Source organism: Eurosta solidaginis, chromosome 5 (assembly GCF_040869045.1).
Source record: "Eurosta solidaginis isolate ZX-2024a chromosome 5, ASM4086904v1, whole genome shotgun sequence".
In the NCBI taxonomy this organism is placed as follows: domain Eukaryota; kingdom Metazoa; phylum Arthropoda; class Insecta; order Diptera; family Tephritidae; genus Eurosta; species Eurosta solidaginis.
This window is the reverse complement of record NC_090323.1, coordinates 79,821,520-79,965,698: the sequence shown is the minus strand read 5'-3', so window position 1 is coordinate 79,965,698 and position 144,179 is coordinate 79,821,520. Positions and strand designations below refer to the sequence as shown.

Below are 144,179 nucleotides of genomic sequence, written 5' to 3'. Positions count from 1 at the left end.
TAGCTTCTCGAGGTTCTTTATAATTCTCACGGATCTTTTACAGTGAAGCTTCAAGGACATTTTCGAAAACTTTCGAAGTCAAAGTGTTCACAAATCTTCTAAATCTCGAAATTTTACCGAAACCCATTTTGAGAAAAAAAGAACAAACCACTGCTCGGAAATGTTTACGGAACTATCGCAGTTTTACTTGGAAGTATTTCGAAACGAGCAGTGATTCCCCCACTTTTTTTCTCTAAAAAAAACTATGAAACATCCAACAAAACTCGATGGTCAAAGAAACGAGTCCGGAAACCCACCTAAAACTTCGAAACTTTCGTAAAACACTCTCAAAAAAGTCAACCCCTTTTCAAATATTTTGACCGCTTTAATGAAAATCTCTAAGGCTTACTTAGAAGCTTCTTTAACTAATTATATCTAAGTTTATGCATGGCTGGTACTTACATAGCCGTCAGAGTACGCACCGTGGGCCTCTGCCGGAGTGGTCACTGGTGATGTTGTTTGTGCTGGTGAAGTTGTCTCTGTTGTTGGTTGTGGTGCGCGGTCTTGGGCGCGCTGTGGTCCGAGGTGATCGAGTGAACCTGGTGGCAATAAAACTTCGTGTTGACCTTTACGATGTGGATAATGCTAATTTTGGCGTTCGTTGTATTACGCTGCAGCGTACTGCTGGCCCTGGAGGCGGAGGTGTTGGTTTACGAGTCTCCTGTTGAGGAAAGCAGTGGTCGACGGCAAAAACAGATATTCGACATAACAGCTGATCTAGTTAGTTGGCTTCCTACTGATCACCTAGCAATTTCGCTTGTGCTGGTACTATTATAAAATTGTTATCTAAATTCGGATTTGTCGATGCTGTCTTATCAGCAAGATTTGTTAAATGTTTCTTAAATGTCCTTTTTGGCCCGCAGGAAATCGCAAAAATGGAAGATTCCAAACTGTTCGATACTAGTTAAAAGCTTCGCCACAATTAGAAAGCGTAAAAATAATCACAAACATTATTTTGCCAATGTGCTGACCGGGTAGTTGGTCGATAAGTATGTGGAACTCAGTTAAACGGCAAGCAGTGTGCAATTAATAGGAGCACTTTTACAAGTCAGTATTGGCGGTTTTTCACTGCTGTCGGCTTTATGTGTCGCTTCTTTTTTTTTCGGTGAATGTAGCTTTTCTCTTTATATATAATTTAAGGTTTCTTTGTCTGCGTTGTCGTTGAGCAAAGAAATATGTATCTGCTCTATCTTTCTACTTCCCAAATTTTTCACCTTCTTGGTTTTCAAGCCCGGAAACGCATGGCAAATTTTCGCTAGTGGTCGCCGGTCTTTTCTTTCTTGTTTCGATACTATTGCATCGCAACTTTTTGGTCCCATCACTAGTCACTAGGTGTGCCCTTCAAAAAACGCGAGTACTCTATAAATAATGTAAGGAATACTCCTTTGGGAGTATGGGACTGCTCCAAATCTAATCTGTATTCATACAAAAATGTGCTCCAAGTAACATTGCGATGTCCTAGGAGAGGAGTAGGTGATCCCACTCTCGCTTTGGTTGTGAGTATTCCATAGAGTACATACGTGAGAGTACTTTCCAAAGTACTTTCACTGTAGTACTCCATGGAGCACCCACAGAGGATCATATGCCAAAGTACTAAAGAGGAATTGTGTCGGAAAGAATTATCGAAGTGAATTTAATTTAAAATGAAAGTAAATGATATATTTTATACTACGAATATTCTTATGTTATTTAGCATTTGCGTGAATAAAGAAACTAATATAATACGCATAGGCATACGTGAATAAAGAAACTAATATAATATGTATACATAAAACCAGTGCGCCATTGTATTTTATAAGAGTTGCCAAAGTAAATTTTATTATTAGTTATTTGCATGCAATATTTTACTTTTGGCAACTCTGTTCCATCGTCATCGTGTCGTGATCACTGTCGTTAAAAAACGAGCAATGATCGGCTGATGGTGGTCCGCAAACGCATTGCAAAGGAGTATTGTTAGAGTACTCCAACATGAAGAAAATGGAACACGTAATCCAACAATTTTTGCAGGGTGTTCGCACGAAAACGCTCCCAAGCGAACAGGAAACCGGATCATCTGTGGGAAGCCACTGCCAGGGACCTCCGATGCCGGTCAACGTGGGGCACGACTCACCCCTGAGATAAGAGTCTCAAAGTCCTACTACGGAGCTAGCCGGGCAACATAGGACCATCCAAAAAAGGTTACGTCAACTGGGGATTAATTCTGTTTCCTAGTTTAAAAGGGCTTTGCGGCAATTAGACATTTGTTATGGAGAACTCGTCAAAACTCCGAAAGATGATTTCTAGTGGTTATCGCCCCCACAGAAAAACAAAACAAAAAAAGGTGTAGACATTTTGATATGGAGAACTCGTCCAAACTCCGAAAGGCTAGTCCGACCTAAGCGTGGACTGCCAGGGTGTTCACGGTCCTCGGTGAGCATGCGTGTGAACATCCCATGAGGTCAATGCTCGGGGAGAATACTGGGCGAGATTTCCCCGACCGCCAAAAATCCCAGACAAAAAAAGTCCGATTGGTAGGTAGATATAAAAAAAATCAAATTATAATTTGGCAAAGAAACGTTCTTTCTGGTTCATTGTGGACGAATATCCGAAGCATGGAAGCGACCTATCAATTTCCCGTCTAGGTCCTCGAGATCATACAATGCATTGCCTATTTTTCGGAGCACGCGACACTTAAGGTATTTCGGCAGGAATTTGGCGTTAATACCCTGTTTGAAGTTACTTAAGGCAAAGTTTTTCCGGAAAACTTCCTGACCTTCCTTATAGTTGACTTGCCTAGAGCGCTTGTTATAGGTGGTTACTTCCCTATCCTTGGCCTGATCTAAATTTCTACAGATCTGCTCACGAATATTAGTCAACTTGTCAGTTCTGCTTACTACCGTAACCTGGTCATCCCGAAGGCTGCCGAGTTTCTCTAAAATTTTGTACGTTGGGGCATGTTTGACCATATTTTGGCCATATAATGCAAAGTATGGAGAGCACTCAATCGCCGTATGAAAATCACTTCTCAAAACTGATAAATATCTTTGAGGAAAATTCTAATTTTCGAAACAATTTCTCTATTAAAGCGCTCGGATGCGTTTGCTTGGGGAGAATATAACCCTGTCCACACGTGCGTCACCCCGTAATTTGCAAAAAATTGGTTCATTTCCTTCGAGATAAACTGCTTACCATTGTCACTGTGAATAAATTCAGGGACCCCAACAGCTGGAAAATTTTCGGAAGCGAAGTAATTTATAACGTTAACAGTGGTGGCTCTCTGCATGGGCTTTAGCCAAACGTATTTTGAAAGATGGTCTAATACTATAAAAAGAAATTGATTGCACCGTTTAGATCTTGGATACGGCCCTAGGAAGTCGCCAATATAATCGCTGAAATGGCCTTTCGGATTCGCAGGTACTCCCTATAGGTGGTCTCGACTGTTGGTTAGTAGGTTTTACCGATTTGCAGGTATCACAACGCTGGACGTAGTCCCTGACGTCCTTAGCCTGCTGCGGCCAGAAGTATTTCTGCCTAACGCGTTCTAAGGTTTTCTGCCACCCGCCATGGTAACTCCGGTTAGCGTCATGTGCTAGTCTCACTGTTTCCTCAGTCAACCCTTTCGGCAACCATAATCGCCACAGCGAGTCTTCTTCCCCTTCGACTCCCTTACGAAATTTAACTCGTTTGAAAATTACCCCGTCCACCACTCGTAAATCCGGAAACGATTCCTCGTTTTCGGAGACGGTCCGAATGAAGTCTAGTCGTTGCTGCTAAATTCGGGAGAGACTAAATCTATTTCCCCGGATGTGGTAGTGAAAGTCAACTCATCAGCATCAAACCGCGACAGCGCATCTGGTACTACATTCAGGGTGCCCCTACGATGTTCCATTTTAAAGTCGTTACTTTGCAGTAACAGCGACCACCTCGCCAACCTCCCGCTCAAGTCCTTTTGTGTCATTACCAGTTGAGACTGGAGTGGTCCGTGATAATCCGAAACGGTAATCCCTCAACATAGGGTCGGAAGCGCTTCACGCTGATTATGGCGGCGAGACATTCCAGCTCGGTTACCGTATAATTGCGTTGAGCATTATTCAGCTTTTTCGACACAAACGCGATCGGATGCTCAGCGCCCTCGTCATCGACCTGGAACAACACTCCGCCAACACCTATTTTGGAAGCGTCGTATTGTATTACGAATTCCTTGGAAAAGTCTGGTTGGGCCAAGACAGGAGCGGAACTCAAAACTACTTTTAGTTTTTCGAAGGCCTCTATAGCTTCAAACGTAAGCTTGAACGGGCCTGATGACTTACGGAGACAGTCGGTCAAGGGACCTGCCAAGTCAGCAACATTGGTAATAAACGCCCTGTACCAATTCGCCATGCCCACAAACCTACGCACTTGCCGAGGGGATTTAGGGATCGGGAAGTTTTGCATTTCTTCTATTTTTTCCGGATCCACTTTTAAACACCTGCTGCCGATCAAATACCCTAAGTAGCGTATTTCCTTCTGACAAAATTTACTTTTCTTCACGTTTATTGTCAGACCTGTGTCTCTCAAACAATTGGCCACTTCCGTTAGCAATTTCAGGTGGTCTTCAAAATTAGTGCTACATACCATCAGGTCGTCCAGGTAGACAAAGACGTTCTCTCGCAGACGCGAAGGGATTGCCTTGTCCATCAGCCTACTCATAGTCTGCGGTCCATTGCACAGACCAAATGGCATTACCTTGAAGTGGTATAGAGGCCTCCCCGGAACTGCGAATGCTGTTTTTTTCTTAGAGGACTCTGTCAATTTGATCTGGAAGAACGCGTCCTTCAGATCAATGCCACTAATAACATGCGTATCTTTCAGTCTGCTCAATAAGCCGTTGATATGAGGCAGGGGGTATGAGTCCTTCTTAGTCACCGCGTTGACCTTCCTCGAATCTATGCACAGCCTAACTTCATCTGGTTTCCGGACCAGTACTACAGGACTACACCACTGGGAGTTTGATTCTTCTATAACTCCTAATTCGAGTAACCTGTCTAGTTCGCTAAAAGCTTCGGCTTGCCTTGGTGGCGAAAGAGGGAAATGTTTGCTTTTTATGGGAACGGCATCACCGGTGTCAATGTGATGCTCCACTAATTTAGTTTGCCCTAGGCCTAACTTCTCGTACGAAGGAAACGTCTCGATGACCTTTTGTAATTCTAATTTCCGTGCTGGTGACAATTCATGGAGGTTGAGTTCTTCTTCCTTTTCAGGTCTAATCTCTATGCACTCTACGCTTGGGAATATTTCGGAAGCTAACGCAAATGCTCTCCAAAAATCTACCCCGAAGTACGCTTCTTGGAGCAGTGAGGGAACGAATAACCTTTGTGATATTTTTGAAGGTGACCGGTAGAGATACTGAGCCTAAAATTTTTTGCTTGTTGCCGCCCGCGGTATATACGAACGCACGTAAGGGCTGATAATCGAAGCCTATATCCTTTAGGAATTCTAATCCGTTTTTCCCTAAGATGGAGACGTTGGATTCCGATTCCAAGAACCCTATGAGAAAACTATCCTTAATCTTAGCCTTTACGAGGGGCTTTTCATCCTCTGTAAGCGTTAACGTGGTGGCTTGCAGTAGTCTACGCTCCTGTACTCTCCTGTGGTATCTCTTCCTGCACTTCAAAATATTGTCCGATACCGGGTGTTGTTCAAAAATGGTATGTCTTATTTGCTAATACCTATGATCCATTTCTTCTAGGTTTGGTGAAAATTGCGTTTGGCAAGCGACATCACTATGCTGGCGTTGCAGAATTCTGGTCGGTTCGCCCATCGCGGATGAGGACGTTTGACTCTCGGATTCAGAACTATTGTCCGAATTGTCCGTACTGTCAGGGTAAGTTATTATCACATTTGAGGGTTCTTCTGCCATGGTACTACTGCACCTCGGAAGCTCACCACCTCCATTCAACTCGGTACTTGCGAGAGATCCACCCTCGGGTTCAGTGCACGGGACGACGCCTCGAGCACTGGCTGGTGTGGGAGCTATGATGCCGAACGAGGTTCCCCCGGCTTCTCGCTCGAGTACTGGTTTCTTTGCCTGCGATGGTCCCTAGGGCATGTTGGAGTTAATAATCCCCTATGGTCACATTTAAAACAAAAAGGATTCCTAATGGGTTCCTCGCAGTATATGTATGAGTGGCCCATGGCCTGGCAATTCCAGCATTGGATTCCCGAATAGTCCGGTCTCCTGTTGCGTCGATATTCCAGCGCCTCTATCTACTGATCCATTTCGCAATCCTCGCCTTCCATCCTCATGTCCGGTGTTGTCACGCGTGCTTCGTTCACATGCCGTCCTGGGTAAGTGGCTCCCAACAGCTTGCTTTCTTTCAGCACTTGTTCACCTCTGCGTGCTACATCGCGTAGATCATGAAGGGTCCTTACATCTGCGTTGAAAAGCATCAGTTTAAGGCTACTGTTGACGTTTCTTTTTATTATGTCAATCAGCAGAACCTCCGACATTGGCTCTTTTAAGCGCGCGTTCAAGGAGATTATGTACGTGTGGAACACGTCATAGCACTCACTTGCTTTCTGCTTCCGCATGGAGATCTCGCGACACATTGGTCATTAGCCCCGAGATATCATGCGCGTTTAATAGGGGCGCATTAAGATTACGGTGCTTACAGGTCTGTCCATTTTATCGCGGAGGTCATTCAGGTCCGAGCACATGTTCATTCCCGCGGGATCTCCGTATTGCCCCCCTACTGGGGTGTGCACCACCAAGGGACGCCTGGCCTTGGGGAAAGCCCCCATATTATTACCGCCCCGGTGCTGGCTCCCCCGGAAACTCCCCGTACTTCCAAACGGAGTATTCCGGCCCGGTTGGCCGTACGACTGCTCGCGCGACATAGTCAGAGAAAAAAGTTGGTCAAGTCGTAGATAACAAAAACTTTTGCCACGTAAGGCAGTTAAGGATTAGGAAAAAAAAAGTTAAAATCCACCCCCTTTCACCCTATACCCTAAACGTTGAAGGGTATAAAAAAATGGTTATACAAAAAAAAGTTTGCGAGCGAAAAAAAAATCGCGAGAATAACTGCTGTAGAAAAAAAGTAAAAAATCAGCTGAAAAAAAAAATATAATTATCGGTTAAGTGTATCTTGAGTACTCAATGGGAACGCTGACATCCCCTTCCCGAAGGCACTCGGGCTACAAGTAAAAAAAAATCACACAGATACATTCATACATGTCCCTAGTGCTCCCAACCGCAATGCGAGGGGGTCTTAAGGCCCCCCTCCGAGACTGGTTGCGGCCACTAGGGTCAGTTCCAGACACTCACGTGTTGGTCTCAACACGCCCAGCCGCAACGCAGGGGCAGTCTGCAGGGGCTCGCCCCTGGGACTGGTTGGGGGTGTTGAGGCCTCCCGTCCATTCTCACTGGACACACCTCCTGCCTCCGCCGCAATGGGTGGAGTGGTTTCGGAGCCGCTCCCCAGTCTGATAGGATAGGAAGGAGTGTCACTTTGAATCCCAGCTCACCCCGTCACAGTCCAGGCGGTATTCTAAACTACCACCTGGGACGTGGGATGAGCTGGGGTTCCTTCACCACATACATACACGCACTCACACTAACAACACAAATTCGGCAGCAGGAAAGAAACTATAAAAAAAATTTAAACATTACAAAAAAAAAACCCAATTAGCGGACAAAATTATTCCAAAGCCGACTACGGACAACATCCGGCAAACTAAAATCCCAATTACTAAAAAACTAAGTGCGTTCAGTACTGCCTCATCGGGTGAAATATAAAAAAAATCCGCATAACTTGACGTTAAGTCTCGTGGATCCTTCAGCTACTGGAGACGATGATCATTCCGGACACCCTGATCCGTTCAACCATCCCACCGCAACGCAGGTGGCTGCTCCTGCGGCTACTCACCCCGGACTGGTGGGATGGTCAACTTCACAGTTTGACCAGGAGTGACCCTCGCACCCGGCGCCTTAGGAACCACGCTGGGCGCCATCTGTTATGGCGCCCTCAGCAACTGTCAACGATGATCACTCCGGGCAGCTTGATCCATCCAACCATCCCACCGCAACGCAGGTGGCTGCTCCTGCGGCTGCTCACCTCGGACTGGTGGGATGCTCAACTTCACAAGTTGACCAGGAATGACCAGCGCGACAGCGCCTCGGGCACCAAATCCCGTTGGGCGCCATCTGTTATGAATTCGCATTTTCGGTGGAAGCAGTAAGGAAGGCGGTCGGCATGATGTGGTGGTGCACAGTGGCTAGTCATTGTCGGCTGGGCAATAATCAGAAAAAAGTCATATCATGCCTATCAAAACTAAAAGCTGTCAAATTCAAAAAAACCGACAGAAGCGCAGAGACCGACTCAAAACGCTTATAATTCAAATTAAAACGACATCCGTTCGAACCGGATGCCACGAACAGACCGTTAACATTCCAAAATTTAAATTCAAAAAGAAATTCAAAAAAAAAAAACTAAATGCAACGAAAATTACCGAACCGGACATGACCGGTTACTAACTCTAAAATCAAAAATCAAAAAAAAAACTGCTGAAAAATAAAAATACAAATAAAAGGGCCGAATCTATCTTGGGGGCGCCGCGGGTGTTGTTGCGACGCCCGGTGCTTATCCCACCCTCAAAACCATGGCCACCGACGCACCTAATTTTCGGTGGCCCCTTACCTGTATACCTACATGCCTTCTAAATAACTGAGAAAGTCAGCATTCCCATTTTATAATACAATATTTATTTAAAATTCATTATGCTAGTAACTTATAAATAAGCGCAATTGTTATATAATATGCCCAAAAGACAAGTAAAAAAAGTCTTTATTGACAAAAGGATTTGATGAGGGGTTGAAGTTTTTATAAATTTAGGGAGTATACCTCTTAATGTTCTTAATTTCTAAAAGAAATATTGTTATTTTAAAATTTTCCAGATGACCTACTAACAAGTCGCGAAAAGATGTGAAGTTTCATCTATGTGCAGAATGATTATTATAATTTATTTGTTGTAGTTGTTGTAGCTACACATTTTATTCCGTTGTGGTACTTTTTGCCTTATTTATTTGTTTATTCATTTATTTTATTTACCGATTTGTACATTTATTCGTTGGATGTATTTCTTTTACGGTAACTTTATTTTAATTAAATTTTAATTAGTTTAACATTGCTTCCATTTTTATGCAATTCCCCCTTTTCCCTAGGTGTAAAAAAAATTCTTATCACCTTCTTCCTAGTGAGCAGGGTTTTCAAATTAATTGAATGTGAAATAGATTTTCACACGCCTAAAGTTATTTATCTACAGCTAAGAATTTAATCAACTTGGAATTTTTATGCATAAATATAGCCAGATATAAAAAAACTACTTTCTATATCTTATATCCCATACTTGACTTCGCTACTATCCCGCTAGCTTAAACTTGCTAACCTCACATAACATTCTCAATCCTTCCTTTCGACTTCCGAACCTACCACTTTGCGCTTCTAAATGTTATACTAAAATATATTCCATATAGCCCTAGCTTATTATCGTAACGTTTAACAATATGTTAGAGTTTCTTTTTCTAAGTATGACTTATTTTAGGGTATTCATAATTAATTGGTTAGTGTCAATTTATGTCATTAATAGTTTACATAAGCGGTTGCTCGCTATATACGTATTACAAATATAACATGTACATACAATGTCAAAAGCATTGGAGCTTGAGTTTTTATTGGTTGTTCACAATGTTCGTATAAATTTTTAATCAGTATAATAATTGGTTTACCAGTTTCTTGATAGGGTCTGGCTAAAAGCAATTCAGTTGTTGCCAATGCAATTCAATAGCCTTTAATGATAAAAAAAGAGAGAAAGGAAGAATGTTGAATTACCTACAGCAATGCTATTTTGGAAGTTACCAGCAGTTATTTTCAATTATCATCTCCCTCCTTTTATTTTCGTTCGAAAGCTCAAAAGTGTTCAACATTCTTCATTAACATCTCAAAACTCTCCTGAACAATTTCGGAACCGTTATCGAAGAGAATAAAATCCAAAGTTGAAAAAATGTTTATGGAAGAGTCGCAGTTTTATTTGGAAGGGTCATGAACTAGTTAAGTTTTGCTAATATAGCTTCTCGTGGTTCTTTAAAATTCGCACGGATCTTTTGCAGTGAAGCTTCAAGGACATTTTCGAAAACTTTCGAAGTCAAAGTGTTCACAAATCTTCTAAATCTCGAAATTTTCCCGAAACCCATTTTGAAAAAAAAAGAACAAACCACTGCTCGGAAATGCTTACGGAACTATCGCAGTTTTACTTGGAAGTATTTCGAAACGAGCAGTGATTCCCCCACTTTTTTCTCTAAAAAAAACTATGAAACATCCAACAAAACTCGATGGTCAAAGAAACGAGTCTAGAAACCCACGTAAAACTTCGAAACTTTCTTAAAACACTCTCAAAAAAATCGACCCCTTTTCAAATATTTTGACCGCTTTTATGAAAATCTCTAAGGCTTACTTAGAAGCTTCTTTAACTAATTACATCTAAGTTTATGCATGGCTGGTACTTACATAGCCGTCCGAGTACGCACCGTGGGCCTCTGCCGGGGTGGTCACTGGTGATGTTGTTTTTGCTGGTGAAGTTGTCTCTGTTGTTGGTTGTGGTGCGCGGTCTTGGGCGCGCTGTGTTGGTACTGTTGGTTGTTGTTGCGCTCTGGTCCGAGGTGATCGAGTGAACCTGGTGGCAATAAAACTTCGTGTTGACCTTTACGATCTGGATGACTTGGTGCTATTTTGGCGTTCGTTGTATTACGCTGCAGCGTACTGCTGGCCCTGGAGGCGGAGGTGTTGGTTTAAGAGTCTCCTGTTGAGGAAAGCAGTGGTCGACGGCAAAAACAGATATTCGACATAACAGCTGATCTAGTTAGTTGGCTTCCTACTGATCACCTAGCAATTTCGCTTGTGCTGGTACTATTATAAAATTGTTATCTAAATTCGGAGTTGTCGATGCTGTCTTATCAGCAAGATTCGTTAAATGTTTCTTAAATGTCCTTTTTGGCCCGCAGGAAATCGCAAAAACGGAAGATTCCAAACTGTTCGATACTAGTTAAAAGCTTCGCCACAATTAGAAAGCATGAAAATATTCACAAAAATTATTTTGCCAATGTGCTGACCGGGTAGTTGGTCGATAAGTATGTGGGACTCAGTTAAACGGCAAGCAGTGTGCAATTAATAGGAGCACTTTTACAAGTCAGTATTGGTGGTTTTTCACTGCTGTCGGCTTTATGTGTCGCTTCTTTTTTTTCGGTGAATGTAGCTTTTCTCTTTATATATAATTTAAGGTTTCTTTGTCTGCGTTGTCGTTGAGCAAAGAAATATGTATCTGCTCTATCTTTCTACTTCCCAAATTTTTCACCTTCTTGGTTTTCAAGCCCGGAAACGCATGGCAAATTTTCGCAAGTCTTTTCTTTCTTGTTGCGATACTATTGCATCGCAACTTTTTGGTCCCATCACTAGTCACTAGGTGTGTTCGCACGAAAACGCTCCCAAGTGGTCCGTAACCGTAGACCATAACAGCAGACCGTAACAAACTCTGTCGTATTTGCATTCTTCAGTTAATTATCAACAAAAGCATGACAAATTATCACTAAAAAATTCATACATGTTGTCTATATATTTAATATGGTAGACAATTTACTTACCCTTTCTGGTGCGATGATTCCTGGACAATCGGGCCTGACAAGACGCGATTTTTTTGCCTTAAGAGAGCGTGCTTAACGCGAAGCATATCATGTTATGGCACACCTTTGGTGATGCAAACAATCAAAGAAATTTCTGCTTCTAATGCTTCTAGGATAGCAGCAGCAGCTCCCGGTGGCGCCACATAAATAACAGTTGCATGCGGATAGGTTGCCTTTTTTGCTCCGGCTACCTATTCAACTTTAATTAGCATTAAATTATCTACTATTGCAATTTTTAATCAATACAAATCAATCTAAAATAACCGAAGCAAATACTGGGAAACCAAGATGCGTAGTTCCACCCTTTTTTAGGGAAATACATCCAACCAGTTTGGTACCGCATTCCAAAGCATGATGGTTGTGTAAAGTACCTTGTTTAGCGGTAAATCCTTGGCAAATGGCACGTGAATCTGCATTTAATTGTAGGTTTCCTGTGGTTTTGGCATATTCTGAGCTGAATCGCACTCCGGCGGAGATGTTATCTATTAGAATAATATAACATTTTTTTTTTATTATTTAAAAATGAACATACGTATGAATGAAAAGCAGAAAGTAAATAATGTTGTTGTTGTTGTAGCGATAAGGACACTCCCCGTATCGACTTTGTTGGTCCTTTGCCGGATGCAGATCGGGTACGTTCCGGGAACCATTAAGGTACTAGCCCGACCATCTCGGGAGCGATTTAGTATGACATGAAACCTTCTAGGCCATCCCGTCGATTCTATACAATTTAATATGGTAACGATTTAAAATACGGTGCACCATCTAATTTTTATCAAAAATTATCAAACGTGGAATCAAAAGACGCGCCTCGAGTTTTTAGTATCCGAAATATTTGAAAATATAAATTTTTATTTCTGTCAAAACATAATTGTGATAGTTTTTAAATTAGGTGGTGCACCGTCTTGCAAAACGTTACCCTTAATATTATCTTGGGCTAAGGCCGCCAACGCAAAAAGGTGTTATCTGCAACAAAATTTTTAATTTCCATCACATGTCACAACTAAAATTAACTTAATATTATTTTGGACGAAGTCCGCCAACGCGAAAAGGTGTTCTCTGTAACAAAATTTTTAATTTCCGTCACATGTCACAACTAAAAGCACAAGAATTTTTACTTTTTACACACCAGATTAAGCGAGAGCTTGTAAGAGTTTTATTCATAATGTAATAATAATAATAATTGCATCATGGTTTTATTAACATCTCAACAATTATATTTTTTCTGCGTTTCAATGTTTTCCGGAATAATTATTGAACTGTCATTTCGATCACAGCATGAAACGTCGATGTATTAGTGGAGAGCGAAAAAAGCTTTGAATGTGTGGGTGAACTAGTTACCTCCGTCTTGTAGGGTAGTTGTACGATTCAATGAGACGCTATCGTTAAAGTAATAGCTGTTCATTATGCATGCGTTTCTCCGAGTGAATGTGATAATCAGGTATGTCGCAGAATCCGACTCGGATTTGATTTTTGTCGGAAATGCAAACCGATATCTGTTCGAATTGGTGTCACGAATTTCGATCGGATTTGGCGTTTTTCGCAATTAAACAAAACCGATATTCGAATCAGCTGGGTTTTGTTTACTTTTGGTATTGTGTGTAAAATTGGCATTTGATTCCAAATGCTAATAAAATTATTTAACTAATGCTTTTGTCAGGAGAAGTTCAAGAAAAGACCGTTACTATTACACCATTTTATCAATTCCAAGATGTCTTGCTGTAACTCTATACAGTCGCTAATATGTTTAACTCTGTAATAAAGTTTTAGATCATCGGCGTACATCAAGCAACTAAAAAATTTAAAACATTGGCAGATGTCATTTATAAATAAAGACACTTGATCATATCGATACTACTGTAGTCACGTTAGATAATATGTTTATTGATCAAACGTAACATTTAATATATAATACACTTAAAACTAATAATATGTAAAATACCCTTTTTGTAACAACTCTGTATTACAAAACAGGTTATTGATATTGTAACAGCCCTGTGGCGAAAGATAAATGCAATACAACCCTGAATAGAAGAAAGAAAATAATAAAAAAGAAGAGGAGGACACTACGGTTAATCGAGAAAAGAAAAAGCGTGTTTGATTTTCAAGTAAAAATCTAGATCGATTTGGATCGTTTGCTAACCAACCTAATAGTATTAAAATTTAAATCTCAGGTGTGGGGTTTCCACCATACAACATAAATAATCTTATATTTCATTAAGAACCATGTCCGATATGGCTAATCGCAGTGAAATCATAAACACACTGAATGAAATGGAAGTGGAATTCCCATCGACCGCCACAAATACCCAATTACGGTGGCTTCTCCATGACGGAATAGGAGATGGAGCAATTGCCGATATGGCTACTAATTCTGCCCATGATCATACTGCCGTTTCCAATAATTCCACCACTGCTGCTGCTGATGACATCGCAATTACCACCACTGCCGTTTCCAATATTGCTACTGCTGCTGACATCGTAATCACCACTACTGCCACTGCGGTTTCCAATATTGCTACCACTGCTACTGCTGCTGACACCGCAATCACCACCACTGCCGTTTCCAATATTGCTACCACTGCTACAGCTGCCGAAAGCGCAATCACCACTACTGCCACTGCTGCTGCTGATCTTGTTACCACTTCTATTGCCGACGTTACTGATGATACCTTTCATACCGCCGCCCAAGTTAACACCGCTGGTGCCTATTTTATTAATAATGCTGCTGCAACTGCCGATGCATTGGAATTAAAATTCACCATGCCAATCACACGAAATGAAGCCTATAAAATGTTGGCAAGAAAGCGTTGGGACAAAAAAAGGAGTCTTTGAATTGCTACGTATTGGCCATGCAGGCCATTGCAAAAAGGGCAAATATTACCGAGCCGGAGGTAATTGAATTCATCATTGACGGGATTGGCAGCGCAGTCCCTAACGTACAACTGCTATTGTCTGCCAGGGGTCTAGAGGAATTAAAACAATTGATTGGACGATATGAAAGAACATACTTTGTGCCTGATGCAGTACCTATTACCTCTGTACCTACAGCGCGTCAGCAATCATTCAAGCCATCAGATGATGGTAGCAAAAAGTGCTATAACTACTCCAAAAATGGGCATATAAAACCCAACTGCCCTTACCCGTTGCGTCCAGAAGGGTCATGTTTTCAGTGCTAGCGGATGGGCCACGACCATCGCTCGTGCCCCAACCCGGCCAAGGTGCTGAAACCGAACAACCAGGTAGCAGTGGCAATGCAAAATGAAGACGAGGAATCGGTAGCCATTGACGCTTTTAATTATGTAAGTATTAAGTTTAGGGTGAAAGAAAGAGTATTGTCTGATGTAGTAATTTCTCTTTTCGACACCGGCAGTCCGGTTAGTTTTATACAGAGGTCACGGGTCCCAGAATAATTGGTCCATCTACAGGAATGTAGTAACATAAATACGGCGGAATATAAAGGAATTGGGGGCAGAAAAATAAATATTATTACAAAAATACAATTTCATATAAAATTTAAATAAATGTCCAATAAAATTGAATTAAATGTAATTTCGGATGAAGATATGGTCGTACCTGTTATTTTGCGACGTGATTTTCTCAATAGGTTTCATATTAAACTTAAGAGCATTAGAAAAAAATACGAAAAACCAAAATTGTTAGACATAAGACAAAATATGCAAAATTCAATAGAATTACAAAAACCGATAACCGATTCTGAAGCACTCTCGGTCATTGTAAAGCCATATCCAGAAAGGGATGGCCATTGCAGTCCCGATTACCTGCCTAACGTTTTTGGTATCGATGTTTGTTATTAGCAAAGTGAGAGAGATATAGATTACATACTTGCCGAGGGACATCAAAACAGGTTAAAGCAACTCATTGATGATACTTACCTTAAATCGGTAATAAAAAGTTAACCACTTAATTACGAAATGAAAATACATTTAAATACTGACGTTCCTTTCTATCACGCGCCCCGTAGACTGTCTTACGCTGAACGAAGTGAGGTGCAAACGATTATAGCTGACCTTCTTAAAGAAGGAATAATACAACCAAGTGACACCTATGCTTCAGCCATTGTGCTAGTAAAAAAGAAGAATGGGAAAACCCGCATGTGTGTGGACTATAGAGCACTCAACAAATTGACGGTTAGGGATAATTACCCACTGCCATTGATTGAAGACTGTATTGAATATCTACAAAATAAAAAAAATTTTCTCCGTATTGGACTTGAAGAGTGGATTCCATCAAGTCAATATGTCTGCCGAATATATACCGCTTACCTCCTTTGTAACTCCTAATGGACAGTTTGAGTATTTAAAAATGCCATTTGGGTTAAAGATTTCACCAGCAGTGTTTCAACGATTTATCAATACCATTTTTCGGGATATGTTAGATGAAAGAAAAATTATTGTTTACATGGACGATATAATTATTGCTAGCGAGAATTTTGAAGATCATGTGATTCTGTTAAAGTCAGTACTAGAGCGAACAACTTTACGCAATTTGAAACTTAATTTAAAGAAATGTAAATTCGGTTACCAAGAAATCGACTATTTAGGATACAAAGTTACTAGAGCGGGAATTGTGCATAATGAATCTCATATTAAAAGCATTAAGAATTTTCCAGTCCCTACGAACCAAAAACAATTACAGTCGTGCCCAGGTTTATTTTCTTACTTCCGTAGATTTGTGCCAACATTTTCACGAATCGCTAAACCGCTACAAGATTTATTAAAGAAAAATACTCAATTTAATTTTGACGAAAAATGTCATGACGCTTTTTCTGAGTTAAAGTCCCGACTAATTAAAAGTCCAGTTTTAGCCATTTACAGGCCAGGAAAAGAAACTGAGCTACACTGTGACGCCAGTAGTATCGGTTTTGGAGCAGTACTATTACAGCGCCAAGATGATGGTAAATTTCATCCGATCGCCTATTTTTCGAAAACTGCATCAAATGCTGAATCGAGGTACCATAGCTTTGAGTTAGAAACTCTGTCTATCATATATGCGTTGAGAAGATTTCGAACCTATTTGGAAGGAATACCCTTTACTATAGTTACAGACTGTAATTCTCTAACTATTACTCTTGATAGAAGACAGTTGAATTCCCAAATAGCTAGGTGGGCTCTAGAGTTAGAGAACTTCAACTTTAAAATACAACACCGTCGAGGTACTTCCATGGGTCATGTCGATGTATTGAGTACACGATAGATTGCTTCAGTTATATACGCAAACGATTTGAATTTCACATTCAAGTTGCTCAAGAACGTGATCAAAATATCAAGAAACTACGGGATCGACTTGTCAATAAGGAATTGACTGAATTTAATCTAACTGATGTGCTAGTCTATAAAAAGAAATCCGATGGCAAAAACGCGTTATATGTACTGACGAAATGGAATTTAACGTTATTCAGTCAATACACGAGAAGTTAGGCCATCTGTCAGTCGATAAAACGTTGAGTAAGCTAAGCCTCTATTATTGGTTCCCAGGGATGCGCAAGAAGGTTGAAAGGTTTGTCAGGAATTGTCTAAAATTGGTAACAATAACGCTACTAATAATAATAATAGATGTTCAAATTCGCGAAGTAATGCCAATGTATGGTCTTTAAACATGAACGACCCTCAGGAGCGAACACTGGGGTATCGGTATCACGATTTCGACAATTAAACGAATCTTCTTCAAAAATATTAAAATCCATCTACTGCTTGAACCTTAATTATTCAGATTTTATTGAACTTCAATGTAGCGACAAACCTTGTATTTTCTAGTAGATTCTCAAGCAGATATTTCTTTAATCGAAATTTCAAGTTTATCTCAAAATTGTAACTTTAATAGTAATGCAATTATTAATATAACAGGTGTAACGTCCGAAAAAATTTCAACTTTAGGAACCTTAAAAACCAACCTAATTTCATATAATTTTTTAATACCGCATACTTTACATGTAGTTAACGACGATTTCAATATACCTTCAGACGGAATACTCGGCAAAGACTTTTTAAAATTAAATAAATGCATTATTAATTATCCAAGCGATAGCATAACTATCAATACAGGTTTAGAAAATCTAAATATTTCAATTTTACACGTCACAAGTACCGATTCTTTAGTTATTCCTCCAAGATGTGAAGTTTATCGTTTATTTAAATTACCAAATTGCGACAATTCTATTTTTGTAGACTCACAAGAAATCTGTAGTGGTGTTTTTACGGCAAAGTGCATTGTTGACACAAACAATCCGGTTATAAAAATTTTAAATGTTACTGACGAAGTAAAACATGTCAACAGGTGCAATATCGTAATAAAAGATATCACCAACAACAATGTCTACAAAATCAATGAAACTACAAAAGATCCAAAACGCTTACAGGAATTAACGAAAATTTTGAAAAATCAAATGCCGGGTTATGCTCAAAAACAATTACTAGATTTATGCTTAAAATATGCCGATGAATTCGCTTTCAAAACTGATCGCATGACTTTAACTTTTACGTTTAACTGATAAAAATCCAGTCTATATAAAAAATTATCTGTTGCATAGAGATCTGCTCCGGCCGTTTTTGGTAATAAAACAAAAATTTATTGTTTTTTCATACCTACGCGTTCCGATGCGACAGCGCCATCCTCAGGGTATTCTGTTTTTATTAACAACAAACATAAAAAATAGCAATTAGTTATAAACACATTCAATAATTTTCTCTCAATACAATATTTTGTCATTGCATGTTGACTCACCATGTAATGGTATTTACAACAAGTAAGGAAGGCTAAGTTCGGGTGTAACCGAACATAACATACTCAGTTGAGAGCTATGGAGACAAAATAAGGAAAATCAATCTGGGGTAACCCTGGAATGTGGTTGTATAACATGTGTATCAAATGAAAGGTATTAAAGAGTATTTTAAGAGAGAGTAGGCCATAGTTCTATGGATGAACGCCATTTAGGGATATCGCCATAAAGGTAGACCAGGGCTGACTCTAGAATTTGTTTGTACGATATGGGTATCAAATGAAAGGTGTTACTGAGCATTTTAAGAGGGAGTGGGCCTTAGGTCTATCGGTGGACGCCTTTTCGAGATGTCCCCATTAAGGTGGACCAGGGGTGATTCTATAATGTGTTTGTACGATATGGGTATCAAATGAAAGCTGTTAATGAGTATTTTGAAAAGGAGTGATCCTTAGTTCCATAGGTGGACGCCGTTTCGAGATATCGCCATAAAGGTGGACCAGGGGTGTCTCTAGAATGTGTTTGTACGATATGGGAATCAAATGAAAGGTGTTACTGAGCATTTTAAGAGGGAGTGGGCATTAGGTCTATAGGTGGACGCCTTTTCGAGATATCGCCATTAGGGTGGGCCAGGGGTGACTCTAGAATGTTTTTACGGTATGGGTATCAAACGAAAGGTGTTACTGAGCATTTTAAGAGGAAGTGGGCATGAGGTCTATAGGTCGACGCCTTTTCGAGATATCGCCATAAAGGTGGACCAAGGGTGACTCTAGAATGTTTGTACGATATGGGTATCAAACGAAAGGTGTTACTGAGCATTTTAAGAGGGAGTGGGCATTAGGTCTATAGGTGGACGCCTTTTCGAGATATCGCCATTAGGGTGGGCCAGGGTGACTCTAGAATGTGTTTGTACGATATGGGTATCAAATGAAAGGTGGTAAAGAGTATTTTAAAAGGGAGTAATCCTTAGTTCTATAGGTGGACGCCTTTTCGAGATATCGCCATAGAGCTGGACCAAGGGTTACTCTAGAATGTTTGTACGGTATGGGTATCAAACGAAAGGTTTTACTGAGCATTTTAAGAGGGAGTGGGCATTAGGTCTATAGGTGGACGCCTTTTCGAGATATCGCCATTAGGGTGGGCCAGGGTGACTCTAGAATGTGTTTGTACGATATGGGTATCAAATGAAAGGTGGTAATGAGTATTTTAAAAGAGAGTAATCCTTAGTTCTATAGGTGGACGCCTTTTCGAGATATCGCCATTAGGGTGGGCCAGGTGTGACTCTAGAATGTTTGTACGATATGGGTATCAAACGAAAGGTGTTACTGAGCATTTTAAGAGGGAGTGGACACTAGGTCTATAGGTGGACGCCTTTTCGAGATATCGCCATTAGGGTGGGCCAGGGGTGACTCTAGAATGTTTGTACGATATGGGTATCAAATGAAAGGTGGTAATGAGTATTTTAAAAGAGAGTAATCCTTAGTTCTATAGGTGGACGCCTTTTCGAGATATCGCCATTAGGGTGGGCCAGGGGTGACTCTAGAATGTTTGTACGATATGGGTATCAAACGAAAGGTGTTACTGAGCATTTTAAGAGGGAGTGGACATTAGGTCTATAGGTGGACGCCTTTTCGAGATATCGCCATTAGGGCGGGCCAGGGTGACTCTAGAATGTGTTTGTACGATATGGGTATCAAATGAAAGGTGGTAATGAGTATTTTAAAAGGGAGTAATCCTTAGTTCTATAGGTGGACGCCTTTTCGAAATATCGCCATTAGGGTGGGCCAGGTGTGACTCTGGAATGTTTGTACGATATGGGTATCAAACGAAAGCTGTTACTGAGCATTTTAAGAGGGAGTGGGCATTAGGTCTATAGGTGGACGCCTTTTCGAGATATCGCCATTAGGGTGGGCCAGGGGTGACTCTAGAATGTTTGTACGATATGGGTATCAAACGAAAGGTGTTACTGAGCATTTTAAGAGGGAGTGGACACTAGGTCTATAGGTGGACGCCTTTTCGAGATATCGCCATTAGGGTGGGCCAGGGGTGACTCTAGAATGTTTGTACGATATGGGTATCAAACGAAAGGTGTTACTGAGCATTTTAAGAGGGAGGGGGCATTAGGTCTATAGGTGGACGCCTTTTCGAGATATCGCCATTAGGGTGGGACAGGGGTGACTCTGGTATGTTTTTGTACGATATGGATATCAAATTAAAGGTATTAATGAGGGTTTTAAAAGCGAGTGGCCCTTAGATGTATATGTGAAGGCGTTCTCGCGATATCGACCAAAATGTGGACCAGGTGATCCAGAAAATCATCTGTCGGGTACTGCTAATTTATTTATATATGCAATACCACTAACAGTATTCCTGCCAAGATTCCCAGGGCTGTTGATTTCGCCTTGTAGAACTTTTTCATTTTCTTCTACTTAATATGGTAGGTGTCACACCCATTTTACAAAGTTTTTTCCAAAGTTATATTTTGCGTCAATAAACCAATCCAGTTACCATGTTTCATCACTTTTTTCGTATTTGGTATAGAATTATGGCATTTTTTTCATTTTTCGTAATTTTCGATATCGATAAAGTGGGCGTGGTTATGGTCAGATTTCGCCCATTTTTTATACCAAGAAAAAGTGAGCTCAGGTAAGTACGTGGGCTAAGTTTAGTAAAGATATATCGGATTTTGCTCAGGTTATTGTGTTAATGGCCGAGCGGAAGGACAGACGGTGCACTGTGTATAAAAACTGGGCGTGGCTTCCACCGATTTCGCCCATTTTCACAGAGAACAGTTACCGTCATAGAATCTATGCTCCTACCAAATTTGAGAAGGATTGGTAAATTTTTGTTCGACTTATGGCAATAAAAGTATTCTAGACAAACTAAATGAAAATGGGCGGAGCCACGCCCATTTTGAAATTTTCTTTTATTTTTGTATTTTGTTGCATCATATCATTACTGGAGTTGAATTTTGACTTAATTTACTTATATACAGTAAAGATATTAAATTTTTTGTTAAAATTTGAATTAAAAAAATTTTTTTTTAAAAAGTGGGCGTGTTCTTCATCCAATTTTGCTAATTTTTATTTAGCACGTATAGAGTAATAGTAGTAACGTTCCTGCCAAATTTCATCATGATATCTTCAACGACTGCCAAATTACAGCTTGCAAAACTTTTAAATTACCTCCTTGTAAAAGTGGGCGGTGCCACGCCCATTGTCCAAAATCTTACTAATTTTCTATTCTGCGTCATAACGTCAACCCATCTATCAAGTTTCGTCGCTTTATATGTCTTTTGTAATGAGTTATCGCACTTTTTCGGTTTTTTGAAATTTTCGATATCGAAAAAGTGGGCGTGGTTATAGTCCGATATCGTTCATTTTAAATAGCGATCTGAGATGAGTGCTCAGGAACCTACATACCAAATTTCATCAAGATACCTCAAAATTTACTCAAGTTATCGTGTTAACGGACGGACAGACGGACGGACGGACGGACGGACGGACGGACGGACATGGCTCAATCAAATTTTTTTTCGATCCTGATTATTTTGATATATGGAAGTCTATATCTATCTCGATTCTTTTATATATGTACAACCAACCGTTATCCAATCAAACTTAATATACTCTGTGAGCTCTGCTCAACTGAGTATAAAAATATATATGTAGCTAAATCCGTAAGTTTCTACTTACTTTGTACATGATTTTCCAAATTGCAAGTATACCGCCGAAGCAGAAACATCGTTTTGTTAAAAATGTCGTCATATTTACACATTCGCTTAAGTGTAAAAGTGTTTTGTAAAAAAGAAATATTTTATGCAGTGTAAAAATTATAAAATTTGTTCAATTAAAATTAATTTTTGGTCTAATTAAAAGGACTTTCGTGTATAAAAAATATTAATAATATGTAACATTAAAATGGAATTTGTATAAGATAACGGAGCTACAAAACTAGAAACTTTGTATAATGGAAGAAATGTGTAGCTTGAAATAACGGAGCTACGAAACTGTAAAAAGAACAGTAAGGCTCGCTGTATATACTTAGTATATATGAACATCAATTTGCAATTCTTATTGCAATCTTCAAATCAATGCAATCTTCATTGCACTCATTAGAATGACTATAATACATTGAAAAGAAAGTCAATTGCTTACTGTAAATAACCAAATAAAGTGGAAAAACTTAAAAATTTGTGCTTGGCGTGGAACAATGTAAAAATAACCAAATCGAAGCATTTGTGAACTTAAGTGGTGTAATGCCATATAATTGGAAAAACTTAGTAAAATAATTAATTGGGAAGAAAAAAAAAAACCAAAAAACGGGGAAGAGAAATTAACATTTGTAATTTATACACAAACAAAGACTTACCTAATCAAATAACGGAGCTTTTATACAGACACAAAGAAGACAATACAACGGATTTGGCGCTTGGTAAGGCGCCATTTTAATTTGGCAAGAGGAGACTTTCAGTTTTTTTAATAATAACCTGGCGAGGAAATGTATATATTGGATAGACATACATAAAAAATAAATGTAAGGCGCGATAACCTCCGAAGAGATCTAAGGTCGAGCTTCTCTTCCAATTTGCGTCGTGCTGCTCTTGATTTTCCCTATCTTTAGTTTTTGTAAATATTTTCTTTAGCGTGCTATGTGGTTGGTGAGTTTTCCTTTTCTACAATTTTTTTTAGTGTTTGATTGTTTGTCAACCCTGGGACGTATGTAACGCCTATATATTTTTGTTGTTGAATTCTCTTGCTGTGTATTTTTGTTGTTATTCGAACTTTTAATATTATTTGTTGTTGTTCCCATGAGCCGTTTTACGAGTGCGTATGTGTTTTTTTACGTAGCTGTTTTTGAAAAGAATATTTCTTATTTTTTCATTGTTTTCTGCTGTAAATTCATGGTCGCTTAGAATCTTGTTTTTTGTTTCCATGGATGGTTTGAGTGGTAGTATATTATTCAACCCGATGCAATAGTTTTCGCATACCAATTCAATGCAATCTTTCTATTTCTCCGATGTATCCGATGTAAAGTGTTCAGTATGTCTTCCACGTCCTTTGTCTTTACTATTGCAAATATGTCGTCTACATATTTTTTTTTATGTATTTGACATGTGTGTTTTGCCTTTCAATTCAGCTAAGCTGTCGTCCAAAATTTTGTCAAGTACGATATCAGCTATCGTTGGGGATAATGGGTTACCCATGGGCATGCCATAAATTTGATGGTAAAATATATTGTTATATGTAAAATAGTTGTTGTCCTGAAGACAAAATTCAATAATTTTCTGGAATTGCTTTCTTTCAATATTTGTATGTTCTTCTAATTTATTCCATTTTTGTATGATAGTACGTATGGCTAGGTGTATTGGAATGTTGGTGAATAAGGATATGACGTCAAAAGAGATTAGAATTTCGTCGTCTAGAATTTGAATATTCTCTATTTGATTTCTAAGTTGGAAAAAATTTTTTAGGTTGTAATCTTCCGACACTATATTTTTTCAAATATTTCCAATATATTCGGTTAAACTAAAACAAGGTACCTTCGTGGACGAGGAAATTGGTCTAAGAGGTAAGTTTGGTTTATGTATCTTGGGAAGTCCGGACAGTGAATTTACAGCAGAAAACAATGAAAAAAATAAGAAATATTATTTTCAAAAACAGCTACCCGGCTGCACTCGTAAAAGGGCTCATAGAAACAACAACAAATAATATTAAAAGTTCGAATAACAACAAAAATACACAGAAAGACAATTCAACAACAAAAAAATATATAGGCGTTACATACGTACCAGGGTTGACAAACAATCAAACACTAAAAAGAATTGTAGAAAAGGAAAACATAAGTATGCTCGCAAACCATATAGCACGCTAAACAAAATATTTACAAAAACTAAAGATAGAATTCAAAAAGAAGATCAGAATAATTTGGTATATGAAATTAAGTGTAAAGGGAACGAAAATGCCGAATGCAACAAGAGCTACGTTGGCACTACAAAAAGAGCGTTGGGTATAATACTACATGAACATGAAATGGACCCCAAAAAAAAGGATACAATAGCACTTGCAAAACACCTGACAAGCAACAATCACACAGCTGATTTCACCAACGCTAATATATTGGACATAGAGCTAAAAGAAAAACGACGACTAACACTGGATGTACAACAACAGCTGAGAAACGTCTGTAACGACAGCCTTATTATCTGTATGTACATATGTTGTGTGTGTTTATGTTATCCCCCAATCAACCGTCTGAGTGAAAGCGTGTGTATAGGTGTATGTGGAATCGTGGATTGGTAGCTCGACGCGCAGGCGTAGTTACGATATTAGCTGGCAGTTTGAGTGAACTACATCGCGACACCAGGCGGTGTGATCGCCGATAGCCATCGGCTCCTGAGAGCCTTCGGAAGCAAAAAAACTTAGTGTCAAGGTGTCCACAATTTAATGCGGTTCGGTGTGCGCGTCGCAAACAAAAATTAAAATAATCCAAAGTGTAGGGAGAGAGAAAAAAAACTGTAATAAGATTTACAGTACAAAAAAAAAAAAATTTACAAAAAAAAAAGAAATCAGAGTCTTAAAGTGACAATAAGAAAAAAAGAAAAAAATCATATATTTTCTAGAAAAACAAATTGTTACAGTGCAACAAGTAAACGGTGAACGGACCGATACGTTAAAACCAACAAACGGGTCAACAGCTTACCGGAACCAGAAAACTTTCAACAACATATATTTGTGTCCAGCAACATCCCGCCAAATAAAAACCGAGGTAAGTTTTTTTCTATAAAGTAACTTCCTGCTATTTAAAAATAAAGTGCAAATTCAAGTGTAGGTAATTGTAAAATAAAAATAAAAATAAAAAAAAAAATAAATAAAAAAATAAAAATCGCTAGGAATGTTAATTTGAATGATAGAAAAGAAAAGAAAAATAAAAACAAATTTCAAACATACGCGGTTCTGGCAAGATAGCATAGAGGTGAAATTTATGTTAGTGAAAATTGGCCAAATCGAAATTTATTTGTGAATTCGAAAATATCACAAATTTTAAACATACGCGGTTTTGGCAAGATAGCATAGAAGTGAAATTTAGGTTAGTGAAAATTAGCTAAATCGAAATTTATTTTCAAATTCGAAAATATCACAAAATTTAAATAAAATCTAACCATACTTGAAAATGCATGAAGTAGACATACATACATAGGTATGTATTCGAATGTGTTTAAGCTATACTTATAAATATATGTATATACGCATAGGCATTTCACATTACTTAACTTGCATTGTTTGTGCATTTGTGTATTTCGCAGATTCCTGTCAGCGGGAGGCAAAAAGGCTGAATCTCGGTTTGTTTAAAAACCTGGATTTACCACCAATCCGAGGATAACAACAACAACCCCAGCATACATAGCGGCGCCCACAACCAATAGACAAGCAAAAGAACCGTGTTGTACCCAACAACAACAACAACACCCAAACTATAGATTTTTTTATGTAGGCCAACGGTCTACCGGCATAGGGTATTAGCTGGCCATATAAGCTACCGTCAACAGCTGTTTCCGTGGTTGAACCGGAAAGAGGTCAGTGACCTAAATTGCATTAAAGGAAGCAAATAAATAGGAAATATATAATAAGGCAGAAGCGGCGGAACATTTGGATCAATTAGACAGAGCTGACCAAGTAACAAATACAGAGAGAACTTCGGAGAGAGAGTGCTGCTGTGCGAGAGTGGATATGACCGAGAGCAGCTGCTGAGAAAGACAACGCAGGCGATCACATCGTGTCTTTTTGTACAAAATGTTCTCCAACTAGCTTTAACTACTCTCTAAAGTTTAAAAGTTTTTTTTCTTCTCTTATTGCTACATTTTTTTTTATTGTTTTCTCGACTTGCCTAAGTCGCTTTGTTTCTTACGCATTTTGCATAATTATTTATTTTGCAATCTTTTGCGTTTCTTTTGCGTTCCTCTCTCATTTTTTTGCGATCTTATTGGTTTGGTTTGACAAACTTGCCCTAAGCTGTGTTCATATGCTGGTATGATTGCATACTATGTATATATGTACATACGTATATGCATACCGGCCTACATATGTAAATGAACTTAAGTAAGTTTCGTAAACATTAGGTTTTGAATGTTAGTTAGGGTTTTTGTTGTTTCCGTTTGGTATCGCATAGAAGGAAGGCGAACGGACAAATATCTATGAAATTCTTTTTAGGCTTATTTCTCCACCCCCACCTTAGGTTTCCCGATTGTATGCTGGCGCCAACATCAACGATGAAGCCAACAGGTGAGTGAATGTCAATTAATAAACATATCCACGTATATTTGTATACACGTACATGCGTCCGGTCTTAATTCTATTATAGCATGCGATTTTTTTTTCTGCTTTGGCTGAATACCTTACGGAATCAAAGCATTTTTTTTGCGACCAGAGTTAGTACAATACTTTTTTTCCTTTTATGATTTTGTATTAAGATTTATTCTAAATTGAATTGAAATTTATATTATCCCATGTTTTAATTTTTTTACGTTGACTTATTTTTGTTATATTTTTTTAATTTACAACAAAGAAAAAAAAGGAAAAAAAGGGGAAAACCCAAATATTGAATCGAATTGAAATTTTTCCTTATATATTTATTGTCGTTTTTTTTTTATTGAATTGAGGTTTATATTATTCTATATTTTGATAATTTTTTTTTTTAACTTTTTTATTTACAACAAAAAAAGGGGAAAACCCAAATATTGTATCGAATTGAAATTTTTCCTTATATATTTATTGTCGTGTTTTTTTTTTTTCATTGAATTGAGGTTTATATTATTCTATATTTTGATTAATTTTTTTTTTAACTTTTTTATTTACAACAAAAAAAGGGGGGAAAGAAAACCCAAATATTGTATCGAATTGAAATTTTTCTTTATATATTTATTGTCGTTTTTCTTCATTGAATTTAGGTTTATATTATTCCATATTTGAACTTTTTTTTACATTGATTTATTTTTTTGTTTTAATTTTTTTTATTTACAACAAGAAAAAAAAGGTGGGAAAAGAAACCACAAATATTGTATTGAATTGAATTCTTTTTCGCATATTTCCTTTTTTTATTCTTAATCTTTTATTATTAAATCCAAGGATTTTTCATTTGTTAGTATTAAGAGAATTTGTTAATAAACTTATGTGAGTGAAATTGAATTTAACGGGCTAGTAGTTCTTTGTAATGGAAGGCTAAACACTCCTTATTTTGGAGTGGGTGTTGTTCTCCAGGATAATGGTTGATTTCTAGGTGTTTGATCCATAGACCGACTGAGGGACATGACTTGACGCTAAGACTGACAGTCACACTTAGTGAGATAAACCTCTTCCTCTACGTTTACGAAGAACACTACCACCTGCGGAAAAGCGTCCGACACCACCTCCGCCTCCAGGGCCGGCAGTACGCTGCCGCGTAATACAATCAACGTCAAAGAGCCAAGTCATCCGGCTCGTACAGGGTAGCGCGAAGCTTTATCGCCACCCGGTTCACTCGGTTACCTCGACCCAAAGCGCCCACCACCACCAACGGCGCCTACTATTAGCACGGGCATCACCATCAGTAGTACCTCCCCCAACCCTTCCATTAGCGCCAACCACGAGCGCAATAACCACCAGACGTACCGCCACCACCAGCTGCAACGCACACAGCGGGGCCGCGAACATAGGCCTGCGGCCACTAATGTTAACACCTACAACAGGCGGTACCACCGACAACAGTACTAGCCGCATCTTTATCAGCTACGTCCATACCGGCTACAACAATACTAGCCGCATCTTTATAAGCTACGTCCATACCGGCTATAACAATACTAGCGCAACCCTATCCGCTACGACCATAACGGCTACAACAATACTAGCCGCATCTTTATCAGCTACGACCATAACGGCTACAACAATACTAGCCGCATCTTTATCAGCTACAACCATATGGGCTACAATATACCAGCTACAATGGCAACCACAGGGCAGCGAACATAAGCCTGCGGCCAGGCCAATTGGGACAACGAATATCAGCGGTTAAAGCGATGAGTTCGTTCCAATACTGAACTAAGTATACGTATGTGTAGCCTCAACCTTGTTCTTTAGCAAGCTGCATCCACTTGTAGTAAAGTTAACGTATTATACCATGCAAAAAAAAAAAGTAGACGTAACGAAAAGTGAAGTAAGGTTTAATCAACCTAGAAGCATAAAAAAAGGAAAAAAAAACAAAACATATCTTAATGGTCATAGGTAGGCAATTTGTACTGCCCGTGAAACAAAAAAAAAAGTTTCAGGTATTAAAAGTTGCTTTGCGTTACAGTAAAATTTGACTATTACTTTTTAATTAATGCAATTGTTGCGGATAGGTTTTTGGAATGAGCAAAAGGTATTGATATTGTTTCTGTAAGGAATAAAGTTTTATTGGTAATTCAAGTTCAATTGCATTATCAGTTAAAACGCATTAAATTTATATTAAGGGATGCAATTAACGAGTAATGCGGATTAATTTGCATTATCAACAAAAAAAATATATACTATTTTCTATAATCTTTACCAGTAAACTGTTAAATTTAGTGATAATGTAAGTTACAGTACATGCAAGTTTTTTTTATTGCTTACTGCCATCTTACTAACGGCAGCATGCCCGTGTAAATTGTGAATAATTAATATGGCATCTACTTTATTGCTTTTTTCATTATCAACCTCAACTCAAGAAGTGAATGAGTCAAGAGTTTAACTTACAAATTATAAAATTTGCAGTGGAAGTTAAATCGCTTCATTCTACATGAATCTATGTCAAAAATAAATTTATACATATTAAAGTAATATTATTATATACATACCTGAAACCTTTCAAATCTGAATCATCTTCCTTGTTCTTTCATTTTATTATTTTAATTTTATTTTTTTTTTGACTGAGTTGAATTAAACACAAAACAATACCAGCACTGACTGGTACATGCAAAACAGTTTACGTTTCACCTGAACAAGTAAAACGATTTCATTAATTTTACTATAAATTTAAAAAGTTCACGTTTTACCTGAACATGTAAAACGATTGCGTTAATTTTACCATAAATTTAAAAGTGCACGTTCTACCTGAACAGATAAATGACTTCGTTAATTTTTCTATGAATTTAAAAGCTTACGTTTTACTTGAACATGTGAAACAATTTCTTCGAGGAGTATGATTTACCCCAAATTTAGTCTTAGTTGCGTTTACAACAATTTTCTTAGTACATAGTACATATTAGTGTCATTATACTATGTGTTATACCGAATTGATGTTTTGTTAAACTCAAAATAAGTCTACTACAACAACATATTAATTTTGTAAGGGGGCCCCAATTATCGGAAGTTGTATCCAAACTGTACAACCCTAAGATAGGTTTGTGAATGAAAAGAAAAAGGGCATTTAACCAAATTTCTACTTTGTATGTAATATATCTACTATTCATAAGCACATTTGCTTAAAATTTTTTTTTTCGCACCAAGCGCTTATAACCTTTGTCAAAAAAACAAGGGAGGTGACATAAATATAGGTATAGCTTTAAATATTTCTTTCATAGCATACATACTTTAGCAATAATGATATCTGAATAAACTTGTAATTAGAATGGGAATGCTGGCGTCTACATTCTTTTAGGAGGCACTTAGGTAAATCAGGTAAGGGGCCACCGAAATATAGGTGCGTCGGTGGCCATGGTTTTTGAGGGTGGGAATAGCACCGGGCGTCGCCCTTTTGTTTATTTCCCTTTTCTTCTTTATTTTAATTTTTCAGCTTTTTTTTATTATTTGATTTTCAGAGTGGTAACCGGTCGCTTCCGGTTCGGTATTTTTTTTTGCGTCAGTTTTTTTTTTTAATTTGAATTTAAATCTTTGAATGTCAACGGTCTGTCCGTGACATCCGGTTCGGCCGGATGTTGTTTTAATTTGAATTATAAGCGTTTTGAGTCGGTCTCTGTGCTTCTGTCGGTTTTTTTTAAATTTGACAGTTGAGGTTTTGAATAGGCATGATAGGAACTTTTCTCTGTTTATGGCGCAGGAACAGTAAGGTTGGCAAGGACCCGCCCCAGCCGACAATGACTAGCCACTGTGCACCACCACATCATGCCGACCGCCTTCCTTACTGCTTCCACTGTAAATGCGTACCATAACAGATGGCGCCCAACGGGATTTGGTGCCTGAGGCGCTGTCGCGCTGATCATTCCGGGTCAACTTGTGAAGTTGACCATCCCACCAGTCCGAGGTGAGCAGCCGCAGGAGCAGCCACCTGCGTTGCGGTGGGATGGTTGGACGGATCAAGTTGTCCGAAGTGATCATCGTCGACAGTTGCTGAGGGCGCCATAACAGATGGCGCCATACGTGGCAACCGAGGCGCTGGTCTCGGTGGTCAGTTCGGGCAACGTGTGAAGTTTACCATTCCACCAGTCCGAGGTGAGCAGCCGCAGGAGCAGCCACCTGCGTTGCGGTGGAATGGTTGACGGATCAGGTTGCCCGGACTGGTCATCGGGGGCAGTGGCCGAAGGAGCCACGGGACTGAACGTCGTGTCCTCCGGACTTTGTATTCACCCGATGAGGCAGTGCTGCACGCACTTTATTTTTTTTTGTAAGTGGGTTTTTTTTTGTTGCCGGAATGTTGTCCGTAGTCGGCGTTGGTAAATTTTGTCCGCTAATTGGTTTTTTTTTTGTAACGTCTAATTTTTATAACTTTTACCTGCCGAATTTGTGTTGTCTTGTGTGAGTGAGTGGGTGAATTGTTAGGACCCCAGCTCATCCCACGTCTCAGGTGGCAACACCTAGTGCCACCTGGATTGTGACGGGTTGAGCTGGGATTCAAAGTGGCACTCCTTCCTGTCCCACCAGACTGGGGGAGCGGTTCCGAAACCGCTCCACCCATTGCAGCGGAGGCAGGAGGGGTGTCCAGTGAGAATGGACGGGAGGCCTCAACACCCCCAACCAGTCCCAGGGGCAAGCCCCTGGAGACTGCCCCTGCGTTGCGGCTGGGCGTGTTGAGATCAACCCGTGTGTGCCTGGAGTGACCCAAGTGGCCCCAACCAGTCTCGGAGGGGGGCCTTAAGACCACCTCGCATTGCGGTTGGGAGCACTAGGGACAAGTATGAATGGATTTGTGATTTTTTGTTTTTGCCTGGGGCCCGAGTGCCTTCGGGAAGGGGATGCCAGCATTCCCATTGATTATATAACTAATCATTTTTTCTTGCAGCAGGACTTATTTTTGTACGGCTATCAATCGTAGTAATTATTATTTGCGAGTTTTTTTTGTATTCCCTCGCGCACCTTTTTTTATATATATAAATAATTTTTTTCTAATCAATCATCGTTCGGTATACTAGGTGAAGGGGGTGGACTTTAACTTTTTTTCCTTCCCCTCCAATCCCTAACATGCCTTACGTGGCAAAAGTTTTTCTTGACCTACGATTGGACCATTTTTTTTGATATGTCGCGCGACCAGTCTTTCGGGTAACCGGGCCGGAATACTCCGTTCGGGAGTGCGGGGAATTTCTGACAGTACGGACAATTCGAATAGTTCTGAATCCGAGAGTCAAACGTCCTCATCAGCGATGGGAGAGCCGACCAGAATTCTGCAGCGCCAGCATAGGGATGTCGCTTGCCAAACGCAATTTCCACCAAACTTAGAAGAAAGGGAACATAGGTATAAACAAATAAGACATACCATCTTCGAACAATACCCGGTATCGGACAATATTTTGAAGTGTAGGAAGAGATACCACAGGAGAGTACAGGAGCGAAGACTGCTGCAAGCCACCACGTTAACGCTTACAGAGGATGAAAGGCCTCTCGTAAAGGCCAAAATTAAAGATAGTTTTCTTGTAGGGCTGTTGGACTCGGGAGAAAACGTCTCCATCTTAGGGAAAAATGGATTAGAATTCCTAGAGGATAACGGCTTCGAATATCAGCCCCTACGTGCGTTCGTATATATCGCGGGCGGCAACAAGCAAAAAATTTAGGCTCAGTATCCCTACCAGTCACCTTCAAAAATATCACAAAGGTTATTCGTTTTTACCTTGTTCCCTCATTGCTCCAAGAAGCGTATTTCGGGGTAGATTTTTGGAGAGCATTTGCGTTAGCTCCCGAAATATTCCCAAGCGTAGAGTGCATAGAGATTAGACTTGAAAAGGAAGAGAAACTTAACCTCCATGAATTGTCACCAGACCGAAAATTAGAATTGCAAAAGGTCATCGAGACGTTTCCTTCGTACGAGAAGTTAGGCCTAGGGCAAACTAAATTAGTGGAGCATCACATTGACACCGGTGATGCCGTTCCCATAAAAAGCAAACATTTCCCTCTTTCGCCACCGAGGCAAGCCGAAGCTTTACCAGGTAAAGTTAGGCTGTGCATAGATTCTAGGAAGGTCAACGCGGTGACTAAGAAAGACTCGTACCCCCTGCCCCATATCAACGGGTTATTGAGCAGACTGTAGGATACGCATTTTATTAGTGGCATTGATCTGAAGGACGCGTTCTTCCAGATCAAATTGACAGAGTCCTCTAAGGAAAAAACAGCATTCGCAGTTCCAGGGAGGCCTCTGTACCACTTCAAAGTAATGCCATTCGGTCTGTGCAATTGACCGCAGACTATGAGTAGGCTGATGGACAAGGCAATCCCTTCGCGTCTGCGAGAGAACGTCTTTGTCTACCTGGACGATCTGATGGTATGTAGCACTAAGTTTGAGGATCACCTGAAATTGCTAGCGGAAGTGGCCCAATGTTTGAGAGACGCAGGGCTGACAATAAACGTGGAAAAAAGTAAATTTTGTTAGAAGGAAATACGCTACTTAGGGTACTTGATAGGCAGCGGGTGTCTGAAAGTGGATCCGGGAAAAATAGAAGCAATGCAAAACTTCCCGATCCCTAAATCCTCTCGGCAAGTGCGTAGGTTTGTGGGCATGGCGAATTGGTACAGGGCGTTTATTACCAATTTTGCTGACTTGGCAGGTCCCTTGACCGACTGTCTCCGTAAGTCAGCAGCCCCGTTCAAGCTTACCTCTGAAGCTATAGAGGCCTTCGAAAAGCTAAAAGTAGCTTTGAGTTCCGCCCCTGTCTTGGCCCAACCAGACTTTTCAAGGGAATTCGTAATACAATGCGACGCTTCCAAAATAGGTGTTAGGGGAGTGTTAATCCAGGTCGATGACGAGGGCGCTGAGCATCCGATCGCGTTTGTGTCGAAAAAACTGAATAATGCTCAACGCAATTACACGGTAACCGAGCTGGAATGTCTCGCCGCCATAATCAGCGTGAAGCGTTTCCGACCCTATGTTGAGGGATTACCAATTCGTATCATCACGGACCACTCCAGTCTCAAGTGGTTAATGACACAAAAGGACTTGAGCGGGAGGTTGGTGAGGTGGTCGCTCTTGCTGCAAAGATACGACTTTAAAATGGAACATCGTAAGGGCACCCTGAATGTAGTACCAGATGCGCTGTCGCGGTTTGATGCCGATGAGTTGACTTTCACTACCACACCCGGGGAAATAGATTTAGTCTCTCCCGAATTTAGCAGCAACGAATATTTAGACTTGATTCGGACCATCACCGAAAACGAGGAATCGCTTCCGGATTTACGAGTGGTGGACGGGGTAATTTTCAAACAAGTTAAATTTCGTAAGGGGGTGGAAGGGGAAGAAGACTCGCTGTGGCGATTATGGTTGCCGAAAGGGTTGACTGAGGAAGCAGTGAGATTAGCACATGACGCTAACCCGAGTTACCATGGCGGGTGGCAGAATACCTTAGAACGTGTTAGGCAGAAGTACTTCTGGCCGCAACAGGCTAAGGACGTCAGGGACTACCTCCAGCGTTGTGATACCTGCAAATCAGTAAAACCTACTAATCAGCAGTCGATACCGCCTATAGAGAATACCTTTGCATCCGAGAGGCCATTTCAGCGATTATATTGCGATTTCCTAGGGCCGTATCCGAGATCTAAGCGGCGAAATCAATTTCTTTTCATAGTACTAGACCATTTTTCAAAATACGTTTGGCTAAAGCCCATGCAGAGAGCCACCACTGTAAACGTTATAAATTACTTCGCTTCAAAAATGTTTCCGGCTGTAGGGGTTCCTGAGTTTATTCACAGTGACAATGGTAAACAGTTTATCTCGAAGGAAATGAACCAATTTTTTGCAAATTACGGGGTGACGCACGTGAGGACGGGGTTATATTCTCCCCAAGCAAACGCATCCGAACGCGTTAATAGAGAAATTGTTTCGAAAATTAGGATTTTCTTGAAAGATAAACCTGACCATACCGATTGGGATAAGCATATACCCGAGATTTTATCAGTTTTGGGAAGTGATTTTCATACGGCGTTCTGTGTTCTGCGTTCAGTGTTCTCCATACTTTGCATTATATGGCCAAAATATGGTCCAACATGCCTCAACGTACAACATTTTAGGGAAACTCGGCAGCCTTCGGGAAGACCAGGTTACGGTAGTAAGCCGAGCTGACAAGTTGACTAATATTCGTGAGCAGATCCGTAGAAATTTAGATCAGGCCAAGGATAGGGGATTAACCACCTATAACAAGCGCTCTGGACAAGTCAACTATAAGGAAGGTCAGGAAGTTTTTCGGAGAAACTTTGCCTTAAGTAACTTCAAACAGGGCATTAACGCCAAATTCCTACCAAAATACCTGAAGTGTCGCGTGCTTCGAAAAATAGGCAATGCAATGTAGGACTTTGATACTCTTATCTCAGGGGTGAGTCGTGCCCCACGTTGCTTGTCGTCGGAGATCCCTGGCAGTGGCTTCCCACAGATGATCCGGTTTCCTGTTCGCTTCATCGTCAGGTCTTCAATGCGAAGCAGGTTTTTTACGGTCTACGGCTACGATCCACTTGGGAGTGTGTTCACGCGAACACACCTAGTGATGTGGCGAAAGTGGCGATATCAAAAGTATCGAAAGCAAGGAAAAACCAGATCTGCGATCACTAGCGAAAATTGCCATGAGTTTCCGGCAAGATAAAAAAGTGGAAGGGGGGGAAAAATTTGGTGATCACAAAACATCCTCGCCGGCTATGCACATACGCAGGTAATTGTCCAGAAACTAGGAAAGAGTCGATAGCGCAAAGCACCGAAACCGTTCTTTCCGACAAATCTCGTTTCTACGCGTCTATTTTGGGTGGTAATAAACTCTGCACCGGTTGTGTTGTGTGGACACAAGGTCCAGTTGAAGTAGGTCGGAGTTCGCAGTCACACTTAGTGAGATAAACCTCTTCCTCTACGTTTACGAATAACGCGACCACCTGCGGAAAAGCGTCCGACACCACCTCCGCCTCCAGGGCCAGCAGTACGCTGCCGCGTAATACAATCAACGTCAAAGAGCCAAGTCATCCGGCTCGTACAGGGTAGCGCGAAGCTTTATCGCCACCCGGTTCACTCGGTTACCTCGACCCAAAGCGCCCACCACCACCAACGGCGCCTACTATTATCACGGGCATCACCATCAGTAGTACCTCCCCCAACCCTTCCATTAGCGCCAACCACGAGCGCAACAACCACCAGACGTACCGACACCACCAGCTGCAACGCACACAGCGGGGCCGCGAACATAGGCCTGCGGCCACTAATGTTAACACAGACAACAGGCGGTACCACCGACAACAATACTAGCCGCATCTTTATCAGCTACGGCCATACCGGCTACAACAATACTAGCCGCATCTTTATCAGCTACGTCCATACCGGCTATAACAATACTAGCGCAACCTAATCCGCTACGACCATAACGGCTACAACAATACTAGCCGCATCTTTATCAGCTACGACCATAACGGCTACAACAATAATAGCCGCATCTTTATCAGATACGACCATACGGGCTACAATATACCAGCTACAATGACAACCACAGGACAGCGAACATAGGCCTGCGGCCAGGCCAATTGCGACAACGAATATCAGCGGTTAAAGCGGTGAGTTCGTTCCAATACTGAACTAAGTATACGTATGTGTAGCCTCAACCTTGTTCTTTAGCAAGCTGCATCCACTTGTAGTAAAGTTAACGTATTATACCATGCAAAAAAAGTAGACGTAACGTAAAGTGAAGTAAGGAGGTTTAATCAACCTAGAAGCATAAAAAAAAGGAAAAAAAAAACAAAACATATCTTAATGGTCATAGGTAGGCAATTTGTACTGCCCGTGAAACAAGAAAAAAAAAGTTTCAGGTATTAAAAGTTCCTTTGCGTTACAGTAAAATTTTACTATTACTTTTTAATTAATGCAATTGTTGCGGATACGTTTTTGGAATGAGCAAAAGGTATTGATATTGTTTCTGTAAGGAATAAAGTTTTATTGGTAATTCAAGTTCAATTGCATTATCAGTTAAAACGCATTAAATTTATATTAAGGGATGCAATTAACGAGTAACGTAATTTGCATTATCAACAAAAAAATATATACTATTTTCTAACAATTGTTTTTGTTTTTTTTATCGGCCTATTGATAAATCATTCAAGGTTCGAATCGAGCTCAAGGCCAGAACAATAATTTTTTTCTAATGATAATTATTGTTATTTTTTAATTTTTCTAAATTTGAAAAATTGAATTTTGTTTTTGGAATAGTAAGTAGAAAATTTTCCAGACAACCTGCCATAGCTGCGCAGATAGATCCATTTCGAAGGGTGCTAAGCCTTCATCATCAGTACGCTTTAGGCATGCTGCGCTAACCATTTAGCTATACAGCGGTGGTTTGTTTGACTGGCAAATTTGCTACTTCTATTCCTTTTTACCAACTATATTTATTCAGTGTTGCGCCATCTGGTGCAAAGCACTAATAATGCTGGATTTTTGTTTATTGTCAATTACTTTGTTTGACATTCCCAAGTGCTCATGGTTTATTAACAATTGTTTTTGTTTTTTTATCGGCCTATTGATAAATCATTCAAGGTTCGAATCGAGCTCAAGGCCAGAACAATAATTTTTTTCTAATGATAATTATTGTTATTTTTTAATTTTTCTAAATTTGAAAAATTGAATTTTGTTTTTGGAATAGTAAGTAGAAAATTTTCCAGACAACCTGCCATAGCTGCGCAGATAGATCCATTTCGAAGGGTGCTAAGCCTTCATCATCAGTACGCTTTAGGCATGCTGCGCTAACCATTTAGCTATACAGCGGTGGTTTGTTTGACTGGCAAATTTGCTACTTCTATTCCTTTTTACCAACTATATTTATTCAGTGTTGCGCCATCTGGTGCAAAGCACTAATAATGCTGGATTTTTGTTTATTGTCAATTACTTTGTTTGACATTCCCAAGTGCTCATGGTTTATTAACAATTGTTTTTGTTTTTTTATCGGCCTATTGATAAATCATTCAAGGTTCGAATCGAGCTTTCTATAATCTTTATCAGTAAACTGTTAAATTTAGTGATAATGTAAGTTACAGTACATGCAAGTTTTTTTTATTGCTTTCTGCCATCTTACTAACGGCAGCATGCCCGTGTAAATTGTGAATAATTAATATGGCATCTACTTTATTGCTTTTTTCATTATCAACCTCAACTCAAGAAGTGAATGAGTCAAGAGTTTAACTTACAAATCATAAAATTTGCAGTGGAACTTAAATCGCTTTATTCTACATGAATCTATGTCAAAAATAAATTTATACATATTAAAGTAATATTATTATATACATACCTGAAACCTTTCAAATCTGAATCATCTTCCTTGTTCTTTCATTTTATTATTTTAATTTAATTTTTTTTGACTGAGTTGAATTAAACACAAAACAATACCAGCACTGACTGGTACATGCAAAACAGTTTACGTTTCACCTGAACAAGTAAAACGATTTCATTAATTTTACTATAAATTTAAAAAGTTCACGTTTTACCTGAACATGTAAAACGATTGCGTCAATTTTACCATAAATTTAAAAGTTAACGTTCTACCTGAACAGATAAATGACTTCGTTAATTTTTCTATGAATTTAAAAGCTTACGTTTTACTTGAACATGTGAAACAATTTCTTCGAGGAGTATGATTTACCCCAAATTTAGTCTTAGTTGCGTTTACAACAATTTTCTTAGTACATAGTACATATTAGTGTCATTATACTATGTGTTATACCGAATTGATGTTTTGTTAAACTCAAAATAAGTCTACTACAACAACATATTAATTTTGTAAGGGGGCCCCAATTATCGGAAGTTGTATCCAAACTGTACAGCCCTAAGATAGGTTTGTGAATGAAAAGAAAACGGGCATTTAACCAAATTTCTACTTTGTATGTAATATATCTACTATTCATAAGCACATTTACTTACAATTTTTTTTTTCGCACCAAGCGCTTATAACCCTTGTCAAAAAAAAAGGGAGGTGACATAAATATAGGTATAGCTTTAAATATTTCTTTCATAGCATACATACTTTAGCAATAATGATATCTGAATAAACTTGTAAATAGAATGGGAATGCTGGCATCTACATTCTTTTAGGAGGCACTTAGGTAAATCAGGTAAGGGGCCACCGAAATACAGGTGCGTCGGTGGCCATGGTTTTTGAAGGTGGGAATAGCACCGGGCGTCGCAACATCACCCGCGGCGCCCCTATATATATTCGGCCCTTTGTTTATTTCCCTTTTCTTCTTTATTTTAATTTTTCAGCTTTTTTTTTATTATTTGATTTTCAGAGTGGTAACCGGTCGCTTCCGGTTCGGTATTTTTTTTTTGCGTCAGTTTTTTTTTTGAATTTGAATTTAAATCTTTGAATGTCAACGGTCTGTCCGTGACATCCGGTTCGGCCGGATGTTGTTTTATTTTGAATTATAAGCGTTTTGAGTCGGTCTCTGCGCTTCTGTCGGTTTTTTTTTTAAATTTGACAGTTGAGTTTTTGAATAGGCATGATAGGAACTTTTCTCTGTTTATGGCGCAGGTTGGCAAGGACCCGCCCCAGCCGACAATGACAAGCCACTGTGCACCACCACATCATGCCGACCGCCTTCCTTACTGCTTCCAATGTAAATGCGTTACCATAACACCTTTCACGAACTTCTTTTGTTTGGAAAGTGATATCCCAATACAAGGGCGTACAAATGATTTTGATAACTTGTATTTTTGTAATTGAAGCCGTTTAGCGAGCTACCACTTGCGAGTTTCCGCAACATGTATGTGTGAGGTTTGCTAACAGTTTTAAAGGGGGTGAGGGGTAAATATTTTTGTTAGCAGATGCGCTTCCAGCTATCCAGGCTCAGGCCAAGTAAGATGAAGTAGCGCACTGTGTTTAATGGGGGATTTAACTGACGTTGACTTTGACAGGACTGAAGGACAGATGGACAGGGGATAAACACTCTGGTCATACACCACCGGAGAATAACACCCGGTGTCCACCAAAATATATATTTATTGTACGTTTTTCAAAAAATCAATTGCTCGCTTTTGAAAAAAAGGCATATCTGATTTTAATCAATTTCTGTTTTTTCGATATTGTTTCCTTTTGTTCTCTGGTTAGCAAAGAAAGCTGAAGTGAAGAAAAGAAAAAAAAAAAACAACATTATTACAAATTATTACTATTGTGTTTTTGCCTTTTCATTGCCATTTTATCTTTATTTCCATTTTTTTACTTGAAGTGATTAATTTAAGTTTTAAATAATTTTTGTTGGGCGTGAAGCTTCTTTGAATTCAAACAAAATTTTCTAATTTTATTTAGAGTTTTTTTGTTCAGTGCCATCGTTTGCAGTTCATCTTATGACATTTTTTTTTATCATTATCTTTTTATATATTTTTTATTATACATATACATACACATACACATTTACATAAATATATATATTCATATATTTACCTTTCAGCATAAACACGTTTATTTGTTGAATTATACTGTGTTGACTGGGTTAAGGGGTTTATTAATTTTGGTTATTTACGCGGTAATTTAAAGAAGTTTTTTTGTTGGATCTACCTATTTCTGAATTCCTTTGCTTTTTATCAAATTATGAATTCCTTAATACAATTTTTAAATACTTTTTCTTATATTTTCCGTTTAATCACGTTTTTTTCAATATAAATTATAAGTTTTGTATAATATTAATTTGGGTTAAATTGAGTTATATTGAAGTTCTCTAATTTTATATTTCGGTTATGTTAAATATCACTTAATCATCCTTTTAATTTTTGGTTAGAGGTGTACTTCTTAATTTTGCTTTTGTGACTTTTCCTTGAATTACGTTTTGCTCATAAAATACTTTGAATTCCTTTTCTAAATTTTAATTTCGTTCATTTTTACTTTTAAAAATTTTTGTTTTCAAACATTTTTTTTTTTATATTTAATATTAATTTGAAGTTGGATACTTTGAACGCGAATATCTATTTCTCCAACTTCAAATCGTTTAACGTCGGTTTAGTGCATATTGAATTTTGTATTACCTTCGATTTTGTTTGGTACTTGAACTTCGTTTCCAATTCCTTTTGAGGTTGAAAGTAGTAGTCGATGGACATTCCCACCGGCTCGGAAGGACATCGGTTTGCTTTAGGGATAATACCATCGAGTAGGAGAGTTACACGTGCGCTGGCTAGAGCGCTCGAAAACCAAGTGGTAGGATCGTTGCTCACTCAAATTGATACTGGAATTGAGCAGCCCATAGATTTTTTACCCACGGATTTTTTTAAACGTTGTTCGGCTAGAGTTTTTGGTCGTTTGAACTCGACGGAGCAGCCGCCACGAACCGACGACTCGTTTAATAGGTCCCTAAGTTTCTCGAGTAAGCTTGACAGGATTTTAGAAATGCCAGAAGAGGGAGAAGCAAACTCGTCGCAAGGAGCTGTCGGTGGAGCACCGCCAACTGCACCCCGACCGGTATCGAACCGCATGGACCAACTAGGGAAGATGATGGAGACAATGATGCAGCAGAATAACGTGATGGCTGAGTTCATGGAGGAATTCAGGAAGGTACGAGATGACATGTCCCACCTGAGTAACAGAGTTGCAGGGGTGGAGGCCTCCATACAGGCATCACCAACTCGCGCCCCACCACGAACGACATCAACGCCCGGAAATACTAACCAGCAGCCCCCTAGGAACAATCAAAGCGGGTTTATAGGCAAATGTACCGGAAGAAAATAGACCTTGAGAAATGGCACCTGAAGTTCGACGGTACTACAAAAAATATGACGGTGGAAAGTTTTGTGTTTCGCGTGGAAAGGATGCGCGAATAACATGAGGTCTCGTATTAACAACTATTAGCGGACTTCCATTGCCTCGTAACCGGAGCCGCGCTGAAATGGTATTGGCAAGTCCTGGAGGATCATGCCGAGGACCGAGACTTCAATTTCCTACAGCTGAAGGCGGAGTTGCTAAACCAATTTAGAAGCGCGGAGTCCGATTACGAGGTAATCCGCGAGATAATGGAGAGGAAGCAGGGAGGCCAAGAAACTCTCGAAGATTTCTATGCAGAAATACACGATCTTACTTTTAGGCTTAAAAAGAAAATACCCGAAGCAGAACTTGTTAAGATTATAAAGGGTAATTTAAAGCCGTACTTGGCGAATCTTACGTTCGCATCTAAGATTGATACGCTAGCCGATCTGAAGATAGAATGCAAACGAGCCGAAAAATTAATAAAAGAGAATAGGTCACGAAGCAAGAACGTTAGCGAAATAGATGTTAGCGCTAGAGAAGTAGAAGAGGCGATTAGTATAGGGATAGATGCGATAGGCAAAGATGATAGGGGCAAAAAACCGTCTTCCAGGCCCGGTCCTCCTAACGTAAAACCAAGTGATCCTTTAAAATCCAATCCCAAATCCTTTAATGCCAGCCCTTATAATTGTAATACGTCAACCCCCAATAGTAACGTCCAAAGTGAAGTGTTTTGTCCGTCACCATTCCACCTTATGTTGTGTTTTGTTTGCGGAATGCCCGTGGATTTCTTTACGAAAGACCCACAGGTAGCGGCACAACATAGTCCTTGTAAATCGTCCTTTCATTGTATGAGGTGTTTTATGTGTGGTAGTGATGCATCCTACTGTGTGTTTAAGCCGGGTGCGGAAAGCAGGCAGCTCGCAGATATGTCCGGGCACTCTGTGCAGAGCCAGGAGTCCCCGGGGAATTAGGTTTAAGAGATCAGAGAGTGGGAGTACAAATTTTAAAACGTGTAGGTAGGCAGGGAATGGGAGCGACCAATAACAATGAAGTTTTAAGAAAGAGTTTACACGAAAGGAAACGGAGGCACGAAGAAGTTAGGAGAAGGATTTTCATAGAAGAGATTGAAACGAGAAAGAGAGATAGAAAATATAAGAAGATTTTGAAGATGCGGGAAAAGCATCGTACTCTAAAGAGAATACAACAAAAAATAGTCGCAACCATCGTAACATTGAAGGGAGATAATCGATTCTTCGCGCGTGCAGTGACTGGAGGGCACGACACTCTCGCCTTGTTAGATTCAGGTGCCTGTTCCAGTTGCCTGGGCAAAGGAGCCATGAAATTCCTAGAGGGGAAAGAAAAGAATATAACCCGATTATTAGGGCAAAAGGTTCGCACCGCGAATGGAGGAGAAACCCCGGTGGAGGGAGTGGTTTCTCTACCTGTGACTTGGGATGGGGAAACCAGGGATCTGGAATTTCTAATTGTCCCCGAGCTTACTCAAGAAGTGTACTTAGGGATCGACTTCTGGCGTGTTTTTCAGCTAAATGTTGTCGGAAAAAGTGTGAACGAGTGTGTGCATGATAGGGCTGTCTCAGAACTCGTACCCGCCGAGGGTGACCTCTCTTTCGACGCAGTACAACATTCCCTAACAACGGCACAAAGCCGCATATTAGACAGGGTTAAAGCCCAATTCCCATCCTTTGCTGTGCTAGGATTGGGCAGAACATATGTGGAAGAACACAGTATAGAGGTGGTAGAAGAAAATATACCGATTAAGCAAAGGCACTACCCTATCTCGCCCGCGATCCAAAAATTAGTATACGAGGAGTTAGATAGAATGCTATTAATGGGTGTTATTGAGGAGAGTAATAGCAGCTGGAGCTCTCCGGTTTCGCTAGTAATTAAAGGCACCAAAAACAGGTTATGTTTGGATGCCAGGAAGGTGAATGCTAGAACTATTAAAGATGCCTATCCGTTGCCACATATTGACGGGATATTAAGTAGGTTACAAAACACCCATTTTATATCAGCTATTGATCTTAAAGATGCCTTTTGACAAATTCCTTTGGAAAAACGTTCTAGAGAAAAAACAGCATTAACCGTTCCTGGCAGACCACTGTATCAGTTCACGGTGATGCCTTTTGGTTTGTGTAATGCCGCTCAGCGGATGTGTCGTCTTATGGACAAGGTCATTCCGGCCGCTTTACGTGAATGTGTGTTTGTGTATCTTGACGACCTGTTAGTTTGTTCCGTAGATTTTGAGTCACACATGTCTTTATTGGAAAAGGTCGCTAAGTGTTTACGCGAAGCCAAATTGACGATAAATGTAGAAAAGAGCAAGTTTTGCTTCAAAGAAGTACGGTATTTAGGGTATGTGGTAGGCGACGGTTGTATACGGACAGATGCCAATAAAATAGCAGCAGTGCGAGATTTCCCTCAGCCGAAAAGCCCAAAACAGCTTCGACGCTTCCTGGGCATGTCGGGGTGGTACCGCCGTTTCATTAGGGACTACGTAACCATTGCAGCGCCGCTGCACGACTGCCTCACTAAGGACAGAATAAAGAAGTTTGAGATGACGGATGAAGCGAGAAAAGCTTTTGAACAGCTGAAGCAAAGCCTCATATCAGCCCCGGTGCTTGTTCACCCGGACTTCAATAAACACTTTTTTATACAGTGCAACGCTTCGACGGACGGGGTGGGTGGAGTTTTATTCCAAAAAGACGAGGACGCCAACGAACGACCCATCGCGTATATGTCGGCGAAATTGAATAAGGCACAACGCAATTACAGCGTGACGGAGTTGGAGTGCTATGCAGCGGCGCTGAGCGTGAAGAGGTTCCGGCCTTATGTGGAGGGCCTCCCCTTCACAATCATCACGGACCACGCAAGTCTGAAGTGGCTTATGGGTCAGAAGGACCTCAGCGGTAGACTGGCTAGATGGAGCCTGAAGCTGCAAGCATTCAACTTCAACATCGAACATCGCAGAGGAGCTCAAAACGTTGTGCCTGATACATTATCGCGCATGGACATGGACGAAGTGGCACTGATGGACAGAGTATTAGACATTAGCCTTGACGAATACTGTGTATTGAGAGAATCCATAACGAAAGACCAAGACAAATTACCTGATCTTTGCGTATCAGACGGATATATCTATAAACGGACACAACTTAATAGATGGGGAGAACTTCAAGAGGACCACACCTGGAAGCTCTGGGTACCGGTTGAGCTGCGGTCAGGTTTGGTGGAAGCCGCGCACTGCTCTCCGTCTACAGGTCATGGAGGAATCCATAAAACCCTTGCCCGAGTACGAGAGAAATACTTTTGGCCAGGCATGGTGTCCGATGTGCAACAGTGCGTCAAAGAATGCGTCATATGCAAAGAAACAAAGACCCAAAATAGTTTTCGTAAGCCACCAATGGGCAAACAACAAATAACGGAGCGACCTTTCCAACGTCTTTATGTTGATTTTATGGATGGAAATGTTTTTATGTTTGTGTGTCTTGATCATTTTAGTAAATTTGTGTTTCTTAAACCTATGCAGCGAGCAACAGCTGCCAAAGTGGTTCAATTTCTGGAGACGGAAGTTTTCCACATTTTTGGAGTCCCCGAGTTCGTACACACAGACAACGGAAAACAGTTCGTCTCCGAGATCTTTACCTCCTTTTTACAAAAATACGGGACCAAACACATTAGGACGGCGTTTTACTCCCCTCAAGGCAAATGCAGCTGAACGAGTTAATAGGTCAGTATTGCAAATGATACGAGCGTATATCGGCCAGAACCAAAAGACGTGGGATCAACACGTGAGTGATGCTGCCTTTGCCTTGCGAAGTGTGGTACACACCGCCATAGGCGAGTCGCCGTATTATGCCGTATTCGGAATGCCCATGATACAGCATGGCGCCTCGTATGACATTTTACGAAGAATAGCTTCTTTAAAGGATGTAGACTGCGAGGTTGAACTAGGAGATAGGCACCAAGCATTGAGGAATAAGATATTTGACGAGCTAAAGCGAGCATGCAAAGTAGGAGAAAAGGTATATAAGACCAGGGCAAAAGACATTAAGTTCAAAATTGGACAAGTGGTATACCGCCGAAATTTTAAACAGAGTTCACAGATTGACAGCTACAATGCCAAGCTCGGGCCGAAACATGTCCAATGCGTCGTCCTTAGGACCATGGGCAATTCTTTATATGAACTTGGTGATAGTTCTGGGAGAAGAGTAGGGGTATACCACGCTAAGGATATTTTTGTAGCATAGGTTTGTTAGAATGTATCCATGTTAGTATATGTTAGTGAACGTCCGTAAACTTGACTACAAAACTAGCTCTAATAGATCATATTTGACTTTATTTATTAATTTATTTATTTTTTTTATTTATACAAATTTTTTGTAATTTATGGATTCATGCAAATTTTGCTTTTCTGGTATTTTTTTTTTTTATTACTTGACTAGACATCTATTTATTTATTTATACATTAGTTAGTTAACCTTACTGTTTTATCGACTTGACAATTGTGTTTACATATTGACTGTCTTGCATGTATTTAGTTCTTATACCATGCCCTAGTGATAGATCTAGGCAGCCAGTGATAGGCGTAGTTTTCCTCCTTCCTGTGATATAGGCATTAATACAGAGAATATACACGCGGCGCCCAGTCATGTTCGAGAGAAAAGTCCAAAGTACAGGCCCGGCTTTGGGTCGTGGGACGAAGCCACACATTGGGCTGAAAAAGTAAGAACTAGGAAGGCTGCATTCGAATTTCTTCCGCACACGCTCCATGGTCCAGGCACCATCGGCGGATGCGAGCCTGTAACGACAGCCTTATTATCTGTATGTACATATGTTGTGTGTGTTTATGTTATCCCCCAATCAACCGTCTGAGTGAAAGCGTGTGTATAGGTGTATGTGGAAGCGTGGATTGATAGCTCGACGCGCAGGCGTAGTTACGATATTAGCTGGCAGTTTGAGTGAACTACATCGCGACACCAGGCGGTGTGATCGCCGATAGCCATCGGCTCCTGAGAGCCTTCGGAAGCAAAAAGAACTTAGTGTCAAGGTGTCCACAATTTAATGCGGTTCGGTGTGCGCGTCGCAAACAAAAATTAAAATAAGCCAAAGTGTAGTGAGAGAGAAAAAAACTGTAATAAGATTTACAGTACGACAAAAAAAAATTTACAAAAAAAAAAGAAATCAGAGTCGTAAAGTGACAATAAGAAAAAAAGAAAAAAAATCATATATTTTCTAGAAAAATAAATTGTTACAGTGCAACAAGTAAACGGTGAACGGACCGATACGTTAAAACCAACAAAAGGGTCAACAGCTTACCGGAACCAGAAAACTTTCAACAACATATATTTGTGTCCAGCAACATCCCGCCAAAGAAAAACCGAGGTAAGTTTTTTTCTATAAAGTAACTTCCTGCTATTTAAAAATAAAGTGCAAATTCAAGTGTAGGTAATTGTAAAATAAAAATAAAAAAAATAAATAAAACAAGTAAGGAAGGCTAAGTTCGGGTGTAACCGAACATTACATACTCAGTTGAGAGCTGTGGAGACAAAGTAAGGGAAATCACCATGTTGTAAAAGGAACCTAGGGTAACCCTGGAATGTGTTTATATGCCATGTGTATCAAATGGAAGGTATTAAAGAGTATTTTAAGAGGAAGTGGGCCATAGATCTATAGATGGACGCCATTTAGGGATATCGCCATAAAGGTGGACCAGGCCTGACTCGAGAATTTGTTTGTACGATATGGGTATCAAATAAAATGTGTTAATGATAATTTTAAAAGGGAGTGGGCCTAAGTTCTATAGGTGGACGTCTTTTCGAAATATCGCCATAAAGGTGGACCAGGGGTGACTCTAGAATTTATTTTGTACGATATAGGTATCAAATAAAAGGTATTAATGAGTATTTTAAAAGAGCGTGGGCCTAAGTTCTATAGATGTACGCCTTTTCGAGATATCGCCATAAAGATGGACCAGGGGTGACTCTAGAATTTGTTTGTACGATATGGGTATCAAATGAAAGGTATTAATGATTATTTTAAGAGGGCGTGGGCCTTAGTTCTATATGTGGACGCCTTTTCGAGATATCGCCATAAACGTGGACCAGGGGTGACTATAGAATTTGTTTGTACTATATGGGTATCAAATGAAAGGTGTTAATGAGTATTTTAAAAGGGAGTGGGCCAAAGTTCTATAGGTGGACGCATTTCGGAATATCGTTATAAAAGTGGACCTGGGTTGACTCTAGAATGCGTTTGTACAATATGGGTGTCAAACGAAAAGTGTAGTAAGTGTTTTAGAAGGGAGTGGGCTTTTGTTCTATGGGTGGACGCCTTTTCTGGATATCGCCATAAACGTGGACCAGGGGTGACTCTAGAATGCGTTTGTACAATATGGGTATCAAATGAAAGGTGCTAATGAGTATTTTAAAAGGGTGTGGGCCTTAGTTCTATAGGTTGACGCCTTTTCGAGATATCGCCATAAAGGTGGACCAGGGGTTACTCTAGAATTTGTTTGTACGATATGGGTATCAAATGAAAGGTGTTAATGAGTATTTTAAAAGGGCGTGAGTCTTAGTTCTATAGGTGGACGCCTTTTCGAGATATTTCCATAATGGTAGACCAGGGTGACTTTAGAATTTGTTTGTACGATATGGGTATCAAATGAAAGGTGTTAATGAGTATTTTAAAAGGGAGTGGGCCTTAGATCTATAGGTGGATGCCCTTTCGAGATATCGCCATAAAGGTGGGCCAGGGGTGACTCTAGAATTTGTTTGTACGATATGGGTATCAAATGAAAGGTGTTAATGAGTATTTTAAAAGGGCGTGGGCCTTAGTTCTATAGGTGGACGCCTTTTCGAGATATCGCCATAAAGGTGGACCAGGGGTGACTCTAGAATTTGTTTGTACGATATGGGTATCAAATGAAAGGTGTTAATGTGTATTTTAAAAGGGTCTGGGCCTTAGTTCTATAGGTGGACGCCTTTTCGAGATATCGCCATAAAGGTGGACCAGGGGTGACTCTAGAATTTGTTTGTACGATATGGGTATCAAATGAAAGGTGTTAATGAGTATTTTAAAAGGGCGTGGCCCTTAGTTCTATAGTGGACGCCTTTTCGAGATATCGCCATAAAGGTGGACCAGGGGTGACTCTAGAATTTGTTTGTGCGATATGGGTATGAAATGAAAGGTGTTAATGAGTATTTTAAAAAGGAGTGGGCCTTAGTTCCTTATGTGGATGCCTTTTCGAGATATCGCCATAAACATGGACCAGGGGTGACTCTAGAATGTGTTTGTACGATATGGGTATCAAATTAAAGGTATTAATGAGGGTTTTAAAAGGGAGTGGCCCTTAGTTGTATATGTGAAGGCGTTTTCGAGATATCTACCAAAATGTGGACCAGGGTGATCCAGAACATCATCTGTCGGGTACCGCTAATTTATTTATATATGTAATACCACGTACAGTATTCCTTCCAAGATTCCAAGGGCTTTTGATTTCGCCCTGCAAAACTTTTTCATTTTCTTCTACTTAATATGGTAGGTGTCACACCCATTTTACCAAGTTTTTTTCTAAAGTTATATTTTGCGTCAATAGACCAATAAAATTACCATGTTTCATTCCTTTTTTTGTATTTGGTATATAATTATGGCATTTTTTCATTTTTTGTAATTTTCGATATCGAAAAAGTGGGCGTGGTCATAATCGGAGTTCGGCCATTTTTTACACCAATACAAAGTGAGTTCAGATAAGTACGTGAACTGAGTTTAGTAAAGAGGCAAATTAAATGAAAAAGGGCGGAGCCACGCCCATTTTGAAATTTTCTTTTATTTTTGTATTTTGTTGCACCATATCATTACTGGAGTTGAATGTTGGCATAATTTACTTATATGCTGTAAAGATATTAACTTTTCTTTTAAAATTTGAATTAAAAAAAATTTTTTTTTAAAAAGTGGGCGTGGTCGTTCTTCGATTTTGCTAATTTTTATTAAGCAGACATAAAGTAATAAGAGTAACGTTCCTGCCAAATTTCATCATGATATCTTCAACGACTGCCAAATTACAGCTTGCAAAACTTCTAGATTACCTTCATTTAAAAGTGGGCGGTGCCACGCCCATTGTCCAAAATTTTACTAGTTTTCTATTCTGCGTCATAAGCTCAACTCACCTACCAAGTTTCATTGCTTAATGCGTATTTGGTAATGAATTATCGCACTTTTTCGATTATTGTCCGATATCGTTCATTTTAAATAGCGATATGAGATGAGTGCCCAGGAACCTACATACCAAATTTCATCAAGATACCTCAAAATTTACTCAAGTTATCGTGTTAACGGACAGACGGACGGACGGACGGACATGGCTCAATCGAATTTTTTTTCGATACTGATGATTTTGATATATGGAAGTCTATATCTATCTCGATTCCTTTATACCTGTACAACCAACCGTTATGCAATCAAAGTTAATATACTCTGTGAGCTCTGCTCAACTGAGTATAAAAATAAAAATCGCTAGGAATGTTAATTAGAATGATAGAAAAGAAAAGAAAAATAAACACAAATTTCAAACATACGCCGTTCTGGCAAGATAGCATAGAGGTGAAATTTATGTTAGTGAAAATTGGCCAAATCGAAATTTATTTGTGAATTCGAAAATATCACAAATTTTAAACATACGCGGTTTTGGCAAGATAGCATAGAAGTGAAATTTAGGTTAGTGAAAATTAGCTAAATCGAAATTTATTTTCAAATTCGAAAATATCACAAATTTTAAATAAAATCTAACCATACTTGAAAATGCATGAAGTAGACATACATACATAGGTATGTATTCGAATGTGTTTAAGCTATACTTATAAATATATGTATATACGCATAGGCATTTCACATTACTTAACTTGCATTGTTTGTGCATTTGTGTATTTCGCAGATTCCTGTCAGCGGGAGGTAAAAAGGCTGAATCTCGGTTTGTTTAAAAACCTGGATTTACCACCAATCCGAGGATAACAACAACAACCCCAGCATACATAGCGGCGCCCACAACCAATAGACAAGCAAAAGAACCGTGTTGTACCCAACAACAACAACAACACCCAAACTATAGATTTTTTTATGTAGGCCAACGGTCTACCGTATATATATACATACGTATATGCATACCGGCCTACATATGTAAATGAACTTAAGTAAGTTTCGTAAACATTAGGTTTTGAATGTTAGTTAGGGTTTTTGTTGTTTCCGTTTGGTATCGCATAGAAGGAAGGCGAACGGACAAATATCTATGAAATTCTTTTTAGGCTTATTTCTACACCCCCACCCTAGGTTTCCCGATGGTATGCTGGCGCCAACATCAACGATGAAGCCAACAGGTGAGTGAATGTCAATTAATAAACATATCCACGTATATTTGTATACACGTACATGCGTCCGGTCTTAATGCTATTATAGCATGCGATTTTTTTTTCTGCTTTGGCTGAATACCTTACGGAATCAAAGCATTTTTTTTGCGACCAGAGTTAGTACAATACTTTTTTTCCTTTTATGATTTTGTATTAAGATTTATTCTAAATTGAATTGAAATTTATATTATCCCATGTTTTAATTTTTTTACGTTGACTTATTTTTGTTATATTTTTTTAATTTACAACAAAGAAAAAAAAAAAGGAAAAAAAGGGGAAAACCCAATAATTGTATCGAATTGAAATTTTTCCTTATATATTTATTGTCGTGTTTTTTTTTTTCATTGAATTGAGGTTTATATTATTCTATATTTTGATTAATTTTTTTTTTAACTTTTTAATTTACAACAAAAAAAAGGGGGAAAAGAAAACGCAAATATTGTATCGAATTGAAATTTTTCTTTATATATTTATTGTCGTTTTTCTTCATTGAATTTAGGTTTATATTATTCCATCTTTGAATTTTTTTTTACATTGATTTATTTTTTGTTTTAATTTTTTTTATTTACAACAAGAAAAAAAGGGGGATAAAGAAACCACAAATATTGTATTGAATTGAATTCTTTTTTCGCATATTTCCTTTTTTTTATTCTTAATCTTTTATTATTAAATCCAAGGATTTTTCATTTGTTAGTATTAAGAGAATTTGTTAATAAACTTATGTGATTGAAATTGAATTTAACGGGCTAGTAGTTCTTTGTAATGGAAAGCTAAACACTCCTTATTTTGGAGTGGGTGTTGTTCTCCAGGATAATGGTTGATTTCTAGGTGTTTGATCCATAGACCGACTGAGGGACATGACTTGACGCTAAGACTGATGGACTACTGTCAGTAATAGGGAATGATACTTCAATTGTCGGAGCCCAGTAGCATTCAAAGGTAGTCCCCGCTATTATCTTTCCTTTTTCTGTCCACAATCGCAGGCATGAACGCTTTGTTTTTTGTCTGTGTAGCTGTGTGTGAGAATTCGCGGCAAGAACCACGACCAACGACGAGCTTAGCCCGGGCTTCCAGCATGCCTGGCCCGCCATGACTTCTCGCCAACGAACAGCGGTTACACAACACGTCATAAACTTCAAAGAAGATATAAACAACACAAATAGTGCATATACTGCGGTGATAAAGTTATTCAAATTAATAAGCTTGACGATTAGAAAGGAAAAGAACTGTGATATATTTTTAAATAACTTAATGTTCAATGTGCTGGTGTTATAAATGTTATATGTATTAATGTTTGTTTGATGTAAGAAAATCATGTACAAAATAAGGAGAAACTTACGGATTTAGCTACATATATATTTTTGTAAATACCATTACATGGTGAGTCAACATGCAATGGAAAAATATTGTATTGAGAGAAAATTATTGAATGTGTTTATAACTAATTGCTATTTTTCATGTTTATTGTTAATAATGTTCGAGTTCAACGCTCGGCTCCCGAAAAACTAGCTGATGAAGAAGTGAAATTCAGAAACATGTCCTAGTAACCATCGCCGTTTGTAAACTTACAATTTTTCTCTAATATCAATTACAAAAACCATTGTATAAAGCAATATGAGCAAAGCTCGCTAATTAAATACATATGATCATATTGATATAATAGTAACAGCGGAAGTATTAAAAACAAATACTGTAAAAATTCAAACAAATGTTACTAAGCTTTCAAAAGCGCGCCTAAAAATCATATCCACACCATTAGGAATAAACTACATACAGAGTGTATGTGCCTACATGGTGATCAAAAGGAATATAAACAAAAAGGCAACTCTTAGAGACCAATTGTACAGCGAACAACGGGACATTCATATGGCTTCAAAGGCTTGCACTGATATGAATGTTGGAGATTCGAGTTCAACGCTCAGCTCCCGAAAAGCTAGCTGATGAAGAAGTGAAATTCAGAAACATGTCCTAGTAACCATCGCCGTTTGTAAACTTACAATTTTTCTCTAATATCAATTACAAAAATAAATTTTTTGTTTTATTACCAAAACGGCTCTCTATGCAACAAAAAAAGTTAAAAGAAATTTGGCCCAATTACACACTTATTAAAAAATTATCGTTTACCATATACACAACGCGAAAAAAATAATAAACAAGTCGTACATTTAATGCGAAATGATTTAGGAGAACCCAGCTTTTCTAATTATAACAGTCCTTTAATTTTGGTACCGGAAAAAGATCCTACAGGCCAAAAGTCTTATCGTATGTGCGTTGATTTCAGAGCAGTCAACAAAAGCTTATCGCAGACAAATTTCCATTGGCACGTGTAGACGACATACTCGACAAACTTGGCAGAGCCAAATACTTTTCAACTTTAGATCTTTTTTCTGGTTTTCACCAAATACCAATTCATGTCAATTCTAGAGACGTTACATCTTTCAGTAGAAATTGAGAAGCTTTTCTTTGTAAAGTTTTACCTTTCGGTTTAAATATAGCACCAAACTCTTTTTCACGTATGATGCCATTAGCATTTTCAGGAATTTCGCCAAATCAAGCTTTTATGTACATTGACGATGTTATCGCCATCGGTTTTAGCGAGACACATCACCTCAAAAATTTGGAAAAAGTTTTCGAAACTTGTAGAAATTTCAATTTAAAGTTAAATCCCAACAAATGCAATTTCCTTCGTTCCGAAGTAACTTTTTTAAGCCATAAATGTACCTCAAAAGGCCTGCTGCCAGATGATGAAAAAATATACGCAATTAAAAAATACACTAAGCCTAAAAACAAAGACGCTGTAAGGCGATTCGTTATATTTGCAAATTATTATAGGCGTTTTATACCTAACTTTGCGTCACTGGCAGCCCCTTTAAATCGTTTAAATCGGAAAAAAGTTGAGTTTGTTTGGGACGATGCTTGCGAAAATGCTTTCGAAAAACTAAGATTATCATTAATGTCTCCTCAACTGTTACAATAACCTGATTTTACAAAAGAATTTATTATCACTGTAGATGCTTCTAAGATAATAAAGTACAAGTCTATGATAAATTTTCATACGATTTTTCAAAAAAGATACCGCGAGTAAAATCAACTATACAATATAATAAAAATAAGGAGATCTCCAATTTACAAATTTATGCGCATTTACAACATAAAAAATATAATATATTTAATCTCGTGAATGTTAAAGAAATTACGAATTTAGATGAGTTACTTTCGAGGCTTGAAAAAGCAGTCGACAATCACAATATTAAACAAATAGAATGGCCAAAAAATGATATATTTTTCAATAATTTTTCAATTACGAATTTTAAAATCCGCGGAAGTGAAATTTTAAAATCGTTACAAATATTATTGACGGACCCTGTAGAGACCGTAACAGACAATGAACAAAAATAAAAACTTATGACAATTTATCACGAGGATCCACTGTTAGGGGGTCATTGTGGAACAAAAAGGTTATATGCTAAATTAAGAACTAAATATTACTGGAAAAACATGACACGTGATATAGCGAAATTTGTCAAAAATTGCAATAAATGTCTTTTAAATAAAGTGAGACCCAAAACAAAAGAAAATCTTGTCCTTACGCCAACACCCTATAAACCCTTTGACATAGTAATTGTCGATACAATAAGGCCGCTCCAGAATCAAACTATGGTAAGAAGTTCGCTGTTACTATGATTTGTGACTTTTCCAAATACCTGGTAACAGTAGCCGTACCAGATAAATCAGCAAAAGCTATCGCATGTGCTATATTATAAAGCTTCATATTAACATATGGTACAACTAAAGCGGATGACGGAATACAAAAATGACTTATTCTCAGAATTAACAAAACTTTTAAAAATTAATCATGATTTCTCAACAGCTTATCACCACGAAACTGTTGGTACTGTTGAAAGAAACCATAGAGTCTTTAACGAATATTTATGTGCATATCTAGATTAAACGTATTCAGATTGGGATACATATTTGAAATACTTTACATTTTTACATAATACCACAAGTAGTTCGGTTTTTGATAGTAAAATTACTCCTTTCGAATTAATATTTCGCAGAAAATTTACAATGCGTCATGAATTACAAAAGGAACAAATCGCTCCGATTTATAATATAGAAAATTATACAAAAGTTTTAAAATATAGAATGCAAAAATCTCATAACATGGCAAAAATTTGAATAATAAACATAAGATTAGAAATAAAGATCTATACGATAAAACGGCTAAGCCTTTAGAAATTAACGTTAATGATTGAGTTTTAGTAGAAACAGAACCTAGAAATAAACATAAAAATATATATCAAGGTCCTTACATTGTAAAAAATATTGATGGACCAAATATAACTATTTTTGATAGAAATATTCAGAATGAAAAAATTGTACATAAAAATAGAGTACACAAAATTAGTTAAATTGATAGCCTGTACTTTTATTCATACAAACTTTACTAATTAATAAAATACTAAATAATCTTCAGGTATAAATACATAAATATATTTTAAGAATTCGCCAATGAAGGCTAAACAAAAGAAATTTTATAGAACTATAGATATAAATTTATTTACGTAGATTCGACAATATGAAGAAAAAACCGGTTCACTTACAAACTTAAAATTCGATAAATCAAACATTTCAACAGTAACTTTTTAAATATTTTTAATTTCTTTGCAAATTTTAATATTTAATTCTCTTTTTTTATTTAAGAAGTTGCATTGTGGTGAATGAATGAGTACCGGGTTAGAAAACCCTAATGCTAGCAAACTCATTCATTCATAACATTACAACAACATATTAAAGCCTAAAGAAGAACGTGACAACATTAATCATTAATCTTACCAAATTTTTCTTTTCCAAAGGGGGATGATGTAGTGTCATATTAAATTGAAGTTGGCAACTCCCCTCTTTGGAAAAGTGCAAGATTCAACCATGCATCAGATGCACTTGGTATCACTAAAAATTTTGGAGTCGAGTAACGCGGAGAATTTTTGATTGGTTTAAACTGTCGTTGCTCGACGCCATCATGAATTTCGTTGCTAAGCAACCTAAAGAAAAGGTGCCTAGCTACAGAGTTGCGTTAGTGGCAGTTTTTCAGTTTGAAGTGAACCGGCCGCCGCACTAGAAGCGCAAACAAAAAGCGGAGCTAAAGATTGTGGGTGAAATTTAAACATATTAGAAAACTAAAAAATAAGTAGAAAAACTAAAAAGTGTAAAACAAATTAAATGTAAAAAAACAGAAACGGAGATAACTTTAAATAAAAATCTCATTAAGCTAAAATCAGTTTTCTTTCCATCGTTGTGTGTGCGTGTGTGGGGCTACATGCCCGAGAAATATGGTGGCGATAAATTCCAAGGAAAAGTATATACACACCGACACACATGTATATACAGCAAAACAATTTCGTTGCCTACTTTTAGGCGCATACGTTTTTTCGGTTTGTGTTCCGTTCTTCCGGTTTGTGTTCTGGCTGATGTATAAGAAAAAGCTTAGAGCTTTTTGCTTTTAGCAGAGCCTAGCCGTTCAGGATCGTTACATGGGGGGCCCGACATTTTTAAAGGGCAACAAATTTTTAAATGTTCCCTCATATTTCTAATGAGCCCTAAACTTCGCCAGAGCCGTTTTAAAGAGTCCCTTAGATTTCTAAAGAGCCCCTTGACTTTGTCTTGTATACATACTGTCCCATATATATGCACGTGAGAATTTCATAATTAACTAAAGGTTACCTTAATATTGAGCTCCTTAAATATGACAGCATACAAATTATATATATATATATCAACAAACCGCAAAATACACACCCATCCATATACATACATACATTTAGATAAGGGCTACTTGTCTCAATGTATATAAATTGGACATCTTTTCGGTAAAAAATATTTCACGGATAAACATTTTATTAGGATTTTCAGCCGTGTTTAACCAGGATCACTTCTAGTAAACAGTAATAAACTTTAATACTTATACATCGTTACTTCTTTAACACCGTTGCTTGTTCCACATTATAATCAAACTCTTAAGGATTTAAAAGCAATTTCAAAGGAAAAAAGCTCGAAATTAATAAAAAAAATAAAAATGTATCCGTGTAGTTCTTGTGAAAAGATATATACTCGGAAGAGGAGTTTAGTACGACGTATTACAATTAAACATCAAGTTATAAAAAAAGCCCCCATTTTTTGCGAGCAATGTAAAATTCAAGTGAAACAAAATGTATGGGCAGCACACTTGAGAACAAATATGCATAACAAGAATTGTATGCAAAATGTAAATAGTAATGTTAAATGTATTAACGCTATGTTTAATAATGGTATTGAGACATACGTTTTGGAAAACGATCAACCCAATGATTTAAATGTTGAACATTTTTTTGAAAATCATTTTAACGAATTATCTGCACTTTTACAGAAATCTATAGAAAAGCATGAAAGTATCAAATTTAACTTTGAGTTATTTTGTAAATATATTCAAATAATTTCACACCAAACATTAATGACTGAAGCATTTATGGAGAACAATAATGTTGGTGAAATAATTAAGGAAAAGTTTAGTAAATTGATTGAAAAAATAAAAACATTTCAAGAGCGCGATAGTGGTTGGAGTCTGAGTGAAATTATCCATCTAGAAGTAAACATAAATGAATACCAACCAATTAGAGGCTCATTATATATACCACTACCAAAAGTAATAGCAGATAAAAAGCTTGTAATAATATTGTTAACAATGATATATATTGCCTTAAGTGGGCCATAATTTCATCTCTTTACCAACGCTCAACACATGGACAAAGGTGTTCTTCATATCAAATTAGAAATATCCAAGATTCCATTATAACTTTAATAAATAATAATGTAGTCAATTTTGAAAATTTAAGTTTCCCATTACAAATAAAAGATATTGAAATATTTGAATCAAATAATCCAGATATTAACGTAAATGTGTTTGGTATAGAAGAAAATTTGGTAGTAGGACCCTATTATTTAACAAAAGAAGAAAAATCACATCAAATTAATCTTATTTCTTTATACAGTGATGATTTCAATGAAAGCCATTATGTTTGGAAACAAAATTTAAGTAGATTAATGAGGGGCCAAGTTACAAGACATTAGATTAAATTTTATTTTTGCAATACATGTCTAATACATTTAGATAAGGAATAAGAATTACTAACCCATAAAACGCATGCCTACACCTGAGAAAAGTATGCTAAAATTTGAAAATTTCAAAAAAACAATTTTATGTACCATTTACTATATATGCAGATTTCGAATGTATTCTAAAACCAATAGATATTCAAAATTCTAGTAGGACTCAATGTGTGCAAGAACATATTCCTTATGCCTATTGTATTTTATTAAGTGCTCATATAATAACCAACTGAATCGTTTTAAAATATATAGCGGTGTTGATGCTCCAAAAATTTTTTTTAAGTATTTTCGATGATTTTTTAAATATTTACCACCTATATTTGAGTAAAATAGTTAGAATGCATACATTAACTGCCAACCAACTTAGGCGTCAAAACGAGGATATATTGCCATATTTGTGAAATGGAACTTTTATTAAATGATAGGGTAGCAGACCATTGCCATTTAACTGGTGAATATAGAAGTCCAGCACACAATAAATGTAGTTTAGAATATCAGATACCAAATTTTATTCCAGTATTTTTTCATAATTTATCTAAATATGATTATCATTTATTTATTAAAGAGTTTTCATCTGTAGAGGGGGATTTAAATATTATTCCCTTAAACAAAGAGTTGTATATTTCAATATCAAAGAGAATATATGTTAATAATATAGATACCATTGAACTTGGGTTTTTAGATTCATTTCGATTCATGCCTTCTAGCTTAGACAGTTTAGCTAAGAATTTAAGTAATAATGATTTAGAAATAACAAAGGCTTATTTCCCCAACGATCATCACTTTGGTTTAATGAAACGTAAAGGTATTTTTCCATATGACTACTTAGATTCAGAAGAACGTCTCAACGAAACACAGTTACCTGATCGTTCACATTTCTTTAATAAATTATCAAATGAATCGTGTAATATCGATGATTATCAGCATGCACAAAATGTTTGGACAACATTTAATTGTTCCAATTTATTAGATTATTTATTATTATATCTAAAAGTAGATGTGCTACTCCTCAGTGATATTTTTGAACATTTTAGAAAATTATGTAAAGGAATTTATCGACTAGACTCTTCTCAATATTATACATCTCCAGGATTATCTTGGGACGTAATGCTCAAAATAACTAGAATATAATTAGAATTGTTTACTGATGAAAACATGCATAATTTTATAATGTCGGGAATTAGGGGCGGGATTGTTCAATGTTGCAAACGGCGTTCAGTTGCTAACAATAAATATTTAAGTGATTACGATGCGACTAAGTCTATATAATTTATTTAGATGTTAATAATTTATATGGTTATGCTATGTCACAATATCTCCCTCATAATAATTTTGAATGGATTGAAAACGTAGAGGAGTTTGACGTTTTTAGCATACCAGAAGATTCTTTAGTCGGATACATATTAAAAGTAGATTTAGATTATCCCATAACCACTCACAATATTCATAATGATTTACCATTTTGTTTTGAAAATAAAAAAGTTGGTTCAATGAAAAACTCAAAGATTGGTGATTTGAGAAACAAAATAATATATATTATTCATTATATAAATTTAAAACAATGTATTAAACATGGACTTGTATTAAAGAAAATTCATAGAATTCTACAATTTAATCAATCAGATTGGTTAAAAAAATATATTGATTTAAATAATTATCATAGAACATTAGCAGCAAATAAGTTTGAGGAAAATTTCTTAAAATTATTGAATAATGCTGTGTATGGGAAAACTATGGAAAATGTAGATAAAAGAGTAGATGTTAAATTAGTACAAGATTGGGAAAATACTAGTATTGGGGGAAGAGGTAGGAAAAAATTAGGTACTAGAGCCTTAATAGTAAAACCAAATTTCCATAGTCTAAGCAAATTTTCTAATAATTTAATAGCGATTCAATTGGAACAAGTGTCAACTCTGTACAATAAACCGATACATATTGGTTTTACCGTATTAGAACTTTCTAAATTTAAAATGTATAGTTTTCATTATGATTATATCAAAGAGAAATATAAAAATAATATTGCTTTGAATTATATGGATACTGATTCATTCATATATGATATTCAAAATGACTACTTTTATAATGATATTCGTGATGATATTTCAAAATTTTTCGATACATCCTCATATCCAAAAGAAAATATTTTTAATTTTCCTCAGTTGAATAAGAAGGTTCTAGGTATGATAAAGGATGAATGTAATGGGAAGTTAATAAAAGAGTTTATAGGTTTAAGAGCAAAAATGTATTCATTTAAAATTAATAACGATATAAATGAAACTAAAAAAATTAAGGTAATAAAAAAGTGTGTAACTTCTACATTGAGTTTAAGTGATTTTAGCAAATGTCTGTTGGAAAATAAATTGTATAATGCATCAATGTATACATTTAGATCTAAACTACATACGGTTTATACACAAAAATATTTATAAAGTAGGTCTAAGCAATATGCCTATGGTCATTTCGAAACCTTATAGTAGTACTTTACTGATATACATTTATTTTTTCTTAAACAATTTATATTTTATATAATTTATTTTTATTAAATAAAAATTTTAAACATAATTGACCACATATTACTGTGATGTATTTTTCTTTCTGCTCATAATTGTAATGTATTGATGGCTTCATATAATTAACCAGTTAAATCGGTGGCTGTAAATTTCCAAAACTATCAAAATATTCTTTTTAGTTTTTCTTAATACTTTCATGGTCTTAGCAAGATTTGCTAATACAGTCATATGATTATTTGACATGATTTTAAATGTGCGATCGAAAAAATCTGTTACCTATCAGTTATGTATCTGATAAGAATCTGGTCTGGCATCAATTTTACTTATTTTTAACTGTTATATATTAAACTTGACTCGGGGTATGCCAACAAGGTCACTGTAACATTTAATAATGTTACCGGTAATTTCCTTGTACATATGTATTTGTTGTGAAGATCTCTTCTAATTATACTCAGTTGAGCAGAGCTCACAGAGTATATTAAGTTTGATTGGATAACGGTTGGTTGTACATATATAAAGGAATCGAGATAGATATAGACTTCCATATATCAAAATAATCAGGATCGAAAAAAAATTTGATTGAGCCATGTCCGTCCGTCCGTTAACACGATAACTTGAGTAAATTTTGAGGTATCTTGATGAAATTTAGTATGCAGGTTCCTGAACACTCATCTCAGATCGCTATTTAAAATGAACGATATCGGACTATAACCACGCCCACTTTTTCGATATCGAAAATTTCGAAAAACCGAAAAAGTGAGATAATTCATTACCAAATACAGATAAAGCGACAAAACTTGGTAAATGAGTTGAATTTATGACGCAGAATAGAAAGTTAGTAAAATTTTGGACAATGGGCGTGGCACCGCCCACTTTTAAAAGAAGGTAATTTAAAACTTTTGCAAGCTGTAATTTGTCAGTCGTTGAAGATATCATGATGAAATTTGGCAGGGACGTTACTCCTATTACTATATGTACGCCTAATAAAAATTAGCAAAATCGGAGAAGGACCACGCCCACTTTAAAAAAAAAAAATTTTAAGAAAAATTTTAACAAAAAATTTAATATCTTTACAGTATATAAGTAAATTATGTCAACATTCAACTCCAGTAATGATATGGTGCAACAAAATACAAAAATAAAAGAAAATTTCAAAATGGGCGTGGCTCCGCCCTTTTTCATTTAATTTTTCTAGGATACTTTTAACGCCATAAGTCGAACAAAAATTAACCAATCCTCTTGAAATTTGGTAGGGGCATAGATTTTATGATGCTAACTATTTTCTGTGAAAACGGACGAAATCGGTTGATGCCACGCACAGTTTTTATACACAGTCGTTCGTCTGTCCTTCCGCATGGCCATTAACACGATAACTTGAGCAAATCGACATATCTTTAATGAACTTAGTTCACGTACTTACTTGAACTCACTTTATCTTGGTATGAAAAATTAACGAAATCCGACAATGACCACGCCCACTTTTTCGATATCGAAAATTACGAAAAATGAAAAAAATGCCATAAGTCTATACCAAATACGAAAAAAGGGATGAAACATGGTGAGGTAATTGGATTGGTTTATTGACGCGAAATATAACTTTAGAAAAAACTTTATAAAATGGTTGTGACACCTACCATATTAAGTAGAAGAAAATGAAAAAGTTCTGCAGGGCGAAATAAAAAACCCTTAAAATCTTGACAGGTATTATATATATAAATAAATTAGCGGTATCCAACAGATGATGTTCTGGGTCACCCTGGTCCACATTTTGGTCGATATCTGGAAAACGCCTTCACATATACAACAACCACCACTCCCTTTTAAAACTCTAATTAATACCTTTAATTTGATACCCATATCGTACAAAAACATTCTAGAGTCACCCCTGGTCCACCTTTATGGCGATATCTCGAAAAGGCGTCCACCCATAGAACTAAGCCCCACGCCCTTTTAAAATACTCATTAACACCTTTCATTTGATACCCATATCGTACAAACATATTCTAAAGTCACCCCTGGTCCACCTTTATGGCGATATCTCGAAAAGGCGAACACCTATAGAACGAAGGCCCACTCCCTTTTAAGAATACTCATTAACACCTTTCATTTGATACCCATATCGTACAAACAAAGTCTAGAGTCACCCCTGGTCCACCTTTATTGCGATACCTCGAAAAGGCGTCCACCTATAGAACTAAGGCCCCCTCCCTTTTAAAATACTCATTAACACCTTTTGTTTGATACCGATATTGCACAAACGAATTCTAGAGTCACCTCTGGTCCACCTTTATGGCGGTATATCGAAACGGCGTCCACCTATGGAACTAAGGATTACTCCCTTTTAAAATACTCATTAACACCTTTCTTTTGATACCCATATTGTACAAACAAATTCTAGGGTCACCCCTGCTCCACCTTTATGGTGATATTTCGAAACGGCGTCCACCTATGGAACTAAGGATTACTCCCTTTTAAAATACTCATTAACACCTTTCTTTTGATACACATATTGTACAAACAAATTCTAGGGTCACCCCTGGTCCATCTTTATGGCGATATCTCGAAAATGCGACCACCTATACAACAACCACCACTCCCTTTTAAAACCCTAATTAATACCTTTAATTTGATACCCATATCATACAAACACATTCTAGAGTCACCCCTGGTCCACCTTTAAGGCGATATTTCGAAACGGCGTCCACCTATAGAACTAAGGCCCACTCCCTTTTAAAATACTCATTAACACCTTTCGTTTGATGCCCATATTGTACAAACAAATTCTAGGGTCACCCCTGGTCCACCTTTATGGCGATGTCTCGAAACGGCGTCCACCTATGGAACTAAGGACTACTCCCTTTTAAAATACTCATTAACACCTTTCTTTTGATACCCATATTGTACAAACAAATTCTAGGGTCACCCTGGTCCACCTTTATGCCGATATCTCGAAATGGCGTCCACCTATGGAACTAAGGATTACTCGCTTTTAAAATACTCATTAACACCTTTCATTTGATACCCATATCGTACAAACGCATTCTAGAGTCACCTCTGGTCCACCTTTATGGCGATATCTCGAAAAGGCGACCACCTATACAACAACCACCACTCCCTTTTAAAACCCTCATTAATACCTTTAATTTAATACCCATGTCGTACAAACAAATTTTAGGGTCACCCCTGGTCCACCTTTGTGGCGATATCTCGAAACGGCGTCGACCTATGGAACTAAGGATTACTCCCTTTTAAAATACTCATTAACACCTTTCTTTTGATACCCATATTGTACAAACAAATTCTAGGGTCACCCCTGGTCCACCTTTATGGCGATATCTCGAAACGGCGTCCACCTATGGAACTAAGGATTACTCCCTTTTAAAATACTCATTAACACCTTTCATTTGATACCCATATCGTACAAACGCATTCTAGAGTCAGCCATGATCCACCTTTATGGCTATATCCCTAAATGGCGTCCACCTATAGAACTATGGCCCACTCCTCATAAAATACTCTTTAATGACTTTCATTTGATACACATGTCATCCAAACACATTCCAGGGTTTCCCTCGGTTCATTTTCCTACATGGTTATTTTCCCTTATGTTGTCACCATAGCTCTCAACTGAGTATGTAATGTTCGGTTACACCCGAACTTAACCTTCCTTACTTGTTATGAATCGATTTTGTTTTTTGCAGATGGTAGGTTGTTATGTGGATATGTGTATATTAATCAACAAGTTGATTAAGTATATACACACCGACACACATATATATTCTGCAAAAAATTTCGTTGCCTATTTTTAGGCGCACACGTTCTTAAGCTTAAGCTGGAGTCATTGGTGCCGTATGTCGTATCGCTGTATCCGTATCCCTAACGTAATCAGCTGTTTATCGTTACGACGGTAAACCAAAACCCAATTGGTTGGCTACGATACGGTTACGACTTTAGCTGCACCAATAATCGATTGCATTGATTCTCATAAGGTTGGTCGAATCAGCTGTTAAAAGGTTACCGATACGGTTACCGATAAAGCACCAATGTCTCCAGCTTTAAGCGGCAGTTACCCACGAACGTACGTAGAACAAACGTGTCAGCTGACACGACCTAACTTATGAGTGTGCAATGTAAATGAAAGCTCACCGACGTTCAATGCACGTACGTACGTAGCCCGGAACGTAGAAATCAAAACAATTTTGATTTTTTTCGTAAGAACGTGTCAGCTGATCGCTCTCTCACAAGACAGAGATGCCTATTAGTATTTTGTGTGCTTTTTTTGGACCAATTGCAGTTATTATACAAAAAGGCCTAATGATTGTTTCAAATTTTGTTGAAATATTCTAAAATTATTATATAAAATTGGAGGTTACAAATAAATGAACTAGAAATTCTTATTCAGTATTTGTTTCTGCCATTTGCACCATGAAAAATTGTAGTTCCAAAAGTTGATGTTTGCTTGTGTAACTTGAAACTTTTTAAGCGTGGTGACCAATAGGAAAACAAATTTTTTACTTTTATTGAATAAATGAGAAGTTAATATTGGTTAAAAAATGTGTATTATTATCTTACAAGATATGTATGTACATACATAGGTTATGCAGGAATATTTATAATTGAAATTATAGGTTTATGGTAACTGAAATAGGAAACATACGTTTGAGACTTGATATCCTCTAAATATCTTGAAAATACCGCGTCAATGGTGGTCCCATATTTTGTTGTGGATTCTTTTGGATCATTATTTATTTTCAAATTGAATTTTTCAAAAAGAAAACTTGTCAACCGCTCTGATTTTTTATCAGCGAAATTTATGTTGAAATCGCCGGCCAAGATAAGTGGAAATTTATTACCATTTGTACCAAATATTTTTGCCCCTTCTTCAGAGTACTCCAGTAAAGTTCTATGAATAAAATGCTCTACCTCGTCCAATTTTGGATTCGGAGAAATGTAAATTGTTACCATGACAATGTGTAGACCATGTCTAAGTTTGCATAAGCACGCCCAAATATCTCCAACAAATGAGCGCCTAACATTAACATCGCTAACGTGTGCATTTTTATTTCAATATTCGGGGTCATAATATTAGTAACCTTATTGTTATTTTGGTAAATAGCTACACCACCCTTTGGAGCAGTATCTCAATACAATTTAAGATAAAAATAAACCCTAAATTTAGAATGAGGAGCCCTATAAAAATTACGTCATGGGAGTACTATAATATTGAATCACTTACAAATCAATTGCGCATATGTGATTTTAGCAATTTTGATAGAGTTAGTTTGGATAATAATGTTTCTATTATTAATACCAATATTTTGAGTGTTATGCAAAATCTAACTTATGAAAAAGTAGTTCAATTAAAATTAATGAATAAATGGTATGACAATGAGTTAGCCAATATGAATAAATATAAATTTGAACTGTATAAACTGGGGAAAACTTCAGGAGAATGGGATGAGTACAGAAACATAAAAAAAAAATACAAAGAGCTTGTGAAAATTAAAAAAGTCAAACATATGGAACATAAAATAAATAGTAATAGCCATGATTGTAAAATGATGTGGAAACATTTGAAACAGGCAATAAGTATGGGACAGGAAACTTCATCAATAAAGAAAATAGTAATAAATGGTTTAATATATGATAATGAATCCGAAATTGCCAACAATTTAAATAAATATTTTGTAGATAGCATCCAAGACATTTGTAGCAATATAGAAGTATTTTATAGAGAAGCCAATATACCTAGTCTAACTAATTGTGTCTTTAAATTTGACCAAGTTAGCACGGATGACGTATTAAAAATTGTCAGTAACCACCGTGGTGTGATGGTAGCGTGCTCCGCCTACTACACCGTATCCCCTGGGTTCACACCCCGGGCAAGCAACATCAAAATTTTAGAAATAAGGTTTTTCAATTAGAAGAAAATTTTTCTAAGCGGGGTCGCCCCTCGGCAGTGTTTGGCAAGCGCTCCGGGTGTATTTCTGCCATGAAAAGCTCTCAGTAAAAACTCATCTGCCTTGCAGATGCCATTCGGAGTCGGCATAAAACATGTAGGTTCCGTCCGGCCAATTTGTAGGGAAAATCAAGAGGAGTACGACGCAAATTGGAAGAGAAGCTCGGCCTTAGATCTCTTCGGAGGTTAACGCGCCTTACATTTATTAAATAAATTTATTATATAAATTTAAAGACAAAAGAGGTGGAAAAAATTGTTATCAGATGGTGTTGTGAAAGACGCAATACCCTATTTAGCTTTTTTCTACGCTCAAATTATAAATGAAAGTTTAAGCAGTGGCATATTTCCAACCATTTGGAAAACCTCGACTATAGTACCAATAGAAAAAGTTGCAAATACTATTAAAGCAGAGGAGCTGAGACCAATAAATACTTTGTCCAGTGATGATGATTTTAGAGCTGGTAGTTAAAAATCAATTAGTTCAATATTTAGAAAATAATAAGATACCTATACCTCAACAGTCAGGATTTCGACAAAATCATTCTTGCGAAACAGCTTTTAACATGGTTATAGCTGAATGGAAAGAAGAACTTAATAACCAAAAGTCGATTATTGCAGTCTTCATTGATCTCAAAAGAGCCTTTGAAACTATCGATCAGAAAATATTATTAGAAAAATTATCAAGCATTGGTATTAAAGACATTGAATTAGACTGGTTTGATAATTTTTTAACAAATCGTAAGCAAAGAACAATAATTGCTTCAGCATTATCGGACGAAGTTCACGTTAAGATTGGTTTGCCCCAAGGATCTGTGCTGGCTCCAATTTTATTTAATATTTATATTAATGATATTAAGTCTATATTGAAATTCAGTACCATAAAACTATTCGCGGATGATGCACTAATTTCCATAAATGGTAGGAATGGACATGAAATAAGAGAAAAACTACAAAGTGATTTAGATGCTCTCTATATTTGGCTGTGTGGTAACATTCATATGGTTCAGCAGCTAAGGGCATCTGCCTTTGCACTGATATGAATGTTGGAGATTCGAGTTCAATGCTCAGCTCCCGAAACGCTAGCTGATGAAGAAGTGAAATTCAGAAACATGTCCTAGTAACCATCGCCGTTTGTAAACTTACAATTTTTCTCTAATATCAATAACAAAAACCATTGTATAAAGCAATATGAGCAAAGCTTGCTAATTAAATACATATGACCATATTGATATAATAGTAACAGCGGAAGTATTAAAAAAAACAAATACTGTAAAAAAAATCCGAACAAATGTTACTAAGCTTTCAAAAGCGCGCTAAAAAAGCATTTCCACACTATTAGGGATAAACTACATACAGAGTCTATGTGCCTACATGGAAAGGAATAGAATCTAAAAGGCAACTTTTAGAGACCAATTGTACAGCGAACAACGGGACATTCATATGGCTCAGCAGCTAAAGGCATCTGCCTTTGCACTGATATGAATGTTGGAGATTCGAGTTCAATGCTCAGCTCACGAAAAGCTAGCTGATGAAGAAGTGAAATTCAGAAACATGTCCTAGTAACCACCGCCGTTTGTAAACTTACAATTTTTCTCTAATATCAATAACAAGAACCATTATATAAAGCAATATGAGCAAAGCTCGCTAATTAAATGCATATGATCTAAAAATTAATATTGAAAAAACTAAATATATGGTAATAACAAGGAAGAATATTGCTCATTTTGAAACTATTAATATAAATAATACTAAAATTGAAAAGGTGCAGACGATTAAATATCTCGGCATTCAAATATATTGTAAACCAAAATTTGATGGCCATGTTGATTATATAACAGGTAAAATGGCTAAAAAAATTTATTTCATTCAAAGAACCTGTAGAAACTTGAATAGTTATTACAAAGCAAAATTATATAGATTCATAATTGTGCCATACTTCATATATTGTTCTACTATTTTCTTTATCTTGAAAGATTCGCAAATCGATAAACTACAAAAAATGCAGAATAAAGTTATGCGCCTTATATTAGGGAAACGTTTTGATACCCCCATTAAAGATATGCTACAAATTGAATTGGATGAGCGTAAAACAGCAAATATTTTTCCACAGTATGAAGTTTATATACAACATAAAAACCGGAAATTTGCCTGATTATCTAAAAAAAAATATTAAATTTATTTAATAATTTGGGAAAAATTTAAACAACGTGACATCAGGACGGACAAGGCGACAGCTGTTTCGATTATACCTTGTAAATCTCTTCAAAGCCTTTTCTCCCGGGAGTGGGAGTCGAACTCGCACCCCTACGATAGTTGAAATGGTTGTAAACGCATTCAGCTACGTCATGCCTGTTGTGAAGTCTTTCCCAATTGCCTTCTTTATGCATATTTTAATCTTTTACACATTGCATACTTCGTATGCAATTATGTGTTAAAGCTATGCTTGGTACGGCGGTTTTCAAAGAAACTTTGGTTTTTGTTGCTGTTTTTGTTCTATTTATAGAACTACAACGAATTAACCAATTTTGTCTGTTTGTATGATTTTTAATAATCGGGGATTGCCCATATTGCTTTTTTTTAAATGTATGAAAAATTGCTTCAAATAAATGCTTTCATACATTTAAAAAAAAAAAAAAAAAAAAAAAAAAAAAAGCAATATGGGCAATCCCCGATTATTAAAAATCATACAAACAGACAAAATTGGTTAATTCGTTGTAGTTCTATAAATAGAACAAAAACAGCAACAAAAACCAAAGTTTCTTTGAAAACCGCCGTACCAAGCATAGCTTTAACACATAATTGCATACAAAGTATGCAATGTGTAAAAGATTAAAATATGCATAAAGAAGGCAATTGGGAAAGACTTCACAACAGGCATGACGTAGCTGAATGCGTTTACAACCATTTCAACTATCGTAGGGGTGCGAGTTCGACTCCCACTCCCGGGAGAAAAGGCTTTGAAGAGATTTACAAGGTATAATCGAAACAGCTGTCGCCTTGTCCGTCCTGATGTCACGTTGTTTAAATTTTTCCCAAATTATTAAATAAATTATAAAATTAAAAAATTGCTTCAAATAAATGCTTTCATACATTTAAAAAAAAAGCAATATGGGCAATCCCCGATTATTAAAAATCATACAAACAGACAAAATTGGTTAATTCGTTGTAGTTCTATAAATAGAACAAAAACAGCAACAAAAACCAAAGTTTCTTTGAAAACCGCCGTACCAAGCATAGCTTTAACACATAATTGCATACGAAGTATGCAATGTGTAAAAGATTAAAATATGCATAAAGAAGGCAATTGGGAAAGACTTCACAACAGGCATGACGTAGCTGAATGCGTTTACAACCATTTCAACTATCGTAGGGGTGCGAGTTCGACTCCCACTCCCGGGAGAAAAGGCTTTGAAGAGATTTACAAGGTATAATCGAAACAGCTGTCGCCTTGTCCGTCCTGATGTCACGTTGTTTAAATTTTTCCCAAATTATTAAATAAATTATAAAATTAAAAAATTGCTTCAAATAAATGCTTTCATACATTTAAAAAAAAAAAAAAAGCAATATGGGCAATCCCCGATTATTAAAAATCATACAAACAGACAAAATTGGTTAATTCGTTGTAGTTCTATAAATAGAACAAAAACAGCAACAAAAACCAAAGTTTCTTTGAAAACCGCCGTACCAAGCATAGCTTTAACACATAATTGCATACGAAGTATGCAATGTGTAAAAGATTAAAATATGCATAAAGAAGGCAATTGGGAAAGACTTCACAACAGGCATGACGTAGCTGAATGCGTTTACAACCATTTCAACTATCGTAGGGGTGCGAGTTCGACTCCCACTCCCGGGAGAAAAGGCTTTGAAGAGATTTACAAGGTATAATCGAAACAGCTGTCGCCTTGTCCGTCCTGATGTCACGTTGTTTAAATTTTTCCCAAATTATTAAATAAATTATAAAATTAAAAAATTGCTTCAAATAAATGCTTTCATACATTTAAAAAAAAGCAATATGGGCAATCCCCGATTATTAAAAATCATACAAAAAATATTAAATTTAACTACGAGGTTCATGACAGAAATACGAGGCAGAGAAATGATTTGAATTACCTAATTACAAAACGGAGTCTGAAAAAAATAGTATTTTTTACAGAGGGTTTAAATTTTTCAACGAATTACCTGCAAATATTAAGAATTGTGATAATAACTTATTTAAGAAAAGATTATATGCACACGCGAAGTCAACGAATATAAAATAAATATTAGGATTCGAATGGATTTGTGTTACATGTTTCAAATACAAATTCAAATTCATGTTTCAAATTCAAATACAAATTCAAGTTCAATCTCATACATAGTACATATTGTTAATTATTGTTAATTAATGCAATAATATTTTTAAGTGTTGATCTAGGCTCTAAGAGTCGTAATAAATAAAATAAATAAATAAAAAGCTTAACTATAACTTTAACTTTGACTTTAACTTTAACTTTGATTTTAAATTTAACTTTAACTTTAACTTTAACTTTAACCTTAACTTTAACTTTAACTTTGACTTTAACTTTAACTTTAACTTTACCTTTAACTTTAACTTTTACTTTAACTTTAACTTTAACTTTTACCTTAACTTTAATTTTAACTTTAACTTTAATTTTAACTTTGACCTTAACTTTAACTTTAACTTTAACTTTAACTTTAACTTTAACTTTAACTTTAACTTTAACTTTAACTTTAACTTTAACCTTAACTTTAACTTTAACTTTCACTTTAACATTCACTTTAACTTTAACTTTAGCTTTAACTTTAACTTTAACCTTAACCTTAACTTTAACTATAACTTTAACTTTAACTTTAAATTTAACTTTAACTTCAACTTTAACTTTAACCTTAACTTTAATTTTAACTTTAACTTTAACTTCAACTTTCACTTTAACATTCACTTTAACTTTAACTTTAACCTTAACGTTAACTTTAACTTTAACCTTAACTTTAACTTTAAATTTAACCTTAACTTTAACTTTAACTTTAACTTTCACTTTAACATTCACTTTAACTTTAACTTTAATTTTAACTTTAACTTTAACTTTAACTGTAACTTTAACTTTAACTTTAACTTTAAGTTTAAATTTAACTTTAACTCACAACTACATCACTTTCCACCTAAACGATCCCGGTCAGAGGAAGATTCCGAACGGGCCACGTAGAACAATAGCATGGGACGCATCCAAGGTCGACTCTGCCACGTTCTCCGCATCAGTACTGGAGGATGCCCGACGGATAATCAACAACTCCAGTCCGACGGAAGAGACGGTTGAAAAGACAATGAGCTGTCTTCGCCACGCTTGCAATCTCTCTATGCCACGGAGAGGAGTGTGGAGGGGTAAAAAGCAGGTATACTGGTGGAACAGCGAAATCGCGGAGCTGCGGAAAATATGCCACAGGATGCGAAGGCTAGCAACTCGCGCGCGCGGCAGGCCTGAGGCTCTAGAAAAGTCGGAAGCGTACAAAGGAGCGAAGAAAGCCCTTAGTGCTGCCATTAAGCAAAGCAAGCTTACGTGCTGGAAAGCGCTTTGCGAGGAAGTGGATCGAGACCCCTGGGGGCAGGGATATAAGATAGTAATGAAGAAGTTCCGTTCGCCAAACCAGCTGATGGACGAGAACCAAATAAGGAACATTGTGGATAACCTGTGTCCCACCCAACTGCCTAGGGATGGCGGGTACGTTACCCATGAAGACCGCAACGTGGAACCAAGAAGAAGAGCTTAAAACTGCCGTGCGAACTACGAAACCTAGGAAAGCACCTGGACCTGACGGAATAACCGCGGAGGCAATTAGACGAGCTGCAACTAACTCCCCAGAACTTATGTTGCACATGTACAACAAATGTCTCGAAGAAAGAACTTTCCCCACCACATGGAAGACAGTACGACTGGTTCTCATTCCAAAAGGGAAAGGAGATCCCAACTCTCCATCATCCTACCGTCCTCTATGTATGTTGGACACAGCAGGGAAATTGATGGAGAGTCTCCTGAAGCAGCGCCTCACCAGAGAGTTACAGAACGGCGGAGGACTGTCTCCCAGACAGCATGGTTTTCGGAGGAGGCACTCCACAATCGATACCATAGCAGAAGTTATAGACGCAGTCAGGAAAGCCGAGACAGCGTGCCACAGATCAAGACCTATAGTGTTGCTGGTCACGCTGGACTTCAAAAACGCTTTTAACTCAGATAGGTGGGAGGACATAGTTGAGGCACTAGAAAGCACTTTCAAAGTATCGCAATATTTGTTAGAATTTTTAAGGGCCTACTTAAGAGAGAGTTATATAATATATGAAACCACTCACTGTCAAAAAAAGGTAAAAATAACAGGTGGAGCAGCCCAGGGTTCGGTACTAGGTCCCGATCTCTAGAATATAACTTACGACAGTCTTCTTCGATTAGACATGCCAGAAAGCACCTTCCTCGTTGCCTTTGCAGACAACGTGGCAGCTGTGATAACAGCACCAAGCTGCGAGCTGGCACAGCTAAAATTGGCTGAGCACGGTCTCCAGTTAGCAACAGCAACAACGGAGATCGTCATCCTCACAAAGAGACGTATTCCCACTACAAGCAACATGATGGTTGGGGACCAGCGAATAGAAACGCTCGCTTCAACGAAATATCTGGGAGTGAGGTTAGACAGCAAACTCAAATTCTCGGATCACATAAGAGGGGCCTGCGAAAGAGCTGCGCGTATAATAGCGCAGTTGAGTAGATTAATGGCAAACACAGGTGGCCCAAAGCCATGCACAAGGAAGTTGCTTGCATCAGCCTCGGATTCTATACTCTTATATGGTGCAGAAATCTGGGCGAACGCAATGAAAGACCGGAAGGACCGGGTCACCCACACCTCGGTCCAACGCAGAGGGGCGCTGCGAATATCTTCGGGTTACCGCACGGTATCAGCTGAAGCTGTCCTGGTCGTTGCGGGAATCATACCGATATATCTTCTCGTTGAGGAAAGAAAAGCAATATACGATAACGGATCGCAAGCAAGTAGAGCTGCTGTTGCCATGCAGGCGCGAGAAGAATCGATCCGACGCTGGCAAGATCAGTGGAGCAACAGCATCGTAGGAATGTGGACTAGGCAACTATTCCCTGAACTGAATCCATGGTTGAAGCGACCGCACGGAGAGGTAGACTTTTACCTGACCCAGTTTCTAACGGGACACGGTTACTTCCGCAAATACCTACACAGAATGGGTAAGATTGATAACCCGAGCTGCCTGTGCTGTGGGAAAATAGACGATGTACGCCACACTTTCTTCGAATGCAGGCACTTCTCCGATCAGCGAAGGAGGGTAGAAGAGGTACTTGGCGACCTATCCCCGGGCAGTGTCATCATTAACATGACCTGTCGAAGAGACAGATGTGATGCGGTCAGCACATATGTGAGGCATATACTTACCAGTAAACGAGAAGACGGATGCCTAGCCCATTAGCGTGAGAGTAGCAATAGAGCTCACATAGCGCGCACCCGTACCCGAAGTAAAGCTGAACGCGGTCCCAGGTACGGGGATTTACGCGGGACGTGGAAAGTTAGGTTTTAGTGGGTAGGCCTTCGTGGAAGAAGGGAGTCCTACACTCGGAGAGTCTCGCAGTGAGGCTTAAATATCCCGGTCAGTGCATAAAGCATTTCCTCTGTTACGTCGCTGGTATTGTGTATAAAGCCACGCCGTTGAGTTCTTAGCGCGGCGCCATAACCTGTGCTTACGAAACAAACCCGCTCGTCAGCTGTCAGAGCATTTTCACCTGCTGTTCTCCGCTAACATCAACATCTTTCAGCGAGCCTTTGGAAGCGAGCGGAAGTATTTCATTAAACAACTAAAATTATCATCATAATCTAATATTTATCAATAAATATCTTTGTAATCAAGTAGCTTATAAATGCATAGTTAAACACAAGTGTAAGTTGAATTAATTATATTGTTGAATCTGTGAATCTCAATAGAAAAATAAATTGCAGATTTTAGCGCTAAACACATCCATAAACGTGTTGCTGAAAATATTGTTTAATTAGCATTGGCGCTAACATTTCTAAAATACTTTGGTGTTTAATACTTCGCTCGAGAGCTCTTCATAAGCTTGCAGAACACAGGGATTTACAACTTTAAATCTCAGCTTTATAGACTGCATTGGGGACACTAATCACGCGGTGCGACCTAACCTCAACCTTTAGTTAAAGTACTAGGTGAAATGGCATTTAGTTTATCGAAGGTGAGCGGCATACCCTCTGATGGTATAGTCACCGACACAATTATCTTCACAACCAATTCCGTTACAACAGCCACGACTGGCGTTGCTATCTCTATCGGCGACACGGTTAGTACTAGCGGGAGCGCGTCAATGGAGATGCTCGCGCCACCACCTGCGCTAACAACTACGGCTGGATTGGGAACTGTAACTAAGGCAAGTACAGTTATCGCATCAACTCCTCGTCAAGCTGGAGGTGTTTTTGCTGAAACCGAAACGTCACCACTTCGTACACGGTCAGGGATTTTGCGAACGGAGGAAACCACGTAAGCGCGCACGCATACCACGCACAAGTGCATCTATAATTGCTCCCATAGGTGAAGAAAGAACTCAGGTAACTTGGTGTCCTATGACATATACCTCTGCATCGCACGGAACTGAAAATGCAGGTCCATCACTGAATATTTGTGGTGAGTTAAACAGTCTCAACAAAAATCGAAACACTTCCCAACAAATATCTTACCTAATACTGTAGGTATTTTTTCAGATTTGAATAGAAATTTAGCACCGCTCCACAGTACGACACCTTTAATGCCTCACGCGAATATTTTTGCAAACCCGACTAATGTAACAGAAAATCATTCGTTTCACCCCTCGTTGGCTGATATAACCCTCTCGTCCTCACAGGTTGCTACGCGCCACGTTATGTACAAAGATTTACCAACGTTTTCCGGTAACCCTGAATAGTGGCCCGTGTTAATCGCGAATATGAGCAGTCTAGGAAAGGTCTGAGAAAGGTGTGATTTCACCGATCAAGAGAACCTTATACAACTACAAAAGTGCCTCAAGGGCCCGGCACATTGAGAATGCTCTACGGGCGACCTGACGTTATACATCACACTTAGCAGCGAAAACTACGACAACATACGAACGTAAAAATGGAAAAGATGGAAACTCTAATAAATTTTGCATTGGCAGTGCAAAATTACCGCGCAACCATGCAAGCGATCGGGCTGAGCGACTACTTGAAGATCCAATGCTAATAAATAAACTTTTAACGAAATTACCATGCGAGTTGAAACTAGATTGGGGTAGATATAGGTTGACACATATGAGGGTAGACTTAAAGTCCGATGAGTGGCTTTTTAATTTAGCAACGTGTGCTAGTCAGGTTACTCCAATTAGCAATGTGTCTGGTCAAACAGAAGAGAAGTCTGCTCACAGACGAGGCGAAAGATCAATGGCACACGATGTCGTCGATGCGAATAAGGGGGTGTCCTAAATGCGGCAAGGACCATCGTCTCTCCGATTGTGCTGATTTTCGAAGCTTGAGCGGAGATGCAAGATGGCGGATGGTTCGCGATTCTAAATTGTGCATTTGTTGTTTTAGACGGCATTTTGTCCGTCGGTGCAACTCAAGTAAGCTATGTGGTATTGATGGTTGTAAAACGCGACATAACCCGATGCTGTATGGTTCCACGCAAACTAATGCTAGGACCTCGGTACAAAGAACGACACTGTTATGTTTCATGGAAAGAATTCTCAAGAATTATTTCGGTACGTGCCGGTAACACTCTACAACAAAGAAAAGTCCATTGACACGTTTGCGTTTATAGACGAAGGGTCTGCTTGTACTCTGGTCGAACATGAAGTGACAGATGAACTTGACATCAACGGACCAACAAAGGAGCTATGTTTGCAGTGGACAGGGGAAATTTTGCAGAGCGAAGCTGACTCGAAATGTGTATCCATCCAAATTTCCGCCCAAAGAAACGGTGCGAAACAATTTTGTTTACACGGCGTCCGTACGGTATCAAACCTGAACTTACCTGTTCAAACGCTTGAACTGTCTACAATAACTGCGCGTGGACATCTTAAGAAAATTCCGATCTCTCCATACAAAGCGGTGCGAGCACGAATCCTTATAGGCCTTGATAATTTAAAATTAGGTGCGCCTTTGGAGATACGGGAAGGCAAGGGAGACGATCTTATGGCAGCAAAGTGTAAGTTAGGGTGGTCAGTTTACGGCCGAAAAGATGAAGCGGAGTCTTCCCTTTCCCGCGTAATGCACGTATGTAACGTTGACGATCGCCTCGAAGAACTCGTAAAGTCCCATTTCTCGCTTGAGGCTATAGGTACCCGTCCCTTTAAACCTTTGATGTCAAAGGAGAATGAACGTTGTCAGCTTATTATGGACTTGAAAACACGATATCTGCCGGATGAGAAACGATGGGAAACTGGACTACTCTGGAAACACGATCACATTGAACTACCGAATTCTTTGCCGATGGCTTACCGTCGCCTTCGCTGTTTGGAAAATAAAATGGTCCGAGATCTGGACCTGAAATCTTTCCTCGTCGATACAATTAGGGATTATGAACGTAAAGGCTACATTAGGAAGACGACACCTGAAGAAAATATAGCTAGCGGCAAATCGTGGTATATTCCGATATTTACTGTGACCAATGTAAACAAAAATAAAAGACGCCTAGTTTGGGATGCTGCTGCCGCAGTCAATAACGTGGCACTCAATTCCGTACTGATGAAAGGACCGGATCTCTCTAACTCACTAATAGGGATTCTCATTAGGCTTCGGGAGAGGCCTATTGCCCTTTGTGGTGATATTAGAGAGATGTTCCACCAGATACGTGTGTGCGCGGATGACCAGGTTGCGCAAAAGTTCTTGTGGCGTGATGGTGATGCCACTAGGGATCCGGACACGTACGTCATGGAGGTCATGACCTTTGGTGCAAGCTGTTCCCCGTCATTAGCGAATTTCTTCAAAGATAAAAACGCGTCACGTTTCCAATATGAACATCCTGTAGCAGTTAAGGCCATTTTGGAGAACACATATGTGGATGACTGGCTGCAAAGCACGACTTCCGTGGATGAGATGATACGTCTGGCTACGAAGGTGAGAGATATTCACGCCGACGGGGGATTCGAAATGCGTAACTGGATATCCAACTCCAAAGATGTCTTATTTGCATTAACGAGCCAATCGGTCCAGGGTATTAAAAATATCGACCAAGCAGACGCGAAGCACGAGAAAGTGCTGCTGGCGTCCTAGACGAAAACATCACTCCCTCAAAACGGCAGATCTTAAGGGTAATAATGACGGTGTTTGACCCCTTGGGCCTCCTTGGGGTTTTTATGATTTACGCGAAAATCCTTATGCAGGAGGTATGTCGTTCCGGTGTCCAGTGGGACGAACTAGTCCATCGCGAAGAAGAAGGGAAATGGTTTCGTTGGGTTCGTCATTTGCGAAAAATCCCAGATATTCGCATTTCACGTTGTTTTCCGCTGGTAAGTTTTTCGGAGGAACTGGAATTGCACACCTTCGTGGATGCTAGTATTGATGCTTACGCTACCGTAGTCTACCTGCGAGCAAAGCGAGGGCCAGATATCTCTTGCAGTCTAGTAGCGTCTAAAACAAGGGTCTCCCCTCTTAAACCGGTATCGATTCCAAGACTAGAATTAATGGGTGCAATATTGGGATTTCGGCTATGTCGGTTTATTTCAAATGAGCTTTCAGTCGCAGTCAATCGCCGCTTATTCTGGTGTGACTCTAAAAATGTGTTATTCTGGATAAGGTCAGACGCAAGGAAGTTTCAACAATTTGTTGCAGTACGTGTGGGAGAGATATTAGAGGACACTAACGTTGACGAGTGGCGCTGGGTTCCATCAGTGGATAACGTCGCAGATGAAGGTACGAAATGGGCAAAAGATCCGGAATTTAGCAGCACAAATAGGTGGTTCACAGGGCCACCATTCCTACAAGAAACTGAAGATAAGTGGCCTGCAGCAAATCTCAACGAAACATATGAGACGGAAATGATCTGTCATGTAGAGATGCAATCGTCGCAACAGTCACCATTGGGGATTTCGATACCCGACCCCTCGCGGTTCTCTACCTGGGAAAAGCTGTGCAGAGCCCAGCGTTGCATACTTCTCTTTCTCCAAAACATTTCACGGGTAGCAAATGTATCAAGTCATTTTAAGAACTTTATCGGAGCAGCTGATGTAGAAGCTGCTGAGTTCGCTATTATTCGGCGCTGTCAAGAAGATGCCTTTGGAAAGGAAATAAATTGTATCAAAGCCGGTAAGACAGTTCCACGCGAAAGCATCCTCTTTAAGTGCTCGCCATACATCGACGACTTAGGTCTGCTTAGAGTACGGGGTAGAATCGATATGGCAGAAAACGTTTCATTTGAAACAAAACGACCCTTAATCTTACCATGCCACAGCCGCATAACGCAGCTCATCGTCGACCTTTATCATCGTCAATTCCACCATCATCACAATGAAATAGTAGTCAACGAAATGAGACAGCGTTATTTCATACCAGGCATGAGGGCAGTAGTTAGGGAAACGACAAAATCATGTCAATGGTGTCGAATTCGGCGCGCTGTTCCGAGACCGCCAGAAATGGGTGAACTTCCAAAAGAGACGCTGGCGACATTCTCCAGGCCCTTCACGAACACAGGCATTGACTTTTTTGGGCCCTTCGAAGTAGCCGTTGGCAGACGCCGTGAGAAACGATGGGAGTTCTCTTTACGTGCTTGATGATCCGCGCTGTCCACATCGAAATATCGTCTTCGCTTTCCACTGATTCATTCTTACTGGTTTTAAAGCAGTTTATGGCGCGACGTGGTACTCCCCAATGTATTTGGACGGATAATGGAACGAATTTCCGCGGAGCTAGCCGCGTTCTGGAAAAAAAAATTCAGCGCTTGTCGTGCGGTGATGTTGAACGCCGCTACCCAAAAATAAAGTGTAACTTTATACCACCCGTATCACCTCATATGGGTGGCTCATGGGAACGAATGGTTAGATCAGTCAAATCAATTTTAATTGATATTTTGAAAACACCAAGTTTGAGAGAGGAGTGCCTTCGGGCGACTTTAGCTGACGTGGAACATATTTTAAATTCTCGTCCGCTGACCTACCTGCCCCTTGACGCTCCGCAAATGGAGGCATTAACACCCAACCACTACCTTTTAGGAAGTTCGAGTGGTATTCGCATGGGTGATGAAACTAAAGGAAGCGGTCCTACACTCAACAAAATATTTGGTATCTCAAGCCAGATAGCAGATCAATTCTCGAAGCGATGGATTCGCGAATGCTTACCCAGCTTGACAAGACGTGCGAAATGGCTCGAAAGGTCACCAGATCCTGTTGAACTTAACGACGTCGTCATTATAGTAGACGACAACACCAAACGGAATATTTGGCGAAAGGGAATAGTAGTCGACGTTCATAGGAGCAAAGTTTGAGAGGTGCGCAGCGCAGTCGTGAGAACAACCGATGGATTACTCACTCGTCCCGTCGTGAAGCTCGCCAAGTTGGACGTCAAGGAGTAAACCTCGCAAGATTTACGAAGTTTATCGAGAGGGGATGTTACGTCGCTGGTATTGTGTATAAATCCACGCCATTGAGTTTTTAGCGCGGCGCCATAACAAAAAAACCCGCTAATCAGCTGTCAGTGCATTTTCACCTGTTGTTCTCCGCTAACATCAACATCTTTCTTTTTCAACGAGCCTTTGGAAGCGAGCGGAAGTATTTCATTAAACAACTAAAATTAACAGCATAATCTAATATTTATCAATAAATATATTTGTAATCAAGTTGCTTATATTTGCATAGTTAAACACAAGTGTAAGTTGAATTAATTATATTGTTGAATCTGTGAATCTCAATAGAAAAATAAATTGCAGATTTTAGCGCTACACACATCCATAAACGTGCTGCTGAAAATATTGTTTAATTAGCATTGGCGCTAACATCCTCCTTCCACGAAACACAAAAAAAAAAACTTTAACTTTAACTTTAGCTTTAACTTTGACTTTGACTTTAACTTTAACCTTAACTTTAACTTTAACTACAACTTTAACTTTAACTTTAGCTTTAACTTTAATTTTAACTGTAACTGTAACTTTAACTTTAAGCAAGGGTGACACCTTACCGAAACTGCTGGTAGGTTAATATCGGCATCGTCTCCGTCTCGTTAAAACCTTGGCAGGTCTTCAAGTACGTTCAAAGCACGTCGCCATTAAGTTGTTGGTGCAGGCTCAGTTGAGACGACTCCTGACAAACGCTGTATTCTGGCTCTGTACACAGACTACCATAAGGACCTGTGTCAACCCACGCGTGGCCTCCCAGCTTTTGCAAAGATAACCACGGGAATTGAAGATAGCTACTGCACATCGTGCGGAGATAGCGGCTTGAAGCCGAGACCCAATAGAACAAATGAACAACAAAATGAAAACAACAAACGCAGATAAAAGTAGAGAAAGCGAAAAAGAAAGGGGCGATGAAGTGGTGGTCAGAGCACTAAAGTGCTGAGATCGCCGGTTTTAACAACCCCCGCTAAAGCGACCTTGTCGGTAATGCCCACACAAGGCATCGAATCGGCGGAAAAGACACAGGCGCGACAACCCCAGCCAGTCAACACCTGCTACTGCAAGGGAAAAAGCGTCGGTCAGCTCACCCAGTGTCGTTGCACAGCGCGCTGTTGAGAAGGAGAAACGTGCGACTCCGCCAAGAGGCCCACTCTCATACACAAGCCTCGAAGGGAAGGGCCAAGACGAGCTGCTGGAGTACGCGGTATCAGTGCTGCGCGAGATGCAGGAATCCGCTCTCAAGCAGAAGACCGTGTCCAAGGACACAAAAACCGGTATGGCTCTTCTTGAAGAAGCGTCAAGCTGCATGGGATCGTTAAGGGCCCAATAGCTAGATGGGAGCAGAGAATCGGGCCGAAAAAACAAGAGGGCACGAACGAGCACAGTTTCCCATTCAGAGCACCTGGAAGCCAAAAAGAAACGAGATGAAAGAACAAATACGCTTTCAGAAGGTGAATCTTGGTCCAATGTAGCGCGCCGGAGGCTGAGACAGCGGGCCCAGCCAGCCAGGCAGGAAACCCCCGTCCAAGCTCATAAAGCTCAAAAACGGGCGAGAAAAAGGAGACAAGCAGCAACTTTTGTGGTAAAACAGGTGGAAGGCAAAAGCTATGCCCAGGTGCTAGGTGCCATAACGTACTGATTGAAACGGCGCGCTGGAGTGACCAGACGGCCTTCAGAGCAGCTATAGGCAGTGCAGTAGGAGAGGTCGGTGAAGCACAACATCTTTCCAAGCGGATGAAGTTGGAAGTACTTGGCATGGACTGTCTCACAACTGAAACAGAAATCCAAGACGCAATAAGAAGGGAGGTCGGAGAAGAAGAAATCACTAGACCTCTCCGTGTCTCTGTGTTCGCAGCAAACCAAAGAGAACAGAAAATGGCGGTCGTCGAAGTGGACGAGAATATTTGCAACGCCCTACTCAAAAGAGGTAAAATTCCTATCGGATGGATACAGTGCCGAATCAGACAGCGAGTAGAAGTGCAACGTTGCTTTAAGTGTCTCGGCTACGGACACCGGAAGGCTGAATGCAAGGGTCCAGACAGGAGTAACGCCTGATGGAAGTGCGGGCAGAGCGGCCACAAAGCTTCGGCCTGTACCGCAGCTCCAAAATGTTACCTGGGTAATACACAGAAGCTCAATCATGTCCCTGGCTCTGGAGCATGCAGCATTTTCAGAGCGGCACTCGCTGTTGCAAAGGCCAAAATCTCAATTCAATAGTGATTAGTTTTATCCAAGGTAACCTAAACCGGAGCAGACTTGCTGATGAGCTACTAAAATAGTTGGTCTTAGACCATAAAGCTAACTGCTATAATCAGCGAACCTTATAGAGCCCGAAATGATTGGCACATAGACAACACCGGTACCGCCGCAATCTGGATGACAGATGAAAACGCCAATATTGTGAATCGTGTTGCCGGACACATCTACGTCCGCCTAACTACGAAAAATGCCACAATAGTAAGCTGCTACTTGTCCCCGAATGATCCCATTCAAACGTTCAGGGACAAGTTTGAACTTATTGAAGACGACCTGAGGGACTTAACTAGTAACCTGATTGTGGCGGGAGACTTTAACGCAAGAGCCGGCGAATGGGGAATGCTGTAGACTAACACCCGTGGAAGATTAGTCCTTGAGATGGCAGCCAGGCTCGGTTTGGACGTGCTTAACACTGGTACGACCCCTACATACTGTAATCAAGTAGCTTATATTTGCATAGTTAAACACAAGTGTCAGTTGAATTAATTATATTGTTGAATCTGTGAATCTCAATAGAAAAATAAATTGCAGATTTTAGCGCTAAACACATCCATAAACGTGTTGCTGAAGATATTGTTTAATTAGCATTGGCGCTAACATTTCTAAAATACTTTGGTGTTTAATACTTCGCTCGAGAGCTCTTCATAAGCTTGCAGAAAACAGGGATTTACAACTTTAAATCTCAGCTTTATAGACTGCATTGGGGACATTAATCACGCGGTGCGACCTAACCTCAACCTTTATTAAAGTACTAGGTTGTATTTAGTTTATCGAAGGTGAGCGGCATACCCTCTGATGGTATAGTCACCGACACAACTATCTTCACTACCAATTCCGTCACAACAGCCACGACTGGCGTTGCTATCTCTACCGGCGACACGGTTAGTACTACCGGGAGCGCGTCAATGGAGATGCTCGCGCCACCACCTGCACTAACAACTACGGCTGGATTGGGAACTGTAACTAAGGCAAGTACAGTTATCGCATCAACCCCTCGTGAAGCTGGAGGTGTTTTTGCTGAAACCGAAACTTCACCACTTCGTACACGGTCAGGGATTTTGCGAACGGAGAAACCAGGTAAGCGCGCACGCATACCACGCACAAGTGCATCTATAATTGCTCCGATAGGCGAAGAAAGAACTCAGGTAACTTGGTGTCCTATGACATATACCTCTGCATCGCACGGAACTGAAAATGCAGGTCCATCACTGAATATTTGTGGTGAGTTAAACAGTCTCAACATAAATAATCGAAACACTTCCCAACAAATATCTTATACGACGAATGCGTCGTCGGCCTTTGTATCGGCACCATATAGCATACGGTCAAACAACACAAGATCCTCCATAGGTTGAGCTGGGTTTGGCTACGATCCAGTGTATACGTGGTCTCAATACGCAATGGCAGGTAGGGTTGGCGGATCTAGCTCCACCATGCATGACAGCGGATTGTTTTCTGGTATGGGTCGACCTAATACTGCAGGTATTTTTTCAAATGCAGATTTGAATAGAAATTTAGCACCGCTCCACAGTACGACACCTTTAATGCCTCACGCGAATATTTTTGCAAACCCGACTAATGTAACAGAAAATCATTCGTTTCACCCCTCGTTGGCTGATATAACCCTCTCGTCCTCACAGGTTGCTACGCGCCACGTTATGTACAAAGATTTACCAACGTTTTCCGGTAACCCTGAATAGTGGCCCGTGTTAATCGCGAATATGAGCAGTCTAGGAAAGGTCTGAGAAAGGTGTGATTTCACCGATCAAGAGAACCTTATACAACTACAAAAGTGCCTCAAGGGCCCGGCACATTGAGAAGGCTCTACGGGCGACCTGACGTTATACATCACACTTAGCAGCGAAAACTACGACAACATACGAACGTAAAAATGGAAAAGATGGAAACTCTAATAAATTTTGCATTGGCAGTGCAAAATTACCGCGCAACCATGCAAGCGATCGGGCTGAGCGACTACTTGAAGATCCAATGCTAATAAATAAACTTTTAACGAAATTACCATGCGAGTTGAAACTAGATTGGGGTAGATATAGGTTGACACATATGAGGGTAGACTTAAAGTCCGATGAGTGGCTTTTTAATTTAGCAACGTGTGCTAGTCAGGTTACTCCAATTAGCAATGTGTCTGGTCAAACAGAAGAGAAGTCTGCTCACAGACGAGGCGAAAGATCAATGGCACACGATGTCGTCGATGCGAATAAGGGGGTGTCCTAAATGCGGCAAGGACCATCGTCTCTCCGATTGTGCTGATTTTCGAAGCTTGAGCGGAGATGCAAGATGGCGGATGGTTCGCGATTCTAAATTGTGCATTTGTTGTTTTAGACGGCATTTTGTCCGTCGGTGCAACTCAAGTAAGCTATGTGGTATTGATGGTTGTAAAACGCGACATAACCCGATGCTGTATGGTTCCACGCAAACTAATGCTAGGACCTCGGTACAAAGAACGACACTGTTATGTTTCATGGAAAGAATTCTCAAGAATTATTTCGGTACGTGCCGGTAACACTCTACAACAAAGAAAAGTCCATTGACACGTTTGCGTTTATAGACGAAGGGTCTGCTTGTACTCTGGTCGAACATGAAGTGACAGATGAACTTGACATCAACGGACCAACAAAGGAGCTATGTTTGCAGTGGACAGGGGAAATTTTGCAGAGCGAACCTGACTCGAAATGGGTATCCATCCAAATTTCCGCCCAAAGAAACGGTGCGAAACAATTTTGTTTACACGGCGTCCGTACGGTATCAAACCTGAACTTACCTGTTCAAACGCTTGAACTGGCTACAATAACTGCGCATGGACATCTTAAGAAAATTCCGATCTCTCCATACAAAGCGGTGCGAGCACGAATCCTTATAGGCCTTGATAATTTAAAATTAGGTGCGCCTTTGGAGATACGGGAAGGCAAGGGAGACGATCTTATGGCAGCAAAGTGTAAGTTAGGGTGGTCAGTTTACGGCCGAAAAGATGAAGCGGAGTCTTCCCTTTCCCGCGTAATGCACGCATGTAACGTTGACGATCGCCTCGAAGAACTCGTAAAGTCCCATTTCTCGCTTGAGGCCATAGGTACCCGTCCCTTTAAACCTTTGATGTCAAAGGAGAATGAACGTTGTCAGCTTATTATGGACTTGAAAACACGATATCTGCCCGATGAGAAACGATGGGAAACTGGACTACTCTGGAAACACGATCACATTGAACTACCGAATTCTTTGCCGATGGCTTACCGTCGCCTTCGCTGTTTGGAAAATAAAATGGTCCGAGATCTGGACCTGAAATCTTTCCTCGTCGATACAATTAGGGATTATTAACGTAAAGGCTACATTAGGAAGACGACACCTGAAGAAAATATAGCTAGCGGCAAATCGTGGTATATTCCCATATTTACTGTGACCAATGTAAACAAAAATAAAAGACGCCTAGTTTGGGATGCTGCTGGTGCAGCCAATAACGTGGCACTCAATTCCGTACTGTTGAAAGGACCGGATCTCTCTAACTCACTAATAGGCATTCTCATTAGGTTTCGGGAGAGGCCTATTGCCCTTTGTGGTGATATTAGAGAGATGTTCCACCAGATACGTGTGTGCGCGGATGACCAGGTTGCGCAAAAGTTCTTGTGGCGTGATGGTGATGCCACTAAGGATCCGGACACGTACGTCATGGAGGTCATGACCTTTGGTGCAAGCTGTTCCCCGTTATTAGCGAATTTCTTCAAAGATAAAAACGCGTCACGTTTCCAAGATGAACATCCTGTAGCAGTTAAGGCCATTTTGGAGAACACATATGTGGATGACTGGCTGCAAAGCACGACTTCCGTGGATGAGATGATACGTCTGGCTACGAAGGTGAGAGATATTCACGCCGACGGGGGATTCGAAATGCATAACTGGATATCCAACTCCAAAGATGTCTTATTTGCATTAACGAGCCAATCGGTCCAGGGTATTAAAAATATCGACCAAGCAGACGCGAAGCACGAGAAGGTGCTGCTGGCGTCCTAGACGAAAACATCACTCCCTCAAAACGGCAGCTCTTAAGGGTAATAATGACGGTGTTTGACCCCTTGGGCCTCCTTGAGGTATGGTGTTCCGGTGTCCAGTGGGACGAACTAGTCCATCGCGAAGAAGAAGGGACATGGTTTCGTTGGGTTCGTCACTTGCGAAAAATCCCAGATATTCGCATTCCACGTTGTTTTCCGCTGGTAAGTTTTTCGGAGGAACTGGAATTGCACACCTTCGTGGATGCTAGTATTGATGCTTACGCTGCCGTAGTCTACCTGCGAGCAAAGAGAGGGTCAGATATCTCTTTCAGTCTAGTAGCGTCTAAAACAAGGGTCTGCCCTCTTAAACCGGTATCGATTCCAAGACTAGAATTAATGGGTGCAATATTGGGATTTCGCCTATGTCGGTTTATTTCAAATGAGCTTTCAGTCGCAGTCAATCGCCGCTTATTCTGGTGTGACTCTAAAAATGTGTTATTATGGATAAGGTCAGACGCAAGGAAGTTTCAACAAATTGTTGCAGTACGTGTGGGAGAGATATTAGAGGACACCAAAGTTGACGAGTGGCGCTGGGTTCCATCAGTGGATAACCTCGCAGATGAAGGTACGAAATGGGCAAAAGATCCGGAATTTAGCAGCACAAATAGGTGGATCACAGGGCCACCATTCCTACAAGAATTTGAAGATAAGTGGCCTGCAGCAACGAAAACGAACGAAAAATATGAGACGGAAATGATCTGTCATTTAGAGATGCAATCGTCGCAACAGTCACCATTGGGGATTTCGATACCCGACCCCTCGCGGTTATCTACCTGGGAAAATCCGTGCAGAGCCCAGCGTTGCATACTTCTCTTTCTCCAAAACATTTCACGGGTAGCAAATGTATCAAGTTATTTTAAGAACTTTATCGGAGCAGCTGATGTAGAAGCTGCTGAGTTCGCTATTATTCGGCGCTGTTAGGAAGATGCCTTTGGAAAGGAAATAAATTGTATCAAAGCCGGTAAGACAGTTCCACGCGAAAGCATCCTCTTTAAGTGCTCGCCATACATCGACGACTTAGGTCTGCTTAGAGTACGGGGTAGAATCGATATGGCAGAAAACGTTTCATTTGAAACAAAACGACCCTTAATCTTACCACGCCACAGCTGCATAACGCAGCTCATCGTCGACCTTTATCATCGTCAATTCTACCATCATCACAATGAAATAGTGGTCAACGAAATGAGACAGCGTTATTTCATACCAGGCATGAGGGCAGTAGTTAGGGAAACGACAAAATCATGTCAATGGTGTCGAATTCGGCGCGCTGTTCCGAGACCGCCAGAAAGGTGAACTGCCAAAATTGAGACTGGCGACATTTTCCAGGCCTTTCACGAACACAGGCATTGACTTTTTTGGGCCCTTCGAAGTAGCCGTTGGCAGACGCCGTGAGAAACGATGGGGAGTTCTCTTTACATGCTTGACGATCCGCGCTGTCCACATCGAAATATCGTCTTCGCTTTCCACTGATTCATTCCTACTGGTTTTAAAGCAGTTTATGGCGCGACGTGGTACTCCCCAATGTATTTGGACGGATAATGGAACGAATTTCCGCGGAGCTAGCCGCGTTCTGGAAGAAGAAATTCAGCGCTTGTCGTGCGGTGATGTTGAACGCCGCTACCCAAAAATAAAGTGGAACTTTATACCACCCGTATCGCCTCATATGGGTGGCTCATGGGAACGAATGGTTAGAGCAGTCAAATCAATTTTAATGGATATTTTGAAAACACCAAGTTTGAGAGAGGATTGCCTTCGGGCGACTTTAGCTGACGTGGAACATATTTTAAATTCTCGTCCGCTGACCTACCTGCCCCTTGACGCTCCGCAAATGGAGGCATTAACACCCAACCACTTCCTTTTAAGAAGTTCGGGTGGTATTCGCTTGGGTGATGAAACTAAAGGAAGCGGTCCTACACTCAACAAAATATTTCGTATCTCAAACCAGATAGCAGATCAATTCTCGAAGCGATGGATTCGCGAATGCTTACCCAGCTTGACAAGACATGCGGAATGGCTCGAAAGGTCATCTGATCCTGTTGAACTTAACGACGTCGTCATTATAGTAGACGACAACACAAAACGGAATATTTGGCGAAAGGGCATAGTAGTCGACGTTCATAGGAGCAAAGATCGAGAGGTGCGCAGCGCAGTCGTGAGAACAACCGATGGATTACTCACTCGTCCCGTCGTGAAGCCCGCCAAGCTGGACGTCAAGGAGTAAACCTCGCAAGATTTTCGAAGCTTACCGAGGGGGGGATGTTACGTCGCTGGTATTGTGTATAAATCCACGCCGTTGAGTTGTTAGCGCTGCGCCATAACAAAAAAACCCGCTCGTCAGCTGTCAGTGCATTTTCACCTGTTGTTCTCCGCTAACATCAACATCTTTCTTTTTCAATGAGCCTTTGGAAGCGAGCGGAAGTATTTCATTAAACAACTAAAATTAACAGCATAATCTAATATTTATCAATAAATATCTTTGTAATCAAGTAGCTTATATTTGCATAGTTAAACCCAAGTGTAAGTTGAATTAGTTATATTGTTGAATCTGTGAATCTCAATAGAAAAATAAATTGCAGATTTTAGCGCTACACACATCCATAAACGTGTTGCCGAAAATATTGTTTAATTAGCATTGGCGCTAACATCCTCCGTCCACGAAACACAAAAAAAAAACTTTAACTTTAACTTTAACTTTAACTCTAACTTTAACTTTAACTTTAACTGTAATTGTAACTTTAACTTTAACTTTAAGCAAGGGTGACACCTTACCGAAACTGCTGGTAGGTTAATATCGGCATCGTCTCCGTCTCGTTAAAACCTTGGCAGGTCTTCAAGTTCGAAGCACGTCGCCATTAAGTTGTTGGTGCAGGCTCAGTTGAGACAACTCCTGACTAACGCTGTATTCTGGCTCTGTACACAGACTACCATAAGGACCTGTGTCAACCCACGCGTGGCCTCCCTGCTTTTGCAAAGATAACCACGGGAATTGAAGACGGCTACTGCACATCGTGCGGAGATAGCGGCTTGAAGCGGAGACCCAATAGAACAAATGAACAACAAAATAAAAACAATAAACGCAGATAAAAGTAGAGAAAGCGAGAAAGAAAAGGACGATGAAGCGGTGGTCAAAAAGAGCACTAAAGTGCTGAGATCGCCGGGTTTAACAACCCCCGCTAAAGCGACCTTGTCGGTAATGCCCACACAAGGCATCGAATCGGCGGAAAAGACATAGGCTGCGAAAACACAGCTGCGCGACAACCCCAGCCCAGTCAACACCTGCTACTGCAAGGGAAAAAGCGGCGGTCAGCTCACCCAGTGTCGTTGCACAGCGCGCTGTTGGGAAGGAGAAACGTGCGACTCCGCCAAGAGGCTCACTCTCATACATAAGCCTCGAAGGGTAGAGCCAAGACGAGCTGCTGGAATACGCGGTATCAGTGCTGCGCGAGATGCAGGAATCCGCTCTCAAGCAGAAGACCGTGTCCAAGGACACAAAAACCGGTATGCCTTTTCTCGAAGAAGCGTTAAGCTGCATGGGATCGTTAAGGGCACAAGAGGTAGATGAGAGCAGAGAATCGGGCCGAAAAAACAAGAGGGCACGAACGAGCACAGATTCCCATTCAAAGGACTTGGAAGCCAAAAAGAAACGAGATGAAAGAACAAATACGCTTTCACAAGGTGATTCTTGGTCCAATGTATCGCGCCGGAGGCTGAAAGAGCGGGCCCAGCCAGCCAAGCAGGCAACCCCCGTCCAAGCTCCTAAAGCTCAAAAACGGGCGAGAAAAAGGAGATAAGCAGCAACTTTTGTGGTAAAACCTGTGGAAGGCAAAAGCTATGCCCAGGTACTAGGTGCCATACGCCGCCAGCTCCGCCCTAATGACACAGGTACGGTGGTACGGTCAGTACGAAAAACCAAATCTGATAACGTACTGATTGAAACGGCGCGCTGCAGTGACCAGACGGCCTTCAGAGCAGCTATAGGTAGTGCAGAAGGAGAGGTCGGTGAAGCACAACAGCTTTCCAAGCGGATGAAGTTGGAAATACTTGGCATGGACTGTCTCACAACTGAAACAGAAATCCAAGACGCAATCAGAAGGGAGGTCGGAGAAGAAGAAATCACTAGACCTCTCTGTGTCTCTTTGTTCGCAGCAAACTAAAGAGAACAGAAAATGGCGGTCGTCGAAGTGGACGAGAATATTGGCAACGCCCTGCTCAAAAGAGGTAAAATTCCTATCGGATGGACACAGTGCCGAATCAGACAGCGAGCAGAAGTGCAACGCTGCTTTAGGTGTCTCGGATACGGACACCGGAAGGCTGAATGCAAGGGTCCAGACAGGAGTAACGCCTGCTGGAAGTGTGGGCAAGGCGGCCACAAAGCTTCGGCCTGTACCGCAGCTCCAAAATGTTACCTATGTAATACACAGAAGCTCGATCATGTCCCTGGCTCTGGAGCATGCAGCATTTTCAGAGCGGCACTCGCTGTTGCAAAGGCCAAAATCGCAATTCAATAGTGATTAGTTTTATCCAAGGCAACCTAAACCGGAGCAGAATTGCTGATGAGCTACTACAACAGTTGGTCTTAAACCATAAAGCTAACTGCGTTATCATCAGCGAACCTAATAGAGCCCGAAATGATTGGCACATAAACAACACCGGCACCGCCGCAATCTGAATGACAGATGCAAACGCCAATATTGTGAATCGTGTTGCCGGACAAGGCTACGTCCGCCTAACTACGAATAATACCACAATAGTAAGCTGCTACTTGTCCCCTAATGATCCCATTCAAACGTTCAGGGACAAGCTTGAACTTATTGAAGACGACCTGAGGGACTTAACTAGTAACCTGGTTGTGGCGGGAGACTTTAACGCAAGAGCCGTCGAATGGGGAATGCCGCAGACTAACACTCGTGGAAGGTTAGTCCTTGAGATGGCAGCCAGGCTCGGTTTGAACGTGCTTAACACTGGTACGACCCCTACATACCGACGGTCAGGCTTTGGATACTCGATCCCCGATGTAACGCTAGTGTCAGAAAGCCTGCTGCTGCCCGCTGCTTCATGGAGAGTCATAGAGGATCTGACTGGCAGCGATCACAATTACATCACTTTCCACCTAAACGATCCCGGTCAGAGGCAGATTCCGAATGGGCCACGTAGAACAATAGCATGGGATGCATCCAAGGTGGACTCTGCCACGTACTCCGCATCAGTACTGGGGGATGCCCGACGGATAATAAACAACTCCAGTCCGACGGAAGAGAAGGTTAAAAAGACAATGAGCTGTCTTCGCCACGCTTGCAATCTCTTATGCCACGGAGGGGAGTGTGGAGGGGTAAAAAGCAGGTATACTGGTGGAACAGCGAAATTGCGGAGCTACGGAAAATATGCCACAGGATGCGAAGGCTAGCAACTCGCGCGCGCGGCAGGCCTGAGGCTGTAGAAAAGTCGGAAGCGTACAAAGGAGCGAAGAAAGCTCTTAGTGCTGACATTAACCAAAGCAAGCTTACGTGCTGGAAAGCGCTTTGCGAGGAATTGTATCGAGACCCCTGGGGACAGGGATATAAGATAGTAATGAAAAAGTTCAGTTCGCCAAACCAGCTTATGGACGAGAACCAATTAAGGAACATTGTGGATAACCTGTTTTCCACCCAACTGCCTACGGAGGGCGGGTACGTTACCCATGAACGTGGAACTATTCCAAGAAGAAGAGCTTAAAACTGCCGTGCGAACTATGAAACCTAGGAAAGCACCTTTGCCCGACGGAATACCCGCGGAGGCAATTAGATTAGCTGCAAATAACTGCCCAGAACTTATGTTGCACATGTACAACAAATGTCTCGAAGAAAGAACTTTCCCCACCATATGGAAGACAGCACGACTGGTTCTCATTGCAAAAGGGAAAGGAGATCCCAACTCTCCATCATCCTACCGTACCCTATGTATGTTGGACACAGCAGGGAAATTGATGGGGATTCTCCTGAAGCAACGCCTCACCAGAGCGTTACAGGACGGCGGAGGACTGTCTCCCAGACAGCATGGTTTTCGGATGGGGCACTCCACAATCGATGCCATAGCAGAAGTTATAGACGCAGTCAAGAAAGCCGAGACAGCGTGCCACAGAGCAAAACCTATAGTGTTGCTGGTCACGCTGGACGTCAAAACGCTTTTAACTCAGCTAGGTGGGAGGACATGCTTGAGGCACTAGAAATCACTTTCAAAGTATCGCAATATTTGTTAGAAATTTTAAGGGACTACTTAAGAGAGAGGTATATAATATATGAAACCACTTACGGTCAAAAAAAGGTAAAAATAACAGGTGGAGCAGCCCCGGGGTTCGGTACTAGGTCCCGATCTCTGGAATATAACTTACGACAGTCTTCTTCGACACATGCCAGAAAGCACCTTCCTCGTTGCCTTTGCAGACGACGTGGCAGCTGTGATAACAGCACCAAGCTGCGAACTGGCACAGCTAAAATTAAACCAGGTCATGCGTAATGTAAATAGGTGGATGGCTGAGCACGGTCTCCAGTTAGCAACAGCAAAAACGGAGATCGTCATCCTCACAAAGAGACGTATTCCCACTACCAGGAACATGATGGTTGGGGACCAGCCAATAGAAACACTTGCTTCAACGAAATATCTGGGAGTGAGGTTAGACAGCAAACTCAACTTCTCGGATCACATAAGAGGGGCCTGCGAAAGAGCTGCGCGCATAATAGCGCAGTTGAGTAGATTAATGGCAAACACAGGTGGCCCAAAGCCATGCACAAGGAAGTTGCTTGCATCAGGCTCGGATTCTATACTCTTATATGGTGCAGAAATCTGGGCGAACGCAATTAAATACCGGGAGAACCGAGTCGCCCTCACCTCGGTCCAACGCAGAGGGGCGCTGCGAATATCTTCGGCTTACCGCACGGTATCAACTGAAGCTGTCCTGGTCGATGCGGGAACCATACCGATATATCTTCTCGTTGAGGAAAGAAAAGCAATATACGACAACGGATCGCAAGCAAGTAGAGCTGCTGTTGCCATGCAGGCGCGAGAAGAATCAATCCGACGCTGGCAAGATCAGTGGAGCAACATCATCGTAGGAAGGTGGACTAGGGAACTAATCCCTGGTTGAATCCATGGTTGAAGCGACCGCACGGAGAGGTAGACTTTTTACTGACCCAGTTTCTAACGGGACACGGTTACTTCCACAAATACCTACACAGAATGGGTAAGGTTGATAACCCGAGCTGCCTGTACTGTGAGAAAATAGATGATGTACGCCACACCTTCTTCGAATGCAGGCACTTCTCCGATCAGCGAAGGAGGGTAGAAGGGGTACTTGGCGACCTATCCCCGGGCAGTGTCATCAATAACATGACCTGTCGAAGAGACAGATGGGATACAGTCAGCACATATGTGAGGCATATACTTACCAGTAAACGAGAAGATGGATGCCTAGCCCATTAGCGTGAGAGTAGCCATAGAGCTCACGTAGCGCGCACCCGTACCCGAAGTAATGCTAAACGCGGTCCCAGGTACGGGGATTTGCGCGGGCCGTGGGAAGTTAGGTTTTAGTGGGTTGGCCTTCATGGAAGAACGGAGTCCTACACTCGGAGAGTCTCGCAGTGAGGCTTAAATATCCCGGTCAGGGCATAAAGCATTTCCTCCTTACACGAAACACAAAAAAAAAACTTTAACTTTAACTTTTAACTTTACCTTTAACTTTAACTTTAACTTTAACTTAAGAAAAAAGAAAAAATTATCAACGGTGTTTTATTTTACAACACAGACCTCGAGCCAGCTAAATAAGATAGTTATTTGAAGAATAAGGTCGCCAACAAATACAATTTACATAGACGGAAGGCACGCCGTCAGCATAAATCAGCAAACATGGGATATGCTAATATAAAAAACTACAATGAAAACGCTAAATCAACAAATTGCAGCTAATGTCAAAGAAATTGGTAAAAGTTAAATCAAGTTTAAAGTTCCTTATGAAATGTAGAAAGTAAAAATTATCCCTAAGTTTATAAGTAATTCAACAACAAATGTAAGCAATTATTTGTATCTGACTCGGACAAAAACACGGACATAGAAAAATTAGTACACAGACATACGCAGTTTTACCTAATGAAAATTTTAAGCCTGCTGATAAAACAAAAACACAATATATTACAACGATTAAACCAGCGAATAGATCAAGTAACACAAAAACTTAGAGAACAATTGGGTGGGAAAGAATTTATTGAGCTAATGGAAAGGGAGAGTAATGTCGCGAACAAAACAACAACAACACTAAAAAAGCGCCAAGAGTTAAAATTTAACAAAATGCGAGCAAAACGAAACGAAATACTTACTAATAACAAAAAACGTGAAGAGTGGTTTATAAATAAAACGAAATTAGAATTTCCACAAGATATAAAAGCGTTGTTGGCGAAGGGGCCGAAGTTCGGACTACCGGTCGATAATAAGAGCTTCCCGCTGTTTCAATACATAGCGGATGGAGAGGATTTGTTACAAACTATAAAGAATAAAGATCAGCAAGAGGAGGCACGCACAAAACTCTCGCTGATGATAAAAAGTCACACAACAACAAACAAGACAAGTGCAATAGACAGTGCAATTGCAGATACAGTGGAGCAAACAAAGAAATTTCTTAAACAAAATAGTAACATACGAATTTTAACTTCAGACAAAGGTAATAAAACTGTAGCAATGGAAATCGACGATTACAATAAGAAAATGGAAGAAATTTTAATGGATTTAACTACATATAGGGTTCAAAGACAGGACCCAATATCACGATTGCAGAATAAGAACAACTGCCTAGTAGATAAGCTTTTTAAAATGGATTTAATCACGAAGTCTGAGAGAAATAGACTTACAACAACAACTGCGCTTCCACCCAGAATCTATGGCCTCCCTAAGATCTATAAGGAAGGCACTCCATTAAGGCCAATTTGTTCAGCGATTGGATCACCCTCATATGGTTTGTGCAAATATATTGCTGAAATATTAAAAAACGTAACGTCAAATTCAACATATAACATCAAAAACACGCTCGAGTTTAAAGAAAGGGTAAATAACACTTATATATTTGACGACGAAAAACTTATTTTGTTCGACGTGTTATCACTTTTTCCGAGTATACCAATACAGCTGGTACTCGATACAATACAAGAAAAGTGGGTAATGATTAAAGAGTTCACAAAGATACCCAAACAGCTGTTTATGGAGATAACAACATTCTGTATAAAAGAGAGCAGATATTTTAAGTTTAATAATACCATACACACGCAATTGAAAGGAATGCCGATGGGATCGCCCACATCCCCAATCATAGCGGATATAATAATGGAGAAACTTTTGGATAGTAGTATGGAAAAATTGCGGTATAAACCTAGGATACTTACGAAATACGTTGATGACCTCTTTGCTGACACTTGACACACTCAACAGTTTTGACAAGAATATAAAATTTACTGTAGAAGTAGAAAATAACGGAAAATTAGCTTATTTAGACTCTGAAATAAACAGACGAGGCAACCGACTAAAACTTAAGTGGTATAAAAAAGAAATAGCTTCAGGACGAATTATAAATTTTAATTCTAAGCATCCCAAATCCATATTGTAAATACAGCATTGGGCTGTATACGGAAAATGCTACTTACCTCAGACGAAGTGTACCACAAGGAAATAAAGAAAGAAATAGTCATATTGTTAAGAAATAATGATTTTCCTAAACACACAATAAGAAGGTTAATCAAAAAAGCTAAATTGCCAAATAACACACAAAAACCCGGAAAACCATTAAATTTTAAGTCGCTGGCCTATGTACCTCAATTATCAGAGCGGTTGGCTAAATCTGATTGTTACAACAAGGATAACACAAAAATAGCACATAAGCCGTATAATACTTTAAAACAATTTTTCAATAAAACGAAGTCAACTATACCAAATATGGACAAAAGCAACGTTGTGTATGGAATTCCCTGTAAAGGGAAGGTTGAGGAAGCTTGCAATAGTATTTATGTCGGTACAACTAAGTCTAAACTAAAAACAAGACTATCACAACATTAATCCGATCTAAAACAATGCCATCAACAAAATAACCAGAAAACAGCACTCATGGCACACTGTGCAGCTAGTGGGCACATACCTAACTTTGACGAGACCAAAATACTGCAACAAGAACAACACTACAGTAAACGATTCACTCTTGAAATGTTACACATTATCAACGTACCGACTAACATACGACTCAACTTTAAGAGCGACGTGGACAATTCCGCGCATATATACAAACACTTGCTTAGAGGAAGGCAGTACCATACTCCACGTCACACATGGCAGACGTGCTAAGAAACTTTTGTAACCCTGATGACGATTGCCCTAGAGCAGTCGAAATATATTGGTTGAGAAAAAAGAAAAAATCATCAACGGTGTTTTATTTTACAACACAGACCTCGAGCCAGCTAAATAAGATAGTTGTTTGAAGAATAAGGTCGCCAACAAATACAATTTAACTTTAACTTTAACTTTCACTTTAACTTTAACTTTATTTTTAACTTTAACTTTCACTTTAACTTTAACTTAAACTTTCACTTTATTTTTAACTTTAACTTTAGCTTTAGCTTTGACTTTAACTTTAACTTTATTTTTAAATTTAACTTTAACTTTAACTTTCACTTTAACTTTAACTTAAACTTACACTTTAACTTTAATTTTAACTTTAACTTTAGCTTTAACTTTAACTTTGACTTTAACTTTAACTTTCACTTTAACTTTAACTTTAACTTTGACTTTAACTTTAACTTTAACTTTCACTTTCACTTTAACTTTAACTTTATTTTTAACTTTAACTTTAACCTTAAACTTTAACTTTAACTTTAATTTTAACTTTAACTTTAACTTTAACTTTAATTTTAACCTTAAGTTTAACTTTAATTTTAACTTTAACTTCAACTTTAACTTTAACTTTAACTTTAACTTTAACCTTAAACTTTAACTTTAACAATTTTTGTTGTTATATCGGCCTACTGATTTTAAGATCGCGGGTTCGTATCATAACAATAATAATGATAAAAAATTATTGTTAGGCCTTGAGCTCGATTCGAACCCGCGATCTTTAACTTTAACTTTAACAACCAATTTTAACTTTAGCTTTAACTTTAACCTTAACTTTAACTTTAACCTTAACTTTAACTTTAAATTTAATTTTAACTTTAACTTTAACTTTAACTTTGACTTTAACTTTAACTTTGACTTTAACTTTAACTTTATTTTTAACTTTAACTTTAACTTTAACCTTAAACTTTAACTTTAACTTTAACTTTAATTTTAACTTTAACTATAACTTTAACTTTAACTTTAACTTCAACTTTAACTTTAACTCTAACTTTTTCTTTAACTTTAACTTTAACTTTAACGTTAACTTTAACTTTAACTTTACAGTTAACTTTAACTTTATGATAGAGATCCAATTTTATGTATTTGGCTATTTGGTATTCATTGACTACACAGCGCAATCACCCTAGGCTAAAATTTTAATTTTTTAACAAGCTCAAGGTCGTTTAGTAAGAAAATGCCGCGTACACCGGCATCGCAAGCGGCCAAACGTAAGGTGGGTGATACTTCCCCAGACATATCACTGCCCGACATTATGTCTGCAATTAAAGATATTGAGGTTAACGTCAAGCTTAATGGATTGGCCACGAAAGGCGATATCGAGGAGCTGAAACAGACGGTAGGGGTGCAGATTGAAAATTTAAAATCGGTAAACGCAGAGCTTAAAGCTGAGTTGGCCAAGATTAGACTCGAACGGGAGCAGGATAGGGTGGAGTTAAATCGGCTGATAACTGAAAGAAAACAAAAAAACGTTATGGTCAGAAGTATGCCTAAGGATGCTTCGCCTAAAGCAGCGGTTCAAACACTATGTTCCAATAGGCTCAACCTAAACAATGTGCAAGTTCGGGAGGCTCTTAAGCTGTACGTAAACAACAATAAAATGGGGGTGATTGCGGAATTTGACTCTGTAGAGATGGCTAGCGAGGTATTGAAAAATGCCAAAAAACTGACTGGGTCCTCGATATACATCGAGAAAGATCTTAACGCAGAAAAACAGCAGCAAAAGAAAATACTGCTGCACATTAGAAATGATCTTTTAAAGCTAGATCGCTCGCATAAAATCAGGGTTAGAAACGACTCTATGTGCGTCAACCAGCGATGGATGGCGTTTAACGCCAGCAAGATATTAATGTCCGATGGGGAGCCAGCGGGGGTGTTGCTTCGTAGCGTTTATGGCAATAATCTAAGCAAGATTGACTTGACGTATGATGGTGTTTTGAAGAAGATTGCTGCAAAAAACTAGTGGTGGATAGTCACGAGTTTGCATACTCGGGTGGAGGTGTTAGGGAATCAGGGCTCAAAATTTTATCGTATAATGTAGCTAATGTACGCAGTAAACTTATATTTAATAACTTTTTTATTTATATATTTCTCTTTTGACGTTTTCTTTTTGTTTGAAACACATGTAATCTCGGATGAATGATCAAAATTTTCTCACCTTTTTAAAGATTACGTCCTACATTGGGTAGATGCTGTTAAGACACATAAAGCTGGTCGAGCTAGCGGTGGGTGTCTGTTTGGTTTTAAAAGAAGCTTGGGCAAGGTTTATAATATACAATTTCTTAGCGTCTCTGATTGTGTTGTACTTTCGGTCAACCTACATGTTAATACTTGGTTTATCCCTCAGTACCTAATTGTAACAAGTGGTGTGAAGATTTTAAACGCTTGGAAAATTTTTTAGCTACCCAGCAACCAGACTCCTTCTTTGTTCTTGGAGATTTAAATGCGCGCGTAGGCAAATCTCAAGAGATTGATAGTAATCTAGTGTCTGGACTCCCTGGTATTTCAGAAAACAGAAATTCAAAAGACGTAGTAACTGACGCAAAGGGTAAAAAACTACTGAGCTTAGCCGAAGATGTTGGCGGAGTTATTTTAAATGGTAGGATATCTGGTGATAGGTCTGGTGAATTTACGTTTTGCGGTGTTGTAGGAAGTTCGGTTATTGATTATGCCATATGCTCTTTCGATCTTCTTCCGGCAGTTAAAAACTTCTCAGTGGATGAGACAGAATTCTCGGGTCATATGCCGCTTTGCATCGAATTCGTGGTTTCAGTGAAGGGCGGTAATACCCCTCTAAGCATATGCCTCGCGAAATTACCGTGGAAACCGAAGCATACGCAAAGATATGCTGATCGTATTAGCTCAATGCCCGTGTGTGACTTTGCAAATACTGATGAATTAACTGATGTGATGGTAACAACGTTGGAAATAAAGTAAAATCTGCTTCTGCGGTTTTTTGTAGGAAACCTAAATATATTTCGGAAAATGCGTGGTTTGACAACCAATGTTTTAAGGCGCGCAAAGAGTTGTTGAAACTAGTGGTTCTGAATAAGCTCGCGTATCTTATGTTGCACTTCGTTCTACATATTCTAAGCTGTGCTCCAAGAAAAAATTGGAATATAGATGAGAAATTGACCTATTAAATACAGTAAGAAACTCAAAAGACTGGTGGCGGGTTGCTAACTCGTTAAAAAACCGTCCTCATAGTGTGACTGGTAGTTTGACGCTAGGAGATCTATATAATCATTTTAAGATGATGTTGTCGGACAGACATGAAGCACCCTCCATGCAATGGTCGACCTTTTTATCGATGCCCATTTTGAGCTCCGTGAACTGCAGCTTGTACTCAAAGGTTTTTAAGACAACAAAGCTCCTGACCAAGACCATATCAGCTATGAGTTTTACAAATATGCCCACAATCCCTCTTAACCGAACTACTTGCTTTGTTTATCGTAATTTTTCTAAAAAAAACAAATACCTCATTCGATCTTCCATCCAACTACAGGGGCTTATCACTGCTTGATTCAATTTATAAAATTTTCGCTGGTTTGCTGCTGAGCCGCATCAACGCGTGGCTTGATTGTAACAATATAATTACGGAATACCAGGCGAGTTTCCACAAAAACTTTTCAACAATGGACAATCTGTTCAATTTAACTAGTATAGTACACTTAAACTTCAGTACGAAGAAGAAAACTTTCGCTTTCTTTGTGGATTTTTCATGTGCTTTTGACACAGTTCCTCGGAATATGCTTTTTGACAAGTTGGCTCATATCGGTCTCTCCAGCCACATTATAGAGGTTCTGCGACTCATTTATAAAGATACATCAAGTCAGTTATGGTTTGATGGAGTGCTTTCTGAGCCGTTTACTGTAAATCAAGGTGTTCCAGAAGGTTGCTTGCTGAGTCCAACTCTTTTATCGATATATATAAATGACCTAAGTGATAGTCTCACCGGCGGTGTACAGGTTGCGGACACAACAGTAAAAGCTCTTATGTACGCCCACGATATCGTGCTTTTAGCCGACTCGGCACAAGTTTTACAGAATATGATAAATGAGCTTTACAAGTAGAGTATGCAGTGGGGCTTGAGAGTTAACCTCGCCAAATCTAAAATAATAGTTTTCAGGAATGTAACAGGTCTCCTACTTTTCAATGGAATTATGGGAGCGAGATCGTTGAAATTTTTAATGAGTACAAGTACTTGGGAGTTCTATTTAACTACAAATTATCGTACATAATGCACCTTGAGGCGAAACTGGCAGAGGTTAAGACAGATATAAATGCTACATGGTTAAAATACATAAATAACCCTCGCATTTGTATCTCAAAAAAGATGAACATTTTTGACGCCGCATGTACGGTGCCCTAATATGGGGTGTTGATAAGTTTAAATGCGTAGAGAAACTTCTGCGTTTCTTTGTAAAAAAGTTAATCTTTCTGCCATCTAACACACCAAATTATATGATACACCTAGAATCAGGTTTATGCTCCCTATTCATGCATACTTTGCGTACACACATGCTTTATATTTCACGCTGTTTAAGTTTGACTCCAAACAGGCTCCCCGCGTTGTAGCAGAGGAAGCAGTAAGGCAATGTTCCTACTGGGTCAAAAAGTGGAAAAACATTTACGAAAGTGTTGACATGATTCCCCAGTCGGACTTCTCCCACGCATCGCTCAAGCTTAGTATTCCAATAGTACTAGAAAAATTGATTCAAAAAGAGTTTGATAACTACACCGAAAGTGCACGCCAGTCTAGGTCACATGACCTCTACTCCGGCTTGATTCCTATGGACTCCACCTATTTTAATGGTACGTATTCTGCGTATTCCATAAGTCTGATCTTCCGGGCAAGGTGTGGCTTGCTAAATCTTAATGCTAGAACTTTCAAAAACGTTGCTTCCATAAACTGCTCTATTTGCAATCTAAATGCTGTTGAAGACACATACCATTTCATTGGCATATGTCCTATAATATATAAAGATATTCGGTATAATTGTTTTGGTGAGAAATTTTTAGATCTGCAGATGGTGATAAATATCCTTAAAGGTTGTAACTATCATTCGCTTCACGTTTATATAAGTAACTGTCTTAAATATAGAAGTCTTATTATGAACGAATTTTCCTAAATGTTGTTATTGTCTAAAAAAAATTTATTTATTTTATATCTAGTTCAGGTTAATTTTGCTTTTACTTTTGTAATTCCATTAAAGAAAAATAATAAGAGAAAATAAATAAACTACTACTACTACTATTGTGACATAGCATAACCATATAAATTATTAACATCTAAATAAATTATGTAATTTGAAGACTTAGTCGCATCGTAATCACTTAAATATGTATTGTTAGCAACTGAACGCAGTTTTCAGCTTGAACAATCCCGCCCCTAATTCCCGACATTATAAAATTATGCATGTTTTCATCAGTAAACAATTTTAATTCTATTCTAGTTATTTTGAGCATTGCGTCCCAAGATAATCCTGGAGATGTATAAATTTGAGAAGGGTCTAGTCGATAAATTCCTTTACATAATTTTCTAAAATGTTCAAAAATATCACTGAGGAGTAGCACATCTACTTTTAGATATAATAATAAATAATCTAATAAATTGGACCAATTAAATGTTGTCCAAACATTTTGTGCATGATGATGATCATCGATACTACACTATTCATTTGATAATTTATTAAAGAAATGTGAACGATCAGGTAATTGTGTTTCGTTGAGACGTTATTCTAAATCTAAGTAGTCATATGGAAAAATACCCTTGCGTTTCGTTAAACCAAAGTGATGATCGTTGGGGAAATAAGCCTTTGTTATTTCTAAATCATTATTAATTAAATTCTTAGCTAAACTGTCTAAGCTAGAAGGCATGAATCGAAATGAATTTAAAAATCTAAGTTCAATGGTATCTATATTATTAACATATATTCTCTTTGATATTGAAATATACAACTATTTGTTTAAGGGAATAAAATTTATATCCCCCTCTACAGACGACAACTCTTTAATAAATAAATGACAATCATATTTAGATAAATTATGAAAAAATACTGGAATAAAATTTGATATCTGGTGTTCTAAATTACATTTATTATGTGCTGGACCTCTATATTCACCAGTTAAATGGCAATGGTTTGCTACCCTATCATTTAATAAAAGTTCCATTCCACAAATATGGCAAAATATATCCTCGTTTTGACGCCTAAGTTGGTTGGCAGTTAATGGATGCATTCTTACTATTTTACTCAAATATAGGTGGTAAATATCTAAAACGTCATCGAAAATACTTTTAAAAAATTTTTTTGGAGCATCAACACCGCTATATATTTTAAAACGATTCAGTTAGTTATATGAGCACTTAATAAAATAACAATAGGCATAAGGAATATGTTCTTGCAATCATTGAGTCCTACTAGAATTTTGAATATCTATTGGTTTTAGAATACATTCGAAATCTGCATATATAGTAAATGGTACATCTAATTGTTTTTTGAAATTTTCAAACTTTAGCATTCTTTTCTCAGGTGTAGGCATGCGTATTACAATTTTTCTACAATGCTTTTTGTGGGTTAGTAATTTTTCTTCCTTATCAAAATGTATTAGACATGTATTGCAAAAATAAAATTTATTCTTATGTCTTGTAACTTCATCCCTCATTATTCTACTTAAATTTTTTATCCGAACATAATGGCTTTCATTGAAGTCATCACTGTATAAAGAAATAAGATTAATGTGATGTGATTTTAAGCTACTGCATAGATTTTATCGCGGGCTTGGCGACTAAGTCAAAAAAAAACGTAACGGATATTTGTCAAAAAAGATCCGACAAGGCTCGAAAAGGTTCGAAAAGATTCGTAAAGGTTCGGTGTTAGCAACAGGCCAAATACATAAAATTGGATCTCTATCATATACAGCGGTGGGCACCACTACATTTACACGGTTACCAAATTAAGAATGTGTTAGTAAACACGAACGCGTAGCGAGTACGAAAGCAAAATCAATTATTTATTTAGTTTGATTTCAATGCTTGAACGGTGAACACGTGTCACAACGCACTCTTTGGTACTCTGTTTTAAGCGCGCGTGCGACACTTCCTCACCGTACCACCATCGAAATCAAACTAAAAGAGCTGTCGTTGATTTTCACGAAGTAGCCATTGTGCTATCGCTTATCGTATACATATATGGTCGCTTAAAAGCCAACCTAATAAAACCGCACTGCGTTTTTTTAGCGCACGCAAACAACCGGCGTTTTTTGCCCTAACCCAAATAAGCATGCGTTGCGACAATGTAAAGCATGTGTGGACACGTCAAATCTAAATGTTAGGTTTTCACGCAGCAAATTCAATTTGAGTTGCTCGCATACAAGTTGTATGTGCATGAGACATTTTTGACAGAAAATGACTTGCGTGCGTTTATATTAGGTTGGCTTGTTAGCAGGTGCTAAGCTCACGCCCACCCCGGATCATAAAATTAAAGTTAAAATTAAAGTTAATGTTAAAGTTAAAGCGAAAGTTAAAGTTAAAAATAAAGTTAAAGTGAAAGTTAAAGTTAAAGTTAAGGTTAAAGTTAAAGTTAAAGTTAAAGTTGAAGTTAAAGTTAAAGTTAAAGTGCAAGTAAAAGTTAAAGTTAAAGTTAAAGTTAACGTTAAAGTTAAAGTTAAAGTTAAGGTTAAAGTTAAAGTAAATGTTAAAGTTAAAGCGAAAGTTAAAGTTAAAGTAAAAGTTAAAGTTAAAGTTAAAGTTAAAATTAAAGTTAAAGTTAAAGTTAAAGTTAAAGTTAAAGTGAATGTTAAAGTTAAAGTGAATGTTAAAGTTAAAGCGAAAGTTAAAGTTAAAGTTAAAGTTAAAGTGAACGTTAAAGTTAAAGCGAAAGTTAAAGTTAAAGCTAAAGTTAAAGTTAAAATTAAAGTTAAAGTTAAAGTTAAAATTAAAGTTAAAGTTAAAGTGAATGTTAAAGTTAAAGCGAAAGTTAAAGTTAAAGTTTAAGTTAAAGTTAAAATTAAAGTTAAAGTAAAAGTTAAAGTTAAAGATAAAGTTAAAGTTAAAGTATAAATTAAAGTTAAAGTTAAAACTAAAGTTAAAGTTAAAGTTAAAGTGAATGTTAAAGTTAAAGCGAAAGTTAAAGTTAAAGTTAAAGTTAAAATTAAAGTTAAAGTTAAAGTTAAAGTAAAAGTTAAAGTTAAAGTTAAAGTTAAAGATAAAGTTAAAGTTAAAGTTAAAGTTAAAATTAAAGTTAAAGTTTTTTTTTTTTTTTTTTTTTTCGTTTCGTGGAAGGAGGAAATGCTTTATGCACTGACAGGGATATTTAGGCCTCACTGCGAGACTCTCCGAGTGTAGGACTCCCTTCTTCCATGAAGGCCTACCCACTAAAACCTACCCTCCCACGGCCCGCGCTAATCCCCGTACCTGGGACCGCGTTTAGCATTACTTCGGGTACGGGTGCGCGCTACGTGAGCTCTATGGCTACTCTCACGCTAATGGGCTAGGCATCCGTCTTCTCGTTTACTTATATGCCTCACATATGTGCTGACCGTATCCCATCTGTCTCTTCGACAGGTCATGTTATTAATGACACTGCCCGGGGATAGGTCGCCAAGTACATCTTCTACCCTCCTTCGCTGATGGGAGAAGTGCCTGCATTCGAAGAAGGTGTGGCGTACATCGTCTATTTCCCCACAGTACAGGCAGCTCGGGCTATCAACCTTACCCATTCTGCGTAGGTATTTGCGGTAGTAACCATGTCCCGTTATAAACTGGGTCAGGTAAAAGTCTACCTCTCCGTGCGTTCGCTTCAACCATGGATTCAGTTCAGGGATTAGTTCCCTAGTCCACTTTCCTACGATGCTGTTGCTCCACTGATCTTGCCAACGTCGGCTCGATTCTTCTCGCCCCTGCATGGCAACAGCAGCTCTACTTGCTTGCGATCCGTTGTCATATATTGTTTTTCTTTCCTCAACTAGAAGATATATCGGTATGGTTCCCGCAACGACCAGGACAGCTTCAGCTGATACCGTGCGGTAAGCCGAAGATATTCGCAGCGCCCCTCTGCGTTGGACCGAGGTGAGGGCGACTCGGTTCTTCCGGTATTTCCTTGCGTTCGCCCAGATTTCTGCACCATATAAGAGTATAGAATCTGAGGCTGATGCAAGCAACTTCCTTGTGCATGGCTTTGGGCCACCTGTGTTTGCCATTAATCTACTCAACTGCGCTATTATGCGCGCAGCTCTTTCGCAGGCCCCTCTAATGTGATCCGAGAAGTTGAGTTTGCTGTCTAACCTCACTCCCAGATATTTCGTTGAAGCGAGTGTTTCTATTGGCTGGTCCCCAACCATCATGTTCCTGGTAGTGGGAATACGTCTCTTTGTGAGGATGACGATCTCCGTTTTGGCTGTTGCTAACTGGAGACCGTGCTCAGCCATCCACCTATTTACATTACGCATGACCTGGTTTAATTTTAGCTGTGCCAGCTCGCAGCTTGGTGCTGTTATCACAGCTGCCACGTCGTCTGCAAATGCAACGAGGAAGGTGCTTTCTGGCATGTCTAATCGAAGAAGACTGTCGTAAGTTATATTCCAGAGATCGGGACCTAGTACCGAACCCTGGGCTGCTCCACCTGTTATTTTTACCTTTTTTGACCGTGAGTACTTTCATATATTAGATACCTCTTTCTTAGGTAGTCCCTTAAAATTTCTAATAAATATTGCGGTACTTTGAAAGTGCTTTCTAGTGCCTTAAGCATGTCCTCCCACCTAGCTGAGTTAAAAGCGTTTTTGACGTCCAGCGTGGCCAGCAACACTATAGGTCTTGCTCTGTGGCACGCTTTCTCGGCTTTCTTGACTGCGTCTATAAATTCTGCTATGGCATCGATTGTGGAGTGCCCCCTCCGAAAACCATGCTGTCTGGGCGACAGTCCTCCGGCGTCCTGTAACGCTCTGGTGAGGCGTTGCTTTAGGAGACTCTCCATCAATTTCCCTGCTGTGTCCAACATACATAGGGGACGGTAGGATGATGGAGAGTTGGGATCTCCTTTCCCTTTTGGAATGAGAACCAGTCGTGCTGTCTTCCATATGGTGGGGAAAGTTCTTTCTTCGAGACATTTGTTGTACATGTGCAACATAAGTTCTGGGCAGTCGTTTGCAGCTAGTCTAATTGCCTCCGCGGGTATTCCGTCGGGCCCAGATGCTTTCTTAGGTTTCATAGTTCGCACGGCAGTTTTAAGCTCTTCTTCTTGGAATGGTTCCACGTTGCGATCTTCATGGGTAACGTACCCGCCCTCCCTAGGCTGTTGGGTGGGAAACAGGCCATCCACAATGTTCCTTATTTGGTTCTCGTCCATCAACTGGTTTGGCGGACGGAACTTCTTCATTACTATCTTATATCCCTGCCCCCATGGGTCTCGATCCAAAGTTAAAGTTAAAGTTAAAATTAAAATTAAAGTTAAAGTAAAAGTGAATGTTAAAGTTAAAGCGAAAGTTAAAGTTAAAGTAAAAGTTAAAGTAAAAGTTAAAGTTTTTTTTTTTTTTTTTTTTGTGTTTCGTGGCAGGAGGAAATGCTTTATGCACTGACCGGGATATTTAAGCCTCACTGCGAGACTCTCCGAGTGTAGGACTCCCTTCTGCCATGAAGGCCTACCCACTAAAACCTAACCTCCCACGGCCCGCGCAAATCCCCGTACCTGGGACCGCGTTTAGCATTACTTCGGGTACGGGTGCGCGCTACGTGAGCTCTATGGCTACTCTCACGCTAATGGGCTAGGCATCCGTCTTCTCGTTTAATGGTAAGTATATGCCTCACATATGTGCTGACCGTATCCCATCTGTCTCTTCGACAGGTCATGTTATTAATGACACTGCCCGGGGATAGGTCGCCAAGTACCTCTTCTACCCTCCTTCGCTGATGGGAGAAGTGCCTGCATTCGAAGAAGGTGTGGCGTACATCGTCTATTTCCCCACAGTACAGACAGCTCGGGCTATCAACCTTACCCATTCTGTGTAGGTATTTGCGGAAGTAACCATGTCCCGTTAGAAACTGGGTCAGGTAAAAGTCTACCTCTCCGTGCGGTCGCTTCAACCATGGATCAAGTTCAGGGATTAGTTAAAGTTAAAGTTAATGTTAAAGTTAAAGTTAAAGTTAAAGTTAAAGTTAAAGTTAAAGTTAAAGTTAAAGTTAAGGTTAAAGTTAAAGTTAAAGTTAAAGTTAAAGTTGAAGTTAAAGTTAAAGTTAAAGTGCAAGTAAAAGTTAAAGTTAAAGTTAAAGTTAACGTTAAAGTTAAAGTGAAAGTTAAGGTTAAAGTTAAAGTTAAAGGTAAAGCTAAAGTTAAAGTGAACGTTAAAGTTAAAGCGAAAGTTAAAGTTAAAGTTAAAGTTAAAATTAATGCCCCTATTACCGTTTACAACTCAACTCTGGTTGATTTGAAATTTCGCAATTTGGTATTATAGATTACAACTCAACCTGTCAAAAAAATTTCGGTTGAGTTGTCTAGTCTTACAACTTTTTGTGGCATTGCCGTTTACAACCTTGTGTTGGTGTAGTTGTCAAAGACGTCAAAATCTTACAACTGCTTACTAGCAGTTGTCTCATGCAATTTTGCAGTTATTTTGAAAAAATGTTACGTTTTAGAAGACGGTTCACCGGCTTATTTTTAACAAAGATGTTCAAAGTTGATATCAAAAGACACGTTTCGACCTCCGATTTAAGAATCCGAAAACAAAAATTGTAGTTCTTTGCGACAGCATGGCACTGATAATACGCGTCCAAAAATATCGAGACGCGTATTGATCTCGAGAACAATAATCCGAAGGCGGAAAAGAAACATTTTATCTCTTGTCCGGAGATATTTGTAGTTGAAGTTGGCGATTTTCATGTGCATTGTTGTTGTCTTTTTTCGGTTTTTGTTTAATATCTTTTGAAGGAGTTAAAATTTTTATTTTCCGCCTTCGGATTATTAATACTGATGCCAAGACGCATCGTTTAATACCTCTCTCGATATTTTTGGACACGTATTAGCAGTGTCATGCTGTCGTAAAGAATTACCACAAAAATTAAAAATTTTATTTCTAATAAAATCTAATTTCATGTGGTTGTATTTTGCCAGATTTTTTGTACACAGCTATGCAGAAAGGTGTTGGACCCAACCAGAGTTATTTTTACGAATCACGGCCAAAGGCCGTCAACGCAGAACGATGTTCTGTGCAAAAAAAACTGTGGAACGGGCCTCATATTTCGTACCCTCTCGGGCCATTTTGTGGGTCTTTGTAAATATCTTTCAAAAGAAATAAAATTTTTAATTTCCGCTCTCGAATCCTAAAAATGGAGATGGAAACCCGTCTTTTGATACCACCTTTTATAAGAGTTAAATGGTGCACGGGCTTATAAAACGTTACCAAAAACAAAATCAAGACATTTAAAGCCGGTAGTTAAACCTTTTTTAATCAAACAATAATCAACAATTTTGTACACATTTCTAGAAAAAACAACGTTTAAACGAATTACATTGAATAACTTTTTGACTTTAGTTGGACGAGGCTGGCCGCAGTTCGGATGCAGCCAAAATAGGTGAAATAATTACGCGAGTCCCATTGATACTTATCACTACTCCTGGGAATCCTATTTGAGTAAAATACAGTTTTTTCTATTTGGGTTTTAATCTACTTCGCACAAATATTCTCCTCAATAATATTTAAAACCAGTCCAACACCAAAATCATTTCCACATCATATTTGATAGCTGCCGTCAGCAAGGAATCGGAGTATGGCGCATAATTTAAAATACGAACGCGTATGCGGAAATGGTCCTTAATTTTGTTTAGTACTGAGTAAAATGCTTCCTTTCAAATCTGCAAAATAACTTCATATGAAACTCATTATTTGTTTGTCACTTAAACATTTTCTTACTTGGTGCTTGGTAGTTCTAAGGGATTGGAATGATCACGCGAATGTTTTCCGTATTCGCGAAATGTCAATCACCAACATTTTTGTCATTATAAAATAGATTTCATATAATATTAATAAAAAAAAACACATTTGAAAATGCTTAAATTTCTGCCACAAATTGATCAGCTGTTTATTTATCTGTCAAATCATCACTTTGTGAAGTTGGCAACTCAATTCAATTTCAACTGAAATAAGTTGTAATTCGTAATACCAAACAGGAGTTGAGTTGCCTTAAAGTTGAGTTGTTTTAATTACAACCCAACTAAGTTGAGTTGTAAACGGTAATAGGGGCATAAAGTTAAAGTTAAAGTTAAAGTGAATGTTAAAGTTAAAGTGAATGTTAAAGTTAAAGCGAAAGTTAAAGTTATAGTTAAAGTTAAAGTGAATGTTAAAGTTAAAGCGAAAGTTAAAGTTAAAGTTTAAGTTAAAGTTAAAATTAAAGTTAAAGTTAAAGTTAAAGATAAAGTTAAAGTTAAAGTTAAACAATTGTTTTTGTTTTTATCGGCCTATTGATAAATCATTCAAGGTTCGAATCGAGCTCAAGGCCAGAACAATAATTTTTTTCAAATGATAATTATTGTTATTTTTTAATTTTTCTAAATTTGAAAAATTGAAATTTGTTTTTGGAATAGTAAGTAGAAAATTTTTCAGACAACCTGCCATAGCTGCGCAGATAGATCCATTTCGAAGGGTGCTAAGCCTTCATCATCAGTACGCTTTAGGCATGCTGCGCTAACCATTTAGCTATACAGCGCAGCATGCCTAAAGCGTACTGATGATGAAGGCTTAGCACCCTTCGAAATGGATCTATCTGCGCAGCTATGGCAGGTTGTCTGAAAAATTTTCTACTTACTATTCCAAAAACAAAATTCAATTTTTCAAATTTAGAAAAATTAAAAAATAACAATAATTATCATTTGAAAAAAATTATTGTTCTGGCCTTGAGCTCGATTCGAACCTTGAATGGTTAAAGTTAAAATTAAAGTTAAAGTTAAAGTTAAAATTAAAGTTAAAGTTAAAGTTAAAGTGAATGTTAAAGTTAAAGCGAAAGTTAAAGTTAAAATTAAAGTTAAAGTAAAAGTTAAAGTAAAAGTAAAAGTAAAAGTAAAAGTTAAAGTTAAAATTAAAGTTAAAGTTAAAGTTAAAGTTAAAATTAAAGTTAAAGTTAAAGTTAAAGTAAAAGTTAAAGTTAATGTTAAAGTTAAAGTTAAAGTTTAAGGTTAAAGTTAAAGTTAGAGTTAAAGTTAACGTTAAAGTTAAAGTTAAAGTTAAAGTTAAAGTTAAAGTTAAGGTTAAAGTTAAAGTTAAAGTTAAAGTGAATGTTAAAGTTAAAGCGAAAGTTAAAGTTAAAGTAAAAGTAAAAGTAAGAGTTAAAGTTAAAGTTAAAGTTAAAGTTAAAGTTAAAGTTAAAGTGAATGTTAAAGTTAAAGCGAAAGTTAAAGTTAAAGTAAAAGTTAAAGTTAAAGTTAAAGTTAAAGTTAAAGTGAATGTTAAAGTTAAAGTGAATGTTAAAGTTAAAGCGAAAGTTAAAGTTATAGTTAAAGTTAAAATTAAAGTGAACGTTAAAGTTAAAGCGAAAATTAAAGTTAAAGTTAAAGTTAAAGTTAAAGTTAAAATTAAAGTTAAAGTTAAAGTTAAAATTAAAGTTAAAGCTAAAGTTAAAGTTAAAGTTAAAGTTAAAGTTAAAGTTAAAGTTAAAGATAAAGGTAAAGTTAAAGTTAAAGTTAAAATTAAAGTTAAAGTAAAAGTTAAAGTTAAAGTTAAAGTTAAAGATAAAGGTAAAGTTAAAGTTAAAGTTAAAATTAAAGTTAAAGCTAAAGTTAAAGTGAATGTTAAAGTTAAAGCGAAAGTTAAAGTTAAAATTAAAGTTAAAGTTAAAGTTAAAGTAAAAGTTAAAGTTAAAGTTACAGTTAAAGTTAAAGATAAAGTTAAAGTTAAGTTAAATTTAAAGTTAAAGTTAAGGTGAATGTTAAAGTTAAAGCGAAAGTTAAAGTTAAAGTTAAAATTAAAGTTAAAGTTAAAGTAAAAGTTAAAGTTAAAGTTAAGGTTAAAGTTAAAGTTGAAGTTAAAGTTAAAGTTAAAGTTAAAGCGAAAGTTAAAGTTAAAGTTAAAAATAAAGTTAAAGTTAAAGTTAAAATGAAAGTTAAAGTTAAAGTCAAAGTCAAAGTTAAAGTTAAAGTTAAAGTGAATGTTAAAGTTAAAGCGAAAGTTAAAGTTAAAGTTAAAGGTTAAGTTAAAGTTAAAGTTAAAGCGAAAGTTAAAGTTAAAAATAAAGTCAAAGTTAAAGTCAAAGTCAAAGTTAAAGTTATGAGGTGGGTTTTATCGAAGGCTGAGGTAGTACTCAGTCAATCCAGGGTCAAGTAGAGGTCCCACAAACCCCCACTTAATAAGAACACAGTTGTTATGTGTTAATGACGAATACACGCACACACACGCGGCTTGATGGGTAGTGAAGGCAGCAGCTTTCCGTGCAAAGATGGCGGGGGAGGGAGGCGAGCGGCGGCTAAGGGTCGTTGTAATAACAGTGGGACGGTGCGGCGGTCGAACGGCGGACAGTATTAGCGGACAGATTGGTACAGCGGTATGCAGTGGCGGGATTAGCACGGCGGCGGGACGGCGGAAAGTATTAGCGGACAGATTGGTGCAGCGGTATGCAGTGGCGGGATTAGCACGGCGGCTGGACGGCGGACAGTATTAGCGGACGGATGGATGTAGTGGTATGGACGCAGTGACGGTACCAGCGAGCTGGTTGGACGGTGGTGAGGTAGCAGGGGCAAACGGTCGTCGGAGCAGCGGCGCAACGGCGGTAGGATAGCGACGGCAACAACAGGGCGACGGAGCGCGTACCAGTTTCGTGGCCAAGGCGAGGTGGCGGTGCAAACGTTCTACTTGGTAACCTTTTCGGGGGGGGGGGGGGGGGGGGGGGGTTACCAGTAGCGGCGGTTGCAGGTGGCGGCTTCCCGTGATGACGCTGTCCCAGTGGCGGCGGCGGGGGGACCTGCGAGGAATCAAGAAAAGAGATATGGTTAATGTCGGTCCGCATGTGAGCAGGGCTGGAGGCAGAGTTGTACCAGCAGGAATTCCGAAGGCCGATCCATGGGCTGAGTGGGAGTGCACCTTACGGCACAGCGGTAGCCCCTTTAGCTGCTGGACCTGTCGACGGCCGGAGGCGGGGCGGAGGGGAAAAGGGCCGAGTGGTCATAAGGAGGCGAGCCATAAAGGCGAAAACCCGTTGTCCCCGCAAGAGAGGGTGAACCGTTCCCTGACAGCGCCCCTTTCCACTCCGTGGTGTGGTTGACTCACTCGCCTCCAATGCTGGCTCGCTAGCTGGACACCACCGCCTCCATGCTTGCACGATGGCAGGGCTGGACGCGGAATTGTACCAGCCGCGTCTTTGTAGGTCGATCCGATATATCGGTATGGTTCCCGCAACGACCAGGACAGCTTCAGCTGATACCGCGCGGTAAGCCGAAGATATTCGCAGCGCCCCTCTGCGTTGGACCGAGGTGAGGGCGACTCGGTTCTTCCGGTATTTCATTGCGTTCGCCCAGATTTCTGCACCATGTAAGAGTATAGAATCCGAGGCTGATGCAAGCAACTTCCTTGTGCATGGCTTTGGGCCACCTGTGTTTGCCATTAATCTACTCAACTGCGCTATTATGCGCGCAGCTCTTTCGCAGGCCCCTCGAATGTGATCCGAGAAGTTGAGTTTGCTGTCTAACCTCACTCCCAGATATTTCGTTGAAGCGAGTGTTTCTATTGGCTGGTCCCCAACCATCATGTTCCTGGTAGTGGGAATACGTCTCTTTGTGAGGATGACGATCTCCGTTTTGGCTGTTGCTAACTGGAGACCGTGCTCAGCCATCCACCTATTTACATTACGCATGACCTGGTTTAATTTTAGCTGTGCCAGCTCGCAGCTTGGTGCTGTTATCACAGCTGCCACGTCGTCTGCAAATGCAACGAGGAAGGTGCTTTCTGGCATGTCTAATCGAAGAAGACTGTCGTAAGTTATATTCCAGAGATCGGGACCTAGTACCGAACCCTGGGCTGCTCCACCTGTTATTTTTACCTTTTTTGACCGTGAGTACTTTCATATATTAGATACCTCTTTCTTAGGTAGTCCCTTAAAATTTCTAATAAATATTGCGGTACTTTGAAAGTGCTTTCTAGTGCCTCAAGCATGTCCTCCCACCTAGCTGAGTTAAAAGCGTTTTTGACGTCCAGCGTGGCCAGCAACACTATAGGTCTTGCTCTGTGGCACGCTTTCTCGGCTTTCTTGACTGCGTCTATAACTTCTGCTATGGCATCGATTGTGGAGTGCCCCCTCCGAAAACCATGCTGTCTGGGCGACAGTCCTCCGGCGTCCTGTAACGCTCTGGTGAGGCGTTGCTTTAGAAGACTCTCCATCAATTTCCCTGCTGTGTCCAACATACATAGGGGACGGTAGGATGATGGAGAGTTGGGATCTCCTTTCCCTTTTGGAATGAGAACCAGCCGTGCTGTCTTCCATATGGTGGGGAAAGTTCTTTCTTCGAGACATTTGTTGTACATGTGCAACATAAGTTCTGGGCAGTCGTTTGCAGCTAGTCTAATTGCCTCCGCGGGTATTCCGTCGGGCCCAGATGCTTTCTTAGGTTTCATAGTTCGCACGGCAGTTTTAAGCTTTTCTTCTTGGAATGGTTCCACGTTGCGATCTTCATGGGTAACGTACCCGCCCTCCCTAGGCTGTTGGGTGGGAAACAGGCCATCCACAATGTTCCTTATTTGGTTCTCGTCCATCAACTGGTTTGGCGGACGGAACTTCTTCATTACTATCTTATATCCCTGCCCCCATGGGTCTCGATCCAAAGTTAAAGTTAAAGTTAAAATTAAAGTTAAAATTAAAGTAAAAGTGAATGTTAAAGTTAAAGCGAAAGTTAAAGTTAAAGTAAAAGTTAAAGTAAAAGTTAAAGTTAAAGTTAATGTTAAAGTTAAAGTTAAAGTTAAAGTTAAAGTTAAAGTTAAAGTTAAAGTTAAAGTTAAAGTTAAAGTTAAAGTTAAAGTTAAAGTTAAGGTTAAAGTTAAAGTTAAAGTTAAAGTTGAAGTTAAGTTAAAGTTAAAGTGCAAGTAAAAGTTAAAGTTAAAGTTAAAGTTAACGTTAAAGTTAAAGTTAAAGTTAAAGTTAAGGTTAAAGTTAAAGGTAAAGTTAAAGTTAAAGTGAACGTTAAAGTTAAAGCGAAAGTTAAAGTTAAAGTTAAAGTTAAAATTAAAGTTAAAGTTAAAGTTAAAGTTAAAGTGAATGTTAAAGTTAAAGTGAATGTTAAAGTTAAAGCGAAAGTTAAAGTTATAGTTAAAGTTAAAGTGAATGTTAAAGTTAAAGCGAAAGTTAAAGTTAAAGTTTAAGTTAAAGTTAAAGTTAAAGTTAAAATTAAAGTTAAAGTTAAAGTTAAAGATAAAGTTAAAGTTAAAATTAAAGTTAAAGTTAAAGTTAAAGTTAAAATTAAAGTTAAAGTTAAAGTTAAAGTGAATGTTAAAGTTAAAGCGAAAGTTAAAGTTAAAATTAAAGTTAAAGTAAAAGTTAAAGTTAAAGTAAAAGTTAAAGTTAAAGTTAAAATTAAAGTTAAAGTTAAAGTTAAAGTTAAAGTTAAAATTAAAGTTAAAGTTAAAGTTAAAGTTAAAGTAAAAGTTAAAGTTAAAGTTAATGTTAAAGTTAAAGTTAAAGTTAAAGTTTAAGGTTAAAGTTAAAGTTAGAGTTAAAGTTAACGTTAAAGTTAAAGTTAAAGTTAAAGTAAAAGTTAAAGTTAAAGTTAAAGATAAAGTTAAAGTTAAAGTTAAAGTTAAAATTAAAGTTAAAGTTAAAGCTAAAGTTAAAGTGAATGTTAAAGTTAAAGCGAAAGTTAAAGTTAAAGTTAAAATTAAAGTTAAAGTTAAAGTTAAAGTAAAAGTTAAAGTTAAAGTTACAGTTAAAGTTAAAGATAAAGTTAAAGTTAAAGTTAAGTTAAATTTAAAGTTAAAGTTAAAGTGAATGTTAAAGTTAAAGCGAAAGTTAAAGTTGAAGTTAAAATTAAAGTTAAAGTTAAAGTAAAAGTTAAAGTTAAAGTTAAAGTTAAAGTTAAGGTTAAAGTTAAAGTTAAAGTTGAAGTTAAAGTTAAAGTTAAAGCGAAAGTTAAAGTTAAAGTTAAAAATAAAGTTAAAGTTAAAGTTAAAATGAAAGTTAAAGTTAAAGTCAAAGTCAAAGTCAAAGTTAAAGTTAAAGTTAAAGTTAAAGTGAATGTTAAAGTTAAAGCGAAAGTTAAAGTTAAGGTTAAAGTTAAAGGTTAAGTTAAAGTTAAAGTTAAAGTTAAAGCGAAAGTTAAAGTTAAAAATAAAGTCAAAGTTAAAGTCAAAGTCAAAGTTAAAGTTATGAGGTGGGTTTTATCGAAAGCTGAGGTAGTACTCAGTCAATCCAGTGTCAAGTAGAGGTCCCACAAACCCCCTTTTAATAAGAACACAGTTGTTATGTGTTAATGACGAATACACGCACACACACACGGCTTGATGGGTAGTGAAGGCAGCAGCTTTCCGTGCAAAGATGGCGGGGGAGGGAGGCGAGCGGCGGCTAAGGGTCGTTGTAATAACAGTGGGACGGTGCGGCGGTCGAACGGCGGACAGTATTAGCGGACAGATTGGTACAGCGGTATGCAGTGGCGGGATTAGCACGGCGGCGGGACGGCGGAAAGTATTAGCGGACAGATTGGTACAGCGGTATGCAGTGGCGGGATTAGCACGGCGGCTGGACGGCGGACAGTATTAGCGGACGGATGGATGTAGTGGTATGGACGCAGTGACGGTACCAGCGAGCTGGTTGGACGGTGGTGAGGTAGCAGGGGCTAACGGTCGTCGGAGCAGCGGCGCAACGGCGGTAGGATAGCGACGGCAACAACAGGGCGACGGAGCGCGTACCAGTGGCGTGGCCAAGGCGAGATGGCGGTGCAAACGTTCTACTTGGTAACCTTTTCGGGGGGGGGGGGGGTTACCAGTAGCGGCGGTTGGAGGTGGCGGCTTCCCGTGATGACGCTGTCCCTGTGGCGGCGGCGGGGGGACCTGCGAGGAATCAAGAAAAGAGATATGGTTAATGTCGGTCCGCATGAATGCAGGGCTGGAGGCGGAGTTGTACCAGCAGGAATTCCGAAGGCCGATCCATGGGCTGAGTGGGAGTGCACCTTACGGCACAGCGGTAGCCCCTTTAGCTGCTGGGCCTGTCGACGGCCGGAGGAGGGCGGAGGGGAAAAGGGCCGAGTGGTCATAAGGAGGCGAGCCATAAAGGCGAAAACCCGTTGTCCCCGCAAGAGAGGGTGACCCGTTCCCTGACAGCGCCCCTTTCCACTCCGTGGTGTGGTTGACTCACTCGCCTCCAGTGCTGGCTCGCCAGCTGGACACCACCGCCTCCATGCTTGCACGATGGCAGGGCTGGGCGCGGAATTGTACCAGCCGCGTCTTTGTAGGTCGATCCGTGGGCTGAGGCGAAGTGCGCCTTGACGGCACAGCGGTAGCCCCTTTAGCCGACGGGTCGCTCTACTGCCTGAGCCAGGACTGAGGGGAAGGGATCTGTTGGCCGGACGGCGGCGAGCCCCCCCTTACTTAGCTGGGACACGAGCGAGAAAACCATAAAGGCGACAACCCGTTGTCCCGAAAGCAATCGGTGACCAGTGCCGTGGCGGCACCCCCTTTCCCTCTGGAGGTGGGATTGGCTCGTTCGCTGGACATCGTTCATCCCGTGGTTGCACACTAAGGTAAGGTGCCGGGGGCGGTGCACCAGCTCTGTCCTTTCCTGTTCGTAGGCTGCGAGGAGAAACTGGGGCCCGAAGGCACCACGCTACGCAGCTGCCGAACCGGGTCGGCTGGAGCCTTAACTGAGAGGGAGGGGCGGGGTAGCCATAAGGCGGCGGGCCCCCCGCCTTACTTAGCTGGGACACGGGCGAGAAAACCATAAAGGCGACAACCCGTTGTCCCCGCAAGCAAGGGGTGACCAGTGCCAAGGCAGCAGCCCTTCAACTCAGCTAGTCAGGAGGAGTGACTGGATTGCTTAATAAAGCAACCACTTCTCTGACTAACCTGCGAGGAATGAAGTGACAACAGCAAATTCATTCTCTTTTATACTGCTTCTGCTATGATGCGAGTGAGAAATGAACCGCTAATTGGGTACTTCAGTTTGCCATTTACAGGCGTATGTGAAAAAGGGTTAGAGTGGGGTCTCAGGCGTAGGAGAAAAAGGGTTACAGTGGGGGTCATACTATTGTAACGCTACGTTACAGTCCCCTTCCCACTTCGGTTGACGGAAAGCTGCTGTGAGGAAGAGGAGTATCACGCCAGGCTTGGCCTAGCGGTTGTGCGTGTGCCGTTATGCCGGCTTTGCCGGTGTGTATGCGTGCATCATTTTATTAACATTTTTTTTCCATAAAATATACAGAGTCATTCCACTTATACTTAACAAAGTTGATTCAAAAGAAAAATGTTTACAATTTCATTGTACCTAAAACTAACAGAGTATGTAATTTTAAAATAATGCGAAATTCATGAATATTATAAATAAATTTCCATTCTTCTTCTTCTTCTTCCATCCTTGACATATTGGCGTTGTTCTTATCCTCTACCTCGTGTTGTGATTGCATTATGGCCATTCGGTATTCGGTAATATATGGGCCGGAAAAAATGTGGTACCCTTTGTATTTTGACTCGGTTGACTGGCCACTGGTACTGCTCCCTCCGTGTGCACCCGCTCTAACGTCGCTTTATTTCACCGACGTTTATGTCTGCTGAAGATGCTTTTGTACCCTCTTTGCTGACTACATTTACTGCAAATGTTATTTGTGGAGTCTCCTACTCCCATGTGCGGTGGTTGCTCAGGAACGGTGATAACGCTTTTCCGCCGAACTGCTTCCCATTGTCGGTGGGGAAGGTTTTTGGACAACCAAGTCGGTATAAGACCTTTTCTTGTAGCGCTTTGAGCACGCTTGCCGTGGTTGCTTGGCGCGGCAGAATTAACTCCACCCACTTGTAGCATTTGTAGATCATGGCTAGGAGGTAAGTGCTTCTTTGCTTGGAGCGTGGTCGTAGTGGCACGAAGTTGGCGGTTACTATTTCCCATGGCTGCGGATATTGTATGGTTGCCAATAATCTCACCGGGCTCTTCTCTGTGGCCTTTTATTGTGTAAAATAAGTCCGGTTCGGTGTTTTGTAACGGGCGGCGTGAGAGCGCATTGCATATCGCGTTCGGCGCTCCTTTTCGGTACTCTTCGAAGTTGTATTTTTGTATAACCGGGTAACGGGGGTAGAAGCGTTGCTTCAGCGGTCGGTTATGCTTACGGACGGTCGAATGTTCGACTGCGGTAATTGGACTGACGGTTTTGCTCAATCGCTTCTGGTGGTGCGCTGAAAAAGTTCCCTGCTCCGAATTTCGGCCATTGCTCGCGTGTTCCCAGCTGGTCATTGAACATAGTGTGTCTAATTCGGCTGATCTTCTGGTCAAAGTGACTTCTTACGGCTGGCCATCTAGCGTGAGGGTGATTCCCCTCTCCCGTAAAAAGTCCATTCCTAAGATCATCCGTTCTGCCAAGTTCGGGATGACGGACATCATTGTGTTAGTCGTTCGTCCTTTGTACGTAATCCTTGCTGGGTATGAATTCGAGCTATAGACACACGTCTGGTCTGCCAATTGGACGCTCCGCCTGTGAAGATGTGGTTTGATTTTCTTCCTCTCCAGGTGGTTTCGTATTGACTCGTCGACGTATGAGAGGGTGGCGCCGGTGTCTACTAGCGCGCGCACGCTCATGCCCTCGATGGTTATCGGTATGTAGAGACGGTCATCTACTTGCGTTTCGGCAGCGGGAGCGCAGGCTGGTGGTTCCATAGACTTCTGTGGCCGCACAAATAATGCTTGGCGGCTTCCTCTCACATAACTTGACGGCATCCTGGATGTGTTGTTATCGGTGGATTGGTTGGTTGAAGGGCATAGGCAGTCCCTGGAGAGGATGTTTTCTTGTCCACACCTGGAGCAGAACATTCTCCAGCGGCCCCTGCATTGGAAGCGGCAGTGTCCGCATTGCTTGCAGCGCCAGCAGCACTCCTTACTATCGTACTCCGTTTGAAGATGATACAGGCTGTGGATCGCCACTTTGGCCTGTTTCGCTTCCTCGCTTTTTAGCAGCTCATATTCCTCCGTTATTTCCAGGAGCTCATCGATCGTCTTAAACTCGCTGCGCTTGACGAAGAGGCGGTATTCAACGCGTAGGTCATCGTATATTCGTTCGATGTGGTTTTCCATACACATTGTCGGGTGCTGGCGGATCAGTGTTTCTAATGCGGGGATGTAGTCTTTGGCTTTTTCACGGCCGTGTTGCTTGCGTTGTCAGATGGCCACTTCCAAATGTCGAAGATGACGCTTGGGCAGGAAGAAATGTTGCACCTCCGTTCGAAAATCGCTCCATTGGTTGATTTGTTGTTTACGGATGCGGTACCATTGGAGTGCTTTGCCACGTAGAAGTTCCGGCAGCGTTGGGAGGAGCCGGTCGACGGGGATGCGGTAACATTCGGCAAGCTCCTCTATCCTCTCCAGAAATTCGTGCAGCGACTCTTCACCCGAAAAACGCAAATCCCAGCGGCGAACGGTATTCATTAGTTCACCGTCGCTCATTTCATCTTGACTCGGCGATGCGTGTTCTCTCTTTTCTACGTGTGGCTGGGGGCCGTGAATCTGGATCGAAGGGATTTGTTTTGTTGTTGGCTGGGATGGCGTAACGGCTTTCCCCTCTTCCTCATTCACTTCTCTCTCCAGCTCCTTCAGCAGATCTTCGCTTGATTTTCTTGCGCGTTTGGCTTGTACGTATGCGCTCAATGTGCAACGCAGCTCGGCTACTGTTTGGCCTTCCACGGGGATTCGGTGTTCCTTACACTCCTCTATCAGCCTCTCCCTTTTAAGCAAGTAGATTCAATTGAGCGAGTCGGCGGTCAGCGTTGTACCTTGGGGGCCCGGTGTGTTTGCTGTTTCTGATGGTGTGTTCGTCGAACCCGCCCCGGCAGTGTTGGTGGTTGTTGTATTTGGTTTTCCACGTTCTTCTGCGGAGGAGGGTCCCTTCTCGGGCGCCATTTATGAGGTGGGTTTTATCGAAGGCTGAGGTAGCACTCAGTCAATCCAGGGTCAAGTAGAGGTCCCACAAACCCCCTTTTAATAAGAACACAGTTGTTATGTGTTAATGACGAATACACGCACACACACACATCTTGACGGGTAGTGAAGGCAGCAGCTTTCCGTGCAAAGATGGCGGGGGAGGGAGGCGAGCGGCGGCTAACGCTCGTTGTAATAGCAGAGGGGTGGATGCGGTGGTCGAACGGCGGACAGTATTAGCGGACAGAGTGGTACAGTGGTATGCAGTGGCGGGATTAGCACGACGGCGGGACGGCGGACAGTATTAGCGGACAGATTGGTACAGCGGTATGCAGTGGCGGGATTAGCACGGCGGCGGGACGGCGGACAGTATTAGCGGACAGATTGGTACAGCGGTATGCAGTGGCGGGATTAGCACGGCGGCTGGACGGCGGACAGTATTAGCGGACGGATGGATGTAGTGGTATGGACGCAGTGACGGTAGCAGCGAGCTGGTTGGACGGTGGTGAGGTAGCAGGGGCTAACGGTTGTCGTAGCAGCGGCGCAACGGCGGTAGGATAGCAGGCGGCCAACAGTCGTCGGAGCAGCGGCGCAACGGCGGCAGGATAGCGGGCGGCCAACGGTCGTCGGAGCAGCGGCGCAACGGCGGTAGGATAGCGACGGCAACAACAGGGCGACGGAGCGCGTACCAGTGGCGTGGCCAAAACGAGGTGGCGGAGCCAACGTTCTACTTGGTTACCTTTTCGGGGGGGGTTACCAGTAGCGGCGGTTGCGGGTGGCGGCTTCCCGTGACGACGCTGTCCCAGTGACGGCGGCGGGGGACCTGCGAGGAACCAAGAAAAGATTTATGGTTAATGCCGGTCCGCCAGCTGGACACCACCGCCTCCATGCCCGCACGAATGCAGGGCTGGAGGCGGAGTTGTACCAGCAGGAATTCCGAAGGCCGATCCATGGGCTGAGGGGGAGTGCACCTTACGGCACAGCGGTAGCCCCTTTAGCTGCTGCACCGGTCGACGGCCGGAGGCGGGGCGGAGGTGAAAAGGGCCGAGTGGTCATAAGGAGGCGAGCCATAAAGGCGAAAACCCGTTGTCCCCGCAAGAGAGGGTGACCCGTTCCCTGACAGCGCCCCTTTCCACTCCGTGGTGTGGTTGACTCACTCGCCTCCAGTGCTGGCTCGCTAGCTGGACACCACCGCCTCCATGCTTGCACGATGGCAGGGCTGGACGCGGAATTGTACCAGCCGCGTCTTTGTAGGTCGATCCGTGGGCTGAGGCGAAGTGCGCCTTGACGGCACAGCGGTAGCCCCTTTAGCCGACGGGTCGCTCTACTGCCTGAGCCAGGACTGAGGGGAAGGGATCTGTTGGCCAGACGGCGGCGAGCCCCCCCTTACTTAGCTGGGACACGAGCGAGAAAACCATAAAGGCGACAACCCGTTGTCCCGAAAGCAAGGGGTGACCAGTGCCGTGGCGGCACCCCCTTTCCCTCTGGAGGTGGGATTGGCTCGTTCGCTGGACATCGTTCATCCCGTGGTTGCACACTAAGGTAAGGTGCCGGGGCGGTGCACGAGCTCTGTCCTTGCCTGTTCGTAGGCTGCGAGGAGAAACTGGGGCCCGAAGGCACCACGCTACGCAGCTGCCGAACCGGGTCGGCTGGAGCCTTAACTGAGAGGAAGGGGCGGGGTAGCCCTAAGGCGGCGGGCCCCCCCCCCCCCTTACTTAGCTGGGACACGGGCGAGAAAACCATAAAGGCGACAACCCGTTGTCCCCGCAAGCAAGGGGTGACCAGTGCCAAGGCAGCACCCCTTCAACTCAGCTAGTCAGGAGGAGTGACTGGATTGCTTAATAAAGCAACCACTTCCTCTGACTAACCTGCGAGGAATGAAGTGGCAATAGCAAATTCATTCTCTTTTATACTGCTTCTGCTATGATGCGAGTGAGAAATGAACCGCTAATTGGGTACTTCAGTTTGCCATTTACTGTGAGTTGGAGTACTGTGTGCATATTATTGTTATCGCCAAATGCTATTCGCATGCATTGGTACGTAGCTGCTGCTGTTGGTTACCTGTTAATGTACTATGTATGTATACTCTCAGGCGTAGGTGAAAAAGGGTTAGAGTGGGGGTCTCAGGCGTAGGAGAAAAAGGGTTACAGTGGGGGTCATACTATTGTAACGCTACGTTACAAAGTTAAAATTAAAGTTAAAGTTAAAATTAAAGTTAAAGTTAAAAATAAAGTTAAAGTTAAAATGAAAATTAAAGTTAAAGTAGAAGTAAAAGTTAAAGTCAAAGTTAAAGTTAAGGTTAAAGTTAAAGTTAAAGTAAAAGTTTAAGTTAAAGTTAAAGTCAAAGTTAAAGTTAAAGTTAAGGTTAAAGTTTAAGTTTAAGTTAAAGTTAAAGTTAAATTTAAAGTTAAAGTTACAGTTAAAGTTAAAGTTAAAGTTAAAGTTAAAGTGAATGATAAAGTTAAAGTGAAAGTTAAAAATAAAGTTAAAATTTAAGTTAAAGTTAAAGTGAAAGTTAAATATTAACTTCTCATTTATGCAATAAAAGTAAAAAATGTGTTTTCTTATCTTTCACCACGCTTAAAAAGGTTAACTTGAATTAATATCAAAGACAAAACTTGAATTAATATCAAAGAAAACAAAATGTTGCATAAATATTATAATTGCATAAGTTGATAATATGCAATAGCTTTACAGCGGCAGTCCCCGAGTGCCACACGTCTTTTTTTCTTCTTTTGTTAAATAATAAGGTTATAATGGAATCTTGGATATTTCTAATGTGATATGAAGAACACCTTTGTCCATGTGTTGAGGGTTGGTAAAGAGATGAAATTATGGACCATTTAAAGCAATATATATCATTGTTAACAATATTAATACAAGCTTTTTTATCTGCTATTACTTTTTGTAGTAGTATATATAATGAGCCTCTAATTGGTTGTTATTTATTTATGTTTAGTTCTAGATGGATAAATTCACTTAGAAATGTTTTCATTTTTTCAATCAATTTACTCAACTTTTCCTTAATTATTTCACCAACATTATTGTTCTCCATAAATGCTTCAGTCATTAATGTTTGGGTTGACATCAGAGCAAATTCTTCAATATTTTCTTTTATTTGAATATATTTATAAAATAACTCAAAGTTAAATTTAATGCTTTCATGCTTTTCTATAGATTTCTGTAAAAGTGCAGATAATTCGTTAAAATGTTTTTCAAAAAAATGTTCAACAATTAAATCATTGGGTTGATCGTGTTCCAAAACGTATGTCTCAATACGATTATTAAACATAACGTTAATATATTTAACATTACTATTTACATTATGCATACAATTATTTTTATGTATATTTTTTCTCAAGTGTGCGGCCCATACATTTTGTTTCACTTGAATTTTACATTGCTCGCAAAAAATGGGGGCTTTTTTTATAACTTGATGTTTCATTGTAATATGTCTAACTAAACTCCTCTTCCGAGTATATATCTTTTCACAAGAACTACACGGTTATATTTTTATTTTTTTATTAATTGGCTTTTTCGGGCTTTTTTCCTTTGAAATTGCTTTTAAATCCTTAAGAGCTTGATTCCTAATGTGGAATATGCCTACAATAAGCAACGATGTTAAAGAAGTAAGTTTATTACTGTTTACTAGAAGTGATCCTGATTAAACACGGCTGAAAATCCTTATAAAATGTTTATCCGTGAAATATAGATGAGTGCTGAGCGGCTTTAAACAATTTACTACATTTTTTTTTACCGAAAAGATTTTCCAATTTATATACATTGAGTAGCCCTTATCTAAATGAATGTATATGGATGGGTGTGTCTGTGTCGGTATGTATTTTGCGGTTTGTTGATATATATATATATATATATATATATATATATATATATATATAATTTATTTGTTGTCATGTTTAAGGAGCTCAATATTAAGGTAACCTTTAGTTAATTATGAAATTCTCACATGCATATATATGGGACAGTATGTATACAAGACAAAGTTAAGGGGCTCTTTAGAAATCTAAGGGACTCTTTAAAACGGCTCGGGTAATTAAAAATTTGCGGCCCTTTAAAAATGTCGGGCCCCCCTTTTAACGATCCTCTCTTGAACGGCTAAGCTCTGCTAAAAGCAAAAAGCTCTAAGCTTTTTCTTATACATCAGCCAAAACACAAACCGCAAGAACGAAACACAAACCGAAAAAAGGTATGCGCCTAAAAGTAGGCAACGAAATTGTTTTGCTGTATATATATGTGTGTCAGTGTGTATATACTTTTCCTTGCACATTTTTCCCTTCACCATTTGGTCTAGAATCGCCTTTTCCCTACTACTGATGGCGCCCCTCATCAAAAGTAGTAAATCACCTTCGGAATGCGTTTTGCGTCCTCACACCAAGCATAAAATGACCACCAACGCTCAATTTTTATAACAAATATTTAATTTACGTGTCCAAGTGTCTTTTTTAGAAGAGCTTGTCCATTGGTTAGCTAGCGGGGCTAACCTAGTGGGGGACAGTCGGTAAGTTCGACTAAGTTCGGCAAGGAAGGGGGTAGGCATTTCTCTAGCCAATAATTTAGAGAAAATCCGCAGACCGGATATTCCTTTGTTTTAAAAACAAACTATATAATTATCTTAACCAGACTTACCATTTTATAACATTTATACCAAACGCGACAAATATTAACCGGATTTTCAAACAATACTCGGATTTAAAAAATATTTACCTGATTTACAAATTTTTTTTCCTTTAAAATAATAATTTTCAATAAAATTACCCCGTTTTCAAACACATGCCCGATTCTGAAGGCAATTCCAGCGATAAATCAAGCTCTAAAGGAAGGTGTTCACTAGCTCGTCAAGAAAATTTTTTGGATTTAATAACTCAGATATTGCAGAAACTAATAATTCAAATTTTCAGTCCGTAACTAAAATTTATTTTTATTTTTATTTATTTTTGACTAATATCATAAACACTCAACCTTCAGCAAATTCGTCTAATAATTCAGACAACTTACTAACTAGCACTTCCAATTTTCTGTCAGAACCTGACTTTTCCAATTCCCATTCTACTTCAAATTCTTCTAATTTGCCTGCAACAAATAATTCTTCAGATTTCCAATCGAATAACAATATTCCAATCATGGCAACCACAGAACAGAAAAAATCGTTCATTAACAGTTGCGCCTCAATTATTAGAGAAAACTACAGCGGCGATCCGCTGGCATTAGAATCTTTTATCGACAAAATAAAGTTAATTGAAGTCTTCTCAGATCAAAATTTAGATAGCACTTTTATCCATACTTGAGGGAAAAGCACGCGAAGCATTACCAACCGTAATAAATTCAGTTGATGACATAAATATTGCCTTGAGAAATAGAATAAAACCGGACAAATCGAAAGTTGGTTCTTCGATAATAAAGTACAAGTCTATGATAAATTTGCATACGATTTTTCAAAAAAGATATCGCTAGTAAAATCAACTATACAATATAATAAAAATAAGGAGATCTCCAATTTACAAATTTATGCGCATTTAAAACATGAAAAATATAATTTACTTAATCTCGTGAATGTTAACGAAATAACGAATTTAGATAAGTTACTTTCGAGGCTTGAAAAAGCAGCCGACAATCACTATATTAAACAATTAGAATGGCCAAAAAATGATATATTTTTCAATAATTTTTCAATTACGAATTTTAAAATCCGCGGAACTAAAATTTTAAAATCATTACAAATAATATTGAAGGACCCTGCAGAGACCGTAACAGAAAATGAACAAAAACAAAAACTTATGACAATTTATCACGAAGATCCACTGTTAGGAGGTCATTGTGGAACAAAAAGGTTATATGCCAAATTACGAACTAAATATTACTGGAAAAACATGACACGTGATATAGCGAAATTTATAAAAAAAATGCAATAAATATCTTTTAAATAAAGTGAGACCCAAAACAAAAGAAAAACCTGTCCTTACGCCAATACCCTGTAAACCCTTTGACATAGTAATTGTCGATACAATAAGTCCTTCCAGAATCAAACTATGTTAACATGTTCGCTGTTACTATGATTTGTGACTTCCAAATACCTGGTAACAGTAGCCGTACCAGACAAATCAGCAAAAGCTATCGCATATGCTATATTTGAAAGCTTCATATTAACATATGGTACAATGGACTGAATACAAAAATGAATTATTCTCGGAATTAAATAAACTTTTAAAAATTAATCATGATTTCTCAACAGCTTATCTCCACGAAACTGTTGGTACTGTTGAAAGAACCCGTAGAGTCTTTAACGAATATTTACCTGCATATCTAGATGAAACATATTCAGATTGGGATACATATTTGAAATACTTTACATTTTTACATAATACTACAAGTAGTTCGGTTTTTGATAATAAAATTACTCCTTTCGAATTAATATTTGACAGAAAATCTACAATGCCACATGAATTACAAAAGGACCAAATCGCTCCGATATATAATATAGAAAATTATACAAAAGAGTTAAAATATAGAATGCAAAAATTTCATAACATGGCAAAAAATTTGATTAACAAACATAATATTAGAAATAAAGATCTATACGATAAAACGACTAAGTCTTTAGAAGTTAACGTTAATGATAGAGTTTTAGTAGAAACAGAACCTAGAAATAAACATAAAAAATATATCAAGGTCCCTACATTGCAAAAAATATAGATGGACCAAATATAACTATTTGTGATAGAAATAATCAGAATGAAAAAATTGTACACAAAAATAGAGTACAAAAAATTATTTAAATTGATAGCCTGTACTTGTATTCATATAAACTTTACTAATTAATAAAATACAAAATAATCTTCAGATATAAATATATAAATATATTTTAAGAAGCCAATGAAGGCTAAACAAAAGAAATTTTATAGAACTATAGATATAAATTTATTTTAGTAGATTCGACAATAAGAAGAATAAAAACCTGTTCACTTCAAAACTTAAAATTCCATAAATCATAAACATCTTAAACTAACTTTTTAAATATTTTTAATTTCTTTGCAAATTTTAATTTTTAATTTTCTTTTTTTCTAAAGAAGTTGCACTGTGGTGAATGAATAAGTACCGGGTTATAATACCCTAATGGTAGCAAACTCATTCATTCATAAAATTACAACAACATATTAAAGCCTAAAGAAGAATGTGGCAAGATTAATCACTAATCTTATCAAATTCTTCTTTTCCAAAGGCGGATGATGTAGTGTCATATTAAATTGAAGCTGGCAACTCCCCCTCTTTGGAAAAGTGCAAGATGCAACCATGCATCAGATGCACTTCGCATCACTAAAATTTTTGGAGTCGAGTAACGCGGAGAATTTCTGATTGGCTGAACTGGAATTTAAACATATTAGAAAACAATTTTTGTGCTTATATCGGCCTACTGATTTCTAAGATCGCGGGTTCGAATCGAGCTCAAGGCCTAACAATAATTATTTTATCATTATTATTGTTATGATAAATTTTTTCTTAATTGAAAAAATTATTAAATTAGAATAGAAGAAAGAAAAAATTTAGACAACTGTATAGATCCATTTCGGGAACTACTAAATTCCTTCATCGGCAACGTTTAGGCGCCGCTGCTATAACCAGTCTATTCTAATTTAATAATTTTTTCAATTAAGAAAAAATTTATCATAACAATAATAATGATAAAATAATTATTGTTAGGCCTTGAGCTCGATTCGAACCCGCGATCATATTAGAAAACTAAAAACTAAGTAGAAAAACTAAAAAGTGTAAAACAAATTAAATGTAAAAGAAACAGAAACGAAGATAACTTTAAATAAAAATCTAATTAAACTAAAATCACTTTTCTTTCCATCGTTGTGTGTGCGTGTGCGGGGCTACATGCCCGAGAAAAATTGTGGCACTAAATTCCACCGTACAGGGGTATTTATGGTTTTACCTTGCCTGTCGATACATCACAGTACAACTCGGCATCTGAATAATCAATTTTGAGTTTGCGTAGTTTCAGAGATGTTGAACTTGAACGTAGCAGATGGTGTAGTTCCTGATCGTTATGTTGTTCGTCTTCGATCTCTCTAGCTGATATGCTCACAGGTAGGTTTATGGTATTAATCCGCGACAGCGCATCGGCTACCGTGTTTTTATGTCCAGGTGTATGTACTATCGTGCTGGTAAACTGACTGATATACTGAAGTTGGCGTTGTTGACGGGGCGAAACCTTATCAGAGTTTTGATCTAAGGTGAATGAGAGTGGGTGATGGTCGGTAATAACTGTGACGTTTCGGCCCTCTAAAAGATGTTTAAAGAATCGTATGCCTTTGAAGATAGCTAATAGTTCGCGATCGTAGGCGCTATAGTTTCGTTCAGTCTTTCTGAGTTTAGCCGTATAGAGCCCTAAAGGTTTTATCATACCGTTGATAGCTTGTGGTTTCGGGTAGTTTCTCATTGCTTCTATGCGCTGAGTAGTTGGCTTAAGTCCTGCTCTGTCGACTGTATGTCCGAGGTAGACCACCTCTTGTTGTGCGAACGAACATTTGTTGACATTAATTGAAAGGCCGTGCTGTCTGAGGCGGTCGAACACCATTCTTAGGTGTTTTTTTGTGTTCCTCCATGGTCCATATAAATATGACAAAACTGCAAGTCCCGAAATATGGAATCCATTAATCTTTAAAATGACTGTGCAGCGTTACATAAGCCGAATGTCATTACGTTGAATTCGAAGAGGCTGAAGTGTGTTATTACCGCTGTTTTCGGTCCGTCTTCAGGTGCTACTGGAATCTGGTAGTATGCTCGCGTGAGATCCAGTGTTGTGAACACACTGCAGCCATGCATTAAGTATGTGAAGTCTCGGAGATGCGGAATGGGATACCTGTCGGGCACTGTGACTCTGTTTAGTCGTCGGTAGTCACCACAAGCGCGCCAATTTCCATCTGTTTTTTCGCACGAGATGTAGTGGGCTCGCCCATTTGCTCTTTGACGGAACGCAAATACTTTGTTTTAACATACTGTCTAATTCTTTTTTGCTGCTGCTAATTTTCCTCCAGCGAAGTTATGTAGTGCTTTACGCTATGCTTAGGCGTGAGGGGATTAGTCGGTTTGGTGATTCCCTCAAACTCCTGGAGGAGGCGTTCCACATAACTTTTATAAGTGGCGGATCTAACGTGTGCGGCCGTCATTTCTTGCATTGATGCTTGAGGTCGTGGAGACTATGAACTAGTAACGTTTGAGTTAGAGTTCACCAGCCTCCGATTGCGTAGATAGATGAGCAGGTTGTTATGTTTGATGAAGTCGGCACCTAATATGGGATGCGCAACGTCTGCGACTGTGAATTGCCACACGAAAGTTTGGCCCATACCAATGTCGAGCGTTAGTTCTTGTTATAGAGCCATTTGCTGCAAAGAGAGTGAAATCAGTTTTCTTTAAATTCGTTGGAATTTTACTGAGAACTCCCCTGGGTAGCACCGAAATGTCGGCGCCGGTTGTATGTCGGACAGAATTTGAGACGATTTTTTAAATCGGTTATTTGTAGACGCGAATTGAACGAGCCGTCAGATGTGCCTATGAGGATGACCGACGGCCCTGTTAGTTTAAATTGCTTTTGCGGAAATTACAGGGTTTTTGGCACTTCTTTGCTTGAGCACCGAATGTTGTTGTTGTTGTAGCGATTAGGTTACTCCCCGAAGGCTTTGGGGAGTGTTATCGATGTGATGGTCCTTTGTCGGATACAGATCCGATACGCTCCGGTAACACAGCACCATTAAGGTGCTGGCCGGACCATCTCGGGAACGATTTATATGGCCACATTGAACCTTCAGGCCATCCCTCCCTCCCCACCCCCAAGTTCCATGAGGAGCTTGGGGTCGACAGAGCCTCGTCTGTTAGTGAAACGGGATCCGCCGCTCGAAGGTGAGGTTGACAATTGGGTTGGAGAAGCTATATGTTGCGCTACACAACCCCTTGAATCCCTTGAGCACCGAATCGTGTGTGATAATAGCACATGTTCTTTCCCATCTCTCTCGCTTTTTCATCTTTTGTTGTTTTTACCCCCGTCGTGAGCGCCTGTACCTGGACGGTTAATTTTTCGATGTTATGTGCAAACAATTTTCGTACTTCGTTGTATGCTACTGCCCCGTCAGTTGTTGTGGGCTCCACTTTGGTAGTCACTGGCATAATGCCACCTCATAAATGTTGTCTGCTCGTAAGGCGAGGCTGTCAAGATCGTTAGTGGCGCTGACGGCCAAAATCCGACGGAAGTTCTGTGGCATTTGTTCCATAACAATTGTACGTAGAATGTTCTCGGTCACCATACCAGCTGCTAAACTTTTTAAACGCAGTAAATAGTGTGATGACTTCCCATCAGTGAACTCAGTGTAATATAGCAGACGTCGTAATTTGCTTTCGCTGCTTTCTTCGAATATATCAAGCCGTCGTGTCTTCAAATCCCGGACTTTACCATCAGCTGGTGGATCCTTAATAATGTCGGCTACAAATGGTAGGGTAGTATTGTCCAAGTGCACCAAAACATACCGGTACTGTGATATGTCACTGCAAATTTGTGCTATTTCGAGTGCGGCCTCGACTTGTATAAACCATATTGCACAGTTATCTTTCCAGAATGGGGGTAATTTAACTGCACGAGTGGCTGAGATAATACCACCGGGGATTTCGCTGAATGCTGAACCAAATTCTGAAACACTTGAAGATGTGGTTGCCGTGTTTTCGGTGCTCGAGTTTTGCATTTGCGTGCTCATTTTGAGTTTGGGGTCACTAATGTAGTTTGAAGACCCCAAAATTACAGGCTTTCGGGGCCTCCACAAATTTTGATTTTTCATTGTAGATAATACAATTTTATATTAAAATTATAAACTGAATTATAATAATTTATATATATATACCATGAAATGAATATACCTATACATATATGTAAATATATTTTGAATTAAATATACTTTATACAATCATACATACATTTTAAAACATATATAATTATAATACATATTAAAATATATATAGGATATGAAAACTTTTATCGCAGAGTGTAAGAACTCATATAATTATGCACAAACATACATACTTACGTATAAGCGAACAAGGAGAAATGGAATTGTCAAACGATAGCGAACACACATGCGTACGCATATATATTTAGTATACTTAGCTTAGTTATAAGAACTTTTATTGTAAATCAACGGAAGCCGACTCAAAAATGGTATAAAAGGAGCGGCAAATTCAAGAACAAGGCACTCTTAGCTTAGAAGCCGTAGAGTGAGCTATATAGTGGGAGCAGCTTGTGGTGTCAAACTTCAGCTGTTTATGATAGGTATACCGCCAAGTCGTGTAAAACGTTCGACGACTACGTATTTTACTAGGGATCCGGTGAGTTGTGTAAAACGCTCACTGATTACGTATTTTACTCGGGATCCGGTGAGTTGTGTAAAACGCTCACCGATTACGTACATTCACCAGACATACCACCGAGGAATGTAAAACACTCGGTGGTTAAACATATTATAAGCACATACGTATATACATATGTATATAGATTTTCCGAAGGATTAAAATAAAATCATCATTTTTTATAACGTTTAACTAACATCTTTTATTGTATAGGCGAACCCATTCGCTGAGTTATACCCCAGCTATAAACCCGACTAACGGGGTTCGTTACAATTGGCGCCCGAGCAGGGACTCTTATACATATAAGGGGACATATATTTTATTTCACCGGAACATATAACAAAACAACATGGCCAAGGTAAGTTGGATGTATTACCTGAAGAAGGAAGATCTTTTGACATTAGCGGCCGAGTTTGGATTCAACAACAGCGGAACCGTCGACGAGTTGAGGAAGGAGTTCGCCCAATTTGTTAACCAAAATCCGAGCTACGAAACACGTTTCACAGAGTTGGAAACAAAGCATTCCAAAACAACATTAACCACTAATCAACAAGGTCAAGGCAACAGTGGAATCGCTTCCGGAAGTCCACCAGCGACCCCGGTCAACAACATTGAAAGCGTAAGCATTCCTGCGACACCTAATATGTCATATCAATTTGCAGGACTACCTACCCAACTCCGTCTACCGTCTGCGTAATGGACCGAGCACGAAAATGGGGAATTAAGTACGATGGCGAAGGTGACCCACTGAGTTTCGTCGAGAGAGTAAAAGAGCTGGCGGAGGGATATGAATTGGACCTTGATTTACTCCCGCGAGCGCTACCAGAATTATTCCAGGACCGAGCCCTGGTATGGCAGCGGAACAATAATCGTCACTGGAGCGAATGGAACAGTTTTAAACACGACTTTTTGCGCTTCTTCTTGAGCGCATCATACTTCGAAAGGATGGAAGACGAGATACGTCAGCGAACACAACGACTACGAGAGTCATTCAAGGATTACGTTTTGGAACTACAGAACCTCATGAGACACGCCAACCTCACCCAGGAACAAACACTGCAAAGAATATACCGAAACTGCCGCTGTGAGTATCAATTATATATAAAACGAACTGAATTTCAGAAGCTCGAAGGCTTGGTGAGTCTGGCAGAGGACTTCGAAAATATTACGAATGGCAGAGATGCGCAGAGAGTAGTGGCAAGAGTACTTACAGCAAGGCGTCCAGATGACCGGCATTTTTTCATACAAGAATTAACAGATGTAGAGCCAAGTAGCAGGATTGGCAATGGCAATACACAGCGAAGTAACCCACCTTTTGTTGGGAATGTGGTCGGCACAACTTTCTCACAAAAAATTTTTGCCGCGCATCATCGGTAACGACCGGAGACTCGATCAGACCCGAGGGGGTGGGGTCTCCAGCAATACAAATTCGGGAGGTCTAACTATTTTGAAGCAAACAGGAGGGCGTATTTTGGCCGACGTAAATGGCTACAAAGTAACAGCAGCAGTAGATACAGGAGCGGCAAGGAGTTTTATGAGTGAGAAATGTTCGAGGAAAGCCGAGTGGTATTGGGCGATGATAGAGCCTGCACGATAAAGGAAGCAATAGTGGCAGATGTAGAGATTGAGAAACAGAAGTACAAGAGGGAAATACTCGTTCTCCCAGGGCTAATAGAAGAAGTTGTCATCGGCATGGATATACTTGCCAGGGCAAACACGTCATTAAGTTTCGGCAGTCACACGGTAACGCTACAAGCAGAAGAGGCAATCAAAGACACGGTTATGTGCAGGACAATAACTGAGGCAGGCGAGCCCGATGTAAACGATACGGAAGGACTAACCACGGACCAACAAAGTTCGTCTCGTCCGAAAACACTACAAGAGTTAAGGATTTCCTAGACGAACAGATCCTTAGCTTCGAAAATATGACTGGTACCTCAAATATCGCGGCGCATAAAATAATCATGCGTGATGATCGGCCGATAAAACAAAGATATCTTCCACGGAATTCTCAGATGCAGGAAACCAAGAATACGGAGATAAACGAGCTATTGGAGAAGGGGTATATCGAGCCATCGCGAAGCCCGCATAGTGCACCGATCGTCCTCGTAAATAAGAAGAATGGTAAGTGGAGGTTATGTATAGACTATCGCCCGCTCAACGCACGCTCAGCCCTGAAAACCTGCTACTGGCAGATCCCTATGGAGGAAGGAAGTAAACAATATACGGTATTTACTGTACCTGGACGCGGGCTCTTTCAATGGCGCGTGATGCCATTTGGTCTTCATTTAGTATCCGCAACATTTCAACGGGCATTAGATCAAGTAATCGGCCCCGAACTAGAACCGAACGCATTCGCATACCATCATAATTACAAGCTCAACGCATGACATCATAATTACAAGCTCAACGCTAGAGGAGATTATTAAACATCTAACGGAAGTGTTTAAACGCCTACGTAAAGCTAATTTAAGAATAAACGCCGAAAAATACGAATTTTTCAAGAAGCAACTGAAGTATCTGGGACATGTCGTAAGCGAAAAGGGTATACACACGGACCCAGATAAAGTAGCAGCGATTAAGGAATTGCAAGCAGCAAGTAAGAGAATTAAGACGGTTTTTAGGTATAGCATCTTGGTACCTGCGATTCGTACCAGAATTTTCAAAAATAACGCATCCGCTGACAACCATGTAAAAGAAAGGTAACAGATAGAAATGGACCGAAACACAAGAAACAGGATTTCAGACACTGAAGAGTTCACTCACCGAAGCACCAGTACTGGCGTGCCCAGATTTTACACGAAGATTCACATTACAAACAGACGCGAGCGATTTTGGACTAGGATCAGTCCTCACACAGGAGCTAGAAGACGGAGAGCGGGTAATCGTGTACGCTAGCCGCCGCTTCAACAATACAGAAATTAATTATTCACCCACGGAGAAAGTGTTTAGCCAGTGTATGGGCTATACGCAAAATGCGACCATATATGGAGGGCTACGAATTCACGGTAATCACGGACCACTTATCATTGAAATAGTTGAACGCCATCGAAATTCCTTCGGGACGTATTGCGAGATGGGCGTTGGAGTTGCAACAATACTCGTTCGATGTACAGTACAGGAAAGGTAAGCTGAACGTAGTAGCGGATGCACTGTCGCGGCAGCCGCAAGAGGCACAACTCAACAGACTGGAACACGAAAACGAAACATCGTGTAAATGGCTTGAAAAAAGGAATGAGGAAGTTAGACGAAACCCAGAGAAGTTTCCAGACTACATAATTGAAAACGGTGAGTTATATCGGCACATAGCTGTTCAGATCGACAATAAAGACGCAATCCCGTGGAAGCTATGTGTAGCGAAACCACAACGCGGTAAAGTATTACAGGAAGTGCACGAAAGTCAAAGCGCCAAACACATGGGTATCCGGAAGACAATAGCTCGAGCAGCCACAAGGTACTACTGGCTAGGAATGTTTCGCGATATAAAACGGTATGTACAACAATGCCCCATCTGTCAAATTTGCAAGCCTAATCAACACCAAGCAGCGGGGAAAATGTTAACCCTAATTTCAGAAGAACCGTAGACAACGGTGTGCACAGACTTCGTTGGACCATTACCTCGTTCAAAGCACGGCAATACCATGGTTCTAGTGTTTCTAGATCGTTTCACCAAGTGGGTAAATATCGTACCTTTACGCAAGGCAACAGCGGATAGCCTCATCAAAGCATTTAGAGAACGTATATTATCACGATTTGGAGTTCCGATGTTCGTTATTACAGACAACGGCGCCCAGTTCACGAGCAGACAATTCAAGAGACTCCTTCAGGACTATGGAGTAAAGCACCAATTAACAGCACCCTATACACCACAAGAAAACCCAACGGAGAGGGCAAACCGAAACATCAAAAGGATGTTATCACAGTTCACGGGAAAAGAACAACGCAACTGGGACCAGTTATTACTAGAGATAATGTTAGCACTAAATTCGAATGTGTGCGGGGCAACATGGTATAGCCCGGCATTCTTGGCACAAGGACGAGGGCCACGGATCCCAAACGACCTATATGACGAGCGAACATTTGGCATTGGCGAGGCCACAACAACGGCAAATGAAAAATTAGCGAAAATGAAGGAGATATTTCAAATGGTAAGAAGAAGACAGCAACGTGCGTCGGCAGAATAGGTAATACATTGTAATTTGCGGAGAAGGAAGTAGAATCCGGCGATAGGAGACAGAGTTTTGGTAAAGGAACACCATCTGTCTAAGGCAACCGACAACTATGCGGCCAAACTAGCACCAAAATTCAGCGGGCCCCATAGAATCACGAATTTTATTCGCCAGTCATCGTCGAACTGGACAAAACGTTTTAAGGCAAGAAGAGAACAGCGCATCTAAGCGAGCTTAAACCATTTTACGAAAACAAGTTAATCAACGGGAGAAGCGAAAGCGCATCAAAACCCTCCACAGGTGCCCATCTACATCTTTGCAAACACAACCGAAGAGTAAAACCACCGAAAACTACAAAGGAAGGCGTAGCACGAAGAAATCTGATGGTTAATCACAATATGAACAAGTTTCATAAATTCCAATCATTGCCCTAATAATTATTACAATTACATTAATTTCATTTTCTATAATTTTATTATTAGTTTTAATAATAATGCTCTAATAATCATAATAGCACTATTGATGATCATAGTAATAATCACAATAATAGTAACCATCACATTTATATTATAATACTGGTAACAAAATTTTTCGGCAACCCTAATCTGATACACGCCAAAACACCGCTTTTCTGCTCCGTCTACCATAAACAGCATCCCCAAACAAATCACAGCTGACTAACAAAAACAGGGAATAAAGAAGTGCAGTGGTACAACAACAACAAACACAAGCAATACAATAAAGGGCAAATGCACGCGCATACCAACAGTAACTAACATAAGTAGTAGAAAATATCACAACTACATGGTACAACAACATACAACGCAAGCAACCACGAAATGAAAAGATACAGTGGTACAACAACAAGAAAAACAAGCAATACACGAGGATGCCGGCAGCAACTAACATAAGAATTGCAAGCTGTTAAAGCTACAGTAGTACAACAATAAAGGTCAACGTAACTTAAGAAGGAATAATTATTTGGTGACAACAACAGCAAGTAAGAAATTAACAACCTCACACATACATTTATACACATAAACATACGAAGTTTTGCGAAATGGGAAAGCCTTGGAAATTTAAAGAAGGAAATACCAACACGGTTCGGGTTGTGATTAGATGGTTTTGGACACGCGATGAAAAGGGGTCAACAGAGGCGGCGAGGTAACAATCACTAGCCGGAAGTAATGGGGGATGTGAAGACCCCAAAATTACAGGCTTTCGGGGCCTCCACAAATTTTGATTGTTCATTGTAGATAATACAATTTCATATTGCAATTATAAACTGAATTATATATATGGCATGAAATGAATTTACTTATACATATATGTAAATACATTTTGAATTAAATATACTTTGTACAATCATACATACATTTTAAAACATATATAATTATAACACATATTAAAGTGCATATAGCATATGAAAACTTGGACCATGTAGTCCACTGGAGTACTTACCATTATACTCCACTGTAATGCAGAAATGGACCAACTCATGTTTCAACACGAGCACATTGTAAGCCGATCATTGCTCGTTTTTAACGATTGTAATCACCACACGATGTTTATTGGACTGTGGGTACTCCATGGATTACTCTGATGTAATGTGGAGCTGGAGTATATGGTCCAGTCCTAGGACATCGCAATGTTAATTGGACCATATTTTTTTTATGAATTGTGGTTAATTTTGGAGTACTCGGTTGGTCCATAGCGAGTACTCCATACATGCATGCATGGAGTACTCGCGATTTTTGCAGGGAGAGTGTAAAGGCTCCATTACTGATACTTAGCATAGACTTGACTTGACTTGAGAACTGTCACTTACAGTTCTGTTAAATGAACAGTGCATGTTACTGATTACTCAAAACTTGGCAACACTTAACTTGACTTAGAGGTCTGTTGAATTTTGATTTTCTATGTAAGTTCTAAGTGACGTTTACATTTTGAGATGCCATTTGTTTGTTTCCATGTCATTTTGACATTTTGTCATACAAATTGACATTTATTTAAAAGTAAATTTCAAACCTGATTATGATGCCAGATTGTATGCGCTAAGTGGAGTATAATCGTGGCTAAGTTGCCAAGTTTACGCCAAGTCAAGTCAAGTCTATGCTAAGTATCAGTAATGGAGCCTTAAGAACTCACATAATTATGCAAAAACATACATACTTACGAATAAGCGAACAAGGAGAAATGGAATTGGCAAACGATAGTGAACACACATGCGTACAAATATATATTTAGTATACTTAGCTTAGTTATAAGAACTTTTATTGTAAATCGACGGAATCCGACTCAAAGTTGGTATAAAAGGAGCGGCAAATTCAAGAACAAGGCACTCTTGGCTTAGAAGTCGTAGAATGTGCTATATAGTGGGCTGTGTTGAACATCCACTACGGAGCAGCTGGTGGTGTCAAACATCAGCTGTTTATGATAGGTATACCGCCGAGTCGTGTAAAACGTTCGGCGACTACGTATTTTACTAGGGATCCGATGAGTTGTATACAACGCTCACTGATTACCTATTTTACTAGGGATCCGGTGAGTTGTGTAAAATGCCCACCGATTACGTATATTCACCAGGCATACCACCGAAATGTGGACATATAAATCGTACCCGATATGGTCGGGCTATTAACTTAATGGTGTTTTTTACTGGAACATAACGGAACTATATCCGGCAGAGTACCATCAACATCGACAACACTCCCCAAAATCTTCTTTGTCGTTAATACAATAACAATAACAACCTAGATCTGTAACTGTAAAGGTTTACTAAAGCCCAGTTTTTCAGTGCGACTTTAAACTTCAGTTGAAGTTGACTAGAGTTTAACCTCGCCACTTTTCTCGATAACATAAAAGCAAAAAAGGTAAATAAATATAATGAGAGCCACCAGTCCGATACGAGTGGCTAGTAACTCGCTGGAAATCAGAAAATTGATGCGAAAGTTTCCAAAGAGGGGCATTTTTGAATTGTCTCGCATTTATACATGCGGTGTAGGCACCTTGTGTAACTGTGATTTTTGGAAAGAGAATTAATTAATTAATTAAATACAGTCGGAAAAATAAACACAAATTCCCCACGAAAATTTATAGAAGACATTTTATGCACATCTCGCGCAAAAAAAATCAGCGACCACCTCTTAGAAAACATCGAGCGAATGGCTGCGAGTAACGAGTGACGTCTCATCATAATTTATCCTCTTTGATATAAGTTTGCTGCACATATCAGCTGAAGAGGCTGAAGTGGCAGGGTTAAACTCTAGTCAACTTTAACTGGAGTTTAAACTCGCACTGAAAAACCGGGCATTAATCTAAGATTTTAACATGCACTAAACGAATATTTAGCATAAATATTCTGTGTTTCGAGATTTAAATTTGTATGATAAAACTTGCACGATTTAGCGTTAAATCCCCACTTACTTACTGTCGCAGAACGTGTTTTACCCTGTGCCATATAACTCTCATTTACGCTATAATAGTATAAGGAATTCTGGGGATTTCCGATTATTATTCACCTTCTGCTAACGTACGAATCGCTGAACTGTCGAATAAATGACTGAAACATTCAATATAGAAAAGTGGTCTTTATTTAGACTACTTTGGGGGTAGTAAAATTATACTTCATTATCACGTATGTACTTCACAAAAGCGTGTTTAAATCAAACTGATTAGTTATTCCTCAACTTGCTCAACTTCTGCTCTTAGCTGATTACTGCATATGTGTATGTGAGATGATCCCTGCTTTCAGCTGCTGGTTATGTGTGTGGTATATCCTTCGTCGCCTTCTATGTAAGTGTAGCTGCATGCTTTAATGTGAACATTGATTGATTGATTGATTAATGTATATTATTTACAAAATTTGGATCTTATGTTTTCTTACAAAATCCATACCTACCTCTATCTGTAATCTTTAGCGTTTCTCAGCCCATATTGTTGCACCTCTCCAACACAGAGGACCTTCCCTGCTATGTAGTCTGGCTTTTTCCGGTAGTAGTCTGGTATACAAGCATAATTGTATTCAGCTCCAGTTTCTGTCGCACATTCAACCATTTCAGTGAATCAAGCATCAGCTGTACGGATGTACATCTACTAAATTTTAATATTATTCGCATAGCCCCATTCTGTAGCTTTTGCATTCTATCAATTTGCGAATTACTGCATCATGAATAGAGTATATTTGAACCAGGCATGCTTAACCAACGAACCGATATCATTTCGTTACGATAATTAACGTTAATAAACGAAACAAAGTCATTTCGTTTCGTTTATTAACGTTAAGAACGTCAAATTAACGAAGTGATTTCGTTTCGTTTTCTGCCATATCAAAACGAAATCAAATCGTTTATGTTGATTTTTAATTTCAAACTATGCTGGCAAAGCTGATTGATGGCGGAGTCATTAAAGGTGAAAGCGTTAGCCAAGCTGATTGCAACTTTTCTCATGAATTTTGACAGTACGAACATTTCTCAGAGTATTTTTGACATTGCCACCAACGAATTACACAAACAAATTACATGGAGTTTGTGTGTGTATGTGCGCTCGTTGTTACCACCTTACGGCTTCACCATGGCTATAGCATTGCCAGCACAATTCAAACATAAAGTATCACGTTTTTGTTAACGTTTTTAACGTTAACGAAAGCTTTTCGTTTCGGTTAAAAACGAGATACAATTTATCTTGATAATTTCTTTATCGATAATATTTCGAAGTGTTTCAACGGAAACGGTGGAAATTTTTTGATAAACGATTAGCTTAACGTTAAGGTGCATCCCTGATTTGAACAATACTCAAAATGTGGTTGAACTATTGTGTTATAAATTTTTATTGTATTTAGCACAGATAATTTCTTTCTAATCCTTCTCAAGATAAGCTAATGCTAATTTAATTTAAGTTTATTCATTTTTAGCCATGTACATAGTTATTTCGGCAATTTTTTGTGCTTATTTATTATTACATTTTCTCGGAGTTTCACCTACGCTGCATATTAATGTGTCATCGGCATATAACATGACTTCGCTTCATTGTACCACATTGCCTATATCGTTTATATTGTGACGAATATTTGCAACACTAAGGGATACTATCATCTCTAAGCCAATACTAAGCAGTGACTTATATGCACATCAACAAATCTATACATATGTCCATACAAGCAGCGGAGAGCAACGCACAAACACATGCATATATCTGAGATACACCCAAAAGTAGGCAATCATCTGTGGAAATATCACTCACATATACACGCGCATGGGCTATGTGAGAAGCTATAATCATCGTGGATATGTAGTTATAGCTGAGAAATTTATACCTGGTAAACGAGTAGTAAATTCTGGAAATCGACACGCCTAGAAGTATGCGAATGAGACATTACAGAGTACAAAAGGAGGTAAAGCAGAGAATCAGTCATCAGTTTGATTTAAGCACGCTATCTGTTGAGAAGTATAAGTGTTATTGTGAAGTACTTTAATAAAGGCCATTTTGCATTATTGAATAGTGGAGTTATTTTTTCAACAGTTAAGTGATTCGAACGTTAGTAGAAGGTTGCAAATAAGCGGAATTGCACTAAATTCATTACAATTGGTGTCAGAAGGGGAATTTCTGAATAAATTCGGATGATTTTGAATACAACAAGGACATGGCAAAGTGGAGTGAATTGAAGATCCAGCAGCTGAAGAAGGAGTTGGAGAGCCGTGTATTGAATACAACCGGCAATAAACTCGAACTTCAGGCACGACTACGAGAGGCTATGGAATTGGAAGGAATTAATGTGGACGAGTATATCTTTTATCTTGATGTGGAAGAATCAACAACAAACATTTAAGAGAAAACCCAAACATCGCAGACAGTTACCAGCACAGACTTGATCATAATATTGGCTGCAATAACTGCTCAAACATCGACAGCGGCATCTCAGCTGGAATCGCAAGAGACACGTTTAACATCCAAGATGAAAGCACAGGAGACACGCATAACATCCAAGATGGAAGAACAAGAGGAGCGCTTATCATTTCAGGTGGCACAAATGTCTTCGCAGTTAGAAGCACAGGAAGCAAGGGTAACATCAAAGCTGAAAGCGCAGGATGCAAAAATCGCTCAATTTCAGGCAGAAGTCGGTGATTTAAAAGGTCGTATGGAATTAGCCAGCAGTTTCAGCGAGTAATCCAAAGGTAAAAACACCATCCTTTGACGGTGCTGTTCCTTTCCAGATCTTTAAGCTACAGTTTGAGAAGATCGCAGCAGTGAACAACTGGAATGCTGAAGATAAAGTTGCAGCTCTATTCGTAGCACTGAAAAGCCAGCAGCCGAAATCCTACAGACGATTCCCGAAGGAGAACGGAACAACTATGAAGCATTGATGGCCGCTGTCGAGGGATGTTATGGAAGCGAGCATAGAAAACAGATATACCAAATTGAGTTTCAAAACCGTTACCAAAAAGCAAATGAGACATTGCAGGAGTTTGCTTCGGATGTTGAAAGGTTGGCTCATTTGCCAAATGCGGACGCACCCTTGGAATACACTGAAAGGGTAAAGATTCAGAGCTTTATAAATGGCATACAGGACGGGGAAACAAAGCGAGCTACATACGCAAACCCAAAGCCAACATTTGCAGAAACGGTATCACATGCACTGACTCAGGAAACTGCTTCACTATTGAGTAAACCTGCATACAAAACTCATCGTGTGGAAGTAGAACGACCAGAGTGGGTAGACGCAATTTTGGAAGCTTTAAAGGGAACGCAACAGAAAAATAATGATGCAGTCAAATGCTTTAAGTGTGGTAAGCCAGGGCATATTGCACGTTATTGCGGTATCAACCCTAATAGTTCCAACAATGTTAGTGGCCGTAAATGGAGAGCTGAAGGATATGAGCAAATCTCCAAGTCCACCCAATCGTTAAACTAAAGCGAGTCAGCCGCAAGGGGCAATAGCCGGCTCACGCAATCGAATGCCCCATAATCTCTACCTCGCAAATTGGAAGTAGGTCAAGCAATATTAGTGTCGGAGGACAAGGAACGTTTAATGACTGTAGATACGGGTGCATCTCATTCCATCATTCGATCAGATTTAGTCAACAAGAAGATAAGACCATTGCTTGGAGCAAGATTACGTACAGCCACGGGAGAGGACACCCAGGTAATTGGAAAAGTAGCATGTGAAGTAGCAATTGGGAATGTCACAGTAATACACAATTTTATAGTGGAAGAGGTTGTAGATGAAATCATAATTGGAGTGGACTTCTTAAACGACCAATGCATCAAGATCGATATGCAAACAAGACGATGCGATATAAGAACATGGATGTGCCACTTAATTTCGGCTACGAGAGAGGCTACAGCACGTGCTGGTGGAAGAGAGTCAGCAAATACCACCGAAATCCGAAGTAGTCATCTGGGCAAAGGTTGATGGAGATTGTGGGACAAACAAATTATGGGTTGTCGAGGCAGCAAACAAATCAACATCGAACATACTTGTAGGAAAAACCCTGGCTATGACAAAACAAGATGGACGTATTCCAGCAAGAGTACTCAACGAGTTCAAGTCACCACTCAAATTGACCAAAGGAGCTT

General features: G+C 39.4%; 1 protein-coding gene across 1 annotated transcript; it reads left to right on the top strand.

Annotated features, from left to right (window-relative positions):
• The first annotated feature begins 13,766 nt into the window (after nucleotides 1-13,766).
• LOC137254607 (uncharacterized) lies at nucleotides 13,767-15,221 on the top strand. Its single transcript, XM_067792407.1, has 2 exons — nucleotides 13,767-15,030; nucleotides 15,102-15,221. Exon 1 carries the CDS (start codon nucleotides 13,955-13,957, stop codon nucleotides 14,561-14,563), a length of 609 nt encoding a protein of 202 aa, XP_067648508.1. The 5' UTR covers nucleotides 13,767-13,954; the 3' UTR covers nucleotides 14,564-15,030; nucleotides 15,102-15,221.
• Nucleotides 15,222-144,179: the final 128,958 nt, after the last annotated feature.

Coding starts and splice junctions, on each gene's coding strand:
- LOC137254607 (XM_067792407.1), top strand. CDS start 13,955: ATGTCCGATATGGCTAATCGCAGTGAAATCATAAACACACTGAATGAA.